Genomic DNA, 144,179 nt, shown 5'->3' with positions numbered 1-144,179 from the left:
GACAAGAACATCTACTCGGCGTCGCCGCTGGACTGCGGCTTCGGCCAGCCGGTGGCGTCGCCCTCGCTGCCTTCCTCCGTGCCAAAGTCCCACTTCGCGATGCTGACGGGCTCGTCGCCGCAGCACGGCTTCCACCTGGGCGGCCTGGAGGCCTCCGCCCACCAGCAGCTCACGCCGTCGCAGGAGCTCAGCGAGCAGATGGAGAAGCACTCGGCCACGCCCCCCTCCGCCTACCAGATCAGCCCGTGCGACCTGAGCAGCCAGAAGGAGCCGCCGCCCTGCAAGACGGTCTACGCGCTGGCCCCCGTGCAGGACCTGACCCCCTGGACTCCAAGACCTCCTACCAGATCGAAAACTTTGCCCAGGCCTTCGGCTCGCAGTTCAAGGCCGACGGGCGGGGCCTGTCGTACGGCGCCGACTCCGGCGAGCTGGATCACAGGATACGGACGCCGGTGTCTGAATTCTCAGGGTATAGCAGTTTGTTATCTGATGTCAGCGAGCCCGTGAACACGGGCGCCAAAACTCCGACAAGCCAAAGCTACAGATGAGAGCCTGAGAGGGAGGGAACACTCTGCCGCTCACTTTGAATCTTTTGTAGCGCTCCTATTTTATTATAATTAATATTATTATTGTTATTATTATTTTTTTTAAGTGACATCTATATTTGAACGCTCTGTCTTTTTTTGCCCACTCCTCTCCCCGCGATGATGCAACTGTTATTGTTCTTTCTCTCTTTTTGTTTTTAACTTAAATAATGTATTTCACTGTTTATTCATGGCTCGTGAGCTGAAAGTCGATTTTTTTATTTTTATTTTTTATTTTAAGGCTTTTTTTTCCTCCCTCAGCGACGTGAAGTGTTTTAAGCAATCAACTTTACTCATCATGTGTGCAGGGGCGGGGGGGGGGGGGGGGGAGTTAATAGTAGAAATCAGTGCGATGGCAGGGAATATCCCAGAATTAAAATCGCCAAAAAAAAAACAAACAAAAAAAACCACCATGTTATTGTCTGTTACAAGGTCTAAAGTATTACTCAGGAATAAAATTGGACAGCTTGCGAGGTGAAGCGAGGTTTGAGACGTCAAAGAGGTTGTCGTCGTTTTTTTTTTTTTTTACTTGTTGAACGACGTAAACGGACTGCTGCCAGCTCACTTGAACACTGAAAACACTTTCTACTTGGCTACATAGAGATTATGGTACTTTTCATGTCAATGTGAAACTCATGTTTGCTTCAATAAGGGCCATATCTATATCTAAATATATGTCTATATATTTATAAGAAGATATATTGTGTAAGAGGACAGTTTTAATCACTCTTGAGGTCTGCCGGCAGAAGAGGAGGAGGAGGAGAAGTGATGTGTGCGGGCTTCTTTATGGCCAATAGAGGTCGCTGTTGGACAGCCATAGAAAGTCCTCTTCCTCTGATTTCTATGAAAAGAATCCAGTCAGCACTTTTGAGCCGCTGTGTTTTTCAGTTTTTGTTTTTTTTCTTGGATGGAGTACGATGAAGCATCGGGGAGTGGGCTGGCCTTTTTCTAAAGGGTGGGGGTGGGGTGGGGGTGGGTGAAGAGTGGGAGGGTGGGGGCTTTTCTTCATGTTTTCTCTTTACGTCTTGTGGGAGGTTTAGCTTGAGAGGGGGGGATGACGGGGATTTAACGGGAGGGGGGAAAGTATTTAATCGGGATAATGTAAATGTAATTCAGACCCCTAGTTTTTAGTTTCGTAGCAGTTTTGCTTTCTTATCGAGGAAAAGAAAAACGTGTTAGTGATGGACGTGTTACCGGGGCAACCAGTTTAAAGGCTCTAACGTACTTTCCGCGGGACGCTTCCATTCATTCGACATTTCGGCGTTCCGCAACGAGCTTTTAGACGTCGTTATATTCTTTTTAAATTGTGATTGTACGAGATCGGGATAGCGATACAGTTGAAAGTATGAATGAGCCTTTTACCATAAAGCTGCCCAGATCATGTGTATACCTTTTTTATTAGATTTAAAAAAAATATTTGTCCCCTTTTTTTTTTTTTTAAACAAAAAAAAAGTTGGGTGCCTACTCCTCAGAAGTGCAGGTTACAAATTATTGTCTAGTCGATGTTTAGATTTTAAACTTGTTTTATTTTGGTAAGAATAACCGCGCCGTCTTCCAGCAGCAGCAGCAGCAGCGTCCGGCCTGCGGCGCCGGGAGCGACTCCGCTCGGCCCCTTTAACGCTCTTTTCAAAGCAATCATGACGCTAAATGTCGAGAGAATTCAGTGAGAAGTGGCCTCGTATATAAATATGTATACCTCATATCACAGCGAACCAGGGACAAACGTGTGGAGCAGAAACACTCCTGTGTTGTAAAGATGTCATGTTTTAAAAAAAAAAAAAGAAAAAAAAAAAGCAATGTTCTCCCTCTTCAGTTCCTCCACTTCTTATCTGCCATATTGTTTCACTCTGCCTATTGTTTACAACACGTGTATAAAACACTACATCATACCCAATTATGACCCCTGTATAATTTACATTCTTTTTTTAACTATAATACCCCGTTACTTTTTTCTTTTTTTTCTTTTTTTATCAACACCAATTTTTTTTATTTTTTTTAGCTTCTATCTTCCATTTTTATATTCTTTCAAGAGCTCGTGACTCTCACAAAGCTGGTTTTGTCCAAGGATTATTGAAAAAAAAAAAAATGACTGAGTAGGGAGAAAACAATAAAAAAACTTACCAGGAAAAAAAAAGTGTTTTGCTTCTTTTTCAGTTGTTCAGTGCAGTTTGAAAATCCACCGCTAGATGGTGCCGTTTCTCTTTCATGGTCCATTCATTCAGCCACCTCGGGTCATCACAGGTCAAACCGAAAATAACTGACCTGATGAGCCGCGTGCACAGAACATGCAAACTTCACACAGAAAAGGCTTGAAGTTTCATTTTTATTTAATGAATCATTGTTTGCACAGGGAGCAAAACGGTTGGTAAGAATATATTCAACATAAAGGACATAGAAATATGCACGTCTACATATTGTATACATATTTACATTGACATATAGTTGGTGAGTTTGAAAAGTCCGTAAAAGTTACTTCATGTGCTAAAGTGCACCGGACCCCAACATGATAAGCTCCAAGCCTTTTTGGATGTTCCTTTTTTTTTTTCAGGATTTTGCAAAAATTCCTGCACAAATCACAATCACAGTTTGTGAAACTGGAATATAAATGAAAGTTGCTGCTTGGATGCAACTTCATCGAGCAGTCAATACATCGGCCATAGCATTGGGATCGAGGTGGAGCGAGTACTAAGGTGTATCGAGTACCGGTGAAATTACACGTCTGAAGATTTACTCAAGTGAAAGTAAAAAGCAGCTTATATAAGATGTATTCGGAGGAAAAGTTATTACTTATCTGACAGTGGGGGAGCGGTTTCTCCTGAGCAACTCAAACATTTAAAGATGCGATTCTTTTAATCCATTAATTTATCGTTTACGTTTGCACTCAATAATGGACACGGTTGAAATTGTGGCACAGTACACTACTTTAATAAAAAACATACTCAATTCCAGTAACGACGGTAAACGTCTTTAATACCAGTGGCTTCTTATTCTCAGGGTTGCAGCAGGTTGTCCCGCCGTTCCTCCAGTTTTGAGTGAAACCATGAAGGAAGTGTCTCATCAGAAGACGCTGCACTGCTCTCATGAAGGAATGAAGGAATGAAGGAAAAGCTTTACGGCACTCAGGTCCAACAGAAATGCTGGCATTGAAGAAAAAGGAGAGTGAAGCCAGACCAGAAGACCTCGGTGGGTTCCAGCGGCCTTTTCATGTAAACAGGTTGTTTGTGTAACACCAGAATTAAACCTGAAACCATTGTACTGATTTTAAAATAGTTTATATGACACGGTCTGACCAGGGCTCCACTCCCGTTGCAGACGTTTTACAGAAAATGTGATATTTGATCTTTTTAACAGGTCTGAGTTGCTCTTTCAAGGCTTTAAAGGAACTTTATCACTTTAAAAAAAACACACCAAACATTTCTCACTCAAAGTGCCAAAGATTGATGTCACTATGGTGGTTTAACCTTTAAGCTTTGTCACGGGAGCTTTGGGATTACATTTACTCCATGAGGGGAATTAAAGAGCTTCATTAATATTCTTAAAAAGAAACCTGCATTCTGCCTTCCTGTCACCAGTACACTGATGAATCCATGTAATTCGGCCCTGCGGCTTCTCCTCCGGGCCTTCTGTTGATTTTACCCCAAAAACCCTTCAGTTTCATCACATCGGCGTGCGTCAGCTTTGACCCCCCCCCCCCCCCCCCCCCCCCCCCCCCCCCGTCGACTGCAAAATGAGCCATCGGGTCATAAACGCCCAAGGTGTGACTGTGAGGAATGTGAGCCTCTTGGTGTGGAAGGCTCCTCGACGGAACCGACGATCCCGTGGGGAAATGGAGTGTTCCCGCTCGCGGCGGAGCGGAAAACGCCGTCTTATCGCCACAGCCGGTTAATGGCGGCGGGTTGTGTACACAGGGCGATAAGATGAAGGGAGCAACAGCAATAAAGGGAAAGCACGAGTTTTAAAGACGCTGTGACGGGTGATTTTATCACTAGTCACTGCCTCCATGTTTTCGGTCATGGTTTCGATGGTTCTGGTGGTTTAGGTCAGGAGCAGGTTGAGATGAAGTCGAGGTCAGTTTGGCGTTAGTCAAGGTCAAGGTCATGTTACAGACGCACCAGTGCTGGAGCCGGGGAGCATATAGGACACCTTTTCTTATTTCTGTATGTCAGATGACAAAAGACATGGGGGGGTAAAAAAACAAACCAAAAAAACATCTCACATTATGGTGTAGAATTTGTGTAAAAACAAACAAAGCATGACGTCTCTCATAGTGACACAAACGATGGTGGAAGTAAGTAAGTACGTTTTATTTGCGGAGCGCTTTTCACAGTCATAGAGTCACTAAGTGCTTCACAGTAAAAACAAACATTAAAAACATGTGTTTTGCCGTTTCGCATCCGAAATCAGGACTTAAACCATTATTTATTCGCTTTCGAATAAACAATTGACTTATTTTATTACTTTTATCTTAATAAAGCTCTTATCTTACTTATGCTCCCTTTCATGTTGCTTTAAAATCCCTTTAAACTCACGTTTGGAATGGTGACTGAGCTGAAAATTGGCCTCTGAAATGAAATGAATCTTTTTTGTTTTTAAGTGATCCAGTGAAAGACTTTCCTTCAGCTCGTGTCGCAAGTTATTATTTCTGTGTTGAATTCGTAGAACTCCGGATGTTTAGAAGTTTATTATTTCTACATGACGAGACGCCAAAAAGTGTCAAATAAAGTTGATCCAATGAAAAGGATGAAAGGATTCTTTCATCTCTTTGTAAAGCTTTTATGGTTACGCTGTAGGACAGTATTGGAATGGGGGACTTAAAGCAGCCAGCGGCACCATAATCAGGCAAATTGATTTAAAAAAAAAATTCAGTATTAGAAATGCTTTTAATTTCCCAAATTACATTTGATATTTTTGACTTCAAATTGGAGGCTGGAAGTGGAGTCTGCGACCCCATAATAAGCTAAATTAACAATGATTTTATACAAATCCAATGAGAAATGAAGAAAATCCATCAGAAATAGGAGGCTACAACGGGATCCATCCCTATATATTAAGTTTATATATAGTATCTATGGCATAACATATAAATAAAACCTCAATCTTTACATTATGGTGGTTTTGGTTGTTCCAAAACCAGATTAGTTTTTTTTCTATGAAACATTTCTGTGTAGCTTTCGAAATAAGAAGCATTTTCTCTACAATCCAGCCAGTAAATAAGCCACAGGGATATATATATATACGGTATATAGATAGATAGATAGATTTTGTTTTGCTGGTTGCCAGTATGACTGTCGACACCACATATTTGAAAATGTTGCAATTCCTCAGAATATTTGCATGAGATAAGAATGAGGTCATGAAGGTGTGTTTGTGTGTGTTTCTCAGTAATATGAATTTGCGTAGAGAACACTTTCATGAGAGCAAAGTAAATAAGCCGGAAGATTAAAATTAAGCATTAACATGAAGTCCACTCTTTTGGCTGAAGAATGACGACAGCAGACCTGATATATAATCTTCATAATACAAGTTATACGTGGATATTTTCAACCAGAATGACGGGAAAAGAAAAAAAGGACACGTTTCTGGAATCGTGGAAAAGGTGTGTCGAAAAGTTTTCCTGTTCAGAAGCCACATGAAGCCCAAGATGAATAAAGTCAAATATGAGTCATAAACAACAATAACTTCAAGCACCTGGAAATGTAATTTAATATCTTTTTAAACTGAAGATTTCAAGAGTCAAGAAGATTCTGACATGATGCCATTTTCAACAAATGTCAAAATAAAGCGTTTTTCAATTTTGTCACAACTAATAATAATAAAAAAAGACTCTATTTTTCTATTTTTATGGTTTAAAGTCAGTTTTTTTATTTTGGTTTTTTTTTTATTATTTTAACACTCCAGCTCATCCAGCGACCTTCAGACGGCTCCAGTTCGATGTCACTTTATTGTAGAAATGATTAATTCTATCATTTCACTGACGTTTTCAGTTTGTGTGCGATCACAGGTCAATTCAGTCACATGGCGGTCAGCTCTCTTGCCTCACAATGAAAAAGTTCCCGGTTCGAGTCCCGGGGCTCGACACGCTTTATTTCCAGAGTTTGCCTGTTTTAACCCTGAGCATTCATTTGATTTAATTTATTTTTTTGTTCAAGTTGCCGGTGGAATTGAAAGAAATATAAACAAAAGTCTTTGATAAGAAGTGTTGATCTTTGGCGTTTTGAACGGTCCTGCGCCTCGTCCACCGCTGAGTCACTGAGCCAGTGGCGCTCCGACTTACACCCTCAGTCATGAAGATGTATTTCCTGAAAAATGTGTCCGTACGGGGTCATTTATCAGTAATTCCTGGGTCGTTGGTTCCAGTTCTGTCTTTGTAGAGGATGTGGCGTGTGAACGACACCGTGGTAAAGGTCAGGCCGCTGAAACACCTTTGTGTTGGCGTCGGTTCAGGACCGCAGCCGTTTACTGTCATGAGAAGTTTGTTGGTTTTATTGTTTTTTTTACGTCAGAGCCAAGAAAACACTCAATAGGGTGGAAGTATTTTAGAAAGTACGCCACGAGAGCTGTTGTGTTGTTTTTTTTAACTCTACACAATTTTACTCATCTTTTTAATGTCTTATAGTATGTTTTATTCTTTTATTTGTTTTGTTTATTTGTGCATTTTTACACCGTATCTATTCTATTCTATTAACTTAAAGTACTGAATAAATACATTCGTGTCTTTTGTCGTATTTAGACACTTTTTTTCCCCCTTTTTGTTTTTTTGGGGGGCATGCAGTTTTTAAAAGGCAAGTGAAGACTTTAAACCTCAAAACTGTTATATGCTCTTATTTAAAATAGGAAAATCTTTAGAGTCTGTTATTGCAGGTTTGGAACTTTTTTATCGCACCTTTATTGACTCCTGAACCGTCAAAACAATATGAAGTTAAGAACAGCAAACTTGATTTTTCAATAATTAATCAGCAGGATCAGTCGCACCTTCTCTTCTTTAATAATCCAGACATTCCTGGAGTGATATTTTCATTTCCTTCCTGATAATGTTCTGTTTTACCAACAGAAACTGGAAGAATTCCGATCAATCGTGAGCCCACAAAGGATCAGTGGGAGTAAAAGTTTTGAGTGAAGCTTTAGGCCGTCAGCGGGAAGGAAGATAAATAGCAGAGCTCTAATTGCACGTTTAGTTTACTTTCTTTCGGAGACTACTTCAGTGCTTACATAACAAGTGAAAATAAAAAACTGAATCCCGTAGAAGGACCTCTTTTTTTTTTTGGGTTAAATCCCGACAGAGCTCATTTGGCCTCGTGAAGGTCCAACTCATTTAGAAATAGTTTATACAACACGAGGAAACATCGAGTGGACGGCTCGTGATGGTTGGGAGTTTGTGCCCTAATTTATGGTCAATAAACATGAGGGACAAAGAGTAAACACAAGCTGGGGCTTTATAAAGGAATATACACTAAAGAAGTGGAGCTTAGCTGTCAATTAGAAGTGATTACCGTTACGTCTCATGAGGTGGGAACCTCTGGGGAGTTCTCATAACCGACACTGCCCGGTGGGAGAGAGCAGCTGGCTGAGGCAAACAAACCAAGTGTCTTACCATGTGGACCAAGAGCTGAAGGAAGACAGTGTCCAGAAGAAATGTTGTCGGAGATGCAAACTCTGCTTGATTCTGAGGACAAAAGAAGAATTAAACTCTATTTCTTAATCTGAAATGCTGCATTTTGGGGATATTAAAAAAATCATATTCATTTATTCACTTGCTGCTCATTCAATCTATTGAGTCTGTTGAGCCAGTCTTTTAATCCTTCAACCATCTTTATATGTTAGCCCATCCATCCATCCATCCATCCATCCATCCATCCATCCATCCATCCATCCATCCATCCATCCATCCATCCATCCATCATCCAGCCATCCATTGGTGATTGATGGAGTACAAAACGTTTTCATTATATTTTAAATAATCTTTTTTTTTAAAGTAAAGCTTTTCAACGTTTTGTAGACTTATACCCTGAGCTGTTTTTACCATTAGTTATTTAGCTTTTAAAGTTCTTTTAAAAAATGACTGGTGTGTTAATAGGCTAAAGGTAAAATATTTTGAAAGCTTCATGGAGCCACTGCAGAAGCATGTGTTTGTATAATATATCTCGAAATGTTTCTTTTTAATCTTTAGCGAACTTTTCTTTCATTTTCTCTTTTTTTTATACGCAAACTCTAAAAATCTAAAAATAGCTTTTTTACAGTACAGTGGTCAAGGCGGTGGGCGGGGCCTCCCGCTCGGTAAGGATGAGTGACAGGTGAGCGGGCCAATCAGAGGAGCCGAGTAAAGCTTTTTAACAGCGTCGGACGCTGGAGCTCCCGGACTGTCTGAGCCACCTGTAGCAGCCCGGAGGAGAGCGCGTTCGCCCGGCCACCGCTCCCTGACACTCACCGAGGAACCCTCCAGAACCGGCCCGGACCTCCGCACCGCGACACGAACTCGACCCTCGAGCCGGGACTCCGCACCGCCAGCCCGGTCAACATGCTGCTCACACACCTCCCGGTCCTGGTTCTGCTCGGTGCCGTAGGTCAGTCAACTTTACCTTTCAAATAGTTTGACTGTTCTTACTGTGGTATTAGACTATTATGCCATTAATATTGTTTGAGTTATAAAGAGTGCTTTTGAACAAAAATAAACATGTAAACTATTTCACACTTTTAATGAATATTTTCACCATTTCAGAGCTTTATATTAGGTTGATATTAGGTTTATATTTCATTATAATGTTGTTTTCAATGATCAAATAGTTTGTATTTTGGGAAAAACTTGATAACAAAAGACTTTAATTCCAGAGGTGGATGATGTGACTGTAACTCTCTTGGATTGCTTTATTGACATCATTGGACATTCTATAAATGCAACCAGCAAAGTGATTACAGAAACCTGTCCAATGTGACTTTTCATATATATTAATAATGATATCAGGCCATTAAAATCAATTAAACAATCGAATGGGATCCTGCACAGTGCTGCCTTTGCAGATGTTTGACGTTTGCATTGGTGTAAAGCTGAGCTGCAGTGATTTCATGAACGTTTCTATGTTTTTTATGTCCACTAATTGGATCGAAGTAGTGAAAACACCTCTCACCTGTTGTTATTACCTCGGATCAACTTAAATTGTCTCTAATGAAAAGACGCCTTAGTTCATTTTTGTAACACAGAGGAGAAGTCTGTCGTATCGATGGACAGTGAGTCTGAAAAAGTTGGATCAAACGACTTAAAGGAGACATATCATGCTTTTAAATCCTTCCTTTTTACATATAAATCATACAGTTGTGGTCTATATAAAGCGGAACTGCAATGCTTGGGTCTGAATTCATCATTATTATAGCTCCACAGGCCCCTTTTCAACCCCTTTTCTGATGTGCTTCTGAGAGCAACTCGTTTTGGGGCGGTCTCTTCAAATGCAAATGAGACACTTCATACCCCGCCTCCTCTCCAGGTTGCAGAGGTGACACTCGGTTCAACGTCACCCTGTTCGGCCATCTTTGTAGTTTGATAGAACAGATACAATTATCTAGCGGCGCAGAAACTTTATATTCACACATTATTTACAAAATATCAACAACGGAAGATTTGTCCATCCAGCCATACATGTTGGAGCCAGAGTCGGACCCGGCGGAGCGAGATGAAAATGACGATGATGCACCTACAGAACAACGTCTTCATATGGATGTAACGCAATGGTGTGTTACTATATTTACACTAACTTCTCCATCCATGCCCACTACTACAATACTGCCTGTATTACAACGACTATTTAACACAGAAGTTACATTATAATCTAAAACGAGCACACAGCGCTAACATATGAAGACGGTGCAACTGCTAATGCTAACAAAACAATGACAGGGACGTCTTATCATCACACTTTTTAGCGTTATATACAGCTTACCGAAGTGCTCTGTTTGTCGTCTCCATAGATAGAAGGAACTGACCGCTCAATCAGACCAAGTCTTTCGGCAAATCCTTCTTTATACTGGCGGAGGTTGTTGAAGCAGTCGTCCTTAAAGTGCTTCGCGCACACAAAAATGACCTTACCCACAGATGTGGGTACATTTCTGTGAAAAATAAAACTCAACCAGGCACTTCGAAAAGGTTCTGATGCTGGGAGACGGTGTAACGAAGCTTGTGGGTTACTACATCCAACAACCGAACATTTCGACTTATCCTCTCGTAACTTCAGTTGGACTACAAAATCGCAGCGAGAAACAAAAATGGCGGATTGCTCGAAATGTCGATGTCCTAATTTGGCAGTTCCGCTGAGAATACTGTGACTTCATTGTTCAAAAAACGTAATAGAGAATAGAAAAATCGAAACCGATCGCAAAATATGACCAAAACCGCATATAAAGATATCAACGGAGCACCTGAAGAGACTACTTTGAACTTTTCTGTACTTCTAAACACTCTAAATATACAACAAAATGCATTTAAGGGCTAAAAAAGTGGATTTAGCATGATATGTCCCCTTTAATATAAAGAAATGAATATTTACAGTTTTCCAGGAACATTTGTGTTTCCATCTTCTTTTATCTTTACTACACATTCATTCATTCATTCATGGGGGGGGGTTCCCAAAATAGTTTTGAACCTGACTCATGGCTCCTTCAGTGTGACTCAAAGCTTTGTGGGGGTGGACAGAGACCCATGAAGCAGCATCAGTCAGACAACAGCCGGATCCTTCCAGCACAGCACAGCACAACCCTCACACACACACACACACACACACACACACACACACACACACACACACACACACACACACACACACACACACACACACACACACACACACACACACACACACACACACACACACACACACACACACACACACACACACACCCCTCCAAACGCATGACGAGGCTGCCTGAGGAATGGGCCGTGCTGTCGGTGGGGATAGGTTCAATGTGATCGGTCAGTCCTGTGTTGAAGTGGACGTGTGTTTTGACACTTGCATGCTGGGGGTCCTGCTGGAGGCTGGCGGTGTGTTTCCTGTCATGTGCTCACTGGTTGAGAGACTCAGTGAAACTTTGAAGGCGAGCGTGTCCAATGTAAAGAGGTCCAGATGAAAGGACCTCTTGAGGGTCGTGCTCCTCCTCCTCCTCCTCCTCCACCTCCTCCTCCTCCTCCTCCTCCTCCTCCTCCTCCTCCTCCTCCTCCTCCTCCTCCTCCTCCTCCTCCTCCTCCTCTCAGGCCATGTGCTGCCTCATGTCTCCTCCACATGTGCTCCTGGCCCCTCATCATCCGGTCATCACCATCATGCTTTCTGAGTGTTCATGGCCTCTGTTTTCATGTGTCTGTGTATCTGTGTGAGTTCCTCCTCTTCACCTGCGTTATTGACAATTGTCTTTCAGCTTCCTTCTATTTGCTCCTCTTCCTCATTTTGCTTCCACTCACCTGCTGGCACGCACATATTGTTTTAACTCTTTCACTTGTTGGCGCAGTTCCGTCTTGTCCTACCCCCCCGCCCACCCTCCTTGCCCGCCGTCGCTTACGTCCCTTCCCCTGGCCTGTTGGATTAGATCTGCTGCAGGCCGGTAAATCTCACTCAGTAATTGGAAAGCATGTGCTGGCGGAGTTTTAATTGGATATGATATGTGCAGAGGCCCTGCGAGTGAGATCCTGCTCCGGGGAGCCATCTGTTACCTGGGAGTTACAGTCCAAGTGCTCTGTTTGCTCAGATACAGCCGGCATGTTTCTGTTTCCGCCTCCTCCTCAACTGGCGACCGTCTGCTGACCGAGCAAACCAAAAAAAAAAAAAAAAAAAAGGCTGCAGTTGGACGTAATCAGCTGGAATAAATAGAAACTTGGATTAGATACCAGATAGTCTTCATTTAATTTAATTTGTCTGCTATTCTGCTCCTTACTCTGATGTCGTGATTGTCAAATAACTGAGGCTTTCTTTTCTCTGCTGGGACTGTGTGTGTGTGTGTGTGTGTGTGTGTGTGTGTGTGTGCGTGTGTGTGTGTGTTTGTGTGTGCGGGTGTATGTGTGTGTTTGTGTGTGTGTGTACGTGTCACACGCAGACTTTCGTCTGGTCAGCAGCAGGAAGAGCCTCGATCTGAGCCAACATGAAGTTTGTGTGTCAGTCCAGATGGAAGAGAGCAAAGTCTGAGCAGCTTTAGTTCTGCACAGTCATCTTCAGTAATGAGCCGTTAATGATCCACGCTGTCGTTCCTGCAAAACCAGAGACGTGGCAGCATTTTGAGGGTTTAAAAAGTTGCACATGTAATAATTTTTTAGAATATAATACTTAAATAAAAATGCAAAAATTAAAAAAAAAGCTCTTGGTATTCTAAAAATCTTTAAAAAAGAACAATTATCGATAAGAAAAATATATATATTATATATGATGATGATGATAATAATAATAATAATAATAATGATAATAATAATAATAATAATAATAATAATAATAATAATAATAATAATAATAATAATAATAATAATAATAATAACAGCAAATGGAAAATGAAAAGGATAAAAAAAAGGTATGATTGAAATCATGTGACAATTTAATTAAATTTAAAACGCAGTGCAAGAGAATGGTTCACAACTTTATTTCTATTGAACTAGTAAACCATCCCTACGAAGTAAGGGTGTGAACACCTACCCGGGGTGGGTATTCACACCCTTACATCATAGTGGGCTACCCCCTACCCAAACCAGGGCCTGAAACCCTCCCCCAATCTGTCTGTCCGTCCTATCCTTTCCTCTCTATCCCCTCACCTAAAGCAGAATAGCAGACAGCAGCCTCCTCTGAGCCTGGTTCTGCAAAAGTTTCTTCCTCTTAGGAAGTTTTTTTCCTTTCCACCATTCAATTCAATTCAATTTTATTCGTAAAGCGCTAAATCACATCAACAAACATCTCAAAGCGCTCTTACAATGATAGAGTACAACAGAACCCAACTAAACCTTTCCAAAGCAAGCACCATCTCAAATTAAGAACCATCGCTCATGTGCTCATGCAGATTTGTTGGGTTTCTTTCTGTCAAAAGCACCGAGACATGACTGCGTTGTATTTGGCGCTGTATGAATAAAGTTAAATTGAATTGAATTGAATTAATCAATGATTAAGTGATCACGTATTAAATAACGTATTGATCCAGTCAAATGTGAATGACTCACATCAATGATTCCCAGTCAAGGTTATTGAAACAGAAAACCAAATCAAATTAAGAATCTTCCGTTTCTGTGTTTATCTTTCTGACGGTGGAGTACAAGTCGGCCTCCGGTCGTCCCCGGCCTTCACGTCTGTGGTGTGAGGCGAGCCGCATGCGTCCCCTGGTGTGCTGACATGAGACCCTCAGCTGTTGGTTCATGAGGAGAAAAGCCTCTGTCCTTGCGAGAGGACGCTCCGGCTTTGATGTGACGTCGCCCCCAGGCCCTTTCTTCTCCCAGCTGACAGACCTGCGTTTATCTCCCATGAGTTTTGAGGGAAAAGCCGCCGTTAAACCCCAGCCGGCCATCGTAAAGCAGTATGTCGGACGTGCTCGTTCTCATTATCCGGCGCAGACCTGGAAAGCGTGCGCAGTCATTAGCCCGGAGTCTTTGATCAGCTCGCTTCACATGTCACACTGCGCGATGTGTGAAACACGGCCGCTCCATACGCCATCGCCATAGGTCGGCTCTCACCACAGGTCGGCTCTCGCCACAGGTCGGCTCCTTTTCGGCTCCTAAACGACATCCGGCCTTGTGGCCCCGGGCGCTTCCTGGCTGCTGGGTCACAACCTGTGGCTTCATCTCCTGCTCGGTGTGGAACCTCTGATCAGACCCGTCCTTCTCTCTCTAATGTCACATTCATATTTTACATTATGGACTCTTTTCTTTTTTTTTTTTTTCTTAAGACAGATAGATAGTTCTTCCAGTAATTTTGCTGCATCAGAATGCTGATGGCAATTTCTTTTACTATTGCATACGATGGGTCTGATCTCCTAAAGGTTATGCACATAAAACAGTGGTGTCCAACATAAGGCCCTCGGGACAAAACCTGCAAACCTGCAAGCGGCTCCAATCTGACCTGCCAAACCACCATGCAAATTAGAACATATTCAAAGAAAACATTGATTTTTAAAAAGAAAACTAATTTCTTAAGTGTAGCGGACCAAACACAACAGTGAGACCCGAGCTGTGATATTGGCATGAGACATTTCACCGTATTTTTATTTTGTAGGTATCAATAAAATCAGCTTCAGGTTGACATTTTCTGCAGTAATTGTTTGAAAATATGGACGTTATACTCTGCGCCACAACAACGAAAAACTTTCAAGTTTGAATTTAAAGGTTATTATGACACTAGTATACCGGTCCGGCCCACTCAAGATGAAGTTCACGTCTAACAGACGCACAAAACAACACTATTGATTAGTTTCCCGACATCTGGGAGGAGTTTACGATTATTGTAGATCGCACAATGTGGTTTACTGCTTCTAAAACATTCGCATTGTTTATTTGTGCGTCTGTATTTACATGAAAAAGGAGGAACAAACCAGCTCAACCTCGAGACGTTAGACCGGCTCCCCACCACTTTTTTTTATGAACTTCGTCGTAACATATTGTATCTTTCATACCTCGAATTTTGACTTGGTGACCTATGATATCACATTTTCCTCAACAAGTTCCTCATCGAACACCTCCGCGCATCACTCGCGGTGTTGATGCAAACGACCGAGCACAGAAGTTAAACTGTTTCCTTTCCTGAACAGATGGAGCCGTAAAAAAATAATAAAACAACCTCGGAATCTGCAAAATTTGTTTGCATGTGAAAGATAAAGGTGAAAAAAAGTCAATGATTACATAACTTTGCCAGGCAGAAACACATCAGTGTGACCTTATGATGTAAAACATCATAACATGTTTCCATCACAGGCACATGAGATCACAGCCGGGTCAAATTAGAGTTACACAGAATAAACCACTTTAGTTTTTTATTAAATACGTTGTGCAGCTGGACGTGTCGTCCAGTATTTGTCTTCACTGTTTGTTTGTTTTTTAAACCAGTATCTACATTATGTTTGACATATAGAACATTTTGTGTATTAAGTTTTGGTTTAACATGTATTTCATATTAAAAAGTTCACGGTGGAACTTTTTAAGTATAATTTTTAAGCCATAATTTTCTGGATTAAGTCATAATGTGATGAAATAATAAAGTCACAGGTGATGATAAATGACAATGTTTCATTGTGATAAAATTTGTCAATATAACATGAGGTATCAAGGTAATGCATGATTAAAAAATAATCATTTAATGTTAAACCTTTCGTATTTGACTACTTGTCCTCATGTAATTTTACAGTTTATGATTTTTTTAGGCTCTAATTGAGAATCGCGTTGGTTAATTTTGGTTCTTGTCATAATTGATGTACACAAATCATTACATTTTGACATAATATTAACAGTTAAAGGTCAAAGGTGCATTTACATTCTGATAAATGTTTATTTGTTTTGAACATTTTATGCAGTGTTTTCAAGCGAACCTTTAAATAATGTAATATGGCAAATGCATTTGATGTCAGATAAATGATTTTGTTATAAAATAGCTCGATGGATGTTAATATTACACGGCGATTACGTTTGTTTTTCACAGATTAATGCCAGCGTGAGATGAAATAAGTCACACTCAGTCAAAGTGACACAGTAAAAATTCTGGTACAACCTGTGGCTGCGTTATCAATACTCTCAGGGAGGAGTGGCAGCACGGACGGGAAGGAGTGTGTGTGCGTGTGTGTGTGTGTGTGTGTGTGTGTGTGTGTGTGTGTGTGTGTGTGTGTGTGTGTGTGTGTGTGTGTGTGTGTGTGTGTGTGTAGCAGCCATACAGTTGGCAGCTGGTTCACTCCCACTTGTTTGACTCGTGCACATGGTTTTATAAAGGTAAAGATGGAGGTGGGACTGCACAGAGCAAAGCCGGACCTTCTTATCCACATCCTCCCGAGGGCGAGTGTGTGTGTGTGTGTGTGCGTGCGTGTGTGTGTGTGCGTGTGTGTGTGTGTGTTCAGAGGCCGACCTTAGACCCACTTGCAACTCTGCCTGACCCAGTCATCCCCTTTTGTGTCTGCAGGGGATTATCCGGCTGTAGGTTAAATCCTTGGAGACGAGGCTGCGTGTTGGAGGTGCTGCAGAGCGCGCTCCTTATTACCTCACTGTCTCTGCAATATTGCATCGGCTGACCGCCTAAACGCAGGGTCAGACAGCCTTTTTCCAGGGTTGTTTGTTACCTCCTGGAGAAGTTCTGCGGCGGAGAGGACGAACATATTTTTGGTGCCGTTGTGGGGTTAACCTTCGCCCGCCTCGGGTGTCATGCGGCATCAACATGGAACGTCATAGATTTGCATGTCAGTGGAAAAGAGAAGCAAATAAACTTCTGATACGAGCAAACGTATAAAATGAGAGTGGAAAGGAGAAGCAATCGCTCTTTACATGCATGCCTGTTCAGGCATCGGCTACCTTTTTAATCTGTCAGTTCCCCACCGCGTCCAGACACTCGGGAGTTTTATTAGACACGTCTCAGTGTTTCAGAAGTGTTCAGATTCCGCTTTAGGATTTCAACTTGCCAGGTTCAGTATAATTACATGGCTCATGAAGGTAAACATGGAGAGTGGAGGCAGAAGCCCCCTCCCCCTAACCCCACCTCCCCCAACCCCCCACACACACACACACAATCACCACAAGGCTGGATTATTTACGAATGGAGGAATTATGGTTTGTGCTGTTGCCACACAGCAAGAAACGTCCTGGTTTGAACCTGCTACGATACTTTAGAGTTTGCATGTTTTATCTCAGACGGCGAAGTCGTGAGTCTAAATTGAGCATATTTATGAAAGTTTGCTTTTCTTTCATCGATAAATTGACTGTAGAAGATGAATCAATGGACAATTTCTTCGTCATTTTTCACATTCCGTTCTACCATTCCTTGTGTGTTTCCGTAGTTGCTGTTACACTTTTGCTTAAACCTGGGTTAAAGCTTGAATTTGTTGAATGACTGAGCCTCATTCCTTTTTTATTTTGGGATTTTGGTTTTTAATTATATATACGCATTTTAAATCTGAGGACAATCACAGCAATGAAGTCGCACTTTTGACAATATATCTGAAGTCTGCAGTCATTTTTAGGTGCATCGAGGAAAAAAAATCAAATTGAAACTCGAGTTTTATTTTTTTAAATCATAGATTTTTTTTTTTTTTTTTTAGGCCAAATCGCCAAGCCTTACTCAGACTACATGATTTATGACAATATGGGCCTCTTCGTAAAGTTGTAAAATAATTTCCAGATAGGGCGTGAGCTACTCGTATAAAAGCAGCACAAAGTTGCTATTGTATGCACAGAAGTGTGAAATTCCTCTACAAACAGGAAAGATGTTTTTACTGTGACAGACTGTCGTAAAATATCTCACGAAAAACTTTATTGTGAGATATATTCTGGACCTTCTGTTACGTCTGGGGATGCACCGATACCGACACTGGTGTCGGGTTCGATACTGCATGCAGTGTACTCACACTGCTCCTAAGGTGAATGCGAGTTCGAACAACTCCAGCAACTTAATCACCAGAGACATTTGGACCGACAAAGTTAGCCCCATCATTAGTTTGACTGCTATCATTGGGTCCAGGGGGATTTTACTCTGAGCCGTGCTACATGCTACATGCTACATGCTAAAGAGTTTTGGGGCTCAAATGATTAAAGTGTGACAGATACACTCAGTCCTTCTAGTCTACAGTACACATAGCGCCGAGAGTTATTTTCTGTCATGCTCCGTTATATTCGGTTATTCCCTCCATCAACACTTCCTACATTTCATTTGGTGAACGGACGACTCGTCCACGGACGACTCGTCCACAAAACTACAACCCCGAACAACTCGTCCGTGACTATTTTTTTCAACATTATTGATTTGAAGAATCAGATTTCAAAGTATATTTGACACATTTGGAAGGATAATCAAGTGTATTTGACACAAAAACATAAGCATTGGCAGCTGCCCAGAGCGCAAACTCAACAGGGGCGCACCGTGCACCGGCTCTGATGCGGTCTTCAGAAATATGGTTTTGTCACTCCATGACAAGGAAACACAAGCAGACGAACACGGAAAGCGTACTTTCTCCAGCTGACGGATGTAAACGGGGCCAACGGCACACAAAAACCCTCATTTGAATTTTCCCATTCGCTATGTTGATCACAAGAAAAATACATGCAAAATGCAAGCAGTTCTACGTGTTTTATGGAGGATCTCAGTAAATAAGGCCCATAGTCTCGTGTCCTCTATTGGTGCTGATGACAAGCGAGACCTTGTGATTCCATTAGACAATGGCCTCTCTTCTTATCTGCTTTGCTGTCGGTGTTATGAGTAACACCAGCAGTGCTCCTGATAAGACTAACAGTAGTTCACTGATTGGAACCATTACAATTCATAGTTAAAGGCTCTCTGAAACTGATGTCTGGCTAATTATGAGAGTTAAAAATAATAAGACAAACGTGTTTTAAGCATTATAAGTTAAATGCTCAAGCCTACTTGATGACATGGCTTGACCACATTTGACCAGGGTTTCCCAAAAGCTGTTAATGTATCGGTGGAGGAGTGCAACCCGGGTTACTTTCTGGAGCTACAATTTACAGATGTCCTTTAAGTGTTGAGCACAAAGGTCCTGTGGGTGGTAGGCAGCTGTGTTCGGAGATAGAGACCTCCAGCACAGCGCTTCCCACCCCGTGTCCTCGGGGAGACCTCCCGTCTCCGGCGCGTTTTAGGCATCTCCCAGCTCCCGCACATCCGATTGAAATAAATGGATTGTAATCGAGCTCTGCAGACGCCTGATAACGAGCCAGTCATTCGGATCGGGTCCGTTGGGGCAGAAGGACATGTAAAACACACAGGACAGGGTGTCCCTGAGGACACGGGGTGGGAAACGCTGCCGTGGTGCCCTCTCTGTTACCCCAGTTACCGAGGTGGCCGAAACTTTGCCAGCTTAAAAAGAATGAAATGAGGTGGACTTTTTTTTTGGGGGGGTGAGAATTTAAAGTAGTAGTAAGTAGTAATCAACATCATGAGTTTGCATAATGATGCTTCCCAGAAATTCAGTAGAGAATCATGTGGGTGTCATTTGTTTCATGATTAAATGGCCACAACATTATTACGAGGACCACAGTTTAACTTGTGAGCTAAACTTCCTCTTGGTGGCATAACTTCAACAAGGAACCTTCCTCATCCATGATGTGAATCTCTTGTTCAGATGGACCGTTGAGGCTGTTTGAATCAAGTGAACTTGTTGCCGTTGTTGGGCTGATCTGCTGCTTCAAAAATGGAAACAAAATCGATATGGTGACTGGAAACTTTTCGTCAGCTGAACCATTTTGTGCCACATCCAATCACTGGTGAAGTCAAACAATGATGGACACAAAGCCCTCATTTCAATACTCGCTATTTGTGGGTGATGTCACTGAGGCCCCGTTTATACGACAACGTTTCAAGGTAAAAAGCGTTGGAATGCAATTTGGAAATTGATGTCCTTTCATATGAAAATTGCAGAAATGCTGAAAAGGATGTTGTTTTCATGTTTGGCCACTAGTGGGTGCTGTTGGTTGTTTTTGTGCATGCAGACAACAATACGCTGTAAATATTAACCACGGTGAGTACATAGACAGACGACATTGGTCATTGTTGTTATTGTCCATCTACTCGTGCATGTGCAGGAGAAGTATTTACTGCGTGCACATGAGCAGCGATTTAGAAAATTGGCCTTTCCTCCTGTTTCTATAGAGACAGAGTCAGAGAAAGTTCTTAAAGTTCTTAAATAGATTTTGTCGCTTCAATGTGATTGGCTAATTGCATATTTTTATCAGATAGGTCACAATTTTGTGGTTCTGGTTTGTTTATATTTTTCAATCCACCAATGTTACTGCAGTTTATTTTGATAAGAAGAAGACCATCTGAAAATCAACTTTAATTTCAGCTTTTCTAATAATGAACAGAACGTCCAGAAAGGTTGACGCCTGTGTTTTGTCCCTCCTGTTAAAGATTGATTTATGTCCGTTATATGTCATTTCTTTGGCGTGCAGCTTATGAACACTTGTGGCTATTTTAACTGGACGATCAGTCACAAGACAGTGACAGGCTTGTTGACTGAAAACTTTCCATTCTGACCATTACAGGGACATGCTGATAAGAAAGAAAAAAAAAAAAAAAAGCTTTCTTCACACACTGACAGCTGATAAGACGCTTTGCCAGAGCCCACATGTTCACATACTCTTTTCTCTTTTATAACTGCTTCCCCGGGGACCTGTTACATTCCGTAAACTGCAGTTTTAGAATCCTCTCAGCGGTAGATGTACCTGCTGGCACTGACAATAGCCCGCCACTGTCCATTTACCTCGGTGGAGCAAAGTCACACACACCTGACTAATCTGCGACGTGAAGTGCAAACTGAAACTGGCAGCTCGCCTCAGCGAGGCGACAGGAATCCAAGAAATGGCTGAAACGTCTCGGGCGATTGATACAATCTGATTAAAAAGCGAAGTCCTGTGGGATTTTACAGAATCCCAGGTATGTGGAGGACTTGAACAAAATGTAACCTTCCGCACAGACCTTCATGACGAGTCCTTGCGAATGTTACTAAAATGTGACCCACAGAGACTGGAAGGACGACCAAAGCAGCGTGGTCTGCATCTGAGATCTAAGAGGGCTTTCATTAATCTTGATCTCTGGTTATCCACTAAGATTAGTCAGATGTATTTAAGTCCTAATCTAGAGCAGCCAGTAACAAATTGATAAACGTGAATTCCCCACAGTGATCTGAACACCCGCCACTCCTTTGTTTTATGACCTGTAAAAACACTATTTGTGTTTTTTCTTTGAGCACTTCCTCTTTGCGTTACTTAATATCCATCCCCGCCCGATACATGATGTTTGAAGGTGTGCATGGGTGTTTCTTTGTGTACATTCGGTGCATCACGGCCATAAAAATAAGCCGGGACAGGGCGTGTGGAGCCTGTGGTCTTTCACATCTAAATGACTCCCGGTTACCAAGTGATAAAGACATTAGGTCACACAGAGACTTGTACATTCAGAAAGTAATCGAATCAAACTGGGGATGTGATATCAGTCTTGATGTTTTCGTCGCTTCCCTGCGCCTCGACGACGTCCGGCAGGAGGAAAGTGAGCGCGAGGCGTCTACCCTCCCTTCTCCTTCCACTTAAAAGAGAGTCGTTCAATGAATACAGATGAGGAGCGGAGGTAAACAGACCGAGCCATTATCAAAGACCTCCTGCTGCTCGTGTCGCTCTTCAGGCTGCCCTCTGGCTTCCTCTTTCCCCCCCGTAAACACAGACTGAAGAGCGGGCTAAATGGGAACAGCCGTCACAACAGCCTGCTGAACAACGACAAGCAGGCAGCTTTTCTTTTTAAGAAACAGCGTGTGGGATTGACGGGGGGTGTGATGGCACAATTACAATATAATCCCTATAATTATGTAGTCGTGAGTGTATAATCACCTGAAACCTGAGAATTGTTGTGTTTACTCATGAAAACCTCACTCTCCAGATGGCAGTTCACATTTTCCTCCATGTTTGCTGCAACCTTTTGGATCTCATACGCACTCGGAAGAAGAAAAGTAGAAATCAGATGTAAATTCACCAGGACTTGCCTCTAAATCCTTCCTGCTCTGTTCGGTGCTCAGCAGCACGTACGCTTGACGCATCGTCTTGTTATAAACAGCCGTCACTTACGGTACTTCTTATCTGCTGAGTCACGACTGCCGTTCGGCTTTCTACACGCACTCTGCTTGTTCCAAGACGCAACCTTGTTTCAGCTCCAACTCCTCTGAGTTAAAGCAACCACTACACTATGTGCTCAGAGTTGTTACGGAGCTTTCTGTGCTGGTGATTTCTTAAAAAAGCGACTTTTCTTTTGAAGCCGATCACAAAAGTTGCACATTTGTGCGAAGCTGACCTGTAAACATCTCAATCCAGATCGAGAAGTTACGCAAATATCGGGGGGGTGGAAAGTATTTTGCTTTGCTTTTGGAGTATTTTTCTCACCTGTCAACAGCTGCTTTTTTGTCTGTGTAAGATCATATGATGGAAACGTCACGTGAACCTCAGACAGAGGAAGGAATCCAGCTATGTTTGGAGTGCTTAGTTAATATTCACCACCTTCCGTTTGCATATGAAGATAAGTAACATTGATATGGAAATCTTTGCCAATGAATGAATGATTATGAGCATTCATAATGAGGCCCGATGAGCTGTGTTGTCGAAGCCTCAAAGCCGCTGCACATTCAGAATCTGTTTGAACGGTGGATCAAATGGCGAGTTCGATATGAGAGATCTGGCTGACAGCAGCAAAGCCTGAAAACACACTTTACAGTTTGTTTGAACTTTTCTGTTAAAGATCACTCTCAATGCTGTCAGCATTACTTTGTGTCGCGGGAGGTTGATATTTTGTGATTGAAAAGCTGAAAAAGTTCCTAATGAGCAGGATAAGTGCGGCTCTAAGCACCTAAAGAGAGGCTTTATTCGAGGACTGACAAAGGATGATGTTTTGTTCTACACATGTATTTCAGGAGCCTTTTGGACTCATACATAACCCTGCTGGTTATTAACTTTCTTCTTATTTAGATTTTATTGCCGTAGACTTGTTATAAAATGTATAATTCAAGTTAAGGTTCAATATGTGGCACTTTTTCTGTATTGTTGAGTTTTGATTGGACAGAGAGGCCCATGATACAAATGTGTGTCACGCTGGCGAGTCTGGGCTGGGATTGGATTATATTACAGCAGAAGTACTAGAGGGCAGCGTAACCCAAGTATGCGTGCTTAATTAAGTCGATGGCAACAGGATAGGAATATAAAAACCTGTTTACAAGCAAACCTTTCAAGCGAATAACACACTGTTTTTCTTAGTTTTCGTTACAGAAGTTTCACGTTTACACCGCAGCGGCCATTGTTGTTATTGTCCATCTACTCGCTTATGTGCAGAAGAACTATTTACTATGGCCGTGGTGCACATGTGCAGTAGCACGGTTCTGCAAAGTTGTGTTTTCCTACGATTACATGGAGATGGAGGATTTTTGAAAAGTTGCGCCTTGGGAGCCGTTCTCAGAAAGTTACGTTTTCAGTGCCTCTAGCAACGTTTTTGTGTAAACGGCCAAAGCACAACAGAAAGTTTGTGTTTTCACATGCTGTGTGAAGGTGCCCCTAAACCGCCAAAGTGAATGATATTATTGGTTTAAACTGGGAGTTCCCTTGAAAATGGATGCGCTGGTTTCATTTTCATTATAGACATCTTTAATATTGCTGTGAAATGTGTTTTACTGTTGACAGCTGCAGAGTTGAACTCCACCAATGGGACGGTCATGCCTCCTACGACTCTTTACAAGACCGAGAGGGACATTGCAACTTCTGGCGGCGGTTGGACAAGCACATCAGAATCGATGACATCCACAGAAAGTGCCACAGCTGGGACGCCGACCACCAACACAGGGACGACTTCCTCCATTCAGAGCACTGAGCTCGGGAACTCTGCAGATCCCGTTAGCCCCGGCAGCCAGAACGAGTCTTCAACTGCCGGCGCGGCCACGTCCGCTGAGACAAACCATCCGGCCACCGCTAGTGAGAGTACAGAGCCTACTGCTGCACTGACTCCAGGTCACACAACGGCCACAAGTGCACCCATCACACACTCTGCTGACAGTGCAAACTCAGCGATTGCACACACGTCAAGTGAACCAATGACACACACGTCAAGTGAACCAATGACACACACATCAAGTGAACCAATGACAGACACGTCAAGTGAACCGATGACAGACACGTCAAGTGAACCGATGACACACACATCAAGTGAACCGATGACACACACATCAAGTGAACCGATGACAGACACATCAAGTGAACCAATGACAGACACGTCAAGTGAACCGATGACACACACATCAAGTGAACCAATGACAGACACATCAAGTGAACCAATGACAGACACGTCAAGTGAACCGATGACAGACACGTCAAGTGAACCGATGACACACACATCAAGTGAACCGATGACACACACATCAAGTGAACCGAAGACACACACATCAAGTGAACCGATGACAGACACATCAAGTGAACCAATGACAGACACGTCAAGTGAACCGATGACACACACATCAAGTGAACCAATGACAGACACATCAAGTGAACCGATGACACACACATCAAGTGAACCAATGACAGACACATCAAGTGAACCGATGACACACACATCAAGTGAACCATTGACAGACACGTCAAGTGAACCGAAGACACACACATCAAGTGAACCAATGACACACACATCAAGTGAACCAATGACACACACATCAAGTGAACCATTGACAGACACGTCAAGTGAACCAATGACACACACATCAAGTGAACCAATGACACACACATCAAGTGCACCAATCACAGACACCACTGACAACATAACAGCCAGCATACCCATCACACAGGTCACAAACAATACAAGTGCTCCAGTGACACACATCAGTTCAACCAATGTCCCACCTTCTACTGGCAACGACCCAACTCTGATGACCGATATCACGCAGTCCATCAACAGCACATCCACTGCAGCCACACACAGCGGCACCGTCACAACTCCACCGTCTATGACCACAGAAGCCTTGACATCTCCAAACTCCACCAGCGCCGCTCCTCAGACTCCTGCTTTGTCCTCCACCGTCAGCACAAACGCTACACCCACAGCTGGACCCCTTCCCGCCACACCCACCTCCAGCTCTTTCCCTCCGAGCACCTCCCCCGGCAGTAGCACCGTACCCTACACTGGAAATACCACCACCCTTATTCCCTCAGCAGCATCTGCAACCACAACAACCAGTGGAGGTAATACCGAATTTGAGGGTTTTATTCCACCCGATGTTTGAGTTTGTGGTAGAATCACCAGAGGAGGCGCTGTTCTGAAGTGATACCAGTTATTTGGAGGGTTGTACAGTCGTTATGTGAGATAAGAGATAGCGTATGGTTTATAACAGCTGAATGAGGAAAATGCATCTTAATATTCTATTTAAATGTCTCTTTCTTATACTTATCGATACAGTGACGGTGCACAGTACATCTCCATCTGGTGACGGTACGACAGGCCCACCCAGCAGTACACCCAGTCCTGATGCTGTCACCACGCCGGAACCAATGGAAACCTCCACCACAGCAGAGCCGCCCTTCACCACACTGAGCCCATCCTTAGGTACGCATTAGTCTCTCTCTGTTTGCACCACAATGTCGGGAATTTACCCAACAGACAGTTCTAATCTGCAGTTAAATATGAGATTCATAGGTTTGCTTTCATGTGTTTTGTGGTTTGAAGAGGAAATCCTACGAAGTAGCTGTAGTTGATGTTCACACAGATTTGATGAGTTTATGTATAACAGGAAAATACAAGATGACGGGGTAAAAAGAGTGATTATTGGTCGTTGTGCTTCCCTATTTCAAGACAATGTAGGGGAGTGCAGCGAATTAATAAATACCGACCTGCTCTGCTCATTATAACTGGATGTTACTGCTTGTGTCAAATATTGACATAATAAATATTTTTTATTTAATTGCGTCACGTCAATCTTCAAACATCTATATGAATAAGTAGTTCGTCCTGGTGGTTCGAGGTCCGACTTACTCCTTGAACTTTGTACCACCTCCTTGTATCTGCATGGATTTTCTCTCATGGGCTCCAGGTTCCTTCCACAGTATAAAAAAAACAACATGCATTTTAGGTTAATTGGTGATTCTGAAGTTGAAATGATTGTTTTCAATGTGAGCGCGTCTTCTTTGGCTCTTTTTGTCATGTAATGGTCTGGTGACCCGTCTGGGCTGTTCCCTGCCTGTTGGATGGATGGATGGATGGATGGATGAATGGATGGATGGATGGATGGATGGATGGATGAATGGATGGATGAATGGATGAATGGATGAATGGATGGATGGAGTTTATATGAATGACCGTTATTTAATACTAAATGTATTGTTTCTCCTGCCTCTACTGCCAGTTTGTCCTTCGGTCCCGTGTCCGCCTCAGAGCGTCTGTCTCAACAGCACCTGCCAGTGTGTCTCTGGCTCCTTCCTGCTGGATGGACAGTGTCAATCCGGTAAGAAGTTACACAAAAAGTATGGCGAGACGTTCACATCACGAGCCAGACAACGGTAACGGGGACACGTCGTCTTCTTTCAGCCCAGGTGTTCCCGGGTCAGCTTCATCTCACCAGCTTAGTATTTGAAAATGAAATGTACAACAGGTCTTCAAGCGTCTTCCAGAGGACGTCGGCTCGGATCTCGGCAGCGGTATGTCAGGAGGTTGAAAAGCTCTCATTAAATGTTTCTTCTCTGACTCATCCGGCTGCTCTTGTTCCATGCTCTCCAGCTCAGTGATGCCCTTAAAGGCCAGCGGGGGTATATACGTTCAGACATTGTGCAACTACAGTGAGTTTTTTTTTTTTTTTTCTTTCCGACATTAATGACTGCATGACACAAAGGATTCCTTTGCTTTACCCTGTTGGTGTTTTATCCATCTCCAGGCCAGGAAGTGTGCAAGCAACTGTGAACAACGTCTTCAGAGACACAGACGTTACTCAAGCCACCGTCGATCAGTCCATTAAGACCGCTATCGCCGGCTCGTCGGGGCTGTTGGCCGACGCTACGTTTACAGGTACGTTTGGTTTTGACACTGAATCAAGGAATCGACCCTCGTCCCCTCACTCAATTATGTTTTAACTTTTTTGTGAGTAAATTATACTTATATAGTTAAAGAAATCAAGTCAGAATACTTGAGTTATTTTTGAGAAATATAACTCTGATACAATCAAGAGTGACTGTGTAGGCCACTTGGACTAGATTACTTCAGATAAAGGGGCAGATTATATAAGTTAATCTTCTTTCTGCTCACTTTCAGTCAGAAATTTGTTTGTTCCGGATTGAATTGTTTTTTTTTAAATGATTGAACTAAACTAAACTAAACTAAACTAAACATAATATTTTTCACAGTAATTATTCATTCCAGACATGTCACAACGTACACAAAATATAAATACATACATACAATGTATATGCATTTTCTGTTTTTTTATTCACACCCACATACACATTCATTCAGACGGTGAGAAAAATGACCTTTACATGTTTAAGTATTACTGCCCTACAATACAGGCCTTTATAGCTTCTCTTGTATTTCCGCTGATTTTTCCATTCTTAGTTTTGCAATAAAAACATAAAAAGATGCACAACTTACTAAATGTATTCACTTTCCTGATTTAATGGTTTAATGGTCTCCTGTCGATCTGTCCCGTCCTCTCAGTGACAGACCTCTGTCAGGCTCCGGTTTTTCCCTGTGACGCCTCGACAACAACGTGCACAAGCACCAATGGCCGTGCCTCGTGTTCCTGTGAGACGGGCTACGTCTCCGACGTGTACTCAGCCACCAGCTGCAAAGGTGAAACGGCCTATTTTTAGGTTTAAATGAGCGCATTACACCACACTCTAGTATTTATATGAAGCCGTTCATACAAGGTTCTGTTTTTTTTTTTTTTTTGTCTTTTAGCCATGACAGCGTTCTCACACGTCTCATTTTGTGGACTTTAAGAGTTAATAGGGGAGTTTTGATGTACAGCGTAGCACAAAACTTCTTCCCCTCGCCCGCGTACTTAAGATGTGGGAATGAGGGGGGGAGACGCAACAGGGAGCGAGACTCGCAGACAAGGTCAAGAGCCGTCGGCTTTTCTCCGCGCCGACCCCCTGACACCGGCTTCATTTATCCCTCCAATTTATTTCTTTTTAACGGGGTTGTTGCCCCGGAAACGGCTGGAGGAATCGCAGCGTTGCGTGGGCTGTGACGGAGCCGTTAAAGAATGAGACCTCGGTGGCGTCGGACGTACAGGTCCTCCCCCCCGAGGGGACAATGTGCCGTTACAGTGCGAGTTTGTTTTTAACGGTCTGTGTGTCGGAGAGGCTCTCAGCGCGTTTTCATGACGCCACCAACCGTAACGGGCTCTCAAGCTGGAGTCTTCATGTCATCCTGTTTATACAAAACTTCTTTTCTTTTTTTTTCTCTCTCTCTCTCTCTCTCTCTCTCTCTCTCTCGCTCTCTCCTCTCGCAGCGTGTCCAAGTGGGCAGCAGGCAGTAAGAAACGAATGCCAACCGTGAGTACGCCGCTCGGTTAATCCTGTGTTTTCTGGCTCCCTCGTGTGGACCCCGCCGCTCCGTTAACGTTGGACGCGAGCCGTCCTGAAAGGCGTGTCTTTCTTTTCAGATGCCCGTTCGGTTACGCCGGCTTCAACTGCGACGACTGTGAGTAAACACTTCCAGGTGTCGTCCGTGTCGGTCACTGATTTGAAGATGTGACTCTCGGATTGCGTGTGTGTTTTGGCAGCGTCTCTGCTGGCTGTGGTGGTGGTTTCCTGTGTGCTGGGTGGGATCCTGCTCATCCTGGTCCTGGCTCTGCTGGTTTACTGCTGCTGGTGAGCGCTCGTCCACACCACAACGGCGAGCCGTGATCCGCCGATACACTCGTGTACTGCATCCAGAAACTCTCAACTTCTGAGTTTTATGTCTGAAAACATGTTTGCGATTGGAGGAGTCAAACAGTTTTTTGTGTTCTTTTTGTAATATTTCACAAGAAATCGTAAAAAATAAAAAAATATGTGGAGAATAAATATATTGTCGAGCTGGATTTAAAGTAAATGTTTTCTTGCTCGTGTCTGCTAAGAGCCGTTTTTGGAATTGAAATATATGAAGGTGTACTTTGAAATCCAAATACAAAAAAAATGTTTTGACATTTCAAGTTGGAAAAAACGTGAAACTTTCGTCGCGTTTTGGGTGATTATTTGCACGTCAACGGAAAATGCAACTTTTTAAAAAAAAAAAACGCTCCCATCTCCTTGTGTACGGCGGAAAACCACAACTAAATTACCCACCACGTAACTAGTTCCTCTGCACATGCACGAGTAGATGGACGACATTTAGATTGCTGGTACTTTCCTGAAAGCCGGCCACGTTACTGGTGACAATGACGTATGAGCGGCGCGACGTCGCTGCTAAACAACAAGTGTAGTGATCAACGTGGGAGAGAACAGCTTTTAATGCTGGGAAGTACAGACATTACTTTGAGTTCGACTTGGTAAAAAGTGACAAATTCATTCGCTCCCGCTGTGGCAGGAAAACTTTTATCTACAGCGAAACTAATAAAAGAAATTAAAGAAAAAGACTATTATTCAATATAATATTAAAAATGATGGAATTAGTCTGAAAGGTCTACTGTTCACATATATGTTACCTCATATATTCACATTTTTCAAGTGTCCTGTGGTGTTTGAGCTGACAGCATCCTGACTGTGTACTTCATGCATCAGGAGGACGTGCTCCACGGGAAAACCCGACGACAGCAGCAGTCCGTACTCCGACGACGACCGGCGCCAGCCGTGGCCGACCGGCGTCACGCCGATCCCTCGAGCCACCACCAACTGGAACACCACCCCCTCCATCGAGCTGCTGGAAGGGGGCAACGCCAACGCCCCGGCGGACAAAAAGCCCCAAAGCAACGGGCTGGTGAGTTTTATCAGACTATCCTCCCGTTTCTCCCGCCGCCTCACGAACTCACCACGGACTCACAGACTTCTGAAATTACCCGGGACGTTTGTTTCGCCGCAACACGTGGCATTCGACTCCCATCTGCTTTACTAACACACCGACTCACTCGGAATTTGGTGTAGGTTTTGGGTTAAAATGCAGTTTGCGTAGTGTTTTTGCTCGAGTCACCCCCTCCCCCACTCCTCCCATCATGCTCCCTGCTTGGCCTGACTCCCCCATGTGTTGCTTTAGGGTTCTCACCTGAAGGAGCACAGATGGAAGAAGGTAAGGCTTTGCTTCTAGATTTTTATTTTTCCCATTTTCATGCCCCCTGCTGATGAGTCACCGTGTTTCTGGGTGACGGGAAGGCTTGATTGTCGGCTTCCACCTCTCCACTCAATCTTAATGAGTGACACTTCAAACGCCACCGATTGGTTTGAGAAGTTTCTCGTCTCTTGCGCCGGTGACTGGGTTCAGTGTCTGTGTGGTGTCGGGTCGCCGCCCCCGGCAAGAAACTGACGCTTGTTTTCCTCTGACGTTTCAGTCGGGTTCGTACGATCTCAACCCGGAAGGATTGAAGACCTTCAAAGGTAAAAACACGTCGCGGTACTCGTACCTGGTCCAGGGCCACGAGAACCCCTACTTCCTGCCGGGAGACGAGAAGAAGGACTGAGGGGCCGCAGTCATTTATCAAGAAAGGCTTTTTATATGCTCAGCTTGTTTCCACCAATGAGCAAGGACACAAGGACAGTCACCAAAGTGTTTCATTATGTGAATCATGTCTACTCAGTGTAACCAGTAGATGGCGCCGTTTCTCTGTAAAATAGGCACAGCAGGTTGTTTTTTTTTTTTGTTTGATTTTTTTTTTAAGCTCTTTTTATTCTTTCTGTTTTTGTGCTTTGAAGAAATGACTGTAGTCTTTGAAAAGGAAGCTTCTTAAAATGCTAATTGCACTAAAGTGTGTGTCAAGTTTACCACCGACGTTCCTCTGAAATTCAAACTGAATGTAGGATTTCTTGGGCAGTTTTTCCATAAGGTTGTAATTATTATTATTATTATCATTAGTAGTATTAATTTTTTTTTTTTTTTTTTTTTAGAGAGACACAAATTCTGAATGACTGAAGGGGCTGGATCCCTGGTTCCCGGTATTTTGTAAAGGAATTCTCGTCGCAGTCTAAACGCTGAGGAACTGCAGAATGTGCCTGTTTTCATGCTCTCACAGACAAATAGGAGACGTTATGCAAAACCGGCGGACAAGCCGAGATGTGCCAATAATCACATGTATACATTTCTCCTCCAGAATCTATATCTATATATCTATATATATTTATCCCTGAGTGTCCGAGACAGAGCACTGTTTTCTAAGTGTGTAAAGTTGTTTTTTGTAAATAACTGGAGATATTTTGGTAGAGAATGCGTGTGCATATGCAGAAGAAATAAATTAATTTAAACACAACAGACTTGTTTCTTTTTCTTTTTTTTTTTTATTGTTATTGATTTTGTTCATCCACTTAACCACAGGTTGTTCTTCACAAATGTAGCATCCATTTATAAGAACATTTAAATACTTTTTTCCGACTTCATAAGATTTATTTCCAAGGAGCATTTTTACAACAATAAGATAATCCATCAAACAGATGTCTTCCAGGTATTCTCCTTATTGAATAAACCTATATTTTAATGTATGCATTTCTGCATGTTTTACCTGCACACAACGTATTTTTCCATAAAATCTAATATAATCTACTTTCAGCTCACATGCATTTCTTATACTGTCCACTTTCAAATTGAACCCTCCTTTAGTAAGAGTCATAAAACACCACCTGATCTCAGTTTTTTTATATATTTAAAAAAAAAAAAAAAAGACATCTAATCAGCAGGACTACCTTTGTATTAATCTGAATATGTCCTGGTGCAGTGTCATTATTCAGACCACAGTTCAGGAGCACCTCTGGAACTAATTGAAATCCTGCATGAATCAGAGGATTAATCCTGAAGAGGAGCTGAAGTTGATGATGGATTTCACAGAAAGCCCACCTCGCTGCAGCTCTTCGTCACAGAGAGCGACTTGGCGTTCGAAAGCCTCGCTAGTTTTATGTTGCTGTTTGTGTAAGAAAGCTTGGCGGGCAGTGTGACGCTGTGGCGGTCCGGGCCAGGAGTCGGCTCCTCGCAGACTCTTGGATTGGAAACTGGGATTTGGTGTGCTGGTTCTCTAAATCTGGCTTTGCCAGGCCTTAATCTTGGCCAGCAGGTCACGGGGACGGACTGTGACGGGCATGCAGGAGCTACAAATCACATGTTTGTTGATTTATGTTTGCATGTATGGAGAAAAACATTTGTGCGTGTGGGGCATGCTGATCTGTGGCTTAATGCCGGAGCCAGTTAACGGCTCAGATTGGAAATAGTCTGACAGAAAAATGGCGACATATGAAGTCGAATTTAAGCCACATACAACACTCGTGTCAGCTGAGAAACTTCAATAAATGAATTAAACGGCTATCAGAGGACTAGCATGATTTCATGATTTCATTTCTTCAGCATTGCACTTACAAGTTCAGTGACAACATTATTTAATAAAGTGTTTTATTGAAATAATTCTTACCTTCTATTTATTGCTCTCCATGATTATTACAGTCCTGCCCTTGCCTCCAAGTATCTTGCTGAAGCTCTGAAGCCTTAATCATGTGCACATAACTTAAGACTCAAACCCTGTTTACACGATAATGCGTTGTGTTTGTTTACACAACAGCGATGCTCCGAGCCACTGAAAAAGGCAACTTTTTGAAAACGGCTCCCACTCTATCTCTGTGGCACCTGGAGAAAACACAACTTTTATTAAAACCCTGCTAATACACATACACACATTTACACATCCTAGTGAAACATAGTTCAGCACGTGTGAGCTTAGGAATATTCTTGACTAAAATACAAATAACAAAAGCGTGATAAAGAAAGTGCAATGAATATGTGCGATGCGCTTTGAATAAGAGAAGAATAAATCTCCACTATTTACACTATTGAACAATATGGAGCAGGAATAGCTTGAGGTGGGACGTGCAGCAGGACACGAGTCCAGTTTGTTCGTCTGACTGCATCCAGGTGGAAGTCGTTTTCCAGTCTAGAGGTTCAGTCCATGTGGGGATGCAGGCGACTCTTTCCACTGCATCTGGTCGTTTGCATGTTAAATATTGTAATATAAGATGAGCTGTCAGCACTGACTCACACAGCCGTGGTGTGTGTGTGTGTGTGTGCATGTTATCTTGGTCTGTTTAACTTAATTACACATCATCAGAATCGTAATCAATGGTAATGTCATTTTCTGTGGTCAATATCAGAACATTGAGGGAGTATTATGACTCAATCTGCAGGCAGCAGACACCTTCAGTTTGTTTTGTCCTGCTCGCATTCAAAACGTCTTTTAGACTTTTCCTCCACTGATTGGTTCGTATGTTGGCGTCAATCATTGGTTCATTTATCCGATGCATTCGCAGCCTCATAAAAACATTTCTATAAGCGTGATAAGATGCTTTACTTTATCTCAGATCTTTTGTTGTTGATGCGACCATACTGATTATAGAGCATCTTCCTCCGACTAACGGTTGTAACTTCAGTCAGCCTGACAGCTCAGCACATGACACACCCAATTGAAGAAGGAAACTTAAGCAATTTGAACTTGAAATATTATTTTTTAGTTACAGTAACGGTTCTTATACTCTCCGTCCATCTCAAAGCAAAAGAGCGGAGCATTTCTTCCTTGTGATTCTTAGAAATACTACTACTTTAAGTGTTCCTCGTAATGCAGTGAGTGAGGATCTGAACTGTCCATTAGTAAGTATTTCCTTCTTTGTAATGTGCTCTCCTCTGTCAGCCGGCCGGGCCAGTGGCTCTCATCTGCAAAGGAATGCACTGAGCATCGGAGGCATTATCCCATATCCCGCCTGCCAAGACCTGGCTCGGTCTGCAGCAGCTCATCCCATCAAGCCCACGGGCTCAGCTGACTGATCGATAGACCACTTAGCGGGCCGTGAGCTACACATCCCAGTCATTTGACCCGCCGGGGGCTGTGGGAATGGGCACGCAATCCAATAAGCATTGAGCCACCGAGACAACCGAGCCGGACCGCCAACTCGAGGAACTTCCTACGGCTGCTCCCGGATCGGGCGAGACAAAACACGTGGCTCAGGAAGGAATTATTGATTATTTCGTACTGGTAATAAAGAATTGTGCACTGAAGGCATGTCAGGGCAGTTCCTCAACGTGTAATGGAAAGAGGAAAAGACCGTGAAAAATAGTACTTTGGAAATTCGTCAAATAATTCCATTGTATGGTTGTAAAGTTTGACCAGAGAGTCACATGAAAACTTGCACATGGTTTATTTTGGTGATTTTATTCAGTAATTATTGCACTGGACTCAAAATTTGCTTGTGAAATTTTCTGCTTTTAGACGTACCATGGATCTAATCTCTGTAGCAAACAGTATTTAATACCATGGTAGCATGGTACATGAAAAAAAAAATTCAAGAACAGGAAGCGTCATGAGATTCCAGATTGACAGATTCAACGCAATTGTTACCTCAGACTAAAGTTAGTTGTGGAGTTCCACAGGGCTCTGTATTGGGACCCTTCGATTTTTTCCAGCATCTATGTTTACTGTAGGAAGTATTGGAAGAGGACTGTCACAAGCTGGATCATGGAGGCAGTAGAGATAAGGAAGAGAAGGCTGAGGACGATGAACTGTTACAGGAAGGACTACATGTTGTCCCACTCCTGGGGCAGCGTCCTGACGGGGAGGATGGACGGCAACATTGACAAGCCGGTCACATCCACCACCACCAAACAACTTCTGATGAACACAGGAGAATCCAGTTCAGTCAAGGTATGTTTGTAAAAGGTCTACTTGCCCGAAGAGAAGAAAGAGAAGCTACTTGATATTGGAAGATGTACAGCAGGTTTGATGTTTGAGACCCTTCCCTCAGGACAGACGATCCTATAGGCACAGTGGATGGCGACGGGGAACAATTGACTTCTCTCACTTCGTTAACTATATAGGCCCATCCTACACGTTTTACTCCAATTCCCCTTTTCCAGGCCGTTCACCCAGATACAGTTACTTCAGCACCGAAACCACAGGAGACGGATGATCTGAAGGAAATCTGCTGACATCCTGAGGGCCTGTCTTTCAGAATCAGCTCTTTGTGTAATTCAGGCCGCCACAGAGACAAAAGCGTCCATCCATGCTCATTTTTATCTGTATTCCACCTCTTTTCAGTCGGGTAAACCATCGTCTCTGAAGGTACGGGCCTCAGAATTGGGATAGTGAGTCGTGAATGTACTCCTCTCTCTATACAGTATATATATATCTTAATTCCATCTATAATAAACTCTCCTGAATTTATTCTGGCATCAATTTGTCCTCTTTCAGGAAACGTGGAGGTATCTTTAGCCAGGACTCGTCACAGTCGTTTTTCACAAGGGTGATGTTGCTAGAATCAAGAACATCTTGGTCATCATTTCACACTGGATTTGTTTTTAAAAGTATGCTGCTGCTTGAGTACAATGGAATTAAAAAGTATGAATCGCATATCAACCAATCATATTACGTCCCAGTAGAACACTTCACATCAGGTTTGCAGGAGGTTCCTAAAATTTCTGAAAGTGGAGTGAGAGGTAATTATAATCTATTTTAATTAAACCCTCATGTAAGAAAGAACCTGCTCCTACTTTCAGTTAAGGTGATTAACAGTCTTTATTTGCAAAATCATGCTAAAACATTCCTATTTAATCAGGCTTTTAAAAGGCTGGCTCTTTTGCTTCTGAACCATTTTCTTAGTTAAACTGCTACAGGTTTAGACTGCTGGGAAATTTTAGTTTTCTTTACTTTTCTGTATGTGTCTATAGCAGACCTGGGCATCATAATGGCCATAATGGGGAAATCCTCAATGAAATATTATTGGCTTTAATGCATCTTAAATGGCCATTATTACAGAACTGGTTGAGTCTCGGACCTTGGCAGTTGTTACCTCTCAAAATCTGCGTTTCTGGTGGAAAAGAAAGATGGTAAATGAAAAGAATATAGTTTTTATTTACATCTGAACTCACAATTTTGATTAATGTAATCATGATTTCCAGACGAAGTCGGGTAAAGAATGAGAAAAAAATGAAGGCGAATACTAACCTATAAAAAGTGTGTTTCAAAAAACCCTTCTTTGTTTTATCAAGAAGTTTTTCTTCTTGATCAGATCTTAAGTCAACATAAGTCTTGACCCTCATTAGCAGTCCTAATTATTTACGTGGAAAAATTGGTAACTCACGCCTGGTCTATAGGATCTCTGAATATGAATCCTCTCTCGTTTTCTCTCTTTTCAGTCCTCTAATCAAAGAACCACTTACTTGAAACTTAATGGACAAAAACTCATTGACTCGCTTAATTTTATTGATGAAAATATTACTACATTCCCCTCAGAAAGAATTGCATACATGTCGTGGATGATGCAATCAAACCCCCACAGTCTGCAGCAGATGAAGCAGATGATAGTTTGCAAACACTAAAGTTTACGCTGCAGCGCTGCCAACAAAACAATCTAATAAATTCCTGCCAGAAGGCCCACAAAGGACGCCAAAACCACCTGCTCCGTGATTTTACTGCTGTGAAGGAGCAGAAATCTGCCACTCCGCCCTCCCTTTCTCTCAGCTTCATCCTCCCCACCGCACCCGGCCCCCTCCTCTTCTGTCTCTATTGAGTCAAACACAGGCCGTAATTCACTTTCACTAATGCAGCTCTGCAGCAGCCAGTCAAGTACATGAAGTCAGGAAACATTTCCCAGCAACCCTATTGGAGGGAGAGAGAGAGAGAGAGAGAGAGAGAGAGAGAGAGAGAGAGACTCACATTGTATATTTTAGGAAGATGCAGAAATATTTTTTACTTTAGTTAACACACTGTAAGTGTTTCATACATAAATTAGAGAAGCTCCATTCAGCAGTGTGTTTTCTCTTGGGTTAGGGTTTGGCTCCGTTTAACATGTTTCAAGCGGCACGCGTGTTTTTGTTTCCAGGGCAGAGTTTTGAAAAGAATTTCCGTTTACATGGAAACAGCTGAAACGCAGAAAAAGATGTATTTAGAGAGAGTTAGTTAAGTAGAGCCGGCTCGTTGGTGCTGTTAGCTGTTTCTGAATATCATCAATGGAAGTACATGGACAGTTTTATGGACAGACGATGAAGATGGATCGTTATTCCGAGTGACTCAACTACGAAAGGAGAATACGGACTGGGAGTGATGACACTCTGGAGGCAATCGTTGTTATTGTCCATCTACTCACACATGTGCAGAAGTACTATTTACTACGGCCGTGGTGTACATGTGCAGCGGCAGCGTTTCAGAAAAGTAGTGTTTTTCCTGTCTACACGGAGATAGAGTCGGAGTGTTTTTAAGAAGTTCCACCTTGGGAGCCTTTTTCAAAATGTTGCTTTTTCAGAGGCTCTAAGCATCCTTGTTGTGTAAACAGACATTGTAAAAAAAAAAAAAAAAAAAGAAAAGAGAAATAGAAAAGAAACAAAATTAGCTAAATTGCCTGGCGAAATCCAATTTTTAAAAAAGCGTAAAACTTCCTCAAAATGGCTACAAAAACCTTAAACAGACATAAAAACTTCTTGAATTCAACCAAAGTTACAGTTGAGTTTTCAAGTAGATAACAAAACTACACATAGAAAACTCAATGAGCTGTTTCATCCTCATTTTAAAGGTTAAAACATGTTTGGCATCTTTCAGTGAAATTTCATTGGTGGAAAGTGACAAAGTGACCGCTCCTTTGCTCTATTGGTGAACCGAAGTGATCAGACGCACAAATACCCAAAAATACCCCAAACTATAAGCAGAAAGGGGTTACTTGCACCTGTAACCGGTTACCTGATTGTTTAAACACTATGACCCCGGTTTACTCAGATCTTGTGTAAAGTGTGCTGGGTCGCATGCTCGTGCAAATAGAATGCACTTTCGGTTTGTGTGCAGAAATCAACTGAGAATAACCAGACGAATGATTTCCACACAGAAAGACTTCAGCCGGTATTTGAACCCAGATAATCCTGCCATGGGGGGAGAGCACTAACCACTGCGCCACTGCGCCACTGTGCGGCCCCAAATGACTGGATGGAGGACTTAAGTCTGACAAACACAAAATGAAATGTGACACCACGGATTGGAAGTTGTCAAATATCATAATATCAAATATAATATAATAATACATGTGGAGTCTTCCACGTGTGTGTGTGTGTGTGTGTGTGTGTGTGTGTGTGTGTGTGTGTGTGTGTGTGTGTGTGTGTGTGTGTGTGTGTGTGTGTGTGTGTGTGTGTGCTCAATATCAGGTTTGTTTCAACTCCGGAGTACATCAGGTCCAAATGAAAACAAACAGATCCTCCAGTAGGCGTACATCTTTGAAAGTGCTTCATCGAAATAAAGATTAACTGTCGTACAGCGGAGTCAAACCAGGAGCCATTTTGCTTTGTGGTTGTTACCCAATGTTCTTTTTTATAGTTTAATTATTGGAGTTATTGTCATATTGCATTTCACTGGGTTTGTATATCTGTGGTTTGCACTGTTACCTCACAGTCTGAAGACTTCGATTCTGATCCGGGGTCAACGACCTCAGACCTCAGGGTGCCTGCAGGACGCCGGTCATTAGAAATCATTATCCCGACTCATTTTGACAAAATCTGTGAGTGTAAATGAGATGCACGGATGTAAAGGAGCCTCACATGATGGAATCAGCGACATGCACGGGTCTCATTTGTGTTTGTGGGTTTTAGCTTTGGAGAGTGGCATGGGCAGACACAGCTCATTAGCATTTAAAGGTATAGACACAGAAACAGCCTGTTCTCTGAAAAGCTCACTAGAGGGACTTTTAGACTGAAATTCAGGAGCCAGACTGGATTTGGGGAAATGCACTTTGAATACAATTTTGTTTAACCTCTGACTAGTACGTGAAATAGTTGAAAAACTGTATAATATGAGACCTTTAAGCAAGAAACAATCCAAACCTTTCCTATATATATATTAATATATATATCTCCTTGTTTTGGATGACTTTACTCTGTGAGAGTGGAGGAGTAATGTGATTTGTTATCCCTCCATCTCAGGCCCTGGTTATCTCACCTTGAAGGATCTTGGGAGCCAGCGGATAATGCAGGTAGGGCCAGACAGGCGGTGGTATTGATGACTCCTGGAGGCTGGAAGAACGTGAGAGAAAGTTGTGGCGCCGGGTGGACATTAGTCTTAAAAGGACATTAGGCCTCCGACTCCCAGATAAATGGCAGCGCTCGGCTGGAAGAGAGAGCGGGAAATGTGATTGGAGTTCGTATCACATGGAGAGGTGATGCCTTCTTCCCTCCCTGGTAATCAGACTGAGTGCAGAGTGAGATGTGATTTCTAAATCACATTCACAAAGAATTAACTGGGTCACCGGACTCATTTCAATTAGAAGCCAATGATTTGAAAAAAAAAAAAAACATTTGAAAGCTTGTTTTAATCTGAAGATTCAGGCAAATATATTATCAACCTCAACTGACCAAATATTGTCGTAATAAGTTATATTTAAAAATGATATTGCCTTTTTATTTTGACGAATGCTTCGATACTAGCTGTTTTATTCAAGAAAAAAACACCATCATTTTGGTCAAATAATGGTTTTACTGTCATCATTTCAGGAAAATATTGACCTTGAACAAGGAAAAAGTGGGAGCTAAAAACCTTATTATGTTTTTCGTTGTTTTTACATATTGCGTTGTTTTGGGCGTCACCGTCGGTGGGAGACATGATGCAGAGCTGAGTCTTTTTTAAGGGCCTTGTTTACGCGACAACGTTTCAAGCGAACGCGCACCGTTTCTGCGTTTTTGTTTCAGAAAACTGTACCTGGCATCGTTTTGAAAAGGACCTCCGTTGACACGGACGCGACAGAAACGCGGAAAACGATGTCGTTGGCACGTGGGTGCTGTTGGTTGTCTGTGTTATTGAAACCACACACACACGCGACATGACACTCTGCAAGTAAACCATTGTTATTGTCCATCTACTGAGCATGTGCAGAAGAAGTATTTACTATACAGACATGGTGCATGTGCTGCAGCAGCGTTTCAATAAAGTTCTGACTTTGGGAACTGTTTTCAAAAAGTTTCATTTTCTATTTTCAAGTGGCTCTGAACACTGTTGTCGTGGAAACAGACACCCAAAATAAAACATTAAAACATTGTCTTGTAAACGGGGCCAGAATTCATTTTTTCCCAGGGTTTTTTCAGATCGCATGACGACAGAAGCGAGGCGCTAACAGGAAACGTTCCCACTCCTTCCATTGTGGATGAGTCTGCTCCTGCAGATCAACACTCATGGAGCTTCATGATCCTGCAGCACATCAGAATAATGCCTCCGCCTCTCTTCCATGTGTACGATCTGACAGCAGCTCCGCCGGGCCGGCACAAAGACATAGTTTATGGCCTCGTTTGTGGAGGTCAGAGGACAGCTTGGACCCCGTGCCCCGCCCCCTCCCTTCATGGAGGAAACCAGCCCGGCGTTTCGTGCTCCCCAGAGGTGGAGGTTGGCAGATGCCTCAGAATCAATTTGGCTGAAGACCCGCGGTGACCTTTCCTGTGATTAAAGGGGATGTGAGTGGAGAGTCCCCGTGACGGCTGACCAACAGGTCAGGCTTTATTGTTTGTTTCAGCATCGTGAAATATGAATTCCTCTATATGCAGCATTAAAGTCAACGATTGATGGTTATACTTGCTGTAATCCACTGCTTATTCATGGGAATAGTTATAGTAGCAGCTATGGCGTGTTCGGTGCAGTGGGTTGTCCACGCAATTCAAGAATTTAGGGTTTCGATCTTCCATCTCGCTCAAATCATGTGTGGCAGTGACTGAGACTGAGTTGTTGCTCAAGCATTTGTTTTCACCTCACGGTGAGAATAAAACGTCTCTGTGCCTTTATGACTGGAATCTGCATGTTCTCCTGTTTATTTCTTCAATCTAATAACATTTCTTCAATATCATTCGCTGTATGCATCAATATGTGTGTGGAATTGCATGTTTCCCCTGCTCATATAGCACAATCAACAATGAAAAACCATAAATAAAACTTAATAGTTCAAATATTTGGACAGTTACAGTCAGTAAATACTAATACTAGTATTGAATTTGAATCACCATGCCCTCTTTTCTTTCAGCTCCTCACCAGCTGCTAAATGTTGAAACTGTTCCTTTTATTTAATACCCGGATGGAAACAAAGTTGGAGCCAAGCGGCGAAACGTAAACAATCATTTTAACAGGACAGAACCTGCAGAACCAGACGAGGAAACTGAAACAGGTCATTAAAAGAAGCTTAAACAATTCATCCAATTGAACTTTTTCTGTCCCACTCCTGAAATCATGACTTGATTTGGTTTGATGCGGTAAAGTCTTTTAACACACGTTAATTCCCTTTGATTTCACATGAGTCGGTTTAGATTTGATGTCCATGTGTTGTTGACGTGTCTCAGCGTGCAGGTTCACATCTTTGTGTCCTGAGGTCAGGGCTGATGAGGGGGGGGGGGTCACAGTGACAGACGGGAAACACTGTGATTTGCATGCGAAGAAGAGGAGTGTGTGTTGAATAGAAGGGGGAAGTAGAGGAGGAGCGTGTGTGCGTGTGCGTGTGCGCGTGTGTGTGTGTGCGTGTGTGTGTGTGCGTGTGTGTGTGTGTGTGTGTGTGTGTGTGTGTGTGTGTGTGTGTGTGTGTGTGTGTGTGTGTGTGTGTGTGTGTGCTTGAGCCATCATTTCAGATGCCGTGTGTCTGCTGGGTGAGCTACGTGCAGGCAGACAAAGAGCGAGCAGCCGCTCAGTCTCTAGATGTGAGCCTCCACAGACTCCCAGAGGAGGAGGTGGGAGGTGGGTGGGTTGGGGGTGGGGGTGGGGGGATCACATCCAATTAGCCACCGCTAGACGGCGGGGAGAGACGGAGCCACAATGAAGGAAGAGAAGAAAGACGGCGAGGCCTTCCCCTCCAACAGCGGCGACCATGTTCGGAGCATCTAACACATGTCACTTTTTGACGCAACTAATGATCTGCTTCCCCAAATAATGCATTATTTATTATTTAGAAACAAGAATACAAGACGCAATTGATTACATTCAAATTTATTCATCAACAACATTTTAAAGTTCAACTCCAGTTCGTCCTCCAGTGCACAATTTGTGGACATTTTTCCCCGTCAGATTTATAATTCAGCATCTTAAGTTGTTGCAAAGAGGAGCGACGTGTGATAAACACTGAAAGTAGCCCGACGCGTTCAATCTGTCGCTCACATCCACACAAATGACCACATCCTTCCTAGTCTCAGTGTACAAACACATGTTCAACCAGACTAGTTAGTAGTTGTAGTGGTTAGTAGTAGTTATCACTGCTACCCTTCACTACCCTTCAAACATTAACTTCATCAGAGGCTTGACGTTCAGATAGTCCGGGACTCGGTTCACTTGGGAGGGAGGAGGACCCGACAATTTTTTACACTTTCGTTTGGTTCGGTGACGTTCACGTTCACTTCTGAGAACTGGACCAAACCACCGGGAGAATGTCACGCTGGGGGCCGATCGCCTGAAACAAACACTGACCAGAGAGGAAGTAAAGAAGAAACACGGCTCATTGATTGGTCTGGACGGTCCCGCCGCTTTAGCCCATGGTGGCTAGGCTAGTTAGCTCGTGGCTATTGGGTAGCCACAAACAACCGTGATGCAGTCTTCAGACCAGATATCAATAAGCGCCTTCCTCACTACTTCTTCCTCCCCCGCCAGATATTTTCGAACTTTTTCTTTCTGCGTCTGCTTCTTCTGATTTGCGCGGTTAGCTTTGTTTGTTTACTACCCAGAATGCATTGCATATTGTTTCTAAACAAACCGAGACTTAGCATTTCACGGGGACCAGAGATCGCTTGTTAGAGCAACCGAAGAAATTCAGAAAAGATTCTGAGACCGAATAAAAGATACAAGACAGAAAGTATCTTGTAATAATAGATCAAATCATTTCAGTCCGATAACGTGAAAAGTCAAGTTCTGGTTCATCAATTGGAAAAATGCAGCGTGAGTAAAGAAAATCACATCCTTCTGCTTTAAATGGAAGACGTTTTGTTGGAGATGAAATGTTTTCAAAGCTGTCATGAAATTGTTTTATAATTTGCGAGTAGCTTTATAAAAAAAACTGTGTGACTAATGAGGCACCAAGTGAAGCAGTTAAAGGATCAGAAGAAGGAAAAATCAAAAAGCTGAGTCCTCCTTTACTGATGTTGTGGGCTGAAGCAGCATCAGGGTGGAGGGAGGTAAGGGGAGGGGCTGAGAGAGAGCGAGAGAGAGAGAGAGAGAGAGAGAGAGAGAGAGAGAGAGAGAGAGAGAGAGAGAGAGAGAAGGAGAGAAGGAGAGAGAGGCGGGAGGTAGACCCTCAGTGGCAGCCGGTTTGTGAGAGCAGCAGCCAGAGGAGGAGGAGGAGGAGGAGGAGGAGGAGGAGGAAGCAGAGCGAGAGAAACAGTGTGGCTGCAGTCAGGAGGGACACAAACACAGATAGAGAGAGAGGGAGCGAGAGAGAGAGAGAAAGGGAGAGACAGAGAGAGAGGGGAGGAGATACCGAGAGTGAAAGGAAGGTAAGAAGGCGTCTGTTTTCTCTCCACCATCTCATCCGCTCGGTTCTGTCTGCATCATCAGCTGTATGTTCTCTCTCTTCTTCCTCCCTCCGTAACGCCGGCTGACGGCAGAGCGGAGCGGCGTAGCACTGCAGAGCAGAGTGATGCAGGGAGGGATGGAGGAGGGAGGAAGAGGAGAGGAGGGGGTGCGGTGGAGGAGGGATGGAGGGGGAGCGTGATGCTTTACAGACATGAAGATGTAAGAATAGAGCGAGCTGGGATGGACGAGGATGGGGAAGCAGCTGGATGGATGGAGAGGTGATGGTGGCGGTGGTGGTGATGGTGACTGTGGGGTGGGGGTGGAGGTTTTGGGGGGGGTTACAGTCAGAGTGTCAGCATGAGGAGTTTCCCTCCATGTTGGAGGTGATTTAAGTTTGTGCCTGGCCACACCCTCCTCAGAGATGAGATCAGGGTTTTTCCGTCTGAGGATGCTCTGATGGTGTGTGTGTGTGTGTGTGTGTGTGTGTGTGTGTGTGTGTGTGTGTGTGTGTGTGTGTGTGTGTGTGTGTGTGTGTGTGTGTGTGTGTGTGTGTGTGTGTTGTGTGTGTGTGTGTAGCGTCTTGGATCTCAGCCAAACATGCTTAACGTTGCCTCCCATTACTGTCAGGGCAGTGGATTAGCCTCATGTGATCGGTGCTCCTTCTCGCGGCGGTCGGGAGACGAGCCAAAGCGCTCAATCGTGCACCAATCGAGATGCTGACGCTGTCAGCCGAGTGTGTGATCACAGAAATACCATCCACCAGTGTGTGTGTTTATGTGTGTGTGTGCGTGTGTGTGCACATGTGTTGCACCTATCCAGCCTTCGTCTTCTCCATGCTCTGGAGGCTGATCCGGACATGTGATGCTCCACCATATTGTTCCAGCAGGGAGCTGTTTGGTCCTGGAGACGAGCAGGACCGACCCACAACAGCTTGAGGCGGCGTTTGTTGTTGTAATGTTGTGATTCCAAGGCATTCGTACACAATAGCAGAGAACACATGATCATTAGGAGCCGCTATGTTGCGGAGGTCTCTCTCTCGCTCTCTCTAACGCGGAACAACAGGCGCTCCAGATGGAGCGTCCCGTGTTGTGTTGTACATGGATTCACCGAGTGCGGCAGCACATGGTTTGGTCCATTCATCTCGGAGCGCTGGAGCAGATCCTGGCCGACCACGAGCGAAGGCAGAGTAGAAACTGGACGACTCCACTGTCCATCACATTACAAACACACACGAGGAATTTGTCGGAGGAAAGCCGGACTCGAACTGGAGACCCTGTTACTATGAGGCAATCACGCGAACCACAGTTCATGATAATACAATATTCTGTGTAGTTTGCAACTGACGTAACTGTTTAAAATTTAAGGAATTATCAAATGTTTAAAATGTTAAAACTTAATATTTTTTGTAATTTAAATTTGTCTGTTTCATATCTAGAATTAATCAAGTTAAAATGTATATTACAATGAAATAATTGAAATAATTAAAAAAAATTTTACTCTTTCTTTTCATTCTTTCTTTCTTACTTTCTTTATTTGATAGAAAAATAATAGCAACTTTAATAATAATAAATAGAAATATTTATATGACACCCTTCATATTTTAAATCCAGCACACAATTTCTTTTAAAAAGGGGAATAAAATGAAAACTAAATTACTGAATTGCTTCTCACTGCTGTGTTGGGTCATCCAGGTCTGCTCACACTGGTGTTGATCAGTGGTTCTCATCTGGTCTGGTTCAGTAACCACAGTCACTCAGCAACTCAATCAAGATAAACTGAATTAAAACAGGATGTAGTTTGAATTTTTGTCAGTCGAATAGTTCTACAGTTTTAAAAAAATAAAACTATATGGATGTAGGTAATGGTCCTTCTCTCCTGTATTTATCCACGAGTGGAGACAAACCGTCTTATTTTGGTTGCCACATGTCTTATTCATGTCAGGATCCCCGCATTCATGCAGTTTTAATGTCTGAAGTTTACCAGGATGTGGTTGTACGATCTGACCAGCTGACCTCGGATATTCTTTTTCTTTTCTTTCTCCTCCCGACGCCCCATCATGTTTGTGCGATCTGCAGCTGAGCTCTTAACTAGATTTGAAGTGGAAAATGTCTTTTTTCTTTTCGCTGCCGGAGACTATTTGTGGATGGGTGATGCCGGGCGCTCGTAGTAGCGACGAGCTAACGGGATCTCGGTTCCCCTCTCAGACGCCAGAAATCTGGAGCCTCCTCTTCTTCTGTGAGAGCGAATTCCTCCAGTTTGTTTACATGACGGCGATGTTTCAAGCTGTACGTTAAAGCAGAGGCAAATATAATGCAGCGGTTGTTACCGGAGCTAAAACAATGAACAAGTCGTAGATTTTCTTTCAAGCTGTCTTACCTTGTTTTTATATATTTCTCAGGAGTTTAGTGAAATCGAAAGCTTATGCTAACGCAGCCCATGAGCAATAAGAAGGCGGAAAAATGCAACTTCAACTGTTTTCACCTGCACCAAAAGTATAGGAACTAGCGTGCTGACGTCTCACCAGTAGCGTGCGGTGGTGTTTTCAGTCAGGGCCAGCAGTAACAAAGTCGTAATTCAATGGTGGCGGCCGCCACGACTGTATGGGAAACGCCACTTTACAATCATAAACAGCACCAAATGCCAACAGCAACGCCAATCTAACCCATCGCTTGTAGATGAAATCCATCCTGCGATCCTTTTTGATGAACGGCTCTGTGAGGCTGCTAAAACCACTGCACTGGTTGTGTTGGTAGTTTCCCGCTTTGGTCTTCCTCTACTCACAACTTCCATTTTTTTTTCTGCAAACTGGCGCCTTGAAAAAGGATCCCGAAGCAGGTCCTCTATCATATCACCCGGTCTTGTTGTTAAATTCGCCGCCATCACCTCCAGAATAGCAGAGAATAACAGTGCGTCACAACGCACCTGCTCATGGGCCAATCAGTGAAGCTCATTTCAATGACGACACCAATTTCAATTTCAATTCCGTCAATAACACATCAAAATTTGATTGGCTGATGATACTGTCACTCAACATTTTAACCCAATCGCGGTGTCAATGGAATTCCTGCTGGCCCCAGCAGAGGAAAGGAGCTGTGATGCGTTTAGAGGACATAGGAGATTTGAGCGCCACAAAATATAACCATTCATTTTCTGGATAAAGTTGCATACTGAACAAGCAGCCTAATTGATTGCGGACACAGATTTCGGGATCACGTTTTAATTATATAAAAAAAAAATTAAAAAATCATGTTTGGCCCCCTGATTGCACACCACAGCGTTTCACTAATTGTAACCGATAACAGGGAAGATGCTCTAAAATCTGCATGTCAGCACTTCTTGAAATTATACACACGCTGACGAGCAAATGACAACAAGACGAACACAGTAATTAGCAGCAATGCTAATTAAAAGCTGCTAATGCATTGCAGGCGTGGTAAAAATAAAGCTACTTTAAATGGTATTTTCATTTGCTGATTGTGGAATAATAAAGCTAATGCTAAAGCTAACAGGAGGAACTGTGAGAGAGACAGCAGCTTTATACAAACAAACAAATAAACTAATAGTTGGTTGTCGAGCTGTTACTGTTGAAGGTCACAACATTAAAACAAAGTAAAGGTAACGTCAAGCGCTTCTGTTTGAATTCAAAATTGTGAGTTATGTCCTTAAAGACCCACGAAAAAAGTCTCAAATCTGACAGATTACTTCTCGTGCGCAACAAAACCCATCAAATTTAGAAAAAAAAAAAAAAAAGCTTTTCAAAAGTCACACTGTACAATCTGTTGTACGCAATAATACAATCTAGATTAGTAAAATGTGATCAGAATAACCTATGTGAGGGAGAACACCAATATATTCTTTGTTCGATTAAGTTCATTATGCCTTTTTTATCAGAGCTTCAACCAGCAAGAACATTTTTGTTTAGCCTTTCTTTACCAAGGTAACTTCTTAAGAACACATTACTATGACAAAAAAGTAAAAAACAAAAACAAGAGAACTTTGCATTTTACAGTATTTTGAAAAGAATCTGTGACGCACATCTCAAACAGAAGACAATGAGCGTAACTAACGCTTAATGGGCAATAATTCGGCACAAATATAAACTGCCGTCTCAACCTTGTCTCAGTTTGCAGATCACATGTCTTTTTTGTGTTCAGTGGCACACGTGACGCAAAACAACTATTGGCTGCTACTTCTGCTGTTCTGGTAGAATACAGCCTTGTGTGGCTCATTACTGCCACACTGTGGAAGGTGCTGGAACAGATTGGGTGAAAAAAAAAAAATAGATAAAAAGTCTGGTTGTGGTAGAATTTTTTTTATAAATTATTATCCAAGGAAACGGTGACTAAATTAGTTGACAACTATTTTAATAATCAATCAGATTGATCACATGGTTCAGTTGTTGTTTCAGCCTTACCTTAGCTTGTTCATAAGTATTTTCCCTTCATCTTTTCAAACAAGTAAGTTTTTAACATGTTTGACATGTTGCGTGCGTGTTTCATCAGAAATGTAAAAAATTTTTTTCTTTGTTTTAGTAACATAAAAATAAGAGTGAGTCCCCGCCCATGATGTCCCCCACCTTGTGGACTCATCCTGATGATGTCATCAGGGAGACGTCGCGAACGAAAAAGGGTTTTGATCAATTTTAATAGCTGCCATTTCCCAGCGCATGAAGCTGTACTTCAATTATTCAGTAAACACATAATTTCACTCGGTCTAATTAATCTTTCAACTAAAGCTGGTTTAGACATCGTTAGCGGCGGTAAAAACAGAGGCGCCGCTGATGACGCTGCTGCTGGAGAAATTGCTCCAATCGGTCATTTAAATGAGATTTGTAAAGTAAGTCAACGTGTTCAAATTTGACCAACTTTGTTTCTTCATAATGGAAGATTTTTACATGAAATGACATACAGACTCATATAAAACTCTTTCTACTCTTTCAGACTTTCAGAACAGGTCGAGATTTCAATTGAAAAACACTTTAATCTGCTCTAATCTGCTTTAAATAACTGGTGCATGAAGTTGTAATTAGCGTTTGCGGTGACCATTTTCCTCCACTGTTGAATGAATCCGCCTTGTCAGACTTCACAGAAAACCGAAGGTAAGTATTTATTCCAGAAAAATTCTTCAAGTGTTGCCAACATAATCAATCACAATATAATCTATTAGATGAAGGTTGCTTTATGTTTTGGCTGGTGGTGCAATTCCATGTTCAGTAAGTTGAAACAATTTCATCCATACAGTATTCCTGATTCTGGAGGCAGTAAGAGCACAAAAAGTCCCTTAAACTACTGAACTGCAAGTTATAAAAGACTAAAACATTCTGAAGCTGCTTCACGAACAGGCATTTGATTTATCTCCATAACATATGAACATTTAAATCACATACAGTTTATCAAAGTTGGTAAATAAATTGAGATTTAAAACTAAACTTTCTCTGTTCAGGGAAGAAACATCAACTTGCAACAACTTATAGTTTTTATAAGAGCAAAGGATGTTTGCTGGTTGATGGTTTGACATTTACTTAAGTATGATTAATTTGTCCTTTCCTACATACATGTTGTGTTTTATTTTATGACAAATGTTAATCACAAGACAGTTTGTCTTCCCTGCTGTTATTTATGAAGAGAATTTAGCAGATGTGGAGGCCAAAGTGAAGGAAATCCAAACAATATTCTTTGAAAATCTCAGCACAGATTAATGTCCTGCTAACACGACAACGTTTCAAGAGATAACTCGTCGTTTTTGCCTTTTTGTATCAGAAAAGTTTCGCTTTTACACGGCAATGTTTTGAAAACGTTTACAGAAATGATGTAGTTTTCATGTTGGGCCACGAGTTGGCGCTGTTGGTTGTTTTCGTACTGAAATGGCACACATATTGCGCCAGAGAACAATATGCTAGTCGTGTCACTCTGGAGGCCGCCAGTATTGTTACTGTCCATCTACTCGACTCCCACATGTTCAGAAGAACTACTTACAATGACTGCAGTGCACATGTACAGTAGCAGCGTTTACGAAAAGTTGTATTTCTTCTGTTTCCACAGAGATGGAGCTTTTTAAAAAAAGTTCCATTTTTAGTGGCAAGAAGTGTCTGTAAACAGGGCCGAACAAAGGTAAAAACAGTAATACTCATCAAAGATAATGCTTCTCAAAGTGTATTTCCCAAAATCCAGCCTCGGTCCTGAATCTGAAGGAGTCTTAAAGTCCCTCAGATTCACTGAGAACAGGCTGTTTCCGTGTCTGTACCTTTAAATGGTAATGAGCTGTGTCTGTCCACGCCTACTTCATGACTGTTTGCCGGTTGTGTTTGCAAGGAGATAATATTAGAGGGCAGAGCTCATCTAACTGTGTGAGGGTCAAAGTGAGTATCGACTACCAGCAGGAGTGGTTATTTCCCCACATGATGTCATGAAGGGAAAATCTCTGATTCGCCTGTATGAGCACACGTTTGCTAAAACCTGGAGCAGGAAAGTGAGTGGGATGACAGACTTTCTTCTCTTCTGGGGCCTTATATACAGGCTATGGAGACTCAGATTACTGTTAGAAAACCATTAGAAAATTTATTTGACCTAATATGGGACCTTTAAGGGCCTGTTTTATTAGATCCTGCTTAAAGCTTATGCTAAACTGCACCCTCATGCAAACAGATGGAACTTTCACTCTGTGTAAATTTTGTAGCTGATGAACAAAGACGACCGCAATCGATCTGCTGGAAGCGATATCGTTTCCGTCTTGGTTTGCTTGCGATCGCAATGGCTTGACTGGATGCAGCGCTGAGCCACCACAGGCACAAAATGAAATGCGACACCATAGAAATGGAGGAAATACCGTAAATCTGAATCACATTAAAAAAAGTTTTGCTCATGATTTAACTTCTTTTTACCATATTTGAAGCCAGTTAACAGACATTAAGATGGAAATGAGGAAAACTGTTTTAACCCTTCACGTAGGCCAAGTACCTACAAAAGTAACTAAAGGAAACCATTATGTGTAATCTAGGTATCTAGATATATTTAGGGGAATATAAAACAGACTGAAATTGCCCAGACTTTCCGATTTGAAGCTTAAAAATGTCTCTAAATGGGATATTTGTTTCTATAAGAGGCTGTAAGAGGCTCTCATTCAGTCTCACTGTCAGCTCATATTCCACACAAGCAACACTGATTTCATTGTGTGACACACTGTCATGAACCTGTCATTGTGGAAGAAATCAAGACGTAACCAAATTAGATAAACGGTTAAACGTTGGAGGACGGTGGAGGAAAAACCTGCAGAGTGATGCCTTGACATGGAAGTGTCACCTTGAAAACTATACATTGATATAAAGCACACACGGAGCTCCCTGTGTCAGAGATGAGTTCCATGGCAGTACACTATGGAGAGAATCACATGAAACACTGGAGAGTGAAGATGTTTTTCTCCCGTGTGGAGACTCTGCTACAAAAGCAAAAGAAATGAAGAGAGACGGGCCGCTCCCTCCTTCCTTCCTCGGTAATATCACCTCTCTTCATTATTCATGGGCTCATCGCCGCCTCCCGTCTCAATCCCTGCCGGGGTTAATCATATTCTGATCGTGAACCATCAAAGCGCGCGGATACTTTTTAGAAAAGCTTCAGGAGAAGTGAAAAAGAAGAAGAAGAAGAAGAGGAGGAGGAGGAGGAGGAGGAGGAGGAGGAAGCCTGCAGAGGCAGAAAATATGTGGTGGAGTTCTGCAGTTTAAAGATACTGTATGAGAGACGTGTTGGGAATAGGTAAATGAAGGAATTGTCTGTCAAACGAGCAGGTTGTTGGTTGCATGAATACCTTTAGGAAATAAAACTGAATTGAAGAATTTGAGTTTGTTCCTACTGTGACGCTGTGCTCCTATTTTTCTGCAAAGAAAAGATCCTGCAAAGACACCTGGCCTCTTAAGGTTTGGGTGGGGACATGGGTGGTCGTGCTGTAGATGTCTTTGTGTACACATCCTTTCGTACAGGCCTTTGTCGAAGGGATCCTTATTTCATTTGTCTTCCAAGTTACAGTCTTTGTTATCTTCGCTGGTCGCACATGAGCAATGCTGCTCAACACTGCCCCCAAAGGTCCTCAGTGGTATTACTCAGTTTGCCACGCATCTGTAAACTGCCAAATTTTGCACATAATAAACATATAGGAGCATATTTGCTCCTTTATAGTCAGGCTGTGATTTACATAGTGTGATGAAAGAAGGATTTATCCACTCTCTGGTCGAAACAACCCGACTTTGGCAGGATATTTCTAGATTGCAATGAATGAATGAATGAATTTGTTGCAGAATGTGTCTTTTAGTAAAATAAGTATTAGTTTTAAACCCAATCCAACGAGACGACGAGACAAAGAAAAACCTCTCACCTTCTTCACCACATCTGCACCATCAATCAGGACATTTACACACTCTCTCACCAGTTAACTTGTTTAACGTGGAAGCTGAAGAATAAGTCCTGGTCTAAAATAACACAAAGGTTCCCCACAGCGCCACAGGACGTTAACGTAAGACCCTCCCGTCTTACTAGATGTTTAGATGTTTGACTTCTCTCAGACATTTTGGGCAAAATATTATAACTTCTGTTTTATCTGAGTTCAGAAGCAGAAAATTACAACTCACCCAGGCTCCTATGTCTTTAAAAGCCTCTACAAGCTTCTAGTATAACAAGTTTACCAGTATCATCTCGTTTCATAAATAAATACATTTGTGTATCATCTGCATAGCAATGTTAATGAAGTGTTTCCTGATAATATTTGCATGAGTAATGTGATAAGTACATGTCCTAAGACAGAACTCTGTGGAACTCTATGTTTAACTTTAGTCTTAGCTGAACAGTCATCATTGAACAGTTTAGTGCCGCACCTTTAACCCTGATGATATGTCCTAGTCTCTGTTATAGTATGTACTGATCAATAGTGTCAAATGCAGCACTGAGATCTAACAGGACCAGAACAGAGACCAGTCCTTTGTCCGAGGCCAGGAGAAGATTATTAGTGACTTTGACCAGAGCCGTTTCGGTGCTTTGATGAGCTCTAAAACCTGACTGGAGACTCAAGTAGGTTGTTAGTACATAAATAGTTACATAGCTGACATAAAGCAAATTTCTCTGGGATTTTGAAAATAGAGGCCAGGATGGATATTGGCCTGTAACCTGCTGAAAATACCTGGATCAATGGTGTGGTTTTTTTAAGAAGACAACAGCAACCTTAAAGACTTTTGGTACACAACACGTTATTGAAGATAGGTTGATCTGATCTTGTATTGGTTACTAGAAATGTCTTTAAACAAGGTTAGTCGGGATTGGATCTAATAGACATGTTGTTGGTTTATGAAGCCACGATTAGAGGATAACTCAGAGAGCTCTACAGGACGATGTTCGACAGAACTGAGACTTTTTGTCCGCCTGGCTATAGTGCTGAAGAGAAACCTCGAGTTTCATTTGGGAGACCAATGGGCAGTCCAGCTCGAGCTTCGTTGAATAAACACAAAACATATATATATAGAGTGCGGTCAACTATCGACTAAAAAAATAGTTCTTGATCATTCTTGTGTTTTCACAGACACAGGAATTATCTTCTTTTTTCACAGGATTGATAATCAAGATTACATGCCATAGATTGCCATTATTACTGTAAATACTGTGTGTACCAACGCTCACTCTTCATTGTGTCTCCTGTTTTATGAGTGTGGCACAAGGGAGTCTGTGTTTTTTTTTTCTTATTGATTCAGGTTTCCACTGAGGAAATATGGCAAATATTGAGTAGAGTGACAGAGTTATTGATCGTTCAGGCCTGCAGTAATGGAGCAGTCTGTGCTGCACTCATGCTAAACGTATCTCTCTCACTCTCTCTCTCTCTCTCTCTCTCTCTCTTCCTCTCGCTTTCTCTTTCTGATCCGTGTATGAAAACATGTATGATGATATTGTGCCGTGCTGTCAGATCAGTTAACAGTTCTGCTGACACTCTAAAGTCTATCTCGACAGTAATCAATATGTATTGCGGCATATCATCTGGCAATGGTGTGGGAACCGAAAATAATATTTAGCTGTTTGAATGCCACTAACTGGATGAGCTAAGCGGTGAGATATCTGATGAATGGGATGGGAAGCTGAATAGGGAGGCAGCCAAACTTCATGAATATGAATACATAATGAATAGATAGACACTTTTAGTAAATCTACAACAACAACAAAGCCCAACTGTTAATGGACAAACGTCAGGCTGCAGTAGGCCCAGTAGAGGAATCATCACTGGGTATAGCTGAGGTTTAATAGTGCTGAGGCAAGCTACCTTAGTTTAGAGGAAGCTTTGAAAAGAGTTTATCTGCCACCCATCCATCCATCATCTTAATTTTCTTATAATTTCTAGGGACAAAAATCTAAACTCACTGTACCCCCTTGTGGTACGAGGTGATATTACAATAAACAGGGGTTTAGGTAGCAGGGTAGTAAACATTCTGATAAAACTATACTAAAATCGCTGTACCCTGTTTAAAACGAGTAGCAGACAACAATAAGAGCCACAACTGAACATTGGATGGCGAGTTTGCCGTCAGATGAGAAATCACTCCAGTAAATAAAGCTCGCTAACTAACTGCTAGCCCTTTGGCGGATTTAGACAGCTAAAGAAACAAACTCAACTCATTTGAGTAAATAAAGAGAAAATATGGGGATAGGACAGCACATTTCACTGGATCTTGGACGAGGACGCCTCGCAAAACCTGGCACGCCAATGATTTTCAAGATGTTCAGATATCAAAAGATAGTCTACTGATTGTCGAATTTTTCAAAATGTAGGCGTTCTTCTTTGCACCAAAGAGCACGACACTCTTGCATTATACTGTATCGTAAACATGGTGTAGGCTTAGCTTCTGTTCAGTTTTTCTCTACTTTCGGCAGCTGCGATATTTATGGCACAGCGTTTGTTTCCTACGGGTTTGTATCCCACTCTGCTGCTCTCTCACACACCGACTCAAAACCTCGGAAGCCCTGGTGAGAGTTGGGGTGATTAATAGTACCGGCAGTGACTGTTTATCTTAGTAGTGCTGCTCTATAACCCGGGCAGACTCACACACCTACACGCTCGCAGACGAGGCCGAATGGAAATTGCGGCCCGGATTTATTGCATGAAGCTGACAAGATGATGCACGGCTGTAATTACCGAACATGAGCCTGTGGGTGCTTTTACACCAGGCCTGCATGTTCACACACCAAACACACCATTACCTTCCTTTTTCATCTCAGTTTGCAAGTCGGAATGTTTTTATTTACTCCTCCGAGGCGGTTAAATCAAGCAGAAAGATGCTTGAAATATGCCGAAGTGCTAATGATAGTTTTCCTCAATCTCGCCCCTCGCAGGTTTCCCCCTCCTCACCTCACTGACCCATGAAAGAAGCCATGCCGGTGCTCACAGCAGGAGCGGGTAAGACAAGCTGCCACAGACGCTCTCCACGCAAACCCGTCCATACTGCTGGAGGCCAGCCGGGCTCCATCTGTTCGCGTTAACGTACCTGATGGCATTTCTCGCCGCTGTCGTCCGCAGGGCTCCACGAAACTCTGGCCCTGCTGACCTCTCAGCTGCGGCCCGATGCAAACCACAAAGAGGACATGGTGTTCCTCAAAGACGTCTTCAGCGAGAGGAGTCTGGGATATCTCATGAAGGTGAGCGGCTCTCATCGGTCAAATGAAGGAATCCCCGTCCCGAACTGTTACCGGCGGGAATGGAATTCGCTTTTTGTTATTGAGCGGACACATGTGGAACGCTAATTTACTAACAGGACACAGACTCATCAAGTTATGTGAGTGTGTGTTCCAGATATGAGCTAAATACTGAGGAGTTTATCCTAATGGAGCAGAGGTCTGCAACCTTTTTGACCATCAGAGCCATTTTCATGATTTTCTACTTAATAAAATTTGTCTGCAGCTGCAAAACGAAATGAGGAAATAAAGAAAAGAAAAAATAAACAAAAGAAAGGAAAAAAATCCTGGATATACAAAAACTGATGTATTCATGAAGTGTCACAAGTAAAATTTTGATGTATTTTATTACATTTGTAGCTTTTATGGCCATTTTAAAGAGTTTTTTTTTTCATGGATTCCTCCCCTTTAGCCATTTTATATAGCTTAGTTATTTTAGCCTCTTGAGCTATTATTTTATCTCATTTTATTTTGATTCGATTTGATTTTACTCTTGTTGATATAGTGTATATTTTTTTACTCTTGTTCTCTTTCAATTGTTTTCTTTCTCATTTTACCGTCTGTTTTTACTGGAAAGCACTTTGGTCTGGTCACCTTGAGTGTTGTAAAGGCCTTTCTAAATAAATGTTGATTAATTGATTATAGCTGCTCTGTGTTTCCTAATGGTAAGAGCAGTTTTATAACTTTTGTTAAAACATTTTTCTCTTCTTTTCCACCCAAAAAAAAGATATACTACCAATTTTTGTCATTTTAGTTTGACCATTTTTCCAGGTCTTTGGAGATATTTTAATTATCTTAGTTTGTTTTAGCTGTTTTACCTTATTTACCAGTTTTTAGCCTGGTAAATAGACATTTGAAATGTTTATTTACATGACATCTTCTAAAAGCCTCAGCGAGCCACTACAGAGGAGCTGAAGAGCCACAGGTTGCAGATCATGTAATAGACTGATTTACGATGTAAATTAAACATCTGAAAAGTATTTTGTTATTTATTATACCGTGTTCTAAAAGGAGGTTCAAACCGAGTCACCAGAAGCAATGGTGCTGTTATGACTTATAGTTGTGCCCTTTGTGACCGAGCTTCTCTCATTTCTTTTCCTCCAATACATTTCCTAACTTGACTAAACGTATTACCTTTGTGCACCAACAAATCCAACTTGACAATATTATACCTGTGTGGAAAGCGGAAAGGTCTTGCAGGAGGTCGTCCTTCTGTAAACACCCCAATGCACCCAAAACGCATATTTTAAAACTCCTGACGTTAGTTTTAGTTCATCACTTGCAAAACCCATGCAAAGTGAAAGCACAATGTATTTGCATGAATGTACAGCTTAGCGCACTTCATGCAGGATCTTAGTAAATCATTCTCGGACTATTTGAATAAACCCATTGTAGGACGCATTTTACATTCTCGAGCAGACCTGAGAAACTGTCTGTTGGTTGTAGTTTGAACATTCCTGCTGTTGGATGTTGGTGGGTGACAATGTGTGTGAATGAAACCAATTTGAAAATCTACTCTAAGAGATTTTGTCATCCTCAATGACACAGACCCTCCTCAAACAGCACACATTTGGTTAATGCTATAAAATTCCCACTGAGGGCCTAATCCTGCGGTGAGGCGTGTCAAATCACATACAAATACATTGTGTTTTCAACTGAAACTTTCTCCTCTCGTGTTTTTCACAGATTCATGAAAAACTGAGACAGTATGAACGACAGAGTCCAACACCCGTCCTGCACAGCGCCTCTTCTCTGGCTGAGGATGTAAGTTAAACACACACAGACACACACGCTGTGTTTACTGACGGCCTTTAGTACAAAGTTACAATTAGTAACATGAGTTATACATATTTAAATAAAGTCAAGGTGATGCTGTCTTTGTCATTTTAGTCCTAAAGTGCTGTCACACCAGGATAGTCCAGGGTCTCGGTTCGATTGGGACGGGAATGCTGAAAATGTTCACACCTTCATTTGGTTTGGTTTCACACAGCACTATTGAGAGCAGACCAAACCGCCTGGACAGCTGCTCATTTGGGTTTTGAACACTGAAGAAAAAAGCATGACGAAGTAGAAATACCGGCTTGTTCACAACAAAAACAATGGAGCAACAGCATGTTTGTGCAGGACTGGAGTTTCTAAGTGTTTTTTCACAAGAAGCTGACCAGTATGAGGAGCAGGCGAGTCTTGGTCCGGACCAGAGTCCGAGGGAGCTTTCACACCTACTAAAGGAACCAAACACTGCTGGTGTGAAAGCGTCCTCAGTCCTCAGTCTGGCAGGCCAGTTTTGGCCCATGGACCTTATGTTGACATCTTCCTAGGAACATTACCTCATTCACTCCTGAACCGACGGAAACTTTCTGATCTTTTTACCCTAAATTTAGCCATACTCCACCCTTAGCTTATTTAAATGTTGAAAAATTGTACTTTCTTTCCCTTCTGAAGAGTTTTGAACTCTCAAAGAGGGAAGCTACTGTGAGTGTGTGAAGACAATTCACTGCCACACACAGACACACAGAATAAATTACTTTCCACTCGGGCGCAGCGGTCAGTCTCTGTGAGTTAGCGCCGACAGCGAAGCAATGCAGGTATCAAAAGTGAATTTTTAATGCTCTCAAAGTGCAGACTCATCCCGCCACTCATCTAATGAAGCTCCACATCCTGCTGCTCCCACCCACCTCCCACCAGTTATCAGCTGGAGGGTGTGGAAGGGTGGGGGGTGGGGGGGGGGGGGGGACTGCTGACCTTCGCTGCTTGTTACTTATCTTCCTCGGCGTACGTGTCCTTGCGTTTTATCTGCGATTATTCTGCGGGAGGCTGAGGGACTGTGTGCTGTTGTGTTTCAGGTGGCCGAGGAGCTGCAGAGTGGCCCCATGAGCACGGAGGAGAAGGAGCTGCTGCACCTGCTGACGTCTCCACACCTGAAGGTAAGCCGTCAGCTGCTGCACCGGAGTCCACAAGCATGAACCCCCCCCCGTGCTTCCCATCTCCTCACCGAGTCCGTTCTGCCTCCCATCAGGCCGTTCTCTCGGTGCACGACACCGTGGCCCAGAAGAACTTTGACCCCGTGCTGCCGCCGCTGCCCGACGACTTCGAGGACGAGCTGGAGGAGGAGTCGGTGAAGATCGTCCGTCTGGTGAAGAACAAGGAGCCTCTGGTGAGCTGGGAGCTGCGGGGAGAGGCGGATGATCGAGGAGGGATTATGGAAGCGAGACCTTTGCTCTCTTCTGTTAATGATCGCGTCCATTTGTCTGCACTCCAGGGAGCCACCATCAGGCGCGACGAAGCCACTGGTGCAGTGATCGTAGCACGGATTATGAGGGGAGGTGCAGCAGATCGTAGCGGTACGTTACTCTATAAGGTCTTTCTAATGAGTCTCTAGTCTGAAAGGTGTCTCGCTCTGTCTGGCTCTTTGAGTCAGACCTTATCTTTGGCATTATCTGAAGCTGAAGCCTTCTGCTCATGCCCGTGTAAACAAACATGGCGGCCCCCGTAGTGGTATGACTCGCCATCCCTATAGTTTTTCAGCCCATATCGGTAGTTTTATAGTTGAGACTCCTGATTTGTCATCTGTCCATATGAATTTCGGGTACGATAGCATATCTTCTCCGCACGCATGTCTGTGAGATTTCTCAGCAAAAACAAGCAACAGCGCCATCCCATGGCCCCGGGATACTAACTACATCATTGTCAGTGTGCTGCAGCATAAACGCAACACTCTTTTTTTATCATTCAAGGTGTTGTCACGTGAAATGTTGTCGGCCCTCAGCGCATGTCTGCGGAATGAAAACAACCCGTAATTAAAACAGCATTTTCATTCACAACACAAATGGATTATTTCCTGTTGAACACCCATCAGAGTTTGGAATGATTTCCTTTTAATATGTTACTGTTAAGCTATTTTTGCAGTGATGTTTTTTTTTAACTGATCTGCAAAGACATCTGGAGCGTATCGACCCGCCTCCTCTTTGGTTTCATTGTTGCGGCTCCAGCAAAACAGCTCTTATCAGTGGTTCTCACAACAATCCCATCAGATAGGACAGATAAACCCTAAAGACCCGGGAAGCAGGCCCAAGTCTCTTCCAATGACAGAGTCGCTTCTTCATGCCGTCTCCGCTTCTCCTCCTCCTCCTCCTCCTCCTCCTCCTCCTCCCCCTCCTCTTCCTTGCAGGTTTGGTCCATGTCGGAGATGAACTCAGGGAGGTGAACGGAGTCTCTGTCATCCACAAGAGGCCTGATGAGATCAGTCAGCTGCTGGTAAGACAGACAAAACTCCTGCTGCTGTGCAGAAATACAGCCGTACTCATGTAATCTGAGCAACGCAGAAGCTGAGGAGGGTTTCTGTCGACGAGGCACTGCACTTTTTTCCACCTCTTAGACAACGATTTTTTTCTTCATTTGAAGGACATCATTTAGGTTTCTAACTCAATTTTCTGAATAAAAAGGTCAGAATATAAAATGCTAAATTGTTGTCATTGTTGAGCTGCAGTAGAAAGTAAACAACACAATCAACACGCCAAACGTTTTTTCATTTCAATATGTTGACATACATATAACAACAATAATACCCGATACTCTGAATTCTATAAAATCCGGTCGTGGTTTCTTATCAAATGCATTTTCAACCACAGACAAATGAGAATCGTTGCAAATATCTTAAAGGTACACATGCAGAGATCAGCTCAGACCCACGAGGTTGAAAGTAAAGTCCACATCAGAGCGTGCGGTCGATGAAAACTCAACCTGTGTTTGTCTTTCATTTTAAGCTGCACTCATCTTCCTCTCTCCTTTATTTCACCGTGTCTGTTTGCGATGCAGTCCCAGTCCCAAGGCTCCATCACTCTGAAGATAATCCCTGCCATTAAAGAGGAGGACCGCCTGAAGGAGAGCAAGGTAGGAGGAAGCAGCTCAGAGGAAACATCTACTCGGGGTTTACGTGAAGTTTGAGAAGGAGCGCAGTGGAAGCCGATCCCATCCTCAGCTGGCTCCCCGTGGCTTTTGTTGATTTTATGATGAGACATTTTCAATTTCACCCCGCTCGACAAATTCAGATACATTTTCTTTAAAGCTTCGATATGTGTCACAGCTTCTTCCACCAACTCCATGGTGCCACATTACATTTTGGGAATTTCTCTCTTTTAAATAATCAATTTGAGAGAAAACTGGTGCAGAGCATCACTATGAGCATCAAAATGACCCTTCATGGTGTTTCCAGTTTGGCATGTAACCTCCTCTGGAGGTAGTTTCTCCAACTTTGATCAGAGAACGGACAGAAATTCATGGATTTTCTGCAGCTGAGCTGGACTCAAGTCATTTTTGGACAGAATGTCAGGTTGTACTTCCTAAACACTCTCAGAGTCACTGTGTGTTTATGATAATTCGAGTTGTTTACTCCGTCAACACTACCTCAGCCAAGCGAGCGAAGCTCAAACATATAAACATATTCAGCATAGTTAGCACGGACCTAGTCCATAATTTTTATTTAAATTCCTGCTCCATGTCGCGGGACGATGCCATTTTTTTAAATAATGCTTTACTCAACTGACTTTAAAGTGAGTGATTTGATCGTTCCAGGATATTAGTCCATGTATTAATACATTCTGTTTTGCCGAGGTTTCTCAGGTCTACAAATCCCATTTTTTAATTCACTGTTTGAGCCAACGTTCCGCCTTTGATTGCAGGTTTACATGAGAGCCTTGTTCGACTACATCCCGTTGGAGGACAAGGCCACGCCCTGTCAAGAGGCGGGACTTCCTTTCAAACGGGGCGACATCCTGCAGGTGGTGACGCAGGACGACCACACGTGGTGGCAGGCGAAGCGAGTGGGAGACAGCAACCTGCGGGCGGGACTCGTCCCCTCCAAACAGTTCCAGGAGAGGTGAGGGGCGAGGCGGCGAAACACCCGTGGTGTAAACTCATCACTCCCGGAGGGCCCCGACCCGCTCATCCGCACGATATTTATTTCACCCAGCCATTTGTAATCTCTTAAATCCACGTTCATGTGTTCCACTTTGAGGGGTCAAATATGATTAGATAGAGCATCAAATCAGCACGGCGAAAAAAAAACCAACACAACATATTGAAAGGCAGCCTTGAATAGGCGCACGCTGGTACTGTAAGTGTCATAATCTGTCAGTAAGATGATCTCAGCAGGCTGGGAGATCCCTGCCAAACACTGCAGCGTCTGTTGGATTAATAACCGCAGCCTGAACACAGACACAAATACAGGTCAGAAACGCCTAAACCCTGTGTGTTTTAAATACGAGCGATCTTTTGGGACACAAACTGTGCACTTCTGCTGAACATTGAGCTCTGTGTTACATTACAGACAAATGAGAGGAGGTCGTCACCGTGACGTGCTCTTGGGTTTGCTCGCCATGAAAGGATTACTGAGCAGGTTTACTGGACACGGGACTCAATGTGAGGCGACTGCTGACATTTCTGCAGACACAATATGGCCAAGCAGGCAAGAAATGTCAAAGAAGTGGTACAATCCAGTCACAGATACAGACCAGCAACCCTTCTGTCTCAGAGTCAGTCCATTGGTTATATGTTGCTCTGCCTCTCATGTCCACGTCTTTGTATTCCCTTCATACTTTTCGCTTTTGCTTTCTTTTCTCTCTTGATGACTCTGCTTTTATCCTGTTTGGCTCTTTGCTCTGCTGCACATTCCTCCAGGCGACTGGCCTACAGGATGAAAATGGGCACGCTCCCGAATCCAAAATCGCCCAGAAAGCCTGCGTGTAAGTGTCTGCTCGGACTTCTCTGCATCACTTCACTACCTGCAGCACACTTCGGTGTACTAATGCACCCAGCCTGTGTCGTTCCAGTACAATAATATCCCTGCTGGATGAACGCAGCATTGCTGATATACACAGACCTGCACTGGCATTTAATTGGCATTCTCACAGCCATTAGTAGCCATCGGCCGGCGTCTAAATGCTGCAGTGTAGACATGTTTTTAAAAGGGATGAGAGGGAGACATGGAGGGCCACGGAGACGGAGGGGAGGGATCATAGATATGAATTAATCCCTTTCATGTTTAGTCCATCTGGCCGGTGAGCACGCCGTGAGCTCGGCTTAAGCAGATCCAGACAGCGCAACAGCAGCCGTCCGTCGAGAGACAAAGCCGCAACAATACATTGCGCTTCTCACTTTCTCGTAGCAAGCTGCAGGGGAGGCGTGCAAACAGCCAGGTGAGTGGATAATGTGAAGCGGTGGCTCTTCGTGGCGCATAAGCCACGGGCGATCCGATTAGGCCTGAGCCATGGGGAGACAACAAGAGCTTAGCAATATGGCAGCTAGCCCTGCTACGCCACGCAGCAGCAGCAAACCTGCGGGAGACTCTTCTGTCTCGGCCTCCCTCCACAATCCAGCTCTCTCTCCTTTTTTTTTTTTTTTAAAAATCCTCCAAAATCCCAGCAGGAGCCCTTAAATGTGGGTCCCCCTCCTCGTCTCTCAGTGACGTCAGCTCAGTGACGCCATCTTTATTTTTAGAGTCTCCAAAGCCTCCAGCTCCGCTGTCATCGATGTCCACAGATGCAAAATCACACGTCCCTTATTGTTCTTAAGAATAACGCTCCACTCTCTGATTTCCCCCTTGCTGCATACTGTGTCAGTCGACCAAGGATGTGATAAAGGTGGGTAAACACACACACACACACACACACACACACACACACACACACACACACACACACACACACACACACACACACACACACACACACACACACACACACACACACACACACACACACACACACACACCCAGCAGCAATAAACTTGTGAAAACATCCAAACACACAGAACACACAAAGAAAAGAAAAGGAGACGACGAGGCCTGAAAGACTGTGTGTGTGTGTGTGTGTGTGTGTGTGTGTGTGTGTGTGTGTGTGTGTGTGTGTGTGTGTGTGTGTGTGTGTGTGTGTGTGTGTGTGTGTGTGTGTGTGTGTGTGTGTGTGTGTGTGTGTGTGTGTGTGTGCGTGCACGTATGAGTGTGTGACAAAGGGGTGCATGTTTGAGGAGAGTGTGCGAACATGTGAGGGTGTTGTGTGCATGGTTACAGCAAAGTGAAGCATGTGTGCGGAGAGCGTGCATGTGGACTAGTGGGGTGTGCTTTTGGGATTTCTCCTGCTGGCAGCTTAATTCCTCCCCTCCTGCTGTTAGTGTACCAGACCAGAATAGAGATCCTTTGTGCGGCTTGACTGTGTGTGTGCGTGTGTGTGTGTGTGTGTGTGTGTGTGTGTGTGTGTGTGTGTGTGTGTGTGTGTGTGTGTGTGTGTGTGTGTGTGTGTGTGTGTGTGTGTGTGTGTGTGTGTGTGTGTGTGTGTGTGTGTTGTAGCAGGTAACATGCAGACACAGAAACATCCCTGCAGAGATAACAGCAGCTCCTCTTCCTGTCCAGCTTTGTTTTGCCATGTCCTCTTTGTTTTCTCCACTCGTCTGTTTTTTCCTGACACGTTTTCGTGGTTTTGGAGTTCAGAGAAAGGTTTGTACCTGAGCCGTGCGTCTCTGCAGAGGCCGTGCGTGTTTATACATGCGTGGTTTCCAGAGGCTCGGTTTTCACAGCTGGACTGGCGTACGACGATGGAGCCTCGTCTTCTCTCCACTCCTTCCTTCTCAGATCTCTCTATGTAGACTCTGTTAGTGGCTGCCGCCTCCTTCATTATCTCTCGGCTGCTCGTCCTGCTCGTCCGGCCCTCTCTTTAACTCCTCCGCCTACCCCCCCCACCCCCTCCTTTATTCCTCAACTCTTCCAGGTCGCTCACCCTGTGCTTACCCCCCTCTTTTCCCTGCTTGCCTCCTTACAGAGGACTGTGACTGTGAGGGCTATTTCAATGGACAGTACATAGGTGAGAGCGTGCACATCTTTCTCCACCTCCTTCTCCCTCTCTGCTCTTTGCCTGTCGCAGCCTGGCTGTGCACTGCTTCCCTCGGTGCTTTGGGCTGGGTGTCGGAATGACTGCTTGTGGGGGTCGACCCACCTGGGGGCCCGGGGGTTAAAGGATAAGAGGAAGGTGGGGGACGGGAAGGTTTCCAAGAGAAAGTCATTCCTCAAAAGTAGATGCCAGAGAAGAGGAAGCCAATAACCTGGATGAGGATGAAGACTCGCATTAAACTACTACGGTGTTGAAGAATTTAATTTAATGATAAAAAAATAAAAAAGGAAGTGATGTAGGGAAATGTGTAGGACGTAGCGTCTGGCACTTCTGCAGGTGCCAGCAACAGCTCTGCCTCTTCAGAGACCGCGCTGCATAATTAGGAGTTAAGACGCATTTCGAGGGGGGTGGGGTGGGTGGGGGGTACAGAGTGTCAGTCATCAAAATACACAGTCCAAACAAACAGATTGTGCAGTCGGCAAAACAGAAAACTGATTTGTTTACGTGTAAATTACTCAGGATGATGATAATTTAACGGGAAGTTCCCAGACTGTGTTTACTTACAGCGTTAAGCTGCATTCACACTATTGGTGTCATTCACGGGCCCGGGCAAGAGCAGGAATTAAATTGTAGCCTAATTAGATTGTCACAAACATTTTTAACACTTACACAAATAAGTTCTGGGATTTTTGCAGATATTCTGCCCTTGGATTTTTCTGTTTCAGCAATATTTGGTGTTTGTTTTTCTTTTTCTTTCTTTACCACAATAAGTTTTTCTCTGAAGAGTTCAGGTTTTAAAAAAAAAAACATGCAATCATGCTTCGAAGTATTATTCTGTGAACATAACATCCACAACAACAGTCCGCTGAGCCAAATCCTGCACAATGCATGTTGGATTAGGAGTTTTTTTTTCCAGCTCAGAATTCCCTATAGCAGCAGCCTCTGTTATGTGCATCAATCCCGATGAATTGCAAGGATACAAACCACACGTTTGGTCCAGGTAGCGTTCAGACTTCCTTAATGAAACTGCACCAGACGACAAGCATACTAAGGCCCTGTCCACACCACAACACCGTTTCATGTCGCTGCAACGTTTTCGGCCGATCAGCCACACGGTTAGCTCTAAAGTTAGCCCACAAAGCAGTTACTGAACTGCTGGAGCTGTACCTTCTGGAATGAGTATCGATTACAAACAACAACGTTAGTTCTCGCGCTAACCTCTAAAAATGTTCGCAGTGGGTTCTAATCCCAGCGAAGGATCCATAGTTCAGACTCTAATAGATGACAAAGCCATTTAGCAGGGGCGAGCGCACCAGCATGAAGATTAACATAATTTATATTACTTGAAATTTATCATTAGAACCCAGATTTTACAATCCAACTCAAGAAACGAGGTTGTTTGAATAAAAATGTTACAATTAGCATTCATATCAGATTAAGTGAGTATATCGGTCCCCTTTAACTGACCTTCCATTACTCACTTTTCTCCAACCAAGCAACCCTCCCACGTTTGAACCCCCACCCGCTCCCCCTCCACCTCATCCTGCCAGCTGCTGGAATGACGATGAGCACGAGGAGCGATGTAAACACAGCCGAGGGCCTCACATTCTGACCGTGACGCAGAAGTACCTGTACAAGCAGTGTGTGTGCATCCTGCTGACCTGCTTGGAGCTGTTAAACCCCACCCCCCACCCCCACCTTACCTTCTCCCTCATCCTTCCACCCTGAGAAGTGTTTGAACGCCTCCTCCTACTCCTCCTCCTCCTTCCTCCCACCTGCCCTGCATCCACCTAACTGCCCCTCTGCTGCTGCTGCTGCCCCCCACCACTCCAAAAAAAGAAAAAAAAAACGAACCCCAGCATCCTCCCCGCCACCACCCCCATGAGGGCCCCCCGCTGCGTTGGACGCATTGCACACTCGACTAGGCACGTTTGTTGCTCGTTCACCCTGTGTGGCGGTGTGAGGCTGGGGTGTGTGATGCTCTAACGCCAGTTATAGTCTCTCCTAAGTGTAAAGCGGTGGCGCCCTCCTGTGGCCAGGTGTTTTCCTGGGAATTTTATTCAGGTACAGTGCCCGGTTTATTCCTGCAGGTACACACCACTGACAGGGGGAGGGGGAAGGGAGGGTAGGGGAGGGGATGGGGGTGGGGTGGGGACACAGACAGCCCTGGTCCTGGGAGAGCCCTGTGTGTAGCTTTGTGGACGTGGCGTCTCCCAGGGCCAGGCTGTCCTGTCTGTCCCGAATCAGCCTTGTGGAAAGCAGCATGCATCAAATTGATGAACTCATCTGGGATCAGTCGAATATGTTCCTACTGCAAAAGTCCTCAGACTTGCTCAGATTAGAGATTGTGCTTCGTTCTTTATCTGTACAGGTTTTAATCTGCATGTGGTTCAAAGTGTAGTTGAAGCATGACTTCTAATTGGCTCAGAGTTGTGCAAATATGACATTTTTCTTCAGGTTTCTTTAATGCATGTTAATCAGTGGGTTGGTCTTGAATCTATCCAGAACATGCCTGCTCACTGCATTTATCTAATATTTGTGTCATCTCTGATTTGTGTCCGGATTGTAATGTACACTGCATTTAACCAAAGACCTGTCTCTGTGTTGTGTCCCCTTTTCTTTGGACTCTCTGGCCTGTAGCCGGTCTGCGGAGGAGTTTCCGGCTGAGTCGTAAAGACAGACAGGGATCTTCAGGAGAGGGCTCTGATCCTGGGGACCCCGATTTCCTCACCTATGAGGAGGTGACCCGCTATCAGCAGAGGTCAAACGAGAGGCCTCGGCTGGTGGTCCTGATTGGTGAGGCTGACACCCTGAGCAGCACAAAAACTCTCATGGAATGACAGTGACATCTAGTGGATTTAAGTATGTATTACAACAGTTTTAACCTCTTTTTTTCCCCCCCTCTCTTTTGCCTTAAACGCCCTGTGGACATCCCAAAGGTTCTCTCGGGGCACGAATCAATGAACTCAAACAGCGCGTGATTGCTGAAAACCCACATCGATATGCAGTAGCTGTACCACGTGAGTCACTTTTTAAAGATTTTTCCAAACATTAACTACTCATACTCGGAGCAGTGGAGGACCTGGCAACTTTCCCATAGTGGGATCCCTACCTACAAACGTCCAAACACAAGCTCTCCAGCAAATGTTTTCCCATTGCTTTAGTGCAAAGAAATACAAGCACATTCAGGTTTAATTGAATATTGTTCTACAAAATCTGTAAAAGTTGAAATTTACAATAAAAAGGAGGAAAATTTAAATGTTGTGCCATTTTCAGTGATTCCTCCTGGTGCAACATACCATATCTTTTCTTAAATTATCTTGCATCAAGTGACATGGTGGTGAACCCTCTCTGCAACAAGCTTCCTTCAGCTAAAGTCTAAAGGTTGTGCTGCTTGTATATAAACCAGAAACAGCAGCTTCCTCTATCAGAAGGTAAAATTAAAGTTAAAGGGGTCAATATTATCCAGCTTTTCAACACTTTCACATGGGTCTCGTTAGTTCATAAACCTTTTATTCAAAGTTTATTGCCTCAAATCCAGCTTTTCCTTGATTTTCCTCCATTTGAATCTTGGATCACAGGAGCTGCATTCAGAATCTGCTGTGTCTGTGTGAGCGGGACTGGCCCCGCCCACACATGCCCATCTTGGGAAGAAGAGGAAGTACTGCCTCTGGTGGTGCCATGTGCCAGAGCAGAGCTGCCTAATTGTGGGAGGGTCAAAGGGAGGGCCTACCTTGATTGGGATTGGCTAAACCTCTGATGACACTTTATGGGGTTTGATTTCTGATTGGCTCGTTGGAGTATATGCTTTAAAAATCGAAACAAGCAAGGGAGAGAGAGGACAGATTTTCTTCCCCTTCTGGGGCATCGTTCCATGTTTGGGGATGATTATTACTGTTGGAAAACCATTAGAAAGTGAATTTTGCATAGTAAGACCCCTTTAAGCTTTGCAACAGGTCACATTGGTCACTATAGATTGTTTTTGGCCTACTTGTTTATGTTTGACACCCCTTGGTTACACACACAACCGACCCCCAACCGTGTTCCTCCAGACACTACCAGGCCCAAGAAACCTCACGAGAAGGACGGTGTGGAGTACCACTTTGTCACCAAGCAGCAGTTCGACGCCGACGCTTTGAATAACAAGTGGGTTTCACCTGGCGATGTCCCGCTCGTGTTGACAGTGGAGAATTGTTGTTAAAAGTGAAGGGTTTTTTTTCCCTCTTGTTCTGCAGGTTCATAGAGCACGGGGAGTACAAGGAGAATCAATACGGCACCAGTATAGAGGCCATCCGCTCTGTGCAGGCCAAGAACAAGATGTGTATAGTCGATGTGCAGCCAGAGGTAAGATTGTGGTTAATGTCCATCCAGAGACATCTTAAAGAATTATTATCGTGCCGTGGTGAGTTATGTAGTCTGCAGGCAGCATCATTTTACTGAGTGGCTGAGTGGCTGATGGTGGGCGGTCCCGTCCGCTCGCCTGAGCAGAGGGTCTGCAATATCGACTGGGACATTTCCCGTCGCCGTCCTGACCTTTGTTTTCCTCCCTCGCATGTGAATCCTCCACCACAACAGGCCCTCAGGAGGCTGCGGACGGCAGAGTTTAAGCCGTACGTCGTGTTTGTCAAGCCCAGAGTTCCCGAGAGCAGACGGCGCCGCAGCGCCGCCACCTCGCCAGGAGGGGGGGAGCACGGCCGCATTACAGTGAGTCCAGTTTGAACGTCGTCAGCATAAGTTTCAAAGCTCTCCGAATGTAAAAGACCTTTTTGACCTTGACATGCGAGCACCTTCATGTCTTCTTGTTTTCAGCCACTTACCCGTAATATTAATACATCCATCCTTCTATATAACCTGCTTTATTCACGCACATTGTTAGAAAGCTGGAAGAAAAAAACGTGCTATCACAAGACTGTGGTAGGTTCAAAGCAGAGACACACTTGGCACTACTCTACTGTGTCCTCCTTTCACATTGATAGAGTAGCTGGTAAACATCATGATCTGGGATAATGGAATAAGGTCCTATGAGGAGAAGGATTTGGCACAACCTTCCCTTGTTTGTTCTTACTCTCCTTTTATTAATCAGAGGTTATTACAGTCATAAATCTGTGTAACAGCAAAATGAGGCCTCCAATAATATTTTAATGACTTGTTTATCAAGGATACTTTCTTTTTTTCCCCTTTTCTAATCAAATCTAAAAAAAAAGAAATATAGATATATAACCATTCATGAACTGGCAAAGAAGCTTCAAAAACGAATTGCAGACGCAGATGAAAAACTGGGCAGCATGTCATGATGGAACAGCTCTTAATTCTGCCGCATTCTCACATAAAGAGGGTTAATACTTAGAACCTGCTGGCCCTTGAGGTCTTTCTGCAGGAAGTCTGCATGTTCTCTGTGTACCGGGATGGGCTCCTTCCAGGTACTCTGGCTGAATTTAACAACCTAAAGACATGTTTGTTGGGTCAACTGGTGACTCTAGAATAGACACGGGTGGCAGTGATAGTTGGAATAGTCTACAATCCTCTGTGGATGGATGGATGGATGGATGGATGGATGGATGGATGGATGGATGGATGGATGGATGGATGGATTTTTTTGTTTGCAACATACTACTCTATGTGACAATGACAATAAAACGATGGATGGATGGGTGAATGGCACTGTATTGATAAACGACACAAATGCCCTCCCAAGCTCAGTTCCCTGCATTTTAATTAAAACCAAAACTCTTCATCGCTCTGCTTCACTTTGAATTAAAATGATCTCAAATGTGGAGCGCCACATGACATGTCAGCCATGTTGGCTTCATCTTTTTTCACATACAAACATCTTGCTGTAAAAACACCCACATGGACTCTTTTGTCCCTAATTGTCCTCGATGTAAAGAAATCTTATGTTCTAAACAAACTTCTTCTGCAGAAGAAGAATGTAATGCTCCAATGATTTCTTTTTAACCACTTAGTTTCCCAGGTGAAGGTGTGTGACCCTCAGATGAGAATCGCTGATCTCGCTGATCTGATCCCTCCTCTGCTTCAGTTGAGTAACTTCTTCCTCCATCGTGCTCCTTTGCGCAGGATGAAGATCTCCAGGAGATGCGACAGTCGGCCATTCAGATCGACCAGCAGTACGGACACTTAGTGGACCGAGTCCTCATCAAGGAGGACTCGGCCAGTGCTTGCGCCGAACTGCGAGGGATTCTGGAGCGGCTGGAGCGCGAGTCCTTCTGGGTGCCTCTCGGCTGGGTGCGGACCTAAACGTGTCAACTCAACCTCCAAAACCCATCCCCCCCATAATCCCTTCCAGAGGAACTCACCCAAATCCTGCACTGGTCCTTTCCTCATGACCGCAAATCCTTTCCAATAAAAAAGAAAGAAAAAGAAACAGACCTGCTGGCCAGTTTGAGGAGTTTCTGAGTTTCCTCCGCTGGACTAAACCAGAAGCTGCTCAGCCACAAACTGAGGAGCTTCGCCAAGGAAAAGCTCAGTTCTCTACAAACCTTAAACTCACTGCTTTCTCAAGTCGTATTTATTCAGGTCGGTTTGAAGGAACGGACGGAAAGTGCAGGCGATGCTCTCTTTCTGGGAAAACGTCTCGTAGTTCCTGGATGTAGATGTTTCACAACTTTGAATTACAAGAATATCTTCAAGAAGAGTCCAGCAGACTCAAGTTAAAGCTGCTCTCTTTTGGAGGGGTCGCCACAGAAAGCCACAACCAGGATCCAGACAAAAATATTGTGTTCCAGGATCCAGGATCTTAGACCAGTAACTTCAGTTTAAGGGGAGAATTTAAATCAGGACGTAAATGTGATTACTCAGGATGGAAACTCACTGTCATGTCATTGGAGAGCCACTTTAGGGCTCGAGTACTTAAGATATAAAATGCTCATTTCTTTTCTCAAAATGTGTGCTATTATTTTAAATACTGTGTCACACAATGCAGCAAATAGTAGCTTCTATCTAATTCCCAAACCTCTCATTGAAGAATTTCAATTAACTGAAAAATGTAAAAAAAAAAAAAAATTAATAGTCCTGTGGTCATATGTCATTATATTTGTTATAATGAAAAATATTTATATTCTTTATTTTCTTTAAACACATTTTCTGTAATTGTTTGTCATCAGCTAATATGCTAAGAAAATGCTTTATTTTGGGGGAAATAAGTAAAAAAAACTAAACATTATCCATTATATTTTTATTCTTCCATAGCTAATTTGAACAAAATATTTCTTTTTTTTAATGGTTTAGAAATGTTTAATTGTTTATAATCAATAAAATAGCAAGAAATTATTAAATTAATTAATTATTTATAATCAATAAGAATGGCAAGAAATGTATTTAATTTTAATGTGTAAAATTTTTTTATTCAAAATTCAATTATAGAAATTCAAGGCAACTGTACTTCTCATTTATGTTATGGGCCAAAACAAGAATTAACGTGGGCCAGAAGCTGAAGTTGAAGCCGAATCGTAAGCAGACAAACTGGGTGAACTTGTGGCCTTTTCTCGAAGATGTTCTCTGTGAGTTAAAGTCGGATGTTTGGTAGTTTTATTTTTTTTTAGGAATGGTTGTGGAGACGCTTCCAGATGATGAGGACTGGGTGACGTGAAGCACCCCTCCGGTCCCTCCGGTCCCTCTCACTGTTGCACTATGGAGCCCAGAGCTTCGGGCCTGAGATCCGGCTCAGTCAGTCGGCTTTATTCTGACTCCTGTTGGAGTAGCTCCCCCCCCCCCCCCCCCCCTCGTAGCATGAATTCTTTTTCTTCTCAAGTCTGACAGCTTTTACTCGAGTCGACGCCAACAGCAGAATGCTTCCCGTTTTACTCCTCATTGCATCCTGTACAGTAGAAGAGTCGTACAGAGTTAAGTGAATGCCGTCGGACACTAACAAACTCTTTTTTTTTTTGTTGTTTTTTTTTTTCGCACACAAACAATAAAATCCCAGTGGAATGCGAGAATTTAAATTTTCTACGGAAACCGTTTGTTTTTAACGAAACGCATGTCAGCCGATTATTTAATCTCAGATTGTAAATATTGTAAAGCGTCACTCCTCGTGTGCCAACGAATGATCTCGTAGCACTTCAAATGCAACCTGTTTACCCTGGATCCCCGGGAATCCCGCCGCCCGTCAGTCTGCGTGTGTGTGTGTGTGTGTGTGTGTGTGTGTGTTTGCACCAAGTATGTGTGTGTTCACAGCACCAAAAAAAAAAACAACAAAAAAAACCCAACACCCTGCAATGCAGAAGTGGATTTTGTAAAGTTTCCATGCAAACGTCTGTAGTTTTGACTGCAGAAGACGAAGGGAACTCGATGTCTGTTTTCCTAAACGTTGTGTCGGGGTCGTCTGATGTCGGAGGAAATCCACAGATTTGGAGTTCTAGTCAGTGTTTTTAGTCTTTCAACAAACAATAGATGACATTTCAAGTCAATGTATGAAACACAAGAGTAGAGAAATCGAATCACATCGTCTTTTGTTTAAAAGGTCGAAAACAAATCGTCTTTTCTTTTTTTTTTTTTTTTTTTTTTTTTCACCTTGAACTTTTAACCCTAAATGTCCAGAACTGATGTTATTCTTGTTTTTGACACGTTCAGAAAGAAAAAAAAAAAAAAAAAAAAAGCGAATTTCTCTTGTTTGGATGACTCGTTTTCTTAAGTTTCACAGCTTTAGGCCCCCGGATACACGACAACATTTCAAGTCAAAACACTTTATTTATTTACATTTTTTTGCATCAGAAAAAGGTTTGGTGTTTACACGGTAACCTTTTAAAAAATGATGTCCATTTCCACGGTCGTAAGTCGTAAGCACACGAGGCCACGAGTTGGAATTGTTGGGTTTTTTCTTGTGATGAAACCACACCCTTCACTTGCGAGAGAGAAGAACACACCATAAATATTTACATCTCTCAAACTGTTAAACTTCCAAGTCCCTGGAGAATAATGACGGGGAGTCATGACGCTCTGGAGGCCGCCATTGCTGTTGTCATTCTACTGAGCATGTGCAGAAGAACTAGTTACCGCGGTGCAGATAGGCGCTGTAGTTTCAGAACAGTTGCGATTCTCCACGTTTCCACGGAGACGGATTCGGAGTATTTTCCAAAAAGTCGCATTTTCAGTGACTCCCAGCATCGTTGTCGTGTGAACGAACACCCAAAACACCAACGAAACCTTTTCAGTTTTCATTTGAAACGTTGTCGTGTAAACAGGGACGTACATTTTGTATGTTGTTTTCAGATTAATCCGGTTTTTAAAATAACAGCCAATAACAAAGGAAATAAAGCGACATTATGGACTATGACTGATTTTATTTTTGCCAAAACTACCAAAAAATGATGATAAAGAATAAATATAGAGCTTTCTTTTTTAAATGTCTCTTTAAACATTAAAAGGTACATTTATGACTTTTTGGGAGTTTTAGTTTCAAATAAAAATAGACTTGATGATATAAGAACCAGAACAAAACAGGAAAAACTGTGAATTTTAACTACTACCTTGGAAAATAAAAGCATCACAAAGCCCCAAAATGAGGTATTTCTAAAAAAGTTGACTCCAAACTTTTATCATAATTTGAATTGAAGTTTCAAACTTTTTAAAAATGTTTTCACAATTACAAGAACATTTACAAAAAAAAGTTCTTTTTGAAAAAAAGCTTTTACGGAATTCGAACTGTCAAAAGTTTGAACGAGGAAAATGACTGTATTAAACCATTTATTTGGCCTTTTCATGAAGCTTCTCATGTAATTTGATGATATTGTACGAGGATGGTGAAAAAAAAAAATCTCCAGGACAATTTAATGGCTTTTAATGTGTTTATAAGTGATGTCTTCACATCAGCCAGATGACAGGAGCCCGAACAGGGAGAGTCGGAGAGAAACTGCCACGGCCGTCTGATCGACCGTGAGCGGCTGCACGAGGTGGATAAAACCCCGCAGCTTCCGTGTTTTCCGTTTTATTCACGCGACCAAACCTACGGTGTTCTTCTCGATTGTTTTATGTGCTGTATGAACCCAGAATGTTGAGTTTGTAACCTGACATGTACAAAGTGCCATAATAAAGCTCGCTGAATCAAACGTTTGGCGCCAGTGACTCTGTGGTGAAAAAGGAGTTCATGCCTGATGTGTGGGGCGACCGCTCAGCCGCTGGTGACTTGAGCGGGATTCGTTCAGAAAACTACGAGTTTATTCGAGTTATTATCTCTTTTAAAAGGTCAGAGTGGCTTTACTCCATCCAGAAAATGTAAAATACCAAATAAGAAAAGTCATTTTTTGTTGTTATTTAACTCTTCATTCTTAATAAGGATGCTTTGACCCTCAGGCTGACATTCCTAATGACTTTTTTGTCCATTTTGGGCAATTTGGAAACTTCAAATCATAAGAGCTATGGAAGTTTGTTTTGTGTATCTAAATTTCTTGACAAATTAGGGAATTCAAATTTCAATTCATGTAAATAGATCCAATACTATCAAAGACTCTTTATTCGTTTAGAACAACAACTTCCAAAAACTGATCTATCTATATCTATATCTATATCTATATCTATAGATAGATAGATAGATAGATAGATAGATAGATAGATAGATAGATAGATAGATAGATAGATAGATAGATAGATAGATAGATAGATAGATCAGTGTTTGGAAGTTGTTGTTCTAAACGAATCAGTAATACATAGTTTTGAATATTCAGTTTGATTTAAAAGATTAATTGTAGTTCAAATAAATATGGAAATATATATCATAAACAAGTCTGGATCAATGTACTCAGGAATTACTTCAAAGTGTTTTATCAATATGAAATGGACAGTAAGTAAGTAAAATAAGTGGCGAACAATTCAGAAAGGGGAATTTTACTATTGTTGTCAAAAAGGGAGCCCTGATGTTAAAGGAATGAATGATTTTGTTATGTAATGAGTTCGAGAGGAAATATTTGTGTCCTCACATGAATTATGAGTGTTAATCCTTAAATCTGAGGCTCCACAAAGGCTAATGATTAGTTAGCTTACGATAGTAAAGTCAATGCTTTGGTTTGTTTGTATAACATTCACAAGAACGTATAACTTTCCCACCGCATTGTTTTTTGGGGGAGAAATACATTCAATGTGTGCTAATTCTGATGGAAGTGGCATTTAGAGGGTTAAAATCGTTCAAATGACGGATCGTTTGTTGTTTTTCTTGAAGTTGCTCATGAGTAATGAGGCGCTTTTCCTCCAGTAAACAATTAACTCGTCGCGCTGAAACTCACGCGCACATATTTATAAAGTAATAAGCTCAGTCAAACTTCAGTAATTATAAATGTATATTGGTAATCAGTTACAGGTCCGTGGCTGCACCTTCTCGAAGCTTTATTTCAAACATTAGCCATGATGAAAGTTATTTGAAAAGTAATAGATTGGTGGGAGGAATCAAAATCCCATTTTAATAACTGGTTTTTAATTTTGCTCTGCAGGCACACGGAGCTTTTCCAGCGTTCTGGCGTGACTGAAAACATCAACTTTCAATCTCAGTGTTTTTATTTATTGCATCTTTTGGTTTAATTACATCAGTTAGATTTAGAGAAGAGCTGGTGAACATGACGATGTACTGTAACTAAAGACTTTTCTCAGGAGTTCGCGGAGACTAAAAAAAAACCCACAGCTGAAGACTAAAAGGGAGATACAGACGAAACTTTCAATGATTAGAAGGTTTGCAGCTGTCAGTCAAAATAAACTGCACAAAAAGTACATTTATTTGCATTTGGTAGATGCATTCTTTGTTGTAACAATCAATCTTGTACCATAGAAGAGCCTGTTCTTTCGCTTTTTAAATAGCGCTGCATTTGTTGTTTACTGAATTACATAATTCAAATATGAAGACGCATCCTTTAAAGGAGACATATCATGCTTTTAAATCCTTCCTTTTTACATATAAATCATACAGTTGTGGTCTATACAACGCGAAACTGCAATGCTTGGGTCTGAATTCCTCATTATTATAGCTCCACAGGCCCCTTTTCAACCCCTTTTCTGATGCGCTTCTGAGAGCAACTCGTTTTGGGGCGGTCTCTTCAAATGCAAATGAGACACTTCATACCCCTCCTCCTCTCCAGGTTGCAGAGGTGACACTCGGTTCAACGTCACCCTGTTCGGCCATCTTTGTAGTTTGATAGAACAGATACAATTATCTAGCGGCGCAGAAACTTTATATTCACACATTATTTACAAAATGTCAACAACGGAAGATTTGTCCATCCAGCCATACATGTTGGAGCCAGAGTCGGACCCGGCGGAGCGAGATGAAAATGACGATGATGCACCTACAGAACAACGTCTTCATATGGATGTAACGCAATGGTGTGTTACTATATTTACACTAACTTCTCCATCCATGCCCACTACTACAATACTGCCTGTATTACAACGACTATTTAACACAGAAGTTACATTATAATCTAAAACGAGCACACAGCGCTAACATATGAAGACGGTGCAACTGCTAATGCTAACAAAACAATGACAGGGACGTCTTATCATCACACTTTTTAGCGTTATATACAGCTTACCGAAGTGCTCTGTTCGTCGTCTCCATAGATAGAAGGAACTGACCGCTCAATCAGACCAAGTCTTTCGGCAAATCCTTCTTTATACTGGCGGAGGTTGCTGAAGCAGTCGTCCTTAAAGTGATTCGCGCACACAAAAATGACCTTACCCACAGATGTGGGTACATTTCTGTGAAAAATAAACCTCAACCAGGCACTTCGAAAAGGTTCTGATGCTGGGAGACGGTGTAACGAAACTTGTGGGTGACTACATCCAACAACCGAACATTTCGACTTATCCTCTCGTAACTTCGGTTGGACTACAAAATCGCAGCGAGAAACAAAAATGGCGGATTGCTCGAAATGTCGATGTCCTAATTTGGCAGTTCCGCTGAGAATACTGTGACGTCATTGTTCAAAAAACGTAATAGAGAATAGAAAAATCGAAACCGATCGCAAAATATGACCAAAACAGAATATAAAGATATCAACGGAGCACCTGAAGAGACTACTTTGAACTTTTCTGTACTTCTAAACACTCTAAATATACAACAAAATGCATTTAAGGGCTAAAAAAGTGGATTTAGCATGATATGTCCCCTTTAAGTGATTACATCAAATCTATAATGTCTAAAAATGTGTATTTATGTCGTATAATCGACTCCCCTCGATCAGTGCATCAGTATACAGACACTCATTTCGATACGTTTTGAGTCAAAACGCATCGTTTTTGTTTTTTTGTTTGTTTCAGAAATGTTTTGTGTTTATACGGCAACGTTTTGAAAACTTTATCCATTTATACCCAGAAATGGGAGAAACACTGAGAACGACAGCGTTACCATGCCAGGCCACGAGTTGGCGCCGTTGGTTGTTTTCGTAATGAAACCACACACAACTGCACGCAAAGAACGATACACTATAACAATACACGAACGTTGACAATGGCGAGTACACAGTACACAGTTACTTAGTAATGCGTTACTCTAATATGACTTTTTTTTTTTCTGGTGACATGAACCTCATCATTGAATCATTGCAACAAGAACACAACTGCAGGGATGTGGCACTGTTTTTGTAAAGTTTATTTCGTAAAAAGATATATTGGCAGGAACCACTCCCCTTAAATAAAGATTATAAAGATTTTAAAAAGATGTTATGAAACGGGAAACTGACAAGACAAGAAAATATGCATTGTGACTAATCGAATGCAGCAACTAATGGATAAAATAGATATAAAGCCATTATCAAAAGCGTTGGCGACAGTGACCGTTTATTGTTTTAACTGTAAGATTACAATTGAAATAATTAAACACACAACAGCGTATACCAATACTCACAGGCATGTATTTCCATCACTCTTACACTTTAAACTATGAACTTGAAAACTTACCTCACTACTTTTACAAGACGGCAAAACGGTCAAATTTCTAAAAAAAAAAAATGGCCACAAAAGCTTGAAACAGCTAAAGATATCATACAATTTTAAATGTTCAAAATTGTAGTTGTAAAACTGGGCTAATGCAATATTGGTGTGAAACACTGACGGTTGTATGGTGATGACTTTTTTTTTTTTTTTTTTTTCGGGATGCAGCGCGCCATGAGCTCGGCCATCTACTCTTGTGGTTCCAGCTCCATTTCTGACTCCCGTGGTTGAATTCCTCTCTGCTTTGATCGGATGCGTTTTGTCTGCTCTGCTGCTGAAGGAGCATTAATCACTTCCAGAAAACAAAAAGTGAGAATTCAATTAAAACTCGACAATAAATGGGGAAAACAAGCCACATGTACATTACCCGCTGTCATGATTAAAACCGCTCCCCGCGGAGTGCGGGAACTTATTTCCATTCGTTTTATGATTTTACTGAGGTAAACACCTTTTTTGCACTAATTCTTCATTACGGTCCCCATTCAGTTCTTTTTTTTTTTTTTTGTAATTGAAAAAAAAAAAAAAGATAGGAAGCTCATTATTGTGCCTCCGCAGTCTTGTTTTTCCTGGCAAGTTTTGCCAGGGCGCATCGTCAACTCTCTCTTCTCTCGCTCTCCTACGCAATTACCTCCACGAGCATCCGGCGACTCCCGAGACTGCTGCTGCCGGCAGAGCCAATTAAAGCGGGTAACAATGGCTCTAATTAGCGGAGCGCCGCCGCTGAGGAAGGGGAGCTGTGCTACGTGGAGGTGTGCCGAGGCCGATCCACATTCATTACTGGGCGAATGTCTGTGCGGCGACTCCCGGGGCTCAGGAGGTCACGCCACGTCCGACATGGAGTTTTTGGCCAACATTTCTAACCAATACACTTATATTGTAGTATATTTTATGCAAACGCCATATAATTGATGTTTGCCCAACTCAAACCAATCACATGTGCAATCTAACTTATTTAAGTTAGCGCTACTATTTTTATTTAAACAACTGCATTGCCGTAAATACGTTGGGTTCTTTTGTTTGGTAAAGCGAGAATTGTATTTTTAGCCCTGACGAAACACGCAAGAAAACAGCAAAGTGGTTGTTTATGGACGCTTTCAACCCGTCGCTAAAGAAATATTCTGGATGGGCTACTTCAAAACCGAAACTGAAGGTTAAATCTAACGACTAATATTTGCTGGTGCTTTAACCGTTCATGGGGAAACCATGAGAAACACACCGGCTCTTTCAGAAGCTGGAATATTTCTTTCGTTCATAATATCTACTTGAACACTAATTAGTCAAGATAATGTCGGGCGCCACTTTATAAAACTTTTTTTTCGTCGTCTCCCACAGGTATTCGTGAAACGTCCTCACATGGCGTCTGCTGGATTAGTATGGCGACGACACATAGTAGGGTAAAAACATCCGTGTGGTAAAACTTCACCTGCCTCACGACAATCTAAACAGAAGCAACAATTCTCTCCAATCAACTCAGTTTTAGCCGCTGACAACCATGACTGACATCGTGATGTGATATTTTTGCCAGAAATTGTAGCTTCTGAAGTCAGTTTGTCTTGTTTTAGAGCTCTGAAATCCACCCAGGATCTTTTCACTCTCCAGTTTGAATGCCAGTTACATCAAACTTAAGAAAAGAAACACTTGCAGCCATTGCAAAAGGTCACGGCAGAACAGCAATCAATGCATTTTTCTTGACCCGTGCAGTATGTAGCATGTACTTGAGTACATCCGAGTAAATGGGTAGATTCCGTACTTTATGTTGAAAAGCATAAATGAAAACACACAGATACACATCAGATCACAGAGGGAAAGCCGTTACAAAGAGGTGAGGAGGGATTAAAAAGAGTCCTAATTACAGCAGCAGCCAGATAATATTCAGCAGGTACCTGCAGGGACGGTTTAAAATGTTAGTTAATGAGGCCTCGGTATGCGCAGTTATCCTGTTATGGCCCCGGTTTTTAAGTTTTATTTTACCTTCTTTTAACTTGTTTTTCCCTCCAGGATCCGGATATCCTTGTGTTACACGTTGTTCTGTTTTCAGTTTCTATTTAAAGTCCATGCGTGGTTGTCCATGTTTGTGTCTTATCACCCCTCCTTCATGCCCTCTGCAGCCCCTCACTGTATAATTTTTTTCCCTCCTGATTGCTGCCAGCTGTGCCTGGTTATCTTCACCGGCTGTGTGGACGTCCATATCTCCAGTCTCCACAGTTCATGTTAGTTCCTGTGAGCGCTCCTTCTTCTTCCCTCTGGATATCGGTTGAAGTTTGGATTTTCTTTCTAACTTATTATAAAGTCTATTTTCTCGGATTGTTATTCACCTAATTAATGAAGTGTCACATCTTATTCTGCCCGTATTCTGCATCGTGGATCCTACTTCTAAAATCTCCCATAACTTATTGAGTGATTCACTTTGCAGTAATGGGGTTTGACTACTTCTACTTTGATCATTAACTCTGCTAATTATATTTGTGTCAATGAGGGGAAAATAACAGAATGAGCCGGACAGCGCCACCTGGGGGTCTCCCCCAAGAAAATAGTGGCAAAATAATCAGCAAATAAATGCAAAGATTAGAGAAAGAAGTGCTAAACAATAATATATATAGTCAGGATAATTCTGAAATGTGATGATTGAATATTGGGGAGGCCGTGTAGGAATAAATAAGTTTTGCTTCTTTCTACCAATTTACAGACATATTGATATATGAGTAATGGAATTCCATTCTGGGTGATTCCACTCTGGACCTCGACATGTACGTATTTATAAACCAAATAATCACAAATGTGCACAAACGACCTCCTTTACACTTCTGATCTTCTATTTACTTCGTGTTTTTCACCCAAAAAAATGTCCCAGTCCAGTGAAATGTGTGGGTTTTTTTTTCATGGTACCAGGAAATAAAGTGATTCTAATTCTGATTCATGGTGCAATCACGTCCCAATTTTTATTGATATAGAGGTCAATAATTAAAGCAAAAAGGTTTTGTAAAAAAAAAGAAACAAGTGGAAATCATAAAATGAAAGTGCATATAATGACTTTTTAATCGGGCAATTGTATAAAGAGATCGGGGAACTCACACAAATCAGCAGGGAAAAACAAAACAAGAATCTTCGGTGGCTGAATATATTTCACAAACACTGGAAAAATGTGAAAAGTAGAAGGTAAAGGAAAAATAACTAAAGCACTAGAAAAACAATACAGGCGAATGTTAGGTTAAAGATGAACGTCAAGTTCTCTGTAACTGTGCTAAAGGCTGATTTTACCTCAATGTCATAAATATGGTCATTTTAAATGTAATAAAGTGTCATAATGTACTTGCTAGTGGTGTAATGGAATATCTGAGCCCATATCATAATAATATTTGGCTTTATAGTCTGATTATTATAAACAATTTGTGAAAATAAAAGTTTCTCTGTATGATGTCTGGTGTATAATGGGCGGCACACTCATCATATTTTCCCACGGTGAATACATGATGCCTGACAAATCACCAGTCAATCATATCAAATCTACATTTTTCAAAAATGGTCCCATCAGGCAAAATGTGCGGGGAACCTGTTGATAGCACAAGAACAGTGAACAGAGTACAGTTCTGCAGAGAGATTAAAAGCTGCAGATTGCTGCCTGTGAGCTGTAAAATGATTTACAGTTTAATGACCCCACAGCCTTCAAAGCGCCGTAAATAAATCCGCCGAGGGACTTGAACGTTTCATTACAGCTCCATGTGCCAAACAGACATTTTCAATTACGCTCCTATTGTGGCCGTAGCCGAAAAGTGTGCGGGCCGCGCTAATGCAAAACAATTATGTTTCAACACTAAAGAAAAAAGGCGAGTTACCGCTCATTTTCAAAGGATGCTCACATTCGAACAGCGAACGCAGGCGGCGACACAATAAAAGAACGTGTTGGCTGAGGTGAAATAGAATTTTCTCAGTTACAAACAACATAAAATGCATATGAAGAACAGATAGAAACAGTTCCAGTTCAGAAAAAAACCCCAAAAACAAACAGCATGGAGGAAGTTAATTCATGGTAAATTACTTTTTAATAATAGTTTACAAGAGATAGTCACTTGCTTAGAATGAGATTTTGCAATTCATGAGGTAAAAGATGCAGCTGAAAGGAGTCACATTATGCAAAATTCACTGGAATGACCTGTGTCTGTGGAGCCCGTCCAGCTCACACAGACACAGCAGATTCTGAACGCAGCTCCCATCATCCAATATTCAAATGGATTAAAAGCAAGGAAAAAGCTGGATTTGGGGCGAAAAAACATTGAATCCAATGTTGGTGGGAAAGGGGCATCCATCATCCGGCTGCACACCAGTCCCATCGCAGAGGTCTCTCCTCATCGACCTGCTACCGGAGACCAACCATTTGAATTCTGCTCGACGGTGGTAGGAAGAGCCGACATCGAAGGATCAAAAAAGCGACGTTGTCCCTGTGGTGACTCTTCTGACACCTCCGGGGTGCAACCCCCCCCCAAAAAACACTCAGATGGACTGCGAGGTCTGTATTCATACTGAAAATCAAGATCAAACAAGCTTTTGCACCTCTGCAGTCCGGGAGGTCGCTCTGGTCGTTAATCATTTCTGCATCTTTGCCGTCAACGCTTATGACAACATGTGGAACTTCCCATCACAAGCTGGTTTCTCTAATCTCCCCGGCCACTACTGCCCTTTAACTCACCGCAGCGTAAATCTGATAACGTGGATTTTAATTCCATGACACAGTTAGAATCAGGACACACAACCTGCTAATTGTTTAGGAAGTGGAGTTTGGTTTCATTACATAGTCGGTGTACATCAGGAAGGAATTTCAGCATGTTAATGTATAAGCCCAGCTTACGATTTGAATATCTGAACTCATCTGTCCTTGAGGGCAGCTATAGTAATGATGATATAGGGAACTGTAATTGAATCCATATTCAATCAGGCCTGTGGGGTCGGCGGGTAAAGACACACTCCAGTAGGCGGGAGACTCTGCGTGATGCCGGATTAGGACCTGGGTGAGGATATGTAGAGCATGTGAAGGCTTTAAGCTGCAGATGGATGGGATGACCTTCAGATTAAACGGGCTCGCCGACATGCGAATTTCCCGGCTTGAATTAATGGGTCGGGATGCGAATCGGAGAGGAGAAAGTGTGCGATAGCAGGCAGCCGTGTTTCCTCAAGTACGGAGAAAATAATCTCTTTAACTTCCTCATACCGCAAGTCGCCGGCCCAACTGGGGGGAGTCTCACTGCCAGAGAGAACACGGGGAACGTCTCGTCACGCCCGTTACGCTGTTGTTTCCATGTCGAAGTTTGATTCATTGTGCGAACAGCGGTGATTTGTCATGAATTGAGCCCATCTGCCTCTTTTGTCTGAGTGTTTGTTGTCGGTAAGCTGGAGATAATGACAACAGGTGTCGGAGAGGAGGTGATCATTCAGCCGGAGAGAGAGTTTTGTTAGTTCAGGGACTCACTTTTTGTTAAACCAACTAACCAAACAAACAAAGGAGCGCTGCTGCCAGATGTCGGGAGGATGATTTCAAGTTTATGCGATTGATAGGAAAAGTATTGGCGGAGTTTCTTTATAGAAGTTTTAATAGACGCCACAGTTTTTTGATGAAAAAAAAGATATATGGTCATTCTGGTGCGTATCTGTGACCCTTTATTGTTTAAATAATCTTCCTCACTTCTTCCTGTTTTGTTTTTTTCCCCTCCTGAATTTGTAATTGTAAACTGATAACAGTCAAATCATGCAGTAACGCAATTCAATTCAGTTGTATTTAGAATGAAAATTACAACATAGCGATTAGGACATGCAGGCAGGGAGGCACACACCAGTATTTGTCATTACGCTTCTGTTCTATTTCAGAATAAATAAACTACTGTCTTGTCATATATGCGGGTTGGCGGGCATTTAAAAAGCCCTCATGAATATTCCAAGTCGTGTGTGTGCATGCTGGAGCTCAACGAGTTGGGGAAGCGTCTGCTTTGTTGCAGTGAAGGAAGCACATGTACAAACTTCATTGTAAGCACATGTATTTTGGGTTTTTTGTAATGCGAGCATCTTGATTGTTTCAGATTTGGCACAATAATTCCACCTGTACATCACCTGTTGTGTTCGGATTCCTCTCATCCTTTTTGAGCAACAAATGACTGTGGTTAGTTTTCGGCTTGTCGACACATTTTAATAAGTGGCAGGTAAGTTATCCACATGTGCTTACAGTGTTTACACCGTCCAGCTCGGCTGGAATCAGAGTGTATATCAAAATGCACAACCTTGTGTTTGGTGACAACTTAAGTATAGACCAGAGAAGTAAGACGAGAATGACTTTTTTATTTTTGTGACTCTTCCTGTTCCACTGTCGACTTTTCTCAGCCGGCAGAACTTTTTCCTCGTTCTGTCTTACCTATCACTTACCTAAGGCTCTCAGAAAACCAGAATAAGACGGAAAAAGATTGACATTAATGCTAATGCTGGCTGAGTTTGTTGACATTTCCTTGAAAAAAACCAAAAAAAAACGATGGCGGCTATCTTGGAACAGACGGAGAGAACGGTGACATTTATTTGACTCATGTGGCATTTCGCCAACCGATCATTTGTTTCCATAAACAGGATGAATTTTCATGAATTTGACCTCGACACTGCAAATATCCGTCCATCTTCCAGCGTCATGCTCACTCCACAGGCTGTTGGTCCATCGCAGGAGTCACACACTCACATTCATAGGCGCGGGGGAAAACATGCAAACTCCAAAAAGAAAAGCCAGCACAGCTCAGAGGCGTGGCCTTCTAACCACTCCACCCGCACTACAAATGACGCTATTAGTTTAGCTTAGCGTTGGAGGGAGGCTGAGTCCTAAAGCCATCAGCACCTCTGCCGTCGCGGTGTTGCTATAGCAACCGCAGCATCCACAGCCACCGAGCGTGAACAGTCTGACTGTCAACTGGTTACATCATTATTACATCTGTGAGCCCGGAAAAAAAAAACACAAGACAACGCTTGTCCTCGTCTCCTCTTGGGAGCACCTCGCACAAAACCACAGCCGCTGGTTTCTCACCAGCTCAGCTGGACTTACTGAAGCTGCCCGAGGGCGCCGTGTCGCCGAGATGATCTACGGATCTATAAGACTGAAAAATTAATGAGCTTCTTTACTGCACGTCCGTGTTTTAGCCGATCAATGAACGTGGGCGTAAATGTATTGTTGAGCATGTGCTTTATTCTGAAAGCTCTTTTATTTACCATCAGCGTGTGAGCTACTTTCTCTTTTGCTTGAGGGAACGTTTTAAAGCGCACAACAGATGTCCAGCTCCAGGTGGTATTATGGTATTATTATGTATATACATTTTTTTAATGTTAAAAAACAACAAAAATAAATTATTCAGAACATATTTGAATATATTGATTTGATTATTCAAAGCTCATTATTCAAATGTTGTACTATCCTGGACCATCTGAGAAAAACAGGTGTCCGAACTGAACTGAAGTTCACTTTTATATAAACAGTTTTTCCACGATCCGTTTAATAAGCTTCTTTGTGATTTCAGTAATGATTGGATGTTTGTTTTTCTCTCTCGTCTGGATCGCCTATTAGCTCCAACATGTATTGTTTTCTTTGTCTGATGGGAGCTCATTTCTACTTTCAAACTGTGGAAAGAATTTAAGACGTTGCAATCACAGATTAAATACCCAAAACCCTACAGTGAAATGTTAAATGAGTATAACTGCTTGGAAAAGAACCCAAAGCCAAACACACAAATCAAATTTTGACAGCCTCAGAGACTTCAGGGACGCTATGATGTGTGTCGTGCCCCAGACTTTTACTTTGGAAGCACTGACATACATTGGAAGTCACAGAAATGTTATTGCTGCACTCGTACACTGGAAATCCTCCTTTGAGATTTGATGGTTTTAATCCAACCTTGAATATAAAACAGCTTCTTCCTGAAGCCACGAGAGGGATGAGGAGGCTGTTGCACCACTAGATGGCGCAGTCAGAGCACCGCACAAGTCTTGCACTGTGCCTCAGACATGCAGCTCAAGAGGTTTCTTCCCTCAAATGGTTTCTAATGATAATCCCCGCATCCTGGACTGGATTTGTTCTCGGGCTCTGAAGGCAGTGTCACACACTCCACTTTGTCTTTACACACTCGTGCAGAAATAAAAAGCCCGTATACATATTCCTCGGGCGCGATGCTGATAAAGGCCGTGTGTTATTGAATCAGAGCTCAACATCTGGAGGAGCTCCTCCACCATCTCCAATCTAATCTGTGCTGCCTCTCAGGCACGTGGCGAGGGCCACGCGGTAATGACTTTCTTCATAATGTAACCTGCACAGTTCTCGGTGATGGATGAGCGGAGAGCAAACGACGGCCATGGAAGAGGCTCTTCTCGGTGGGTTTGCCCCTCCAGCCCCTCACTTTCATTGCTTTGGCCCAGAGCCTCCCCAGCAGGTCGTGTTATCAGTCTCTGTCAGGCTCACATCAGCGCCATCATCACTGCTCGCCATGGTATTTTCTGATTTCTTTTCACTCTGATCTTTAGTCAATTTGAATTTTAATTAAGAAAATAAATAAATAATTCAGCTGTGTGCATTCAATATTTTGGAAGCGGCGTGTCCAATAGCTTCAGCGGTCACATCAGCAGACGCTCGATCTGTGAGCGCTTCCTTTGTTCTCCTAATAAAGTCTCGATATGAAACTTTTCTATCTCTTCATTCAAGTCCTCTCCGGTGTTTGGAGCAAAAGAAACGGCTCTTCGATTTCCCTCCCACACGTCGTCCTTTCTGTTGAATTACACCTCAAATTGTTTTCCATTAATTACTCGCATGCTCTCTGTTGAGTCTCCGTCTAAGATGTGGACCTGCATCGGGGCAAGTTGAAGTCTGAGCGACATGGCGAGGGGGGATGGGAATCGAAAACCGCTTCTGACTGAGAACCGGTTGCAACTGATCACTTCCATCGGAATCGTACACCTTATATGTGTTCGATTCTTCTTAACGATTCATTTCCCAGCGCGACGTCAAGTCGCGTTGTGGTACGTTGCATTACGTCAAACACTCTGCGACGCAGACCTCCTTCAACCAGGAGAAAACATGGAGGAATTAGGAGACAATAAACGACAAAATAATACGATACGTTAATACATGTTCCTCTCACCGCGTCCTGAATCCAGTCTCCGACCTCCCAGAGAGGCTTAACTTGTCAACGGCGCAAAATTTGAAAAAGTGTAAATTCCAGTGGGGATTCCAATGGAGGCAAACACACATTTGACTGTTCTTTTTTAAGGGAAAAATTATAATACAAGTTTCATGTTTGGAAAAAATTTATTTCTTGCTTTTGGTGGAGAAGATTGTGTAAAAGTACTTTTTTTCCCCTCGAAAAAATACTCAGGAATCATTAGAAGAATTGATCAAATCTTATAAATTGCACCCCCTAGTAATCTACCTGTAAATTCTCCTGTTAAAAAATAAAAAAAATTGATAAAGAATTGAATCGTTAAACAGAATCGAAAATGGAATCGGAAAAATCTTACGAGGAGGAACTCGTTCTCTCGGTCTACAGGGAATCCTGTGTTTTCATATTGTGCTGGTGCTTTTTTTGAGGGGATATTCAACCCAGAATGATCTAATACATAGACAAAAAGTATAGTTATCCTCTACTAGATTGTGTAAGTCTACACAGTAGACATACTCTAGTAGATCGTTTACTGCTGTATGGTGTGAAAATTTAGAGGCTCACACATATACGTAGTAAAGATCTAGTAGCATATGTCTACGCTGTCGGCTGGTTGGAGCAGACTTTCACAACACGGGACAGATTGACGGCAGAGTTAATTTATTAAAAGTCCCTCATTAGTCCTCAGACAGGACATTTCTTCACCAAATGGACCGTCTTCAGCAGCCACACAGCGCAGCGCTCTGGGGAGGTGATGGAGGCCGAGGGTGGAGCTCAGGGAGTCATGGTGCAGGTTGTTTTGACTGTCGGAGTAAACCGGAGCACCGGAGGAGAACCAGCACACACAGAGAGAGAGAGAACATGAAAACTCCACACAGAAAGGCTCCTGCCGGGATTTGAACCGAGACTTTTTTTTTTTTTTTAACTGGGACCTTCTGGCTGTGAGGCGAGAGACTGTGGACTCTGTGGATTCAGGACGTGATGAGTGGAACATTTATTAACGTATCGTACTATTTAGTCGTTTATCGTCTCCCCCTTTAGACCTTCTTCCTCTCCATGTTTCCTCCTGGTTGAAGGAGGTCTGCGTCGCAGAGTGTGTGACGTCATGCAACGCGACTTTACGTCGTGCTGGGAAATGAATCGTTAAGAAGAATCGAACACATATAAGGTGTATGATTCCGATGGAATTGATCAATTGGAACTGGTTCTCAGTCAGAACCGGTTTTCGATTCCCATCCCTAGTGAAGACGCACAGCCTTAGTGACCAAGCATCTTTATCGAGGTATATCCAGTATACGCTCTGTGGAGAGAAGAAGCACATGGAGCAAGAAGTAGTTCCTTATATTCCTTATAAAAGTTTTTGGAGTGTTTTTGTGGAAGGGGCCACAAGAGAAGTTGCACATCAGTCAATAACATTGGCATGTTGGAATTCTTGCCTGCAGCCCTCCGGGTGTCTAGAAACCCACTGATTGAGACAATTTCACACATGACTTGGCATTTGATAGAAATGGGGCTCAATTGTCAGCTTCAAGGAGATAGATCAGGGAACAATTCACAGAAAGTAGATGATCAAGAAACTTCTAACATCTCCAGGACCCCAGAGAAGTTTCAAAATGTAATTTGTATTTCCCTGCAGCAGAGATATCAAGTTAAACTCAGCATCAAAACATTTCAAATCCATCGCAATTATCTTCATTCAACTAAAGTGTGTGACTGAAAAAAAAAAAAAAGAAATTACTGCACCATAATCAGTGATATAATTTACATTTTACCTCTGAAGGCTACGAAGTGGAAAGTTGCATCTGCACATTTTTTTTTTATTTTCAATTGCTGTTGTCGTGCCCTCTTTGAGAAACAACCTGCTTCCCTACCAATTATTGAGTGCTTTTATTTTCTTAAGTTGGCTCTTAATCATTATTAAAAGAAAATGTAAGTTTAACGATTTTTCCCCCCCAATAATATAATATTGGGTTTGATATAATAATCTTCTCAGATAAAAAAAAAAACAAAAACTACAGATTTTATCATCCGTGCTTCTTTAATAAGCCTATATTTAGGATACGACCACTAACAAGTTCTCCCCTGTGCTATAGATAAAGAAACTGTGCTTTGAGCTCTGATTAATTCACGCCTACACATTGTTCCTACAGTTCAGCTTCATCTCTGAGTTTCTGACATCCTGAGGTGCCATAATGAGCATTAAACGCTGTGATAATTAGATACCCTAACAACTAAACTAATAATTTAAGCTCGTACTGAGGAACAAACACCAAAAACAAAGCTAATGTTTGGGGTTTTTTCCAATGTCGGTTTTGGAAGTTTACAGATTTTTTCTTGGATGTTTTTGTTGAACAAAGTATTGTTTGCGAGCAAGCACCAGTTTTATTATCTTTGAGGTGTTAATAGAAAAATGTAAGAACGGGCAAATAGTCTTAAGTGTGGTAGAAAAGAAATGGCTGATGGAGGTCAGGGTAAGTGATATTTTAAGTTCTGTTTGAGGTTCAGAAGCTATGCTAACAGCTGGAGGAGAGGGGCCATGGACCTATAAAACATAGCGTAATAAGCATGTTTATGAGCAGTAGTCTACTTCTAAATTTCTATGTGCTCCATGTCTTCTTCTGCGTTTTTGGTGTGTTTGGTGAGACACACTGCCCCTAAAGGCCTGGCATGTGTGCTACATGCCCTGAAGCCTTGTGTTGAGCTTTGCTCATAGTGACGAGTGAATGGAAGTCGGGTTTTTTTTAAACCCCGGTGAGAAAAAAAAGATCTTTATGGCTCGTGTGGATGTGGCCTAAATGTTAGCTACTTGGCTATAGGACGTACATTTTGGGATCTTTGTGATTTACGATTATTGTTCAACATTTCATTTACATACATATATTGTGTCCTTTTATTGAGATAGTAAGTAAAACATTCAATTCATATATTTCTTTTAATCTTCAACAGAGAGAGTGCCCTTTGATCTTTTTCTCCCTATGAATGGTATGTTTCGTGAGGTCTTCCTTTGAAGATCCCTCTGGCTTTGTGAGGTCATCCACCAGCATTACTGAGCTTAAATAGTGACTTGAGTGCCAATGCTCTGCAAACTGTGGTTTTGTTCTTGGTGCTGTGTTTTAATCCACTTGACTGGTTGCTTTGTGAGAAGTACTGTTCATTGTGATTGCTTTGCCTCTGCTCCTTCAAGAATCTTCTATTTCCTTGGTGGATCCTCACCCCATTAATTGACGTGAGTGTCCTGCTGCTTCACAGCAGTCACTGGACGAGTCCAGATTTCAGAATCATTAAACACAGGATGTGATGTTAAACAGTCCTAATGAACTTCTTCTAGTATAATTCAGAACAATGCTTGGAGACACGATTTCCTCACCCACCGGTGACTATCAGGTGACAGAGATCCTGGGCAGTGGGAGCTTTGGGAAGGTCGCCCTTTGCACAAAGAACCAATCCACCAACTTGGTAGCCCTGAAAATCATTGAAGATGAAGAATCCATCACTGCGTCTAAGGATGAGGTGCCATAGAAGAACAGTCATTTCACTTGTATAGCATCAATTCAAAAACACTGTGCATGACGCGAGATTTTCTATGGTCTGCTGTGATTCCAGGCCAAGTTCCTGAACATGATGACAGGTTTGGGCTCTCGGGAGTTCAACATTGTCAATTACTCTGGCTGCTTCATGTCCAGTAAACGTTTTTGCCTGGAGTTCGAGAGGCTAGACATGGACATCTATAATTACATGGAGGATTACAGGGAGGACATTCCTCTCAGTTTGATGGAGATTCGCCCAATCATGCAACAGGTTTGACTTTCTTATCTTCTTTATGTGTGGGCTGCTCTGTATCTCTTTCAATGAGTTGGTTTACTGAAAATTCAAGCTGAGACATCATGACACAGTTTGTTTCGCTGTCTCTTCAATTGTTTGATTTTCAGTGTTGTTCTCTGCTTTGTCTCAGATGGCCGAAGCTCTTTATTTCCTCAAGTGCATCGGGCTCATTCACTCCGACATCAAGCCGGAAAACATCATGCTCGTCGACCATGATCAGGAGCCACTCAGAGTCAAACTGATTGACTTTGGCTTGGCTTTTAATGACCCGGAGAGGAAGACCGGTGGCGTAACCGGAACTCTTCCGTACACGTAATTACCCAAACTCTGTTCCGTGGATGTGGAACAACTGTGCTGACATCTCAGTTTTTTTTAGACAAGCTCATGTGTGACCAAGCCATCGTGACTAAAGTGCATTTGTGTCCTCCCCAGATCTCCGGAAATGCTGCTGGGAGCCCCCTTTTCCCACGCCATTGACATCTGGGCATTGGGCTGCGTCGCAGTAGAAATGCTAATAGGGGAGGTTCTGATAGAGGGTGAAAGTGAAGCTGACCTTGTAAGTATTACATTTAATACTGATAGAAAAGAATCATTTTATCTTCTTTGACTCAGAGTTGCAGTGTACGGTACACACTGATTTATAGTACTTAAGGACAACTTCAGAACTACTATGGGTTTGTTTGAACGTGTAATGCAACATTGTGCTTTGCCAACAGATAAGAAACATAGTTTCTCTTCTTGGGAAGGTCCCGGACACCGTGATGAACTCTGGACGTCACACCACAAAGTATTTCGACAGCATATCTTCACCTGACCAGACCAGAACTTGGTCTCCGAAGGTATGATTCATGGTTTCAGTTTAAACAGTGTTGGATCAAAGTAGATTGTTTCTTTTCTTCGAACTACCATCATCTACGTGCCGACTGAATAAAATCTTTCCTCTCTTCAGTCGACAGATGGGACCAAATGCGAGCCATGTCCCATCAAAACTTTGAAAGAGCTTTTGAAGGTGAGTAAAATCTCCTGGAAGACACCTGTTTTTATGATTTCAACATACAGGTTTATGTGTTTTCTGACTTCTTTATGTTTTCTTCTGTACCCACAAGGTTCCTGAAGGAACTCCACTTGAAGATGTCCCGGCTGAAGAGCGTGACCGAGCGTGCTTTGTTGACTTGATCAGCCAGATGCTCAACACGGACCCTCACCAGAGAATCACGCCCTCAAGCATCCTCCAGCATCCGTTCTTGACGCTCAGCCACCTGGACAGATACGACAACTAGTAAGAGGCTCTCAGATGTTTGGTGCTTCATCAGCCGGCACACAGACAAAGTTGTTCAACTTAATGATTGACTGTCCTCCTCCAGTCTACAAAGGTCCATCGAACTCATGAACATCTGTCCCAATTGGCGTGCTGATGAGGAAGAAGTTGCTCCCTGGTGCAGCAGCAGCTCTGAGCAGCACGTCAGAGAGCGTCCTTCCACACAGGACAAAGGCTCAGGACGAAAAAGAAGACGGGACAGTGAGGATGACGCTGGGTATTTTGAACTTTCTCCCTTTGGCAAATTCCTTACTGCATGATATTTTGAGAAGCTGACCGTTTGTTGTTGTGTTTCTGAAAGCTCTGTACAACAAATTGATGGAGAGAAACTTTGCGACACGCCTGACAGCAGTTCTCCAGCAAAGAAAATGAGGAAAATCAACTCGGGTGAAACCGCGAGCAAGAGCACGTCTAGTAAGTCCACCGATGTCAAGCAAGATTTGATCAGTTGGATGAGAATTATTTCATGTTGCTGCTTTAAATCTGCCGTGTGAGGTGAGAAGTTTCACCAGCATTGTTTCAACACAAACATTATGTTTTTCAGAAGAGAGCATCACTCTGCAAATGTCCGAGACTCCAAAGCCTCAGAAGCACTCGGGAAAGAGGAAGAGGGATGAGTCAGACCCAGAGACTGACCCCTCCCCTGTCAAGGAAAGAAGGCTGGGCAATCATTGCAGCGGCGCCTCGATTAGCTGCTGAGCGTGAGCAGCCTGCTCCTGCTGCAGCCGGATGAAGCCCTGCAGCTGAGCAAACGCTCTGATTGGTCGAGGGTCGAGCTCCCCAGTTGGCGAGTTACCAGCAACACGCCGGGGCCCCGGCCGTCACCGCATCCACCCCACCGCGAGGCGAGCTGTGGTGCACGCGTAACTCGGGCAGCATGGAGACCTCTCAGTCCACCGGCAGCCCCACCCGACCTCTCCCCTGTCCAGAAAAGCATGCTGGGCAATCGTTGTGATGTTATGTAATTGGAGGGTCTTTGTATCAAAGATAGATACTCGTGTAGACAGAATACATACTTTTACCGATGATGCTTTTCTAAGCTGCAGCTGCATAGAAAAGCGTCTGCTATTCCCGAAACATCTGGGGATTTCGTGGTCGTGAAATCTGGTATGGGGCCGCTTTTCCTTTGATTTGAGTTCAAACCTTGTGCTATTTGACATTATATCAATGGCATAGGAGAAAGTGTTATAAATGTGCTTTTTGTAGTCCATTAACTATCAACAACACCCACTAGTCAAACCGCAGACCCCGCATGCAGCCTCCCCCAGCTTAACTCAGAGCCACAAAGCACTTTTGGATTTGTCTTGGTTAAGTACAGAACTGACTGACATGTATGCCATCGATGATTTTACAGGAAAATCTCCCTCTGATCTCCTTCACTTCCTTCTGCACAAAAGTCTGAGCATGGGGGAGCTGTGACCATCCCCGTGTCCACTGCTTCTGTCCAGCGGATATTTCAGCCCTAATGTGAATTAAAACTTCTACCAGAATAAGAGTATGTCACCACTGATTGAGGAAAGAAAATAAGATGGATTTTGTGTATAAATAATCTGGATTTTTGGTGAATAAAACGTTGCAATTTTTCAAAATAATATAGCAATTTCATGAGGTCATTATGGAAGTTGTTTTGCAGCTGTAGCTGCAGTCGAAGGAGAGTTGTGCACTCTGGGTTTGTTTCTAAAGTAAAGGCATTTATTCTGGCTACATGACTGTGATGCAACAACTCTTTATGCTGCATTTCTGTATAATAACGCATTTTTTATAGACATAAAGTTACTAAGGGGTGGATTGATTTTGACCGAACAATACTGAAGACCTAGGTTTGAAATCCATGACCCGCCACTGTTCCATAGGTAAAATGGGCTGTCGTCATTCGCTGACACTGATATATAGAACAATGTGTCATCTGCATACGTATAATAGATGTTGGTATATTTTATGATCTGAGCCAGAGGGAGCATGTAGATGTTAAATTAAAGAGGCCCAAGGATGGAGCCCTGTAGAACCCCACAAGTAATTTTCATGTGCTTCGATTCATACCTACCTTTTGATGCAGAATTGCCAGGCACCGACAGCCATCAGTTAGTGTTACTGAATGTGATGAAACTCAGGTTTGATGGTATTCCTGTACTCCGCACATGATCACACCCAACACGTGCTCAACCTCCAAGAACTCTTGTAAATCTCTTCAAGAACTTTGTGCTGCGCTTTAACTCGTTCGTGACAAACCATAGGACGCTGCAGCCTTGTTTCAGTAGTAATCACTGCACACACACGTTCACACTCCAGTAATATGTTTGGCAAACTGAGCAGTCTCAAAAGCTGGTCAAGTGGATGCGCACTGTGTTTTATTATCTGACTGGATTATTAGCCTCGTTAGCAGCTCCAAATGCTTGCTGATTTCCCTGGGGCACCTGCGACACACGTGATGAGTGTGAAAAGAGCACCCAGATGAGTGTGTGGCTCGTGATTATATAAGCAATCAGCTCCGTTAAGCAATTAAACACAGTCAACAGGTAATTAAAAATGACTCAGCCTTAGGAGAAACAGCCAACAGACGTAAGATAGAGGAGTTTCCAGGCTTTACGAGCATCCTGTGTTTAAACCGCTCATCGTTCAGTAAAATAAAGTCAAGAGTTGCCTGAGTTTTCACCTAAAAATCCAAATATGTTGTCAGCTTTGCTTCTGCAGGATCAACTATGTCATTCATTGGTATTGATCTGAAGGTTAAGTGCATGGTTTTCAGGGTGGCCTGGGGTCAGGTGAAGGTAAGACTGGAAAAAAACGCCACAGTTAAATGGAGAATTAGAAGATATCCAGAGTCCATATTTTGTCGGGGACTGATAGAAAATGAAACTCTCCCAGACAGTCACTATTAGATGTACCACTGTCAGAGGAAGAAAGGTTTCTTTGTTCTAACTCTAACTATCTCTCATTTTCTCTTTAATTTGTTCACTCTCTCTCTCTGGCTTGAATAAAAAGTGCGCTGTGTGAAGCCTGATGAGCTGCGAGTTTTGAAAAGACTGAATAAATCTGGCTGCAAACCCAACTCCTTGTTTTTGTTCTCTAATTGGTAATCGTATTATTATTATTTTTTGGGGTGGGTGAAAATCATTAGAGGACGTGACAGAAATCTCAGTGGGAAACGTCTTTCTGCAGGTTCTCATGCGATGGCTGTAATTTAGTGACTTGTTCTGCTCTGGTTTCCACCATTTTATGGTTTGTTCTGTTTAGTTTTCCAAGAGCATGCTCTTTAATTGAAAAGCAAAGTTTAAGATACATATTTGTGTGATTTTGATTTGACTTTGAGGCAAACCAGATCATATTCTGCTCCTGAGTTACCAAGATTGTGTCTAAAGCATGATAAATTGCACGCTTGTGCAATTGTGCATTTGGTTTGCCTGCATGTTGCAGAAGACCACAAAATGAAATATCCATAAAGTGCTTTGAAAAGTACATTCAGCTTTGCAGCTAACTACAAATGTACTCTGATGGCTTCTTAAAATCCTCGGAGGTTGGAAAAGTTATTCATAAACCCTGCTGGAGATGAAGTTATATGAAGAGCTGCTTTTTTTTTTTTTTTAAACACTTAAACTTGAAGGGCTGCTGACAGAATTACATTGGGAAAGAAAAGATCCCACAGAAACAGTTTCTGTTGAGAAACCACTGCCCCAATGTTTATTTTGTGGAGCAAGGATTACAAAGATTGTTGTTGTCTGCAGACTCCTGGGGGAAAGTGAGAGGCGTCACCAACAATCTTCTCAAAACATCTTAAAAAACGTTTTTTTTTTGTTTTCCTCACGAGTGCTTCTATTCAGTTCTGGACTGCGGATGGGAGCACAAGATCAGACAATGTTCATGTGGCATTAGGTCACGGACACCACAGTACAACTGAAATACACCAGACATCAAGACCTAGTGTAAATCAGGCCAACGGATACATATGTACATAGTTTGAGGCCACGCTGACTGTTTCCTACATTGTAGATCCAGGTGGTGTTGGAACATGTGAGCAGCGGTAGTTAATGGCTAACGGTACACAACAGTTACATCAATGAATCACATTTGCACACTGGATGAGTGACGCTACCTTTCTGGTCGCTGACTCAGTAAACCACTGAAAATAAACAATATCTAAGAAACAACAGACGATAAGCTGCTGCTTTGGTGTTTATCCACCTACACACACAAACAGGCAGACTGAGCTTGAACAGAGGAAAAAACACTGAAACAAGTGTAAGATATGCCACTCATCCGCGCCCGGCAAACAAAGCAGATGCGTTTTATACAAATGATTTCAGTCATCCTTTGAGAAAACATGAGAAGCGCAAAACAGAAATCCTTGGCCTCCATGCATTGACGATATGAGATAGATGGAGCAGGAGATGGTCTCCATTGCCCAATATTGGAGGATATATGGTTGAGTTTCTCGGGCTGGTGGAACTGTTTGCTCACCTCAAATCACCACGGAGCAACTGTTTGACCACTGTGTGCCCAGACCAGGCTGCTGTCACTGTCAGCATGTAACTAGTTACAAGTGGGAGAGTCTTTTGCACCTCCTGTGCACACACTACAAAACCGAGCAAACCCAGCTGATCACAACATTTCTCACTGTGGATCCGTCAGTCACCTCATGGTCAAGCTGCGGCAGAATGAGTCACAAAAACATGAAGGAAAAAAGGACTGTCTTGCTGAAGACATTGTGTAAAGAGAATGGGACTTTCTGGGCATGCTCAATTCCATTAGATTCCATTAGAACTCAAGTGAGATGAGTCTCTGGCAGCAGAACACTATACCATTATCACGACTCTGAGAGTATAGATTCTCCCAAAACAGAAAGGGAAAGCCTCTCATCAGCATCTTCACTGTATGACCTGGTCCAAATAATAATTCTCACGTCTCAACATAATAAAGAACAAATACAGGTGTCGTCTGACTGCCCTGATGCACATTCACCTGTCAAAATATACCACAGAGACATTTGACCCAGTACCAGCTGTTGACTTGTGGACTGAGTCAGTTAATACTGTCGGAGTCTGAACCGGGGCTGGAGTCCTGGAGCTGCAGCTTCTTCAAGCGAGTGCAGCGTTTATTAAGGACTTTTATGGGCTGAGTACCAAACATCATCCTCTGGTACTCGTCTGAGGAACTCACTAAAAACGTTATGTGCCCCCCTGGTTATTTCCCTTTATCAGCTGTGACGTCTGAACTCACTGTTTCTTACTTTATCACTTCTGTGTTGAGGCTTTCAGGATCCGTCAGCTGGCAAAAGACATCCCAGTGTATCCGTTCTCAGACATGTTTACTCTTATCTGTGGAGTCTTGGCTTTAGTGTGTACACTTTTTAAATTCCATTCTTGTGTTATTTTGACTCTGTCTTCTCAGGCTCCTCGATTTCCCCTCCTCGTGTCTGATTGCTGCGCTCTACCCTGATGTGTTTCACCTGCACCTGAGTGTATAATCGTCTGCACCTGGTGACAGTGGGGTGTATATAGGGGTTTAGGTCTGTTTCTTGTCCCTTCGAGATTCTCCTGTGATCTTCTGGACTCAGGCCACGTTTACACATACCCGAGTTTTTACAAAAAAGGATATTTCCCCTCTACGTTTACAAAACAATCTTCATATACATGAACACCAGCTTCAGAGCTACTATGAGCATGGCAATCCTATAGGGGGCAGTGTCATGTGAAGCATGAAGCAATGATAGCTAATCAGACTCCTGGAAAAAAACACAACGTCATGAATGCCACAAGTTATTTCCTGTTCTTTTATTTATTTGGACCGATAAAGAAGTGGAGCTCTTCCTAAATGTGGCGATAGAATCTAAAACAACTGAAGCACAAGAACAAGCACTGCTTTCACGTCGCATATTGTGATGTAAACCTCCATCTACCCGTCATTAGATGCAAACGGAGACACAAGAGTTCTTCTAAATCTCCACCGCGGCCGGAGTTTTCAGAAATCACCGTTTGTGGTGACTCGTAGCTGCGTTTGTGTAAAAGCAAAACTACAACCCAGAGAAACATCGCTGTTTTAGTGAACACCCGGGTACATGTAAGCGTGGGCTTAGTTTTTTAGCTTTTCTTGTTGGGAAATAAACATGTCTAACGTGTAACATGTCTGGCATCTTGAGCTCTCTTCTCAGTCAAACGTTACCTTTTCTGACCATATACCATGCAGTAATAGATTTTAGTATTTGGAAAATAGAAAATTGCATCATATTGCAAATTATATAACAACCCAGGTTTTTGAAGATTCTTGGTTTGTATTTTTAATGGTTGATGGGGCGAGCAGACAGATCGCACCCAGCTGCTGGGTGGTGAGGCAAAACACAAGAGACATACAGGCAAACTAGGCAGAGCTGGACAGGCCTGGACGAACTGACAAAGAATAAACCTGGGGGAGACACCCATAAGGAGTGACACCTATCTGACGTTGATCCAGGGTAATCAGAGCAGGAACACAGAGGAGGAACACCAGATATCAGGAAACATTCTGTGAAGTCTGAATGTGTGGCATTACTGCTGCTGTCCAAAATGTTCATATATCCAGGTATATATATATATATATTTTTTTTAAGTGTAACGTCACTTTTGTATGATTAGTGCTTTGTTTTATGCTGTTTGTGACAGTATTTTCCATTTGCCAATCACAAGATTATACCCAGAGAGGGGTTGACTGGAGCGACCAGTAGCTCTGGGAAGGTTTTTCTGATTTCGTCGTCTCTGTTGGCGTCACGCATGAAGTCCTTTCAGTCTTCGATGAGAATGTCATTGGTCAACATGAACTTGAATGGTGTTCAGATGGACAGATGGACATTGCACGGATTTACAGGCTCAACAGGCGGATGAATGGATGGACATATGGCTAAAGGGTGGTTGGATGGTTTGGCAGATTGGCTGGGTGATCTGTACTTTTTGGCTTTCTGCCTTTTAATTTGCCTAAAAACAATGCCTAGCTCATATCTTGTGAGTGTTAACAGTGTCTGTAACAACCTTGGAAAGGATTTCCAATTTTCCAAGTGAATGAAACTTTTCAAAACGGACATTTTCCCGTTACTTTGTGAAATAGTGCGCGCGGGACTTTAGCAATTAATCAATGAAAAGTGAACAGAATGTATTGTTTAAAAGTATGCATAGTCAAAATATTTCACAGCTCTCTGCAAGTTGAAAACAACCTGAAATATCTGAAGTCAGGAATGACGGCACACCCATCTTTCACCAGTGGAATCTAAAAGAAATTGTGTGCTCTCGGTAATGAGATTCACTCCACAGGTCTTTCTTGGCTCGAGCCCAAACTAATCTAATAAACATCCATGAATTCATTTTTGAATTAACTTGTCAACACTCGTCTCGGGCTGAACAGATAACCTCCTGAAAGAAGGTAATGAAGACCTGCCAAACGCATGATGGACAATTTGAGGTGACCTTTATGGTGTCAATTCAGTTCTTACATTTTGCGGTGCGGCTGAAATAGCTTGGTGATAAATGATTCTGTCAACAGAAAATTAATAAGCAACTATTTTGACAACCTATGAAATATTTGTCATTTACACTGGTTAGTGGATGAGCCTCCTGGTCTTTTATTTTCAACAAAATATATATGGATTTAATTCATAATTATTAGGAGCTAAGCTGAGAAGAATATGAGATTTGACAAATGTATTTGATCTTAATTGATGTATGATGGATTTTTACACAGTTTTACAGCTGTTTTTCAGTTTGATCTCAAAGATATACAATCTTAAGCCAGTCTGTCAAAAAGGAATGACTGCTCCAAAAGCCTTTTCACTATTTCATAAAAATGTGAAAAATCTGCTTTTGTTGTGGCATGCAAAAGTATTTTCCTGAATGAAATGTGCAAGTATAATGACGTTTTATTAATCTCATGAAAATATTACCTGGAGATATCGGATTAGCTTTTCGAATAAAGGTTTTGGAGTGACCTATAAAAGCCAAATCTGCAGCATTCTAAAGTGCAGGGAAGTCAAACTCATTTTAATTCATGGGGCACATGCAGTCCAATTTAATCTTAAATCGGCTCGAACAGTAAAATGGAGCAACTCCAAGTTTTCCCTTTACTCTTTAGTCTAATGAGGTTTGGTGCATTTCAAGAAAACCCAAACAACTTGATACGTTTTGGGAAAATTAATCTCATCATAAACTATTGTGAAAAACATTAGCTGGTGCAAAAAAACTGTGAAATGTTAAAAAACTGAAAAATTGTGTACTATTGCAGCATTTTGTTGACTTTAACATGCAGGTTTTTTTTTCAAATCTCAACCATCCATCCATCCTCTACTTTCTGTAGCCTTTGTTTGATACTATAAGGGGCGGAAGCGTTAAAGTGGTGCCAGGCACACACACGTACCCCAACTGCCAATTCAAAAACCAATATCAAGCATACAGAGAGAAAATGCTACCTCGATACAGAAAAGCCCAGCATATTAAAATCAGGTATCTTGTTGCTGTGACGCGATCGTGCTTTGCACTGTAACGTCCCACCACCCTTAAAACCCATGAAATCACTGAAATGTACTCCTGATGCATGTTCTTTACCGTCAGATCAAAGAACTCGACATATTGGCGAGTCTTGACAGTTGCACTCCAATCTGTTGCATCCCAGCCTTTTTTTTTTTTCCCTCTTCTTTCCTCTACAAATAACAGATTTGTAAAACCCTTGAACGCCCAGCTGAAAGACTCAATCTCATTGTTTCAACAACCCTCTCTAAAGCAGTTGTGCATTCCCTCTCTACCCACACGATCAGTTTGTTCACAATGAGGTGCCGATGCACCACGGCTGACCTTCAGGCAATTTCAGATGCTTAAATATCTGTTAAATAAACTGTGACTGAACCCAGGCTCAAAATCCAGCCACTTTACAAAATAATTCAGTGGAAAACTGCGACTGCTGCTGTGCAGTAGATTTCAACTCTAACTGGTTGTCCCAGTGTGGTTAATCCCCCCCCCCCCAATACCCCCCATCAACAACTGAAATCCCTTTGCTTTTACCTTCAGGGCAGTTCTTGAGTTGTATGTCTTCTTTTCCCTTTAAAGCATTCAAAGGTAAAGATGTAAAATCGTTATCGAGCTGAATTAAGGTCAGACATAACACTCTCACTGAGTTCCAGAGCTTGTAGTTTCCAATGTTGGATTTTTTTAAAAGTAGCAATGTCTAATGAAACCTGACCTGTGAGCTAAATCAGCTTTAAAGTGGATTTTTCTGCCCGTGTTGCTTGACTCCTGCACGGTCTGAGCCGCTGTAATCATTCCCGGCTGAATACGAGAACACTTCAGCTGATATTAGAGGCATGTCGCACAGATGTACCGGGTGGGGGTGGGGGGTGGGGTGGTGTACGCCACAATCGATGTGACCTGACTTGTAATTCGACTGTTCCTTTTTGTGGGAGTCGCTTTGTGCAGACGCCAGAGCTCGTTCTTTCCAGCTCCCACCTATAAATGTTCATGACGCCTTGAAGTCGATACCGAGGTCACGGCCTCACTTCATGAGCAAAACTAATCTGAGGAGAAGTTTACAGCCGGAGTGAAGAGCAAAACCACGAGTGACCCAGATAACAGAGCTAATTAAAATAATATCTTTGCATGTGGAGATTCACTGGTGGCTCAGTAAGTGCATCTGGCAAATCTGCCATCAACATTTATGTTTTTCCTTTAATAAACGATCGAGCTAAAATAGTCATAAGGAATCCAAACCACAATCATGAACAGTATTTAAAGATCATCCTACGATCAACAGCTATCATTATTCTGCATATCGAAGATATAAAAGTCTGGATTGGTCATAATTTTCTGCACTCAGATAAAACAGGTTATTCTATTTTGACCAAAGAATATGAGACACAAATGATCTTATTGTTATATTTTATGAACTAAATAGCACCCACAAGACAAATGTTTAGAGCGAAAATACAAAAAAATAATGTTCAAACAAAAATGTAAAACTAACGGGTTGGTAGAGAGTGGATGGGTCAAAAGGTCAGGGTTTCCATCCAAAGAAAGACACATACAGTAGATGAGTTTTTGTTTTTTTTTGATGGAAAAGCAGGGCGAGGCCAGTCTGTACCAGCAGTCAAGAACAAAGTTGACAAAAAAGCAAAAGCAGGTAGGAGAAAATACTACCCTTCTTGTACTAAAGGCTGTAACATCAGCCAGCTGACGAAAAAAAAAGAAGAAAGTTTGTTAGGCCAGAGAGTACTCCGAGAAGAAGCTGTCACAGGCCACGGCCCCTCACAGCAGCCACACGTCTGTAAAGCAGCATTTTAATTTTCCAACTGCACAGCTTATTTTACACTTCAAATGTTTTCAGAAATACATTTCGCGGAACTGTTTCAGCAATAAAAGACAAAGTTTGTGTCCACCCTGCGATGTTGGTCCAGTTTTAACAGCAGGAGCTGCCGGCCTTGAGTGATGCGTTCAGGGGCATCACGCAACTCCAAACTGTGCTATGTTGCTACATGCTAAACACGCTTTGAGGCTCATACAGTAGCAAAGCTAAATGCTAAACATGATTCAAATGTGACTGACACACTCATCAGCAAGCTAGAATGTGTGTGCGCAGCACATGGCAGTGCGTAAATACAAAACACACATTCCCTGTCGTTGGACCACACTGCCCATGCTGCGGTTAAATTTCTTCCGGCAGACTGAGATTGCTGGAGAAAATGACATCACTTTGTTCAGCAGGACCCCGGAATGTTGAACTTTCTTCTTGTTGTTGTTCTTCTTCTTATGGAGTAAAACTGGAGCTTCAGTTGTTGCTAGTGTGGGGAACAAGCAATCTGATGAATCCTGGAGACTGAGCAGGAGTCTTTATAGTGAGTGCTTGATTGGCTTGATTGATGACAGGTGTGCAGCGGTGGGAGGGAACAGAGAAGGAGGAACAGCAGAGGGAGAGTGGCGAGAAAGAGATAGGGTACGTCCGAATTGTCCCGCCTAACTCCTTATCTATAGACTTTACCTTCAGGTACCTAATTTGAAGTACTGTATTCTCCAAACAATAAGTCATACTTTGTTGAGTTGATTGGCTAAACCTTTGACTTATGTATATATCAAAATATACTAATTTATTCCATCTGCAACAGCTAGATGTTTGACAAGTGTATGACAGCAGAATGTTGCCACAACCTATAGTAATTTATATGGGAAATACGGTAAAATACACAAGAAAATCTACAATACTCAGCAGACAGGAAGACTGCGGTGTGGGGGTAATTGATCTTGCAATATGTTCGGAATTGGGAGGCAGTTTTCCCAGCATGCCTTGGATAGCACACTCTCACTATCACAAATTCTGTTTATTGATGACATTGTTGTTAATGTTGGTTTTGTCCAATGCAATTTTTTACTTTTATTACAACCACTCTTAACACTGTGTGACTGTTTGTAGATTGTGAATATTGATTGTGATCGTACCAATGTGTGGTTGTTGTCTATGTGTGTGATAATATAGAGCATTATTCTTGGGGTCATAGGCCCTATGGGGCGCAGGATCGAATATTAAGCCAAGCTTAACAAGAGTTACTGGAAAAGCAAACCACTAAGCTGCTACAATATTTAATGTGGAACAGCCACACCCTCGAAGCCTCTATTGGGTATATCGGTTTTTAGACTTTACGTTAGTTTTTAGACTATTACGCGTTAGTACCTGATACAAGGTACTTTACCTCCTCGACTGAGGTTCCAAGAGAGTTAAGGCGAGCTGACAATGTGAAGTCGGCAGACAGCAGACTACTGATCGCGAAGAGCGGCTCATTCAGAACCCCGCTATTCTAAAAACCCAATCACAACAAGAACGCTCAGGAACAGAGATTAATGCACAGAAATCAAACCCGTGGAGCAACAATGAGTTGCAGACATTTCTTTGTGCGGTGGCCGACTAGAGAATTCAGTGGGAGTGAGACGAAGCGAGGTTTCCGAGCTGATGTTCACCCACAGATACTGCCGATGTTTCGAATTACCTGGTTTCCCTGTGAACTGGTGACCGTTTTCCTCGAGCATCCCTTGTAACAGCATATGTTAAAAACTCGACTGAACCGTTTAACCGAATTTCCATTCAAATTTAAAGTACTATACCCTTTTTATTATTCTAACATCAGCTGCTACTATTGGCTGGTGGCAGAAGTTGGTCACCAGTTAACAGGGGAACCAGTTAAACTGAACCATCGGCCAGTGAACCACATCTTGATGCAGCACGATCATAACAATCAACATTTTGTATTATTAATGATTTAAGCTCTTATCCAAAACAGTTGAGTTGTAGTTTAACTCTTCCAAATGCATGCCTGAGGGTGATTACTTTGACACCATCTGGAAAAGCTCCGACGACTCCGCCCACGCCGAGGTGGCACTATATTGTCTATGGAGTAGAGGGGAGTAGTGCTAGAGCTGTGTCATTGAAAAGCACGATAAAGCACCTCTTTTCTCCACTCCAGTGCTCGACTTAAACTTCAACAGGTAATCGTGACGCTGCCATGTGGTTAGCTCATCAGCTAATTGCGTTAAGTAGTCGAAGAAGTGTTTCTAATAAAGTGGCTGGTGAGTGCACGTCTCTCTGCTGATGTATCTCCACACGCTGTCAGATACTTAAACATCTGCTGTGATGACTTCAGATCAGTCCCTTAAAAGGAATTGTTGAACTCTCTGTTGACTTCTATTTTGTGCCATCGTCAGATCCAAATATGAAACTCAGCAATCTTAAAGTAAAGTCTTTCCCATCACACTGGCAAGACTGTCGCCTTTCACCCGGAAACATTTCATGCTTCTTCAATGACCGTTGGGGATCCATGATGCTAAGCTAATGGTACCATCCCACTATCATTAGCCATCATCGAGCGTCTGGTTTAAAGGCTCGGGAAGAAAACTGCTGTCAGTGCAGTTGTCAGGTTAATTGCTGGACTTCGTGCAGGCTTAAATCCCACAGAGCTGATTTCATGGATGAATTTCCTTTTCCCTCCTCTCAGCTTTAAACACTCGGTGCACTTAACGCTAATTAGCAAATGTGCTAAGCTAGTGAAGACTGTAAACATTTTATCAATGGCTGACATTAGCGTTATTCCCAAAGCATCCCTGCATCACAGATGTGTCTCCCAGAGCAGGCAGACAAATTGATTTATGACGCTCGGCTTTTTGTTTTCCGTATCTCCTCTTGTGTAAAAATGACTCGCAAATCAGCTTATCTTGCTCGGTCTCGGCGAAACACAAACACGCCAGGCGCTGCAAAACAACTTTTCATTTAATTGTTTCACATTAAAAACACGCACACTGTTATGCTGCATCACAAAATGAGGAATCGCCGTCCCGCGATATAACAATTTGAAGCTGGAAGAGAAGAAGAAACAGCCAGTGTTGCCGCCACGGCCGGGCCGGGAGCATCGACCCGAGGACTGTGTTCGTCTGAAGCCACGACATGAGATAGTACACAGAGACAGCAGGTTGAGCCACAGATGGGAAATCATGATTCAAACAGTCCCACAAAGCACTTGAATTCATTCCTACCTGTAATGTACATTACAATAATGACAGAGACCATGCTAAGATGATCATGGACTAGAGATCAGATGCAGTAAATCTTTCAAACAGTCTCACAAAAGCTTTTGGTGTGAAGCCATATATATGATTCCTAGGACACTGGAGGTTCGGCCTGAACCTGGAAAGATAATTCCGGAGCTCACGGAAAAGAGTTTTTCCTCTGACACTCAACTAACCCGCGATGCTACGGTCTATTATGTAATACACTCGCCTTGTGAATGCAGATTGAGGAACATAAAGTATAATAATAACTAAAAAAAAGAAGTAACTTCTGGATCTGTAATTGGTTTCTTTAAGTTCAGGCATGTCTCTGTGGTACCCGTTTCATGAGAAAAACAAAGAAAGAAAAGACAAGAATGTATTTACACCATAACACAGTTTGATTCTCCTCTTGGTGCTTTTCTAATCTGTTGTTAAATTGTCAAGCCTGAGGATTATCCTTTTTTCAATATCTATTTATTTCAGCAGAGGACAAAATGAAGCCCTGCGAGAGGAAATGTTAATAGCTGTCCAAAATATCACTCTGGTAGTTTCTTAATGAAATAATGTCCTGACGACACCAGGGTCTTATTCATACAGTGCGGTGTTTTCCGCCCCACTCACCGCCTGACAGGCAAATAAATTCCGACTCAGCCTCACTTAGCCGGGCGCTGTTGGTGAGGTGCATCAGCCAGAAGCCAGTCCGCTCGTCACATAAATTCGCGGTACGCCGTCTCTTTAGAGTCGCTCAAAACGAGGATGTCTGCACCGCAGGAGTCACGCAGTAAATCCGCAAACCGATGAGAAAGAAATTATGATAATATATAAAAAATAATAATCTAAAGCGTTGCCGTGAGTGAGCTCTGCGAAAATATTCAGGTGGTTTCTTCTTTTTCCCTCCACGGTGACACTCATACATCACCCGCCATAATTTACTAAGACATGATCAATTGCTTGTTGGAACAGGTTTCTGTTTTTTGTAGATGGATTGGTTATGCCTGAACTATGATTTTAAACAACCATATGTTCAATCTGTACATTCGAAAGTTTATTATCCTGTTACAGGCCAGTCCTGCCAATGAGAGAGAGAGAGAGCGAGAGAGAGAGCGAGCAAGAGAGAGAAAGCGAGAGAGAGAGAGAGAGAGAGAGAGAGAGAGAGAGAGAGACAAATGGCACACATGTACAGTAAAGCAACACTGCAGTCCAGCGTACGCATCAGCAAAAAGAGCAAGAGAGATCGACGCATGCAGTTTGTACAGTTCGTTTGGCAGTGAGCGACGTATGAAGGTGTTTGTTACATGGACACGCTGCGCAGGGATGAGTCCCCATCGCGGGTGGTTTGCCCTACACAGTCTCTACGTTGTCTGTGTGCATGTATGTAGGAAGGCCACCTTCCTCCAGCGGTACAGTGCAGGGTGACAGAGCGTGCTGAGAAGTCCAGCCGACAGCTCCTTAATCCCCATTAGTGCTCCAGACGTGGGGTGGGGGGTGGGGGGCGGTGTGCCGCCGTCCTCAGTCCAACCCCCCGTCCCTGTCCCTGTCCCCATCTCCTCCCCTTCCCCCGGCGAGGTCGCCAGAGGATGCGAAGGGCAGAGCGCCGCCCAGTGTGGCTCTGAAGGGGGAGGGGGGAGGGCTTCAGCAGGCGATCTCCTCCAGGGTGCCCAGCGTCGTCTGCAGCGGGACCGTCACGGTGTGGCTGATGGACTCCGAGTGGTTGGCCACCGGGTCGCAGGAACTCTGGGAGGAACAATCGGACCATTAATACAGTGTACCACACCGCAGGGTGAACTCTAAGCTGTTTCAGAGGTGGTCTGGTAGATGCAGCAGTCAGCACTGTGACCACCAGAGACATTCTGTTGGGAGTCTGCATGTTCTTCTGAGGGTCTCTGCCTCGAGGACATGTTTCTGTAAATTGGCAGCTTTAAACTTCCTGTAGGTTTCAGTTTATTGTCTTTTAGCTCCATAATGGTGACGTATCCAAGATGTACCCTACTCTGATATGGTGTAAAATTGGAAATGAAGATGGATCAATGGAATTGGGTCTACAGAAGAGTGTTTGAGAAAGTGTTTTCCCTGAGCAGCCCAGAAACACACTTTTTTAGAAACAGTCGCATGTTTCGTGTCTAGCTATAGTATTTGCTCATTGTCACATCATTTTAGTGTGATTTTTCAGTTAACAAAATTTGCCTCGTCATGAAAAAACCCTACTCTGTCTTTCATTGGCTCGACAGGCCTCATGTTTCATGGTACAAATAGACATTGCTTCATCATCCTAGGAAGTAAAATAGGCAATATGGTTTGTTGATACTGCGGAGTGGTGCATCGGGGGGATTTTGAAGTGGATGTATGTAATTCTGACTGAAAAATAAGTGAGTATATACCGTATACCTGCTTATACCCTGGACTACGACACTGGTCTCTGGCTAAAACAGCTTAAACAACTAAAAAAGCTGCATCCACCCAAAAAAAAAAAAGCTTATAAAAAGGTAAAAACAGCTACAAATCTAAAACAGCTGGAAATATCATAAAGAGGCTTGGGATCAGAGGTTTGAAGGTTCAAATCCCACTGACAGGTTACCACTGGAGGTCACTGAGCATGACCCTTGACCCCCAACCACTGTGGCAGCTCACTGCTAAAATGTAAAGAAGTAATTCCCCACGGCCTTTTGATCAAGAAGGTTGCAGACCCCTTCCTCTCGGTAACCTAGAAGTCATAATCACATGAAGAAATATTTGGATATTTTAGAGTCTTTTGGCTTGTTTTTTTTTTTCCTTCTTCGGAGATTAATGAAACTTCACGATACTTCCACATTTCACAGAGCAAGGAAGTCGCCCTTCAACGACTCTTCAAAACCCAATTTCCGGGATTCCTCGAGCCGAACACAACTACTATGGGTAACTGCTAATGCAAAGCTTTGGGAGCACTCGTCTCTTCTACAATAGCCTTTCCTCACACCCCTTCACAAGCGTGATAGTGTCCCCCAGAGCCCCTGTAGCCTTTTTATGACACCTGAAAGCTTCAAAAAAAAAAAAAAAAAAGAAATCCAGAGCGGGGCGTAAAACTGTGAGAAGTGTGAAAAAGTATCCGGAATGTGTTAACCACAGATTTCTTTTAAGGCATCCGACTGCAAAAAAATGTCACCGAAAAAAAGAATTACTTCCAGGATGAAGGAACAGGAAGTGCAGAAAAAGTGAACTTATTTCAAGGATTCTGCAGAACTACTGGAGTGATCATCACTGGAGTGATAGTCACGGTAGGACAGGTTGGCAAAGAGAACAATAGTGTTGGCATCGGCCAAGACATTCACAATCAGGCTGTTTGAAATAGAGCTGAAAAACAGCCATAGGGTGTGTTCTGCGAACAAGAACTAATGTTTTCACAAAAAGTAAGACTCCATTTGGGGAAGTACTCCAAACATCTGGATTGATTTAGCCTATTAGGACAGAAGTGGAATCATTTCGCTAATGTGAAGGTGCAGCGTCTGTAGTGTTCCAGCAGCATATTACTGACCCCCTGTTACAAATCTGCTGCTGCAGTCCCTCCACGGGCCCAGCTTCCTCCTCTACACTGTCGCTTTCGCTTTTCTGGATTAAGCTATCTGATGTTCTTGCGTGTGTGTGTTCATTAAAGGGGCATTAGCCCGCCCGCCCGGCGGAGTCCCCGCCGCTGCCTGGATTCGTGGAGAGTTTGCTCAAGCAAAGAGAGCCGTTCCCGACCGAAGACCGGCGGTGCTCGTTTCGCACATGTTTTCCAGAGAGACAGGACGGCGTACGGCTAAAGCCAGGTTCTCGTATGCGCGATCAGAGCAGACTCGTCTTTCAACAAGGGGATCGACAAGGGGAAGGTCAAAGGCTGCTCTTACCACATCCTCTGCGTGACTCTCCTCCTCCTCCTCCCTGCTCAGCAAGTCCATTAGTCTGTCTTTGACCACCTGCAGATCAGACAGCGAGAGTCAAGACCAATTTGCTCAGTTTGTCATGAAAATTCATCTTTTTTTTATTACAAGACTGAAAAGAAACATTTGACTTCAAAGTGAAAATGTAATTAGGTGGCCAACGCGCCAACGGAGTACACTGCTGCAGCCGTTTGAGCGCGAAAGCTGTTACACGTTGCTTCGGGAACGCTTGAGTCAGCGACAAGAGGATTTCTTATCCCAATTACTCCATTTTGGTCATTAAAATCGACAAAAAAAAAAACCCAAACTTTTTCTTTACGTTTCAACACCCCAGAGGGAGGCAAAGACTATTATGAGCTTATCAAAACTTTGTGCAGCAGACGGCAGCGGTTGATGCTCTAAAAAGGGGCATCGAATGGAGCAAAAGTAATGAAGAAGGGAGATAAAGCCCTTCAGCTCAGAGGTAAATCGGGATTTCTATCTGCGTTTTACAGCAGCAACATTGTCTTGTCAGCATTCACGATGCAGCTTGTCACAGGGAGAAAAAAAAAAAAACTAAAACAAAAAGTCTGTTAAAAAACAGCGAGACTCTGAAGAGAAGCGTTGTGTGGGTGTATTAAGGCTATGCAAGTTCATAAAAAAGCAAAACAAAGCAAAACAAAGTGTGGAATCTGCCACGTGGGACTGACCTCATACGCGTAGTCGAAGAGCTCTAAGATGGTGAGGATGCTTGCTCCGATAAACAATCCCATCTGACCGCCGATGTCACCTGCACAAGGACACGGGTACAGTCACGCAACGTGAAGCAGAGAGGGTTTTTTTCCCCCTCATGGCGGAGTCAGGAGAAAGACTTGTTTCAGATCAAAGTGAAGGAAGAGAGACATTTATTTTGGGGAATTGAAAGCAGGCCTGGAATGAGAAATGACTCCTGGTCCCGGTAGGACGAGGAAATGTGACCCGGGTGGTCCGACCGCAGTGATTGATCCATGAATTTGAAATTTGGATAACAGATATCTGCACTGTAGAGACAAAGCTTTTTTTTTACAGCTTTGTAATGTCATCTCATTGAAATAATGACTACTACTTTGAACATAGAAAAGCATTAATTGCTATGCTGCACACTGCCCAGTGTAAATAGGCAAAGGTTGGTTGTTACATGATTAAAGCCAGGTTATTATTAAAATTCAAAGGAGAATCACAGTGTTTTTTGTAAATGAAATAAAATATCGAAATAGTTATTTGCTCTTTGCTTTTAATGTTCAATGGAAAATTATTATTTGGGATGAAGGGTATATAAGTTTAATTATCTTTCTGCTTTCTTTCATTCAGAAATTTGGCAACTTTTGTCCTGTATTGTAATGAATTGTTGAATTAAATACACTAAAATTAAAAAAAAGGAAGTGTTAAATAGAGTTTAAGTATATAGTAGAGTATTTTACCATATATGAAATCTCAAATGGTTTTAACATGATCATTCACACGCGTACAGCATGAGATAAAGGAGTCTCTGAGTCAGAATCACCATTAATGAACTTTTAAGTTCACCAGTGATTCGGACTGAACCTGAGCAAACCTTGGTACATTAAGTCGGGCAGACCGATGCTGGAAGGGAAACCCGCTCCGGTACAGAGTCCAATGAACCGCAGGAACTCCAACCTAATGTTTACCCGAATACTTTCTGGGGTTGACTATCTTTCGAGTCGAGATTATTATTCATTCATCTTAATCTAAGTCACCCATGTTCATTAATCACTATCATTGTTTGTCTACACTGATGGTTCAATACCGACTTGATGCCTTTCTATTGATCGTCAACGTTTCATGACCTTCTGATGAGACGGTCGCATTTCTCATCAGTCATCACCGTCAACACGCCCCCATGGCGTCCACCAAGTGAGTCCGTGTACATCACCCACCCAGCAAACCCGCCACCTCGTAGGCTTTCTTCTGCTCAATGGTCTCGTAGTTCAAGGCTTCGAAGAACACGTCCAGCACCAAGATGTTGTCCCTGCAAAACATAACAACCAAATTTCATGTGATAAAGCAAAGCAAGTTGCAGTCTGTCTGTTTCTCTACTCAGCGACCGTCACCGCCGCCGCCGCGTGGGAGGACGACACGCTGAGCTTCTCACAGCCGGTCGAAAGCTTTCAGTCGTTTATTAGAAGGAGACAATGTGGGCAGCAAAGAGGCTCAGTGGTTTGTGCAGGTGTCTGGCAGGGAGAGCGGCCTCTCAGCTCCCGTCTATACTAATCCTGGAGGAGGGAAACCGTCACGTTTTCACATTATCTCCCTCACCCGCGCCGCGCGCTCAGCTTGTCAGCTAAATTACAAATTTTTAAAATTCCAGGTTGGTGCGTATTTTAAGCCACCGCCATTGTTCCGTTCTGTGTATATGATGAGGAGTGATTTTTAATATAGGTCAGTCAAGATCGTTGGAGTGAAAAAAGGCTTTGATTTGGTCTTTGATCCTCACGTCCTACCGCAGAATGTATTTTCCAGTGTGTGTTTACTATTAGTTGTGTGTTTTCGTTGAGATCTCATTGTTAGAGCCGCACAAGAAGGAATTAGCTTTGTTCCCTTTCAATGACATGAGATTGCGAGTGTCACTCAACTTGATGAATTAATACATAACGTATGATTAATGCATGAATACCGATCTGATTTACTGACGCTTTGCATGTATGAAAATAGCAACAAACAATGACATTCGATGCACGGAGATGTCGGAGCTGATCTACCAATGAGACGCACGGAGGATCATATCTGACGGAGGTGAATAATGGCACACACCTTGGATTTAATGTGATTGTGTTCATGAATGTGGAAAATTGAGCGTACCGACCAGATCGAGCAAAATACAGAAGCAGTTTTTGCTACTAAGAAAGTCTGAAATCATATAAATTGTTAAATACTGAAACAATTTTTAACGTGTTTTGAAAGGAGATATGAATCAGTTCAGATCTTTAGCAGATATTGTGCAGTTTTTATCATTTGCAGCTGGATCCCCACAACTTTTATTTGCAGACTTCGTTATTCATGTGATGTTTTCTGTGTTGTTCAACTTCAGAAGGACTTTGATGTTTTCTGATTTTCGTCTGCTGCTCATTTTTTACACTTCAAAAAAAAAAAAGTGGGGATACATACATCAGAGAGGGGGGTTTATCGCTCCATCATACACTGCAAAAAAGGGGATTTTTATATTTATAGTTAGGATTATACTGGAAAATTGAAGGACAAAAATGATTAAATAACCTTTAAAAACAAGTGAAATTTTCATGTCTAAAAATAAGATTTTCTATCTTTGCAAGTGCCTAATAATTTGCAGTGTCCCCAGTAAATCACACATTAGTAGCAGTTTCATTTACAACTCTTTTGATGTGTGGAAACAGTGCAAAGTCCTCATCAAATAACTTGTTTTATCACAAAAATAAATGATTTCATGAGGATTTTTTGTTTCTCAACAAAGTTATTAATTGCTGTAATGGTCATTAATGACTGGTGAAGTTGGATAATTACTGAAACTGCACTCACGTGATGTACTTCTCCGACTTGTTGAACTTCTTCTGCAGGTAGCGCGCCGACGTCTTGCTGGGGATTTTGACCATGGACAGCTCTTTGTTGTAGCGGGTCATGTTGCACGGCGTCCTGCACATGCAGTTGCTGCTCTCCACGGCAGACAGTTTGGCTGGTGATGGCGAAGGGGAGGGGTGGGGTTGGGTGGGGTGGTTGGGGTGGGGGTGGGGGGGATCGCAGCAGAGAAAAGGAACGTGATGTGGGATGGCAGACACGAGGGATACATTTTAGTGGAACAATTTTAGTCTGGTTTCATCCTGCAGTGATGAAACAAGAGGCTCTCAGTCTACCTGAGCAGACTTTTCTCTGAGTTTTCATGAAGCGTTACATTATTGATTCGCGTGTGAAGCTCCTGAGGTGGATTTGACTATTCTGCAGACAGCGTGTGAGTCTGACTAAGGCCTTCATCTCTGTAACAATTCATACCCGCCTCACGAAAACAGCTCATCCCTTTAAAGAACCTACAATCAGACTAAGCAGCTTTAATAATAATATTAACAATAATTAGGGATGTCCCGATCCGATCGGTAGATATCGGATTGGGGCCGATATTGGTGATTTGTGAGTGATCGGGAATCGGTGAATCCAGCCGATCACCCTGCCGATCTAAACCCCCCCCCCCCAAAAACCCCAACTTTTTCACGTCAGCTGCCGTAAAGCGAGCCCCGTTTGCGACCTGCCGTAAACTGACTGTCACCTAATAACCACAACAATCAGGGACTACAAGCTCCGGTCGAGCTGCAGAAGCTAGAAGCAGGTGGAGCGGGGCCATAGACCTATAAAACTAGAGTTATATATAGTGGTTTTTGTGCAGGAGTCTACTTCTAAATTTCTATGTGGTCTGTTGTGCTTGGTGAGTCACAGCGCCCCTAAAGGCGTGGCATGTGTACTACATGCCCTGAAGCGTCGTGTCGAGCCGTGTTCATAGTGATTTATTTGTCACAAAATCCAGGTGAAGTTGTTTAAGTTAACATAAATAAGAGATACAAGACTGCAGAGTGTAATTGGGTTTTTGTTGTTATGACTGAATAAAGTTTAAATAAGTTCTTATGTTATTCTGAGAAGAATTTTGATTCAATAAGTGAGTTTTACAATAATTTCTAGCGAAACAAAGCTTCTGCCAATAGTGCTTTTAGCTTCAGACATCTTAGTTGCTCCAAAAATAGACTATTGAGTATATTTGCAATAGCAATATAAGTATCGGATCGAGAAAGTATCGGTATCGGCCGATACTCAATTCTGAAAAATCGGATTGTATCGGTGGCCAAAAAGTGTGATCAGGACATCCCAAATAATAATAATAATAAAATGCAATATAACGAGGTTGTAACAAGCGAGTCAAGCTACAGTATGTTGCCGATACCGGATGAGAAAAACGGCACTCGGATAAAACGACAACACACGTTTGATATTACAAGTGTGTAAGTGTGTGTTTGTGCGTGTGACATGAATAATTAACCTTTGTAAATTCAACACAATTAGTCCAATTTCACTGCTGGGCCCTTTGTAAACGTTGCTCCTTGTGAGCTAAAGGCTGAGAAAAATATAAATAACAAAAATTAAAAATCACATCATAATTAGTTCCACAGGTAATGGGAGGAAAAAGGTCATTTTCACCATGTTTGAACCTGATATCTTCTGTAATGACATGATATTGACAATATCACTGAGTTCTTTTCAACAAGCTTGCTGATTAGGGAAAATCTCATTTAACATCACACTGTTGTTTTCATTAAATTCTCATCTTTCTTTCTCATATATCCTCTGATTGGTCATATTTACTCACATTTAAGTCCAAGTCCAACTATCTGACCCATCAGTGGGCGGCCACACGGTGGCGCTCCGGGGAGCTGGTGGGGCTCAAGAGGATTCCTCAGAGAGCAGAACGGTAGCCTTAACGTATTTCCTTCCTCATCTTTTTGTCTTGTTTATTCGCTTTGTTTTTGAGCTATATCTGTGTGAGTGCTTTATTTGAATGTTTTTTTCTGTTTGGCTCTTTCTATTGTTGTTGTCTCTTCACTGAGTTTATAATTAACTGATTAGATGTACTTTTTGTGTTTGAACATGGTCTGTTGGAAAAAACCCAATAAAGAACATTTAAAAAAATGTCTAGTACATAGGTCAGAAGGGTTTCTTTTTTTGTTTTTTTTAATTCCTGCATCTATTCATCGGCATCATTTTTTGCATGACCAAATAGAAAAAAATCCCATCTCGTACATCTTTTTGAAGAACATGTTCTGCTCTAGTTTTTCTGTCTTATTACAGTTGTTGACATTCCCCTGTTTAGGACTGAGTGTTTTGCCAGTCAGTATCGAAAGCGACAGCGGCAATGCAGGACTGACTGTACAACTACATAGAAGAAACATTTTTCATTTCCATGCACAAGATAACATTCATGTCATGATTTTTCCTTAAAGTTTCGATTATCATTCCACAGTACATTAGGTAATTCAAATATATACTTCAACAAGATAATTCATACTTTATAAACACAACCACAGAAAAAAAATAAAATTAATAGACTTTTTTTTTTGTTTAAAATAAATAATTAAATAGGAAAATAAAGAGGGAAATAACTAGAAAAATAATTAAATAAATAAATAAATCATGGCATTATCATTATCCTGGCAGATGTAGTTGTTACACTGAATATCAGAACTCAAAGAAACTCTCTCATCCAATCCCTTTCATCATTCTAATTTCTCCCGAGTCGAAATGCACGTTTATTAGCTTCATTTGAATTATTGACTATTTATTCCACTGTTTTAATTGCCCTTTGTCTTTAAGTGTGCTTTTATTTTCCTTAATATCTTGCTTTAGTTCTAGGAGTTTAATGTAAATTCAAGCGTTTCTTTGTCTTTGTGAAGCACTTTGAATTGCCTCCTGTATGGGCGGTGCCATACACAAAAAAATTTGCCTTGCCTAAATAGATGTATCGACTCGTCTTGTTCACCTCTCCGTGAGCGAGTGTCGATTATGTCGAAATTGAAACTTGCAGCCGGCATATGTTGGAGTTGCCGACCGCCGCGGCATGCCGCGTCTCGCACGTCTGCTCATGAAAGCGCGCGCGCGGGGCCGGTGTTTACATCGCGCCGTGCGTCGGCGTGGCCGCTCCCCCCGCTGGAAGTCGCAGTGACGGCGTGAGTCAATGTCACTGTCAATGTCACAGTGGAGAGGACATAATGCACCGAACACAAACACACCCCGAGGCGGCATCTGTGAAATCGCCTTCACGCTGACAGAGACAAAGTCCCGCTGCGGCGAGGCCGAGGCTCTGCGGCGGCGGTTTTGACTCGAAGACGGAGGAGGGGGGACACGCGACTGCGCCGGGGCGATTCGGCGTGAGGCCCGCGGCGTCCGACGTAACACCAACTGCTCAGCGGCGCCGACGCTAGTGCTGAGCGACACACGGCTTTTGAAGCTTGGTGGAAAAGTTTGTCAGTTGTCGGGGCAACTCCCGGAGCCGCAGTCTGGAAACTCATTTGAGTGGCTCTCATTTAAATCCACCAGAACTCATTCGCACTTTTTAAAATTTTGGCTTTCTTGTTCCGTGAAAAATTTCTATATTTTAAACATCCCCACATTCTGATTCATTTTTCTCTGAATGAGTCCGAAAATAAAATGAGGTGTTATCAGACTCGATATAAGCCCCCCGACACACACACACACACACACACACACACACACACACACACACACACACACACACACACACACACACACACACACACACACACCTCCATCACGCCCTCGCGGTGCACTAATACTCGTCAGGTCCGTGTGGTCACGCCGCCGCAGGAGGGAATTCAACACGCTTTCTCCAGTGGTCTCGTATTTTTATTTAAATCAGAATCCGAAGCCGAAAAAAACTTTATTGAACCTGGCTGAAGGATTGAAATGAGAATTAAACTCAATGAGAGCTAAATGAGACCTTATTGGAAACGTGGGAGCAAGGCCTCGTACATTCGAATGGCTGATTTCTTCGTCTTTGTCCACCACTCTCATTTCCTTTTTTTCCCCTTCCGCAGACATTAAAAGTCCCCCGAAAGAGCATAATGTCTTTATTACTGATCTTTTCGATGAAACGATGCAAAATCTCTACTATTACTTTGGGAAAACTGATCTTTTAAATTGAGACTGATGGCTCAGCAGACAACAGACAACATGGTGTTAGAATACCGTGGCTGTGGCTCGGTGGGTAGAGTGGTTTGGATCCCCATCTCCCACCCGTCCACATGCCAAAGTGTCCTTGAGCAAGACACTGAACCACATATTGGATGGATGGATGGATTGATAGTCTCGCATGGCAGCCACCTCTGGAGTTTGGTTCCAAAACTGGAGTGTAAATATGCAATTTGCACTCTGAATATTAAATGATCTGATCTGTGTGTGTGTGTGTGTGTGTGTGTGTGTGTGTGTGTGTGTGTGTGTGTGTGTGTGTGTGTGTGTGTGTGTGTGTGTGGATGGATGGATTCCAAATTACTGGAGGAACTTGTGTAGTGGAACGCATGTTAATGTTACACCGGAGAATAACACTGATGATCTTCTGCAGCCTTGATGCTAATTGCCTGAAAGTTGCGATGCCCTCAGCACCAGCTTTCTAACCTTTTTTTGTGTTTTTATTTTTTATTTTTTTTTAAATAACTGGGACAACTTGGAACATAGGGACTGGGTAAGATCCTGATGTGGACAAAGGTCTATCAGAATGCTTAGAAAAGACGTTATAATGAATGTGTTGTCCGTGTGCTCTCACGACGGGCTTCTATTCATTAAAAATATACTTTAGTTGAATATGCAAGATTAAATAACCTTGTACACTGCTTTTTAATTGTTACAGCACCATCACCGCCGCCACTTGAATGGGAACGCTCTTGAAATGTGTCCAAATAACCCACATTGAAAAAAGAAAATTAAAAAAGAGAATTCCTGTCGAGGGTGTTTGGTTTAAAGACGTTCTGCTTGGGACGTTTCCGCCTCTGTTCACTGGCTGTGAATGAAATTTGTGTCGTAACGATGCGCTAACTCTTGAGACTTCGCCGAAAGGGTCCTTTGAGACACGTGTCCAGTCAGAAGTGTGGCACTTCCCACACTCAGTACGTTTCTTCCCACTCATTGCTGCTTTTAAGATGCATGCGTTCCCCCACCCATCCTCCATCCCATGAGCCACTAACCCCCCCCCCCACCCCCCCTTCCCACTCAGCTCTTCCTCACTTCCTCATCACACGATTTATTGAAACCCATTAGCCAGACTGTAGCTGTCCTTGATGTTAATAATACCGCAGGCTACCGTGCACCAATTGGGAACCATGAATTACAAAATGAAAGAATGAAAGGAAAGAAAAAAAAAAAAAAAGAAAGAAAGAGACCCGTGCCAAAGGGGACAAAGGGAGCGAGGACCATTTGGACTCATTTGTGAGAAGAGCCAATATCTGCAGGGTTTTGTATGAAGGGCGAGCAGCCGAGAGTCACATTTCATCTTGTTGATTTCACCCCTGGAACACGATGTGGGAGCATTTATAATATCACCTTCGTGCAGGATGTGATTTGTGAAGAATAGTCCTAATGAAATAGACATTCAAGGATGAGAAAAGAAATACGACTTTCATTAAAACACTTTTCCAACTACATAAATACTGTATCATCATATTATATTTAAAAGACTGAATAAGCTCCGTATGCATGAATAAAGTCCTATCATCCCTTTGAAAATAAAAGTTTCTGACTTGTAAACTTCTGTCAATTGTCACCGTTGCCTATAAATACATTTCGAGCAGGAGGTATAGTGGTTCGCCCTCACACTCGGCTCGTTAGGTGACTTTCCTGTTCAGAAATCATATTGTGCCAACATTTTTGGACTTGAGGCAGATTAAGAAGGTATAAATAGCGTGAACAATGTCAGCTCACATGTGCGAAAGTCAGGGAAACCCTTTAAAAACAGTATAGTTTATATACGTATATAAAAAAAAATTATATTCATATTTATAGTCTCTCTGGTATATGGGGGAAAAAAGACAATATTATCAGGAAACATTAATGCATAGTGACATTTTATTTTATAAATTGAACAAAATTACAAAAAAAAAAAGCATCACTTTGGGCAGATATCACAGCTTGTAAACACTGTTTATAACCAACTACAAGACTCTGGATTCTATTATTTGGGAATTTCCCCCCATTCTTCCTTGCAAAAGGCTTCCACTTCTGCAATATTCCTGGGTCGTCTTGCATGCACAGCTCTTTTAAGATCGACCCACAGATTTTCCAAGATGTTTAAATGTGGAGACTGTGAAGGCCCGTTCTAAAACCTTCAGCTTGCGTTTCTTGAGGTAGGTCCATGGTGGATTTTGAGGTACGTTTAGGATCGTTATCCTGTTGTAGAAGCCGTCCTCTTTTCAGCTTCAGCTTTCTGTACAGATGCTGTGATATCTGCCTCCAGGATTTGCCGGTATTGAACGGAATCCTCCGCCCGAGCAAAGCTCCCTGTCCCACTGGCTGCAACACCCCCATCTTTAACAGTTGGCAAGGTGTTCGTTTCTTCGAGAAACCCGGGGTTTGCTGAGTGTTTGCGGAGTCGCCGTATTTAAGAAACCCTGAAATTGGCACCAGCTGGCGCTCCCTAATGACAACGGTTGACACATGCTTCAGGACTAATGAGCTGGTGAAGGTCTGAGCTTGTAAATAAAATCTGACACTTTATAACTCTCAGGGTGCCCCGACCTTCACACATGCCAAAGTGATGTTATTTTTATTTTTGTAATTTTGTTCAATTTGTAAAATTAAATGTCACTATGCTTTAATGTTTCCTGATAATATCATCTCCCCCCCCCCCCCCCCCCCATGTACCAGAGAGACTATAGATATGAATATAAATTTAGGAATATATAAAATATTTTTTAAAGGGGCGCCCTGACTTTCGCACACAACTGTAGTTATGAGCTTCCTGCTTCCCCAAACTGAGATAAAACAGAAACGAGCGATACGGCCATTAAAGGTACAACATGTGACATTTCAGCAGTACCACTTATGTGCTGTGGGTGGCAGTAGTGAGTCGCTTTAGCATTCGATCTGTTATTGATCTTGACTGTTCGATCTACCAGCCTGCTGCTGATTCTTTAATAGTCCCGAGGGCAGATCGGAAACTACGACGACTCGCCTTGTGGTGCCGAGTGGTATTACAAGTCAGTAGACTGCTAATGTGAGGCGGGTGCGCTAGCCACTGTGCCATCGCGCGGCCTATTTATGTATATTAAAAAAATGTTCTTCAGAACTTTACACATAAGTCACCATTTCAAGCTTAAAAAGACTCTATATATTTAAAAATAATAAATCCACTGGGTTCCTGCTATCGAGTCCCACAGTCCTATTTTCTCATATTACACTGTTCTTCCTCAGCTGACTTACATGAGATACCACCTACTCGGTAATTTGGCTGAGTCACGCTTCGTGTGTCTTAACGTTTTACAACACTGCGAGTGCGTAACCTGCCTGCCGTTTTTGACGCGTCGGCCTTTCGCGACAAAATCGTCACACGCCGGCAAAGAATGGAAAGAAACACCTCTTCAACACCCTGCTGGCTTCAAAAGGTAAAAAGCTCCACTCTTAAGTGCTATCTGGGGAATTTCATTTAGATAAAATACCAAAGTTTCAGCGTTATCTGACTTTCATAAGTCCCTTGTGAGAATACTATGATATATTACTCAGAGGTGTTGGGAGCAGCTTCATAAAAAGTCTGAACAAAAAGTAAAAAAAAAAAAAAAAAAAAAAAAAAGAGTCAGATGATTATCTTCATCAGCAGAATGTGTCTGTATTTAATCAAACCGGAAGAGTTGATGTCAAATTGTGACACTGACGGAAAAAAAAAAACCCAGGCTGGTGAAATCCTTTTATATACGTGGTTGTATAATTTGCTTCAATGCAGAAAATATGAAGCATTATCTCTGCGACTCTCCATGCATTAAATTGAACTCTAACACTGTCTGGCCTGATGATGGTGGCAGACTTGATGAGCCCTTCACACACACTGCGAAATATTCAGATGACTCATCTTGATAAATCAGAGGAGAGTTCGGCGGGTACGCCCGTGAACTTTCCAGCGGAGCTCAACGGCAACTTCTGTGATCCACCAGCAGATGGCAGCACATATTATTCAACTTGTGGCTTTGTTTACATGACAGTGGCGCTCAGAGCCACTGAAAAGGCTACTTTTTGAACACGCAGGGAGATGGCAACTTTTCAAAAATGCAACCAATGGACGAACAAAAATGATCTGACACCGTTTACAACCCAACTTTTTGAAAATTCTCCACCCGTCTCTGTCTAAACAAGGGAAAACGCAACTTTTCGAAAGCACTCTGTCCAAGTGTTAAAGAGGGAAAAGTCAACTTTTTGAAAGCTCTTTGACTCTGTGTAAACGCTCAGAAAACACAACTTTTTGAAAACGATCTCGCCAAACTAAACAGAGGCCAGGGCAACTGTTGGAAAAAGGTTCCCAAGGTGGAACTTTTTGAAATTACTCTCCATGTAAAGAGCAGAAAATGCAACATTTTGTAACGATCCATGTCCGTTTAAATGGCAGAAAATGCAACTTTTTGAAAATGCTCCAACTCCGTCTCTGTGTTTACTTGCTTTCTGTTGATTTGTTCAGCAGATTGACTGAAGACGTTTCAGAAGTTTATCAGCTCCATAAATCACAATATCTAGTGAAAGATGATTTATTTGAAGAAAAGAAATGCTGATTCAGTTTCTCTTGGAACTTTAAAGAAGTAAAAACAACACAACATGAGTCATTAATCCTTTATTGACCCTCATTAACCCAAACGTCTGAATAGGCAGAAATTCTCATTTCATATCTTCAAAAATAAATAATTAAGTGAGGCATGTGATAACTTGCCACATGATAAAATGTCAGCCTTTATATTTTGTTCCCTCAGCCTTCAAACTTCCCTGTTGAATAAGACTTGACTGCTGTGAATCTGATCCATCATCATGTGAGTAAGTACAATCAAATTAAAAACTGAATATGATTTAATTTAATTCATGTCACATATAATTCTAATATAAATGTAAACTGGAAAACATTTCAAACTTCAAGTAATTAACTTGTTTAATGCAAGTGTATTGCTTTCATTGCTTTCGATGTTTTTATGAAAATAAAATGTGTGTGTTATATTAATTTCTTTGTTTAAGCAAAACAAATATTAATAAAATTTTATCTTATCATTAAAAAAAAAGATCTCAAAATATTTTTATTATAAAAAAACATGTCACTAATATAGAGAAACAGACAAAACTATTAGTTTTCATAGTAAAATAAGCTTTTGAATAGAATAGAATAGAATAGAATAGGACAAAAAGCATTAATCCCAAAGGGAAATTCGTAGAATTTGAAAAAATCAACTAAAATCAACATGATCATTAATTGAAAAACAGCCCATATGTGTATTGCAATATCTAATATGAAACAATATTAAACATTATGCTTATTATATTGTATTTATTGTACAATAAAAATTGTGCTGTACAACAGTGTGTCAAACTACATTTGACTGGAATACAATCAGAAAATTCAACTGGTAATGGACATTTATGTTTTATATATACACAACTTTCTATATTTTATAAGTTATTCGTCATTGTGGTTTAAAACATTAACATTTGTACATAAGAACAACTGATTTTTCTTGAAGGGATTAAATGATATGAACCACCCTGAGCGTGGGAACACGGTTCGAATCCCCTTTGCAGCAGGAAAATAAATGCCAGTGAAAAGTTTCCACAAACTAGATATTCAAGTACAGCATGGGAAACTATGAAGTACACAGAATATGTACTTTCCATTTTCAAACCATTCCAATGGCTTTAACTGGAGCCGTGCGGAGCTTAAAACTCTTTAAGTGTTGCTCATCTGTAAAGCTGGCTCAGCATTAAATCTCTGTGTCAACAGCAGCAGATACTCAAATCCTCCGCAGAGGCAATAATCGGTCGTAAACTCGCATTTAGGAAGTGTGTGTGTGTGTGTGTGTGTGATGGACGTGCACGTGTGCGTGTGCAGACTCACCGAGGGCGGGCTCGGCGCAGTCTTTGTACTGCTCAGGTGTGCAGTACGACGCGTCGCCTGGGAGGAGTGAGAACAGAGCACTCCACTCAATCACAGTGTTTAGACACAAACTTTTGGAGTCAACAGAGTGTAAACAAGTCGATGGGCGAAGCAATCCGGCGCCCTCTCCTCTCTCCCCACGTTTAATCCTGCAGCTTTTTGAAAAACGCCGACACCCAAATCCACTATTGACTGCTCATATCAATACGAGGCCTCTGCGATGTTTAATCCCACGTAAAAAATACTGCCAACCCTTGCTGGAAACGCCTCGATATGAATGCACGTCCAATACATCATCCCCCGCCGCGCCGCCAGTCTCACCTCTCTCCTCTATTGCCACTCACCGGGCATGTGCACCATCCTGCAGTTGCAGTTCTCCACGATGTAGCGCGTCTCGCAGTCGATCCTGCAGGCCGTCACACTGTAAACCTGGAAGAAGCCCGACTCCAGAGCTTTGGATTCACACTCCCCCCACGGGGGCGGCAGGTAGGTCAGCTGCAGGAAGGAGACAGGAAATGAATGTCATGATTCGCACACAGTGGAGTGCAGGCACATTTCCAAGAAAAACAGCAGTACAATCATTTTTTATTTATTTTATTTACGTATTTTTCTTTGTAAATACACACCCTGGCATGGCGGTTGCCATCTACAATATATGTTCTTCTGTAATAAAAAATATAGTGTCCCTATAAAGACTCATACAGTTCTCGCAAAACCCACTGTAACACACACCGTCTTCACATTTGCTTAAATGCAAAGGATTTCTGACTTTTAACATAACAAAAAAAAAAAGCAGCTTCAAGCTGTCGATGAGGCGTTTAACTCCCTTTTTCACAGTAACATCATACATTTAACAGTTGGCAGATGTATTTCTAACATGTCTGTATTGAGGGAGTTGTTGGGAGTCCAGGAGAAAATAGATTCCTTCCTCGTTTGCCTTCGGAGGTAACGGAGGCATGGAGGATCTTCTCAGACTCATTCGCACGCTGTCTGGAAAGAACAAAGCCCGAAACAGTGATTGCGTCGCTTCTACATGTCTGAAGTATTGATCACGGCTTCAGTCAGCAGAGCGCTGACTCCTTCCTCAGTGTGAAAGTGGCAAAATAAAAAGAAATGTGCATAGATTTCAGGAAGTCGTCCAAATTGTTATAAAATATAATGCAATAAAAGTCCAAATGTAATAACTGGTCAATAATTTAACAAGCCTAAAACTTAAAACTTTTTAATATCTATCAGGGAGGCAAAATATTTTCACCATAATACTGTAATAATTGCATAACATCATAAAGTGAGTTAATGATTTATGGTTTGCACTACTTCAATTTAAAAAAACACTGAAAACACGACTTCTAAAAGTTTGGACTATTTATTTATACGTATATCTTTAAACATTTTATGCTATTTATGTATTTCTGTTGCCCAAATTATTTATAGTCTTCTGTCCTCTATAATCTGAAATCTATTTCTCCTATTCGCCGTACAAAATAATGTATGAGCACTAAACATATTAAGATCACATTTAAATTCTTGTTAAGTCTTATTATATTATTGACAGTGATTACATTATGGATTTTATTACATTTTTGTAATTACATTTTGAGTTCCGCAACTTTTGTGACATTATCGACCAGTTATTACATTTCTGGTTTTATTCCATTATATTTTATTAAACCAGCCAACCAGTACTTTATTCTAGAAAACTGAGGAGTTTGAACATTGGTCTAACTGTCATGAGAGTGTTTTATCATTTTATTGAATCTCTTCTGACTTTTTCCAATGTCTGTTAGTCAGTCAGCGTCAAAAACAAACAAAGTGTCGTAAAAAGTTCACGCGTTACCCACTCGACAACCTCAACGAGTTAAACAGAACCAGAGCCATGAAAAGAACCTCAGGCGCTCCGGTTGCTCCACAACCGTAAATACATGTATCAGTGTTTACAGTGTATTGTATGAGTGCTGTTTTCTATTATATCTGTTTTACTGCTGACTGAACCACTCTGGGATAAGACAGTTTACCTCGACCTTGATGTTTGACAGACTCAGCCTAATATACTCCTAATACACTCACATTAACATAAACGTTGGTCGCTTATGACCCAGGTAAAAAAACTAACAAAAAACCCCAAAAAGTCGCTTTCCAAGAACCCCAGTGGAAAAAGCCGGTAGTTTGTAGAATACAAACGTCTCAGATAGTATCCTCAGATGAAACATTAGGATAATATCTGGAACCAGACCTTAATAAATGTGGTGTGGTGCAAGTCTATTACGGTTCAGCAGAGGGACGTCAGATCTCTTCAGGGAAACAGGTGGCTGCGGCTGTGAGAAGGAAGGAATAAAGGATCCGACCAGATGTCCTTTTATCTGCTGAATCCTCTCGCGCTCGCAAACAGCTGTGATCCTCCCGTACGTTTCCCGATGAAAACCCGTCGTTACCCCATGTCCTCAATTCCCTTCGCTGCTGCCTAACGCAAAAACAAAAACCCATTTTAAATTCATAACTGAATTGTCCCTGTTTATTGCTTCATGATATCTTATTTATTGTCTATTTTTTCATCCCTTTCCACACCTTGAATGCGATCCTCAACGTTGGGATACTTCAGTCGGGTAGCAGGGGTTTGTGGGGATTGTGTGTATGAACAGGAACAGGAACATTAGACATGATGGAGGTTGTCTGAGGCCCGGTTAATGCCACAGTTCAATAGTTTTTTTTGCATTTTTCTTTCAGAAATCGCTCACGTCGACGCAGCAACGTTTTGAAAACGGTATCAGTTTACATGGAAACAGTAGAAAATCTTGAGCACGGTGTAGTGGCACGCCAGGTCACGGGGTGGTGCCGTTTTGTTTTTGGAATGAAACCGTACACAATATGCTCTGAACGATGACAATGGCGAGTACACCGGCATTTGTATGGACGGGCGACAAACTTCGAATTCGGACTGGGTGTCGTGACACTCTGGAGGAAACATTGTTTTATTGTCCACCTACTGAGCATGTGCAGTAGCAGCGTTTCCCCCCCCCCAAAAAAGTGGCATTTTTCATTTGTTAGCATGGAAACAGTTTTCGATAAGTTCCACCATTTAAAAAAAAAAGTTGTGTTTTCAGTGGCTCCGAGCACCGTTGTCGTGTACTTGAAAACTTTGTTGTATAAAACGGGGATTAAATGTCAAGAGAGACCTACTTCTGTGGTAGGATTTACTTCCACAGTACACAGACTCGTAGTATTTAGACTTCACCCAATTACTTGCATAAAATCGCGAGCGCTAATGTTTCTTAGCCAGCAGGAATAAATATTTAACACATTTGTGGATGGATTTATGCAATTTTTTATTTTTTTTTCAACTGCAGGCTTCGAGGAACGCACACACACACGCACCGCGCCCACAATGTGGATGGATAATGACAGCAGCTCTCCGAAAAACGCATTCCCCGGCTATTGAAACTCGGCCAGTACCGAGGAGCAGAGGAGCCTCGCAACAAAAGCAGGCGGCGCGGGAAACAATTCAACAGATAGCCAGAGTCTGTCGGAAGAATCCCACGGCGCCCGGTGATACGCGCACAAATGTTCTCCTCCTGCTCCCGCTGCTCGGAGCGCCGGGACAACAGATGAAGGATGAGGGACACCGGGCGGAGCGGCGCGGAGGCCCATCTGCTCCGCAGCGGCGAGGCGATGGGGTCCAGCCGCGCGCCGTCCCCATCACCCGCCGCTCATTGTCGCCGCAGTGCTTACCGAGCGTAGCAGCTCCCGCCTTCCTGCCAAAGAGCTCCATATTTTTATTTTTTTTTATTTTGGATGAGGCAAATGACAACATCCTGCCAGGTGAAACTTGGCTGCGATCGGCTTGTTTTTAGCGGTGACGGGATTTGAAGCCCCGCCGCCCTGTCAGGTCATGTTGTCAGCTCTACTTGCAGAAGGTTTAACGCTGTCGGAGTCACCTCTCCAACGCTGAGAACAATCCGGCTCCTAACGCTCAAGTACGTTAATCATTCTAATTTAAACAATGGGACTCGTCTGTGGAGAGGAAGGCCGCAGTTCATTGTATTCACGGACGTACTGCATCTGTCCTCATATAAAAACAGTTGAAAAGTCAAATATAAGCAGCATTGTTGTCATTATCTCTCTAAATTGTGTAAATCGGGTGAAAATGAATTGAACATTCAGTGGATTATATTAATTATGTGAAGCTTTCCTAATGATATGAATGAACCGACTGGAGGAGAGTTCGGTCCTTGTCCAAGAACGCAGTCGCGCTCATTTCAGCTCCAACAGGCCGTGGCAGTTAATGAAACGTCTCCTCATACACAGTATGTCTATGATGCTACTTAGAATGGTGCCGGTTCACTTCAATTGAGCAGATAAGGGATAGTTATCTGATTTAGGACCACGTATGAGAGTTTGGACTTTGTCATTAAAAAAATCTAATATGGGTCACATATGGGCCAAAGAAAAAGCCCCTTTTTATTGAAGGGGGAATGTAGCCTCCAGAAGCTTCTCGCCGTCCCAGGCTATGATGTCTCCTGTGATAATTATAATGCCCTCTAACACGTCAGCACGAGTGATGAGCACCAACATCAAGCTGCTATTCATTTTGCCGGGAGACTTAAGAAGGGTGCGCCTCGGCAATTCTTAACCTTTAAATTCACCTTCACACCTCGGCTAATCTTCACTTCTGGCCTAACGAGAGTCGACCGCGGCTGACGCCAGATCTGATTATTCCCCTGTAATCAGATAATCCGGGGTGCTCAATATCACTTTTCAATGTGTTCAGACGCGCTGACCTGATTATAGTCTATCTAATAAGAGCCGAGGCCTGTGCCCTACTCAGTGTGTTATTAATCAACGCTCTGTTCCCCTTATGTACCAGAGCAGTGCTTTATTGTGGCGTTCCAGCCTGGAGAGAAATGAGGGGCGGTGTTAACAAAAGTTGGGTTACGGTGAGGCGAGGGCGTTAGCGCCGCGTGAGTCATCTCTTTGGTTGAAGCCGGTCTCAGCAAGGAATCGGTACACAAAAGGAGTCCCGAGCTCTCCCAAAGAAAATTGCTGTCATTTCTGTCTTTTTATCCCTCCAGGTAGGACTGACGTAAACCACAACACAAAGGCCCCAAGCAGGACTCAAAAGGTATTGAATGAATAATGGCAGCATGGACACTTTTCTCTTTTTTTTTTTGTATCCTCGAGAAGAATTACTTTTTTTTTTTAACCATATGGGACACCGTGCCCTTTTTTGCTTTACTTAAAAGCCCTCCGAAGGGCAATTTCTGTGTCTGGAGAGCTGAAATCTTAAATAGCCTTCCTTCAACCACCGGGCTTTGTATTCTGTGTATTTAGCACTTTGTCAAAGTCACAACCAAACTGATCTCTATCCATTTTAATGTCTTCGCCCCAGATACTCACTGCAATCATCATTAGAGCAAATGTTTCTGGACAGATTTGAAAGTGGAGGAGAAGAAGCCTGGAGAGACAGGTGGGAACTTCTCACAGGGGGAGGTTTCTTCCCGGTAGTTGTGATGCAAAGTGCACGCCTGCATTCATTTGCCGCTGTGCCCCCCCCCCCCCGGTGAGCGGGCTAGTGGCAGTGTTTTTGCGGCGGGCAGGCAGAGCTGGAGGTCCGTCCTCGCCCCGTCGGTCACACAACCAGGCTGACAGATGAGCTGAGACAGAAACCCTGGAGGCTCATTACCCAAGAGGCCTAACCATCTCGGGATGGATCTTTTTCTTCTTCTTCCTCTTCACTCTTCTTCTCTCTCCTGCCCGTCGCTGAGGTACTTTTCTGTGTCTCTGATTCGCACGGAGCTGTGATGTACGGAGGTGAGATTTCAGCTGGATTTTGTTGGAGGGAAGTCTTTTAAACTCAAACTGAAATACATCACTGACTTCTCTGCAGTGCCATCCATTCTTATTAAGCGTGTCTGCAATGACGGTGAAAATCACATCATCTAGGATGTAGTGGAAAGTTATTGTCTTTGGCACTACTCTATAGTAACTACTTCTGGACTTGTAGTAGCTGCTTTGCATTGGGTGCCACTGGGATATCTTACTTTTCGAAAGAATAATTTAAAGTATTTGTCTTTGATTCACATTGGTGTATAACCACGAGAAACACAGCGACATGGCAGGAAATGTGTGTGTGTGTGTGTGTGTGTGTGTGTGTGTGTGTGTGTGTGTGTGTGTGTGTGTGTGTGTGTGTGTGTGTGTGTGTGTGTGTGTGTGTGTGTGTGTGTGCGCACATAAAAATGGGCCCAAGCCTGATATTGCACACACACCCAAAGTGAACACTGTGTGTGAAAGACACACAAACTAATATCTATTTAACAGTGCTGAGGACTGTTAGGAATCAGGAATACAGTTTCCCGATCGCACAAAAAAACCCTACAAAATACATATTTAGCAAAGATGCTGCAGTTATTTTGGCTCAACACAACTTCTACTGATGGACGTCAGGCAAAGAGTTGTCTCCTCTTAGGTTTTGCAATCATTTCTGTTGCTGTTTTTTTGATGGTTTTGATAAACTTCCTTTATCTTCATGTGCGAATCCACAGCACAACATTGCCTTTTGCGTTTGTGGTAGCTCATTAATCGAACGGGAGGCGGAACTTTCAGCCATCAGGCTTCTCTTGTGTGGATCCAGCTCCAGTTCCAGTTCGGGAGGTTCTCTTTTGAGGTTTGTGGATTTATGATAGTCTGTTTGTGTCAATCTATTTTTTGCTTTTTACTCCCTGTATTTGTTCTACCCTTTACTTTCTTTCCCCTGACTAGAAACAGACTCGCAGATATTCTTCCTTCCTTCTGTTCCGTCTCCTTTGCTTGCTCACGTGGGCTTGTTGGGCATACAATTGCCCTGAGATGACTGTGTTGTTGTATTTTTCAGTTTTATATAAATAAAACTGAATTGAAAATAAATCAGTTACTCCATGGTGAACTCAAAACAACAAAACACAGAAACAATATCTTTTCATCACTTGATAAAGCCTTGTTTGCTCAAGATGTTATTCATTGTGTTTTTATTAATTGATCATCCACAGAATGCAAACAGCATGCTCTATGAAGTATATTAATAGATTTGATCTGATCTGTCATTATTCATACTAGGACTGACCAAGCAAATTCAACCGTTATATTTCTTGGTCTTTATCCTGTCTGTGTTGGTTGGTCATTGGTTTGACTGGATTTTCTTTAACATGTGAATTACAGCATGCGACTCGTGCACTCAGATTGGTCCTAATAGTTTAATACAGTTTGAATGGCCAGGGGAGTTGACAGTGTGCAGCGGTAAGAGCCAGAAATCCTATTGAAGGGATGTTTGTTGGGCCCTATGCTCGCCTGGATCAGTCAACCAAAGAGAGGGGGAATAGAAAGTTGAGCGTAGTGAACGGCAGAACATCCTCCCAAACTTCGACAGACATTAGTGCAAGTTATGGCTCTATGAAACACACTCTTAGTGGCTGTCGAGAAGATTGAGCGAGCCTACAAATAAGACTCCCTTTACCCGCATAAATTGGTATCTGCATTTGAAACGTTGTCATGTGCCACTGCCTCCATACTCCCGTATGTCCCTTACATGGGTGTGGTTGTTAAGCAATACATTCAGCAGTGGGCAGTGTAATTTAGGGTGGTGTAATACAAAAGATCAATGGTCCTCCCAATTACTTTTTATCACTTCTTTGTCCTGATGCCCATGTGAGTTGAGGTAATATCGTAGACTTACATCTCTCCCTACACACTTTTACACGGTCCCTTCTAAGTTATATCGTCTTCTTTTTTCCTTTTGCTGGTAGCACATGAGCTATACTGGACAACACTGCTCCTACAGGTCATCAGTGATATTACTCCATTTGCTATGCATTTAAGCTTCCTGGATATATAATTCCGCACATGATCAATGCGTTTGATGCATATCATTTGAGCATAGAATAGAATAGAATAGAATAGAATAGCCTATAATTGGCATCATACATGTATTACAAAATGAGGTAGCTGCTCCTTTCACAATGCAATAAAGAAAGAAATGTAGCATACATCACCAGTGAGTGTGTGAGTTAAGGTCAGTAATGGCTCCGGCAAGGAAACAGTTTCTGTTTGTTTTTGTTTCGATGCACCTGAAGCGCCTGCCGGAAGGCAACAGGTCAAACAGATGGAAGCCTGCAGGGTGTCGCTCACTCTCCTCTGCACAGATTGATGTGAATTGGACTTGTTGCACATTGTCCCGTCCTGAGTGGACGATGCTTCAGCTGGAAACGTGGTGCGTAACACTAGATGATGCAGCGTCATCATGCACGATGTAAATTATGGCTTAACTGTGCATTTGCCTCATGCGCCGGTGAAACTGAAAAAAAACAATCCGATCACCAGCCCAGGATAAAGAACAGCTTCTCTCTTGATTCTCTCGTGAGACTTGGTTCAAGATTAGAGGCCTCAGTGTGGTTTAGCTTTTTAAATGGAAAAATCATATTATTTTAGATGATTTGCAAAATGTGGATGTGTCTCTTTTTAAAACTCTATGCCATTTGATTTCATCATCTTCCACATATTTTTTTCATCAAATCATAAAGTATTTCAGGCGGCTTTTAAGCATCTTAATGGCACACACAGCTTTAGAAGGATATTTGCTCGTGTGTCAATCCAAGACTTATCCAGTTAAATTAGGTGTAAGAAATTAGTTCGTAGATAAAAAGTCCGCTGTAAGCCGATTACTTACAGCAGCAACAGCCGTCATTTACAAAATCACAGCGAGGCTTCCTGCCGCAGCTTTACAGCCACACTCATTGTTTAGGTTTTTGGCTCGAAACATACAGTTTTTATTCTCTCTCTCTGGACTGGCAGTGTAGTTTTTTTTTTTTGCTGGCAGGCAGTCTTTTTCCACACAAAGGGCTATAAAGAACCAACTGTACAGTCCCGGCTCTGCACCAAACAGGCAAAGTTTGAAACAAACTGGTGAACGCTGTTCAGCCTGTCGCAGCTAAAGATAGAGGTAATTGGCAGCGTGATGAGATGAGAGACAAATTATTTAAAAGCTTTAATCGTCAGAGCTGGGATTGATATTTACTTGCCAAAGTAAATCCGCTGGTAGACATACTGTAAGCGTTGCGAGCACTGACAGGGAATGGCGAACGAAAACAAAACATCATTGATGCGCCAGACTCCGAGGCCGTCTGAGAAGTGAGAGGGCCGTGATTTTCTTCTTGACATGAATCTGTCTGCTCAGTGAAGGGCAATCCCGACAACTCCCACTACTGAGCCTGACAATACATCTCGAGCAGCTCGGCATGGAGAGGGTAGAATGAGACAGATGAGTAAAACTAAAGAAAACACAGAAAGGCTAGACCGCTAAAAGTGAAAGACAGAGCTGATAGCCTCAGCCAACTGACACGGCATCAACAAGTCACAACAGACAGATTTGATATTGTAGGATAGAAAAAGAAACCTTTCAGAGGAGCTTCTGCTACTCAAGTATTTCTTATTAATTTTTTTTTGGGAATGTGGAAAAACAACCTTGATAAGATGACGAATGTCAGCAGAGAAAAGGCTATCTCCATCAAATACCAGCAGCTGCATGTGTCTGTGAGTCTACAGCTTTTAATACTGGCCTTGTGAGATGGAACTGAAGCTGCGGCGTGACGGAGTGGAGCTCGAGTGGAAAACCTCTCGACTAGAAAGGTCACAGCCAGTGACGGAAGACAACGCGAGGGAGTTCATCATTTGTCTGTCTTCCTCCACCGAGAGAATACCGGGGCCAAATGAGGGATGAGGGATCCAGGGAGGACTGGGACACACAATCAGCTATAAGCCTCCCCGCCCGCCCGCACACATGCATGCAGACAATCCCATCATGGCTGCCATGGGAGGTTGTTCATCACCGATGGTGTTTTCCTTTCTTTTTTTGTCCTTATCTCCTACTGATAAGTTGAATGTGTGGCTCACCAGTGAAAAACATCCCGGCGAAGAGAAATGAGTTTAAAAAAAAAAAAAAAAGCTATTAACTGTGTATCGGTGGAAGTCAGGGACACCTACCCTCTGCTCCTGCGTGGCTACAAAAGTCTGGAAGCCGGGGGCCACTCCGAAGCCCAGCTCGTGGACGAACGGGGGCTCCGCCTGGCTGTGGATCTGCACACGCACTCCCGCTTCAAATGCCGTGTCCTCTGCAAGGGAAAGAGACGGAAAAGACCCAGTTAGCTGATTTATTCCATCAATAAACAAATGGGAGGGGGGGGGGGGGGATTAAATGCATTGGCTGGTTCAGATAAACAGTTCGAGGGCAGAAGAAGCTGTTTACACTCAGCAGACGGAGAGTCCAAAAACAGAATTTTGAAGTAACCTTTCAGCAATGAATTCTGGGCCCTTCGACTTAAAGCCACGGGCTTTTAAGATTGCGTTTATTATGACACACTCTGCAAGACGGGCCGTCCCATTCGCCGTGACATCAAACATAAGCAGTGAAGAGGGATTGCTGCTGACTCCATAGATGAAAAGACCTTTATCCCTTCATTCAGAGCACTCCTATGCACACACACACACACACACACACACACACACACACACACACACACACACACACACACACACACACACACACACACACACACACACACAGAGGGACGGAAAGAGCCATAACATTTATGGGCCAAGAGAGAGCAGTCTCCGGAGAGATCGATAATGTTCTCTATCCTCGTCCTCTCCTTCAGTCATGTGCTGCCAGACATTCAATCAAAGCTTTGCCCCAATACCAGCTGACCGAGCGGACACCTTGGGGTGCACTGAAACCAAGACGTTGGGAGCCTTTCAGCACGACTGGACTCACAAATCGACACACTGCTCACACAGACACACGGCCGCATCACTCGCTGTGATGGACTCATCAATCAAACATCTGCAGTGAGTGATACTGCGACAGCCTGGACACATTAATATTAAGAAATAAATGAGGGCATCAAACATGCTTCTTTTGCGCTGTGTGTGTGTGTGTCTTTGTGTACGTATTGAAAATGAATGCGCGCTGTGTCAGTCGAGTTTTTGAGTCGATCAGATAAAGTAAAAAATTGTGCACACATAGGATTACTGCTTTGAAGCATAAGTGTGATGGGATTTTTTTACTTATGTGGCACATTTTACCACTTGACCTGATCAATCACACACTCATTCACTTACACACCCTATGGGAGCAATATGGGGTTCATTGTCATGCCCAAGGATGCTTTAACACATGGCCAGATTGGTGATTGAACCTCCAACCTTGGGTTTGGAAAAATACTCACTCTATCACCTGAGCCAGAGCTGCCTCTAGCATGACTGTACTACGATGACCGATTATTGACTTTCTATGAACGTGCGTCAGACTTCGTCATGTTCTGCGCATTGTTTGCCGTGTCTTTCAGGATATATTGTCCCGGCGCTCTCGGATCTGGCTGACAATGTCAACACTCTTCCCGCCTCTTCTAATTTCTATGACATCATTTACACGCAGCATGCGATCTCAGAGTGACATCTGGGTGTGTGCTCTACAGCATATGGCTGAAAGGCTGCAGAAACTCAAACACTGCACGCAATGCCAGGATCATGCTTCATGAGCATTAGTGTGGTCAGTGTTGATGCTGCTCTTAAATGAGCTCGAGCAGAAGACAAACCTGCAGTGTGTCCCATTAAATGTAGATAGCGTGCAGTCTATATATCGAGTAATTTTTGGCATCACCTCTGAATCAAAGTAATCCAAATGTGGAGATATAATTAATGAAACTGCATTTGTAATACACACCGTTGACCTGAAGATCCTTCTAAAACCACCAAGAGGTTGATTTCTAATTGTAGTTACCATTTGCTCATCTCCAACTGGTTCATTAGTGTGTGTTAAATCCAAAATTAAACATTTAAAATGATTCATCTAAGAAGGGAGTAGGCTTGAAAAGCTACAACTCTGCTCTTTCGTGTTTGTGTTCAAATCTCTGCAATAGAGAGAAAGAAGCCAACGTTGCAACTTACATATTGATACAGTGAGCAATTAAGCAGGTTAAATTAACAGTTGCTTTAAAATATATAATATATAAGATGGGAGGGTTTCTCACTTATTGACTCTATTCCTATGCTATCTGATCCAAAGAGACAGGTTTTATCATTTAGCAGGGCTTTAGCATATCCAATTGATTTTGTAGTCATGTACTCAAAGAGGAAAGCTAATGTGCCCATTTTATATTGGACTCTTGGCTTGTGTACGTGCACAGCAGTTCAAGAGGAAATTGTGGGTCAATATGGAACTCATGCGAAGAACGACGATATATTAAGAGTGGGATATTCTGAGAGTCACTTTGAGGAGAAGGACACATCTTGTGTCTGTCAGGTGAGATTAATTTCCCACCCCATTTGCATCGTCTTCATTTACAATAGGATTAGCTTGGGGAGCTACAGGGACATCCGAGCCATCTTGTGTCTGTGGACAAACCTTTGCAACCGACGCAAACAGAGCAAAGTGAGTTAGTCTGAAATGCCGATAGAAATCTTGACAGGTATCAACCACTCCTCTTTTATACAGTTTCAGAGGACGGTTCAGGGTGCCTCTGAACATCATGAGGATTTTTTTTTTTTACTCTTGTGGAGAGCGTGCTGACTGGAAACGTCCCCCAGTGGTACGGGAACAGAGAGTCAGCAGAGTAGCATGGGTACAAGACTCAAGGGGGAGTGTGGCCAGGGTGAGCAGGATGAAGGATACTCAACAGCCTCACAATGAACTGTTCAAGTGGCTGCGCTCGGGGCGACACCGTCGCCTCATCAAGGGAAAAACAGACGGACTCGGGCTCCAGTTTGCGTCTCATAAACACATAACTATACATACTGCAACGTTGCACATGAGACAGGCTGCACATTCTCTGTGTGAATGCACGTCCTCACTTTCACTACACTTTGCACTGTGTACATGTCAATTTGACCTATTTGTATTTGGGTATTATTTGGTATTTTTCTTTTGCATTTCTATAGTTTTACCCATTTGAACCATTTTCTACTTATAAAGCCTGGTGGAAAGTCACTGCATTTGACTGCCATACTACTATATGTGTATGTGACGAATAAAATCTAATCCAATCTGAAGCCAATTCTAGCAAATAGGAAGCAGTCCATCACCGAGTACAGAGAGATCTACAAGACAGCAAATAGCTTCAAACGCATGGTTTTGTACTGCAGGGAAGAAAAAAAAAGGAAGACCTGCAGAAAAGCCACATAGCCTTGAGAAATCACAAAGCAGGTAAATAACCCGGAGTTCACCTTTAAAATACACTAGAAATGTTTCCTCTGCTGTCTGATCCAAAGAGACCTGCTGTATCATCTCGCAGCAATTGAGTATATCCAATTGATTTCATATCCATGTGCTTGAAGATGAAAGTTAATGTGCACATTTTATAATCTGACTCCTGGCTCGTCTACATGGAAAGCAGCTTGAGCAGCAATCATCATTATGAAACTTATATGAAAGATGTACAGAGGATGCCCAGGAGTGGGCCGTTCAGCGAGGGAGACGACACGAGGCTGAAAATAAACAGCATTTACATATCCAGAGAGTCTGAAGAGGGTGAAGGGGATGTTAGTTTAATTTCTCAGCTCAATATTTCTAGAAAGAACAAAGTCAGAGATCATTTCTAAAGGCCGTGATGTCTTCAATCTGTTAATGTGGTATTCTGAAGGAAACACATTATATTTAACTATATATCTTCATAATAGATGTTGGACAAATGGCTCATTAGGAGTCCGAGCACAGTTGGATTCTACATAATTAGCCACTGAAAAACCCATAAAAGATCCATAGTGTTGAACAGGGTGACATATTCCTTTATTAAAATGAACTCTTTAAAAGTTTGTACCGTCGCCTCGACAAAACATGAAAACAGAAATCCCTGGTTGCTGGTTTTTGCGTCTCTCTCTCTCGTGTCCGTGCAGCGAAGTTGGACTTGTGGGAGTTTGAGACCAAATGTAAATGTTGTCGCAGTGTGATTGCGCAACACATACTTGTTAGCACGGGTTTTATCGGGGGAAACATGGGGATGAATACAAAAGATAAAGCCGTCGGCGATCTTTGACATAGCCGGCGCTCACGGAGGCAGATGTTTGAAGTTCAATCGATTCTCTGCGACATCTTCGCTAAACACAACTTCGCTGGCGACTAATTAGCAGCACTAATGTGGTCACTTCGCCAATATGCATATTTGCCCAGCTGGTGTGTGTGTGTGTGTGTGTGTGTGTGTGTGTGTGTGTGTGTGTGTGTGTGTGTGTGTGTGTGTGTGTGTGTGCGTGTGCGTGTGCGTGTGTGTGTCACATTTGGCATTCAAAGCTCTTTCCTGCAACGCAAACATCCCCACGCTTGATTTGACCGGGTGTTTGCAGTGAACGCTGGGTAATATCGCAACAAATTAGAACGAGCACAAACCCGGCAGTAATATTCCCGAGGCGCCACAATGAGCCACACTCGATTGGTGCTTTTGCATTCTTATCAATACGCACAAGCAGTCAAACTACAATTAACTGTAAATCTATTTGTAAATGAACGTCTGGTGAAAAATCGTTTCTACGGAGCACTTGAGCTAAAAGAGGCAAGAAATGGTGCATTTGGAGGGAGAATGGTGTTCAGCTAGGGATAACGGAGACAAGACAAATTATAGAGGGGAGCAGTCGGTGATGGAGGTCATGGCTCCTCTTGGCTGAGGCTTGACTTCCGGCTGGGCCAGGTCAAAATTATATTCTGTCTGACGGTACAATCTATTGCTGTTGTTCTGAGTCTAATGTCCCTCCAAAGATTACTGTAATTAGTTCTTTTTTGGGAGGCTGTGGAAACAAAAAAATGTCTATCAGGACTATTATTTATGTGGTCTGGCAATCAGTCCAAGACCCACAGCTATTTCCAGAAACCCAATGTCCATTGAAACACACACGCGCCGCAAATTCACACGCCTGAGAGGCAAGGCGAGTCAAGTGTTTGCCTTTAAAATGACTCAATCACGTCATAAAACAATCCGCTAATTGTTTCGGCTTTGATAAACGGCCAGTTTCCCGTCGTGGCAGCGGTCAGACGCTCATGCGAAATGGCCGACAGGCGACGCAACGAGCGAGCCGAACACTAATCAGCATGCCAAGATGAGATTAAGTAAGACTTCTACACATTGATCCTGTAGGACTGTGGAAGAGACCCTTTGAAAGCTTGACTTCTTCCAGGTGGGAATACACGTGAGACAATAAACTCTAGGTATTGAGACTCAAGAGTGTGCGAGTGCATGTATGTGTGTGGGTGAGAGAGAGAGAGAGAGAGAGAGAGAGAGAGAGAGAGAGAGATCAGAGCAAACTGGGATCTCTGTGCTTGTTTGTGCTCCAGTCAATTCGGCTGTCTCGATCAAAAGATGATCAAAAAGATTGCTGAATATCATCATCCCACCGTCTGACCAGAGCTTCGGCAGAATCAAAGCTCGCTCCCCGTAGCCATGCTTGTGTGTTTCATCACCGCCGTCAAGCTCATTTGACTGAGAACGACTCGACGGAGCAGGAAGGGGGGGGGGTGCGGACTAAATCCGTGATGCTATCCGATCGCACCCGGGATCCCGGCGCCGCGTACGACAGGGAATAAATGCAGCTCGGTGTTCACATTTCACCTCCGTCCCCCTTCAGTATTTCAAGTGGCGTCTCGCCGCGGGTAAACACGAATGGGGGGGGGGGGGGGGGGGGGGGGGGGCACGAGAGGAAGAGCGGCGCATCGACTGGGGCACGCGGCGTACGCCTGACTGTGGATGCATGTTAAAAGATAAACTAGAGGCACATCTATATGCTGACGAAAGCACCCCGCGTATTTCACACCGCATCACTTCTCATTCCGTTCTCCATCTCGCACTGATCATTACTAGTCATACTTCAGAAGAAGTTTGTTTTTATCATGAGGGTCTGAAAGTTTAAAGGAAAACTTGGTCACTTCTTGGACAACTAAAAGAAAAAAAAAAAAATATATATATATATATATAAATATATATATGTGGAAGTGTGGAAATTACACCAATCATCCGTAATTTTAAGAGCACCTGCTTAACAACTTGATGTGCTGTGTATTTTGATGTAACCAGCATCGCGCTCTGCTGCAGGAGCTCGTCTGAAGATTGCACCAAGCCGGCCAGCCTTCCCTTCCCACATGTATCAGTGAGCCTTGGCCGCAAATGACTCTGTCACTGACTCACCACTTTCTCCTACCTCGGATGACTTTTGATGGATGCTGAAACCGAGAAAGCCCCACCAGAGCTGCAGTTTTTGGAGATATTCTCACCGTCACAATTTCATCCTTGTCAAGCTCGCTCAGATCTTTACACTTTCCCATTTTCTTCTGCTTCTAACACACCAACTTTTGGACAAAAAGTGTGCACTTCATGCCCAATATATTCCACAACCTAATGACAAGACTGTGTAATTGGTCTTAATATTATGGCTGATTGATGCCTTCATCACACCATGTGCTTGTTGTCTAAATGTGTTTAAAATGTTCACTATTGTTTTCTCTTGATTTGATTAGTGTGTTTTATTATGTCTAACACATTAAAGCTGGTGAAGCTCAGACAGGCTACAGTTTCCTACAGTCTTTCATGACGCTGTCGGGAGGACTCGGATCGTAAAGGATCGATACGCTCTTCCTCCTCCAGTGAAGACGAGTTTAACAGAATAACAGAACTCCTCTTTGCCGGAGACAAAAGCTTAACACCAATGCTGAAAGTCAGAGGAGAGACAGCAGGTCTATTACTGCTTCCACGGATGGAAAAAGTTAAGAGAAACCACCACTGTGACTTATTTAAACACAGCAATTAATTAATAATGCCAGTGGTGGAGTTTAACTTACAACCACTCTGTGATGTGCTTTTTACCACAACTCCTTTCTGACTTTTGAAATCTCACCCGGAGGTATATTTTAGAGCTGTTTCGGAGTTTTATTGCGTAATACCGTCTTTGTCTTCGGGAGTCTACATGTTTTTCCAGTTGTAATGATGACTCAGGGTTGCATACAGTCCCGCTATATCTGGGTCTGCCCATTAGCGACGGAAGGAGATTAGGTTCCATTCGTACAATAACGTTTCAAGTGAAAATGCTTTATCAACAACTGATCCAGATAGGAAGTGAAGGAGAGAAAATCTTTTTTTTTTTTTAATAAAACCTCCTCTATTGAAGGATCTCATTGGACTTCATCAAACGTTACCAACAAGCTGGACGTCAGAGGCAGTGAACCCGAGTTAAAGGAACTGGTAATTGTAATTCCATTATGAAACACTGACATCTCTACGCTGTAACAATGCATAGCCCAATAAAAAAGTGCTCCTACTCACAGTTGATCGCTAAAAAAGTGTTGCTGAGGCATCCCATTTAAAAGAATATTCTAATTTCTATATTTTTTGGGAGTAGGACCGCGTCACAGTATTTATGCCCTCCTATTTAATCATTTCTTCATCTTTCTGCTTTGCCACAGCATTCAGCCTGTTAAACCTAGTGCTTTAGAGTTTGGATTTAAATGGTTGTTCTTTAGATAAAACAAGCTGCAGAAGGGCAGCGGTTCAGTTTAAAAACACACGTTGCACTGCGGCGACTTGTCACCTCGCATTTAGCAAATTGAGGTCTTTCCCATATATTGAACAAAACACCGCCGTTCTAATTTTGCTGTCGGGTGCACTTGGGTTTAGTTTGTGCAGGCTCAGAGGCTAAATTACTATTCGCAGCCGGACTGTCAATGAAACCAAAAAGCCTTGTAAACAGCTGCCAATGAAGGCGGCATCCAGGGAAATGCCGCGACACCTTTATCTCCTGGAACTGGTTCCCCGGGTAAAAAGCAACACGGCGCGGGGCAGACAGCGCAAAACAAAGAAACGACACGAGAAGTGAAGATTAAAAACATGATTAAGGGCTTCCCACTTCCACCCTGCACTTGGTTTAACCTGCTGTTGAGCAAACATCCTCTCCGAGTGCCTTTCACCGCGGCTTTGATTTACAGGCAGGTAGAAACGCGGCGAGATTTTAAAACGTCGCACTCCAATGCTTTTTTTTCTTTTTTCCGGGGCCTCACTTCCCTGTTTTCCACTGAAAGCGAGGAAGTGTAAAACCTTAATGATGGATGACACGTTGATGGCAAACAGAAAAACAGCTCGGCCCGGTGACGGGTCCCGTCGGTGTTTGCCTACAAAGTCCCGTGGCTGTAAATAAAACAGAGGGCGGCAGCTTCGTTAGAGGGGGGGGGGGGGGGGGGGGGTAAAAACAAACTCGGGGATGTGGGTGCAAGCAAAGCAGCTGATAGAAAACAATACACCCAAACAAAGCAGGCAGCAATCAGCCCAAGGAAAGGATTCAAATAAAATGGCTCCAATGGAAAGAGAGGAAGAAGGAGGCATTAAAAAAAAAACCAAAAAAAACAAACTTGATGTATGCAGATAAAACTCAGTTCAAGCACACTACGTTCTCAAAATCTGCATCAAGACGTCAACAGCAAATAAAGTGAGTGAGCACACTTTAATTGGTTGCTTGGGAACTCTGAAGTGTCAAGTTTTCAAGTTTTTGGTACACGAGTGCTGAGTTGATCTAAAACAAACCTGCGTAGGGAGAAAAAAACAAAAAACCCTGGGACATCAGTGTCATCGCGGCGTCTCCGGCTGTGATGCGTTTGAAGGTTTCCCTTTCATCCTGCAGACATTTTGCAGCTTAAACACGAGCGGCTGTGATCAGGAAGGTGTGACAATAGAAACTCAGATGAGCTGCCATTTCTGCGGATTGGATTGACACGTTTAGAAATCCTGCTCATGTTTTTTTTTTTATGCTTTAATATAATGTTTTGAGTGTCAGACGTCTTAGAAGGGATCTGTAACTAATACCTCAAGGTGATTCCAGGGGGGGGAAATAAAGGTTAGAAACATCTGGGTTGACAAAAATGGGATTTTGCGTTTCATATCCCATCCAGAAAATGGAAGAACTTTTATAGACTTGAGTTGCAGTTTCGTGATTCACATCGAAGCTTGAAACCAAAAAAAAACAAAACAAAAGGAGAAGTTTGACATCTGCACGAGATCAAAAGATGAGAACCAAACTCCAGTCGGACACCTGATTTGATGTATATTCTGCTCGGAGCTGCAATAAATTCAATCAGCTAAGAGCGAACCAATAACTTAAAAGCATCAAAGCAGAGCAGAATGTCCTCCATCCTGCAGATCAGTCGGGATCTGTTGCACAGACGAAATGCTTCTGGACCTCCGTCACCTCTTTTTGTTCATGCTGACTTTACATTTCAACGATGAGAGGGAGATTAGCCTTAGTGTTTAGGTAGATCTCAGTTTTCACACAATAAAGTCGAGAAGTCCAAACGGAGAATACGGGCATATTAACATTGTGTCCGCCGTTTCCATGGAAACGGACATCATTTTCAAAATGTTGCCGCATCAACGACGCATCAACATAAACGATGTGTTTTTACTTGAAATGTTCTTCAACGGGGTCTAAATGTCCCTTTGACCTACTGAACCAGAATTCCCAGAGTAAGGCCACACAGGCACATTAAGAACATGCAAACTCTACAAAGTGAAGCCGGTTCAGGCCTGATGGGAACATTGAATGATATGAGATCATCAGCGAAGCGTCTCGCCGGGTTCAGCCGCTCGTATATAAACTATCCGCCATGTTTGGTTTCAGTCACTATTTGACATCAAGCGTCAATCTTTTCGTTTTAGCTTCCAACGAAAATCAATTTAAACGGCAGAAATGACTCATTTTCAGACGCGATTGTTTCGTTTGAAGGTTTTGCCCTCCTTTGGGCCAAAGTGACGTGACTTGATGATATTTAGTGACGTGAGGCGAGCTTCGTGACCGATGAGGCACTGACGCCGTTACAATCCATCCATCTTCTTTTGTGCTTCACTGCACGACACTAATATTTACCCATTTGTTTCTCGACGAATACTATGACATTAAATATCCATAAACATAATTTCTTGCCTTTCTGCCTTTTGCTGAGCTAATCACATTAACAGCTGCGATGGACCCGCTTCACTGCAACACGCCGGTGATCATGTGGAATTATTCAGGTTCAAATGTTGAAATTCATCTTAGCCCAATATTTCTATGAGGTGGTATTTTTGGCAGTTGTTTTTTTTTTTTTTTAATCAATCTCTTTTACTCACAATTTGTTGAATCTTCTAACAGCGACTCCAACATCAGAAAAAAAAGCAGATTATTTTTTCATGTATATTTTACCTGCCATAGATACAAAAACTGCTTCAGTTCATTCTTGAACCAGAAGGGAAAAGGACAATAAGTCATTTCCAATCTAGAAAAATCCCTGCAGACAGTAATTTACTCATAAACATGCTGGCTTTTTAAAAACTCTGATGTTAATAGGTTATGATGGATGATAATATGTTCCTTTATGAATAACCCATTTGGTATTTC

At 42.7% G+C, this 144,179-nt stretch overlaps 5 protein-coding genes across 7 annotated transcripts in view; 4 read left to right on the top strand and 1 right to left on the bottom strand.

Annotated features, from left to right (window-relative positions):
• The window catches only part of LOC308124619 (zinc finger protein 281-like), a gene marked incomplete at its 3' end in the record, with an annotated part of 11,183 nt that extends 10,635 nt beyond the window's left edge, over positions 1-548 (top strand). Inside the window, 2 exon segments of the mRNA XM_080487714.1 lie at positions 1-316; positions 319-548. The exon segment at positions 1-316 is cut by the window's left edge and continues 133 nt beyond it. Coding sequence (XP_080343840.1) covers positions 1-316; positions 319-548 — 546 coding nt within the window.
• Positions 549-26,687: 26,139 nt separating this feature from the next.
• LOC308125122 (uncharacterized protein) lies at positions 26,688-31,129 on the top strand. The gene is made up of 10 exons (XM_080488642.1): positions 26,688-26,735; positions 26,819-26,928; positions 27,008-27,066; positions 27,162-27,292; positions 27,938-28,072; positions 28,737-28,779; positions 28,890-28,927; positions 29,010-29,097; positions 29,989-30,184; positions 30,750-31,129. The coding sequence occupies exons 2-10, from the start codon at positions 26,872-26,874 to the stop codon at positions 30,876-30,878; spliced, it is 876 nt and encodes a 291-aa protein (XP_080344768.1). The 5' UTR covers positions 26,688-26,735; positions 26,819-26,871; the 3' UTR covers positions 30,879-31,129.
• A 12,529-nt stretch (positions 31,130-43,658) lies between these two features.
• LOC308125128 (MAGUK p55 subfamily member 3-like) lies at positions 43,659-71,451 on the top strand. Of its 3 annotated transcripts, XM_080488648.1 has the most exons (20): positions 43,659-43,855; positions 55,229-55,292; positions 55,413-55,531; positions 57,254-57,331; positions 58,411-58,491; positions 58,584-58,721; positions 58,827-58,908; positions 59,736-59,821; positions 60,383-60,457; positions 61,246-61,442; positions 62,243-62,307; positions 63,184-63,204; positions 64,378-64,419; positions 66,445-66,510; positions 67,087-67,242; positions 67,386-67,466; positions 68,499-68,592; positions 68,682-68,790; positions 69,022-69,150; positions 70,522-71,451. In XM_080488648.1, the coding sequence occupies exons 2-20, from the start codon at positions 55,256-55,258 to the stop codon at positions 70,699-70,701; spliced, it is 1,836 nt and encodes a 611-aa protein (XP_080344774.1). In that variant the 5' UTR covers positions 43,659-43,855; positions 55,229-55,255; the 3' UTR covers positions 70,702-71,451. The 3 variants fall into 3 exon arrangements, with proteins under 3 accessions (XP_080344774.1, XP_080344776.1, XP_080344775.1); XM_080488649.1 differs by lacking the exon at positions 64,378-64,419 and having other exon boundaries at positions 43,689-43,855; XM_080488650.1 differs by lacking the exons at positions 64,378-64,419; positions 66,445-66,510.
• A 19,427-nt stretch (positions 71,452-90,878) lies between these two features.
• On the top strand, positions 90,879-92,638 carry LOC308124332 (homeodomain-interacting protein kinase 2-like; the record flags this gene model as incomplete). Its single annotated transcript, XM_080487251.1, has 7 exons — positions 90,879-91,046; positions 91,140-91,334; positions 91,489-91,670; positions 91,791-91,914; positions 92,075-92,197; positions 92,308-92,367; positions 92,465-92,638. 7 exons carry the CDS (start codon positions 90,879-90,881, stop codon positions 92,636-92,638), a joined length of 1,026 nt encoding a protein of 341 aa, XP_080343377.1.
• A 13,272-nt stretch (positions 92,639-105,910) lies between these two features.
• Positions 105,911-144,179, bottom strand: part of asic2 (acid-sensing (proton-gated) ion channel 2) — a 450,674-nt gene continuing 412,405 nt past the window's right edge. The window contains exons 4-11 of the mRNA XM_080488572.1: positions 133,773-133,900; positions 124,112-124,262; positions 123,729-123,785; positions 113,630-113,783; positions 112,015-112,106; positions 110,788-110,867; positions 110,066-110,134; positions 105,911-107,939 (exon numbers count right to left, since the gene is read on the bottom strand). Of these exons, the coding sequence (XP_080344698.1) occupies positions 107,838-107,939; positions 110,066-110,134; positions 110,788-110,867; positions 112,015-112,106; positions 113,630-113,783; positions 123,729-123,785; positions 124,112-124,262; positions 133,773-133,900 (833 nt within the window). The 3' untranslated portion in view covers positions 105,911-107,837. The remainder of the gene's footprint in view (positions 107,940-110,065; positions 110,135-110,787; positions 110,868-112,014; positions 112,107-113,629; positions 113,784-123,728; positions 123,786-124,111; positions 124,263-133,772; positions 133,901-144,179) is intronic.

The sequence above is a fragment of the Lipophrys pholis genome, assembly GCF_963383615.2.
Source record: "Lipophrys pholis genome assembly, chromosome: 19".
Classification (NCBI taxonomy): Eukaryota; Metazoa; Chordata; class Actinopteri; order Blenniiformes; family Blenniidae; genus Lipophrys; species Lipophrys pholis.
The sequence above is the reverse complement of the archived record's forward strand: the minus strand, read 5'-3'. Positions and strand labels throughout refer to the sequence as shown.

Excerpts from the sequence above, each read along its gene's own strand:
- LOC308125122 (XM_080488642.1), top strand. The coding sequence starts at position 26,872 with ATGTACAACAGGTCTTCAAGCGTCTTCCAGAGGACGTCGGCTCGGATC. Across the intron at positions 27,293-27,937 it reads GGCCGACGCTACGTTTACAG|TGACAGACCTCTGTCAGGCT; the intron begins GTACGTTTGGTT and ends CCGTCCTCTCAG. Across the intron at positions 28,780-28,889 it reads GTAAGAAACGAATGCCAACC|ATGCCCGTTCGGTTACGCCG; the intron begins GTGAGTACGCCG and ends CTTTCTTTTCAG.
- LOC308125128 (XM_080488648.1), top strand. The coding sequence starts at position 55,256 with ATGAAAGAAGCCATGCCGGTGCTCACAGCAGGAGCGG. Across the intron at positions 59,822-60,382 it reads ATGAGATCAGTCAGCTGCTG|TCCCAGTCCCAAGGCTCCAT; the intron begins GTAAGACAGACA and ends TTTGCGATGCAG. Across the intron at positions 66,511-67,086 it reads TTCCTGGGAATTTTATTCAG|CCGGTCTGCGGAGGAGTTTC; the intron begins GTACAGTGCCCG and ends TCTGGCCTGTAG.